General features: G+C 39.9%; 1 long non-coding RNA gene across 6 annotated transcripts; it reads right to left on the bottom strand.

Moving 5' to 3' along the window:
- Positions 1 to 28,161: 28,161 nt before the first annotated feature.
- On the bottom strand, positions 28,162 to 106,502 carry LOC122967646. Of its 6 annotated transcripts, none has more exons than XR_006398649.1 (6): positions 106,238 to 106,502; positions 105,374 to 105,524; positions 104,966 to 105,112; positions 56,429 to 56,533; positions 33,465 to 33,639; positions 28,162 to 28,328 (listed from the first exon to the last, which is right to left on the bottom strand). It is a non-coding gene; the product is annotated as an uncharacterized LOC122967646 (long non-coding RNA). The 6 variants fall into 6 exon arrangements; XR_006398651.1 differs by having other exon boundaries at positions 28,162 to 28,325; XR_006398653.1 differs by lacking the exon at positions 33,465 to 33,639 and having other exon boundaries at positions 28,162 to 28,325.
- Between the last annotated feature and the right edge of the window lie 11,125 nt (positions 106,503 to 117,627).

Genomic DNA, 117,627 nt, shown 5'->3' with positions numbered 1-117,627 from the left:
TTTAGTGATTGAATGTAAAAGTTAATTCTTAGAGAGAGTAGTTTGAAAGAAAAAATCTTTCCCTAAGGTCCAGATATTTTTTTTCTAGTGTGGAACCTCGAGTTGCTCACAAATCTACCGTTTAAACTTCTAAGAACTTAGCTGAGGAACCTTCACCTCCTTCAGTCTGTCTTAATGGATCAATGACATAAAACCTAGACAGAAAGCCACAGAAATGAAGTGCGCTCCCTTCTCCACCAATGAGGAGCAGCTGCTTGTGTCCTCGTCGCAGGAAGGCTAACCATATGAGCCCTGGCGTTTTCCCTCCACACTTATTACATTACCATGAGCTTAGCGACGAGGGCACCGCTGCATCATAGACACGGCTATTACTTTGAGTGTATGCGGGGTGTCTGACGCTGTGTGTGTGTATGTGTATGCGAAGAGGAGGAGGAGGAGGCCCCTGACTCCTTGGCAACCCCCTCCTCCCCCCCCTCCCCCACCTCTTCCTGCATACACACACACACACACAAACACACCAACCTCTTGCACCCGGTGTCAGAGCCTTCTCCTGTCAGTAATTTGTTGCTAATCAGCTGTCAGCTTGGAAGCGATGATGAGGTGATCATCGTGGGCGGTGGAAGGTAATGGCCTTAAAAGTCACAGAGTCAATGTCAATGGGATCACTCGGATTCAATCAGGGGCGGCCCGATGAAGGATGGCGCCCGCTGACATTACCACTCATTTTGAGCCCAAGCATCTGGGCCCTAGTAAATAACCATCAGTGGGTGGGTCTGGGGGACAGGTCATTAGCCCTGAGAAAAATAAATATCTCCTCTCTCGTGAAGGCTGCAAGTCATTTAGCACAGACTAGGAAATTTCACCCTAGATTAAGTATGATGAGCCAATATCAGTCAGAGGAGAGGCCATACTGAGCAGGGGGCCCTGATGAGACCCGGGGAAAATTTATATGCGAGCCTCAGCAAATGTAATATGATTTTAAAAGCGAGGAAGTGTGTTGGCACAGGGCTGGATGGGGGGACAGGACCACTTCAAACTAGAGTTTGACTGATGAGGGGGTTTTAAGGGTTGATGTCTTTGGATTGAGGCTGCTGATCACTGGTCCTTTCTATGTTTTTCAATTTGCCCAGTTTAGAGGTAAATGTTTAAAGCTAAAGGATTCGTTGTTTCATGTAGATTTATGCTCTTGTCAGTGAGAAAGCTTCTGAAAAAGCAACTCTAGGAGACATTACTGGCTTCCTTTAAAGAATTCATTTTCTTTTTATTTTTTTTTTTACAATAAACAGGAATTTTTTAAATGTTTTTATGAAGCTGTTGCCAAAATATTTGATAAAAGGGAAGTACCAAACTAAAATGAAGGTCAAGCTGTGTATAGTGTCAGATCGGTTCCTTCTTTTTACAACATTAAGTTTGCAACTTTCTGCAAAAAAGAAAACAAGGAATGTTTAACGGCATCATAATATTATGAAAAAATTAAGAAGTAGTTTGATACAGTAACATCTGATAAAGTATAATTGTTAAATGTACAAACTTGAATGAACCAGTGTGCAAATCTATTCAAGGTCAAAGTGAAAGTAGGAAAGTAAAAAATGTACAAATATGATTAAAAATAGTACAAATTTAAAGGAAATAAAATGTTCAAAGTTTAAACTGAACTTTAAGCAGTCCAGAGAGGTCAAAGGTCAACATGCAGTGGCCCTGACAGGAGGTGGGAACACTTTGAGAGGACATGTTGACATCAAGGTCGGATACTGGACACATTTTAGTGTTGCTCAGTTGAAGGAGGCGTCTTATTGGTTACTTAAGCTTGTAGCTGTTACAGGGAGGGTTTCCCCCTCCGTCCACCTGCAGATCAGCTTTGGGGATGATGCTAAGTTCTTATATGACACATGCCACTTTTTCTGGTATTTGGGCCACTTACAGTACTCCAGTATTTTATCATTGCAATTTGTTATAGTTTTTTGTTTTGAAAGCAGTTTTATTAAATTTGTTTCCTGAACTTCTCCTCTGCAAACAGTGTAATCTTGTTTGTTTTCAGCAAAATTATATTATGAATTTGGCTCACCTGTTTTTATTGTAATGTGAAATTTAAAAAACCTAAAATAAACAAACATAAACAAATGTAATGAATGAAATTGTTGAACAAATATTTCATTTACAGTAGTAACAACCATCCATCAATCCCAAATGAAATGTTAGCTTTTACAGTGACTTTTCAACACTGAAGCAATCGTTGTTGCTCAAAACTGAAAACAACATGAACTAACATTAATCTGTGCAGATACATGTTTCGTTAAAGATGAGCTATCACTTTACACACTTGGAATAAACTCACTCTTAACACTATTCCTCCAGATCTACAGTCCAGCCAATGCAGAGTCTTTCATGAACAGTCAGACTTAGATTTCAACAAAGAAATCATTACTAACATTGAACTTTCTCTTATTCAATTCTTATTCAAAATGAATCAAACAAGAAACTCCATCTTCTCTCTCAAAACTGGCCTGTTTGAACATCTTTCACTTCCTGTATTTTGAGCCTCATGACATAATCTCTGCATGATTCAGCAAGGTATATATTGTTATTTTAAGACAAGTTAGGCTTCTAATGAATGCCATCTTTTATCATATGAATGGCACCTGTTCTCGGACAGTTTACAGAGGTGTTTACAGGATTGTATTCTGACATAAGGCATATACTGTATATTTATGGCAGGATAGACTAGTTTTTTTTAAAATAAATGATCCAGTGGGACTGTTGAATATATTCTCCCGAGCTTTGGTTAGATTCTATGGTATTAACAAAGGGTACATTTGTAACACTATATGTTTTTGGACCATGATTAAATGCAGTGAAAGGAGACTTTTATCTGGCATCTCCTATTTTAAAAGTCGTGCACACACTTCATCCAACTTGACTAATGTAAAGCCTTGATGATGCACAAATGACCCTGGCAGCTTTGAACTGTCATCAATCCAATTAATAGGGAGATGGCTCTGAATCCATTACAGTAAATATAATACAAACATTATTATATTAACCTCCAAATCTAGTCTAATTCTATCAACGTAATTAATTTAATCCATTTGCAAAGTGCCGGGTTATATGAATAATTAATATCAACACTTAAATATTAAATATTCATATTTGTTCATGTATCTCCATTGTGTTGGAGGGCCCCCGAGCTGCTCTCAACTCTAAATGAGTGTGGATGGGTGAGTGTGTTTCTCTGGATGTCTGTAAGCACATAAAATATATGTAAAATAGGCTGAATGCATGTAATAAGTACACCCAGTAAGTATTTCACCACAAAATACTGAAAAAGAGTCTTAAAAAGCTGTGACATCATGCACAGATGGGTAACAAATTACAGTTGAAACTCAAATAAAGTGTGTCAGTAAGGTATTGTTCCTTCATGAGTCTCCAGAACAGCCTGAATGCTCCTTGGCAAAGATTCTGGAAATTTGTAAGACTCTGCTGCAGGGATAAATGACATCCTTCCAAAAGATTCCTTCATTTAGTGTTTTAAAGCCAGTGGTGGAGAGTCCAGTCTAACAGACGGGTCCAAAATATCTCATAGTGTTCAGCTGACTGTGAAGGCCAAAGCGTACGATTCACATCATTTTCCTACTCTTCAAACAAATCTGTAACCTAGTATCAGTTTCTCTACTTGCTCTTAAGGTTTTTCCATCACCTGTCTCTGTTTTCCAGTACTTTATGAATTTGTTTCATTGATTTTTTTTTTTTTTGGTCAGAAAGTCTGACTTTTATAGCAGTTTAACTTTCATTGGAAAGTTTCAAGGACCCATAAAGGTCCAAAATGCTGTTTCAGATACTTTTCCATCAGGAGGTGAGTTCTGGGAGGAACCTGAGGCCATTTTCATCATGACAACATCAAATGTCTACCTGTGAAAAAAGGTGAACCAGGTGCTGCATTTGGAACCATCTCTATTGAATTCTTGTGGTCGTCTGAAAGAGGTTACATGATCACATCTGAGCTACTTTCATGAGAGACGGCCGAGAGCTCTAAAAGTTAAAAAGTAGACCTTTGAGCTTAAGTTATTTAGTTAAATAAACTGTTCTCAAGGTCAGGAATGGACCTACATGCTCAAATGAATGTCCTCAAATATAGAACATCACATGTAAAAGATATTGGAAAAAACAAACTTTGCCACCGTTCAGACACCAGACTGTGAGCCATGATGTCACAATTATTGTGAAGCTCTAACCAAACATTTCTCATGGATGGGAAATCCAAGTTCAGTGTGAGAAAAAGTGTCCGCATGAGTTTTTGACATGACACAGGTGAAAATCAGAGATATTGAACACAAAAAATATGGACAGATGCTTTGATACAAAACATTCAAAAGCCATTTTCAGTCAAATTCCGGTACGTTTGCTTATACAGACCAAACAGTCAGAACGACTTTCTTCACAGTCGGGTCCACCAACTCTCTCTCTCTCCTCTTTCTCACCTCCTGGGTCTTGGCCATATATCTCTCGCTGTTCTCTCGCCTGATGCCCAGCGCTCAGCAACTCTTGGCGAGACATCATTAGGTATAATGTACTTCCCCTCTCTCTCTCCCAGGGATATTTTGGAGTGGGGCAAGCGAGCTGACCTTACTGAAGGGCTCAGACGGTGCTGCCAACTCTCTCTCTCTCTCTCTGCCCTCCCTTCATGCCCCCCCCCCACACACACACTCTCCCCTCATCTCCACCAGTGTTTGCTGGTCACACATGGAAACATAGTGATTTACTATTCAAAGCAATGTTAAAACTACCAATCAAAAACATGTTGTAAGTCTTGTTATTGCCTTGCTTGAACTTGAACTACTTAAAGACTTTGCAATAATCAGCCACTAAATGTATTTTCAGTCTAGTTTACTGATGTCACACTAAGCTTTTGTAGAGAGGGAACCCCTTTCTTGTGTTGGGAACATTGTACATCAGGGCCGCTGTTTGGTTCCTTTAAACATCCATAGAAAAAGTAACTGAGAAGTACCTTGGAGAGCTCCTCTGGATGCATACATGTGATTGGTTGAGTCAAAACTCAGTGGGCGGCGTCAAAGAACTACAAATAAAGACATGATATCAGAGAAGGAAGCTCTCCTGACTCACTGTGGTTATAGGACTCCCCAAAAATCTGACTAACTGATGACACCATAACCAAAAACATTCGACACATTTGGTTATGGTTCAGGCAATACCAACAGATGACTAACCGATGGTCTCCTTCACTGAAGTATCAACATGAACCATTCTCACATCTGATTGGGAAAATACATCAAACTTTAAAGGGGACATATCATGCTTTTTGTAATTTTCTGTCATTAATTTTTATACTGTATATGTCAGATACCCACAGTCAACGTTCCAAAACCTAGGCTCCATTTGCAAAGTTACCCCATCGAACTGACATCAGATTATTCGCGTATGTCAACAGGCCGTCTGTTGCATAGCCTTTGTTGCTAAGGTTGTTGTTGTTGTTGGGTGGTTTGCGCTGTCCACTCGCATATATCGGATTGGATTTCAGCTCAAACACGTACGGATGTATTTAAGAAGGTGACATTTTGAGTAAAAAATGAGAAGAAAAGTGAACTCCTACTACGATTATTTACATAACCTTCGGAGCTGGCAGAAGAGTGGGCTCATCGGGAAGGGGGGCCTTAAAGAGTCAGAGGCCTGTTTCATACAGAGGCTGAACTGAGGGGCTGCATAAAGGGCCAGTTTAAGATAAATAAGGAGTTTGTTGAACTGCAAATCATGCAAAGATATTCTAGTAAAGCCCTAGAATAAAAATCTAGACCTGGAACTGTGCATGTGTGTGATACGTGCCCTTTAAAAAAAAATTGCGGCTGTTCTGAACAGGTTGTCAGAGTTTCGCCTTACTCTCTAAGGAGGCAGGTGTTGTAGAGTTTATTAAGCCCTTTGGGCTACACAAGTTAATTGCTTTGACTTACTTCAAAACAAAATGGATTTCTGAATACATGTAAACTAAGAAATGGACATGAACTTGAAGCGTGTTTTACTTTAGATCTTAAAACACCTAGAATTGATTCATAAGGTTTAGGAGTTGAGAAGTAAGTTAAAAATCAAAATACACCAAATCTCATGTTTTACAGTTTTAGAGTTTTTAGAGTTGTTGGAGACCAAAACAGAGTTAAAGGGAAAGTGAAACACAACTCCAAATGAATGCTAATGTTGCTCCCTCTGTTGGATATTTAGAAGGGCTGTTAGCTGTTAGCTAGCTGTTTGTTAGCACAGTCGCAACTTTACATGGTGATAATATCAGTGTTGTGTTCTCAGCTTGTTCCGTGTCTCCCAAGTTGCCAAAGGAATGAATTAATGCTGATTTAAGTTTAGGCTGGCTTTATGAAGCTGCTGTCTAAGTTAGTCAAGTTGTAACTAGCCATACTAGCTAGCCAACAACTACCTAGGTATGCTAGTTAGCTGGCATGCTAATCTTGAATGCTATGGTAATGAATATGTAGAAAAAAAGTATTTCCTCTTCATATTTCATACATTACAAACAGTTGCTCTCCATCTAAGCTGAACACAAACAAAAATAATGTTTGTTTTTTTTAAAATGAAGATTATTCTTGACTCCAAAGCAGCTTTGCGTATGAAAAATAATACTCTGACCTACTAAAAGTTTGTGGTTTCGGTTGATAAGACAGTTTTATTCTCTCACATGAAGATCTCTCCCTGTGCAACTTCTGTTGTTGGTGATTTATTCCTAAGGCACGCACAAATAAACAAATACCCTCCTCCCAGCACTCGACACCCTGCCATGTCCAGTGACAGAGGCAGGTGCTGGGTCCAGGTGGGCCTGCCAACACACGAGGCTGGCACGAACCAGCAGGGAGTCCGACCAGGCCAGGAGTCCACCAGGGCTGATATCGTACCTCTAACACTGCAAAAACCTGTTGCCAAACTCCATTCACACAACACATATACTGACTGAGTGCTTTAAAAGGCAAACAGGGAGGGTGTGCATTTGTGGATGAGCTGATTGTTATGGTGAAATGATAAACTAGAGGGACAAATTAGCCCCAAGTTTGAATCTGAGTCTGACTCTGTGTGTGTGTGTGTGTGTGTGTGTGTGTGTGTGTGTGTCTGTGTTGAAGCTGATGAACCCCGCCTGGAAGACGATCATTAGTGAGTCAAATACCAGCACAAATGGCCGCCCGCGATAATGGCTGACATTCATCTATGTCTGAGTCTTGTCCAACTCGCCGCTAAACGCTCACACAAAGAGGGAGCTGATGAAGTCTGATGAGTAAAAAAAAAAAAAAAAAACTTTGTGGAGGAAAAAGAGAGAGCAAACTAATCTCGAAGTATGAACCTGTGTCAGTTTATACATGTTTACATTTACCTTTAGAGCTGATGTTGTCATTTATAGTGAATGTAATGACCTCAGATTAACCCTAAATGACTTAGTAACACAACATTATGAGCAAAGAACAACAAAAGTGAGACGCAGCATCTTGAAAATAGATTTAACAAAATATTCCTCTTACTGTAGAGAAATCATGTATGATGAAGCAGTGCAAGGAAATGAAATAAAAGCTTGTTGCGTAACATTTTAACACTCACCCACTTTGGTGTGATCAATCAGGCGCCCGTGCACAGTCCATCCCTCTGCCCCCCCATCTGTTATTACAAGTGCTGTCCATATAACAGGCGCCTGTCAATTTCGCCTGCTTTTTATTGACTCATCCTCTGAGCCACGGAGGGGTTTCAATCACAATTATCATTTTTTATGAATACATTTTCATGAATATATTAGCGTCCTCCCCACCACCGCCACCCACCGCACACATACACATACGTACACATTTGGTGGAGTGTTGTTTTCTCACAGTTAATCAGTGGCCAGATAAATCAGAGGCCATATTTGCAGTCCATCTGCTGGGAAGGTGCAGTGGGCTCCAGACGCCATTCAAACATGCTGGACAATAACAGGAAGTGGAAAGACAGCGCAGCAGACAGACTTTGCAGACATCACACTTTGCTTTTGACTATGTTCTGTCAATACAGATGTCAGGCAAAGAGGATTTGTCTTTTCTAGGATAGAACAGAAAGATATTTTTCTGACCCTGTATGTTACAACTGGTCACTAAATTTTATCTATTAATTTTCTTTTTTATCAGTAAACTCGACCACTTATCAGCTTACTTGTTGAAGGTGCACTCCCTGATGTTCTTATAGCACCCATCAGCACTCCTAAACTACAAAATTTGCAATACCCTTAAACATCAAATTCCTTTTAAATAAAAAAAAGAAAATTAATTATAGATACAAAGCACTTATTAAACTTCATTATAACTCACTCACTCACATTTAGCAGTTAAGATTCTCCACGTGAGGGAAGTTGTTCACTGTTATTATCATTGTGTGCCACTTTTAGATTAATCCAGGTTGTAGACAGAAGGAAATAAACTGTGAAAACACCCAGTAAAACCATGCAGTAACACTATTGTGTGTTAGATGTTTTACTTTTTGTCCAAGACATCCTGTAGAACCTGTTACATGTTGAAAATATTGTCTTTTCATTTGCATCACTTACAGGCAATGAGTGCAAGAGCTGTAATTCGTTCTTTTGTTAAAGCTGCTGAGGTTTTATATATTTAACATGTTCATGGTTCTTTGTTACCTTGTGGCACAACCAGCTTTTTTATTTTAGTGTGGGCTAAAAATATCCGGTCAGGACCCCCTTCTACTCTCCTGAAAGTAACCAGGTAATCAGTTAACCAGGTCCTTTGGCAACTGGCGCTAGCGCTGGAAGAACTAACAACAACCCCTGGCTTCACAAACACTATGGCCTTTGTACCAGCAGGAAAGGTACCAAAGAGAGAATCAAGCCTACTGGATACAGCCCGACATTGGAAGATGAAGGTCGATCTAGACCAGAAGCTCACCTTACCACCTGAGATCATTCCAACTAGACTCAGGCCGGATCTGATCCTGTGGTCAGCTGTACAAAAGGCCCTGTTCATCATAGAACTGACGGTGTCATGGGAGGATGCAGTTGGTGAAGCATACAAACGCAAAAAGCTGAGGTACTCCAATCTAGCAACTGAAGCAGAACAAAACGGCTGGAGAACACAGGTGCTCCCTGTGGAGGTCAGCTGCAGGGGTTTTGTGACCATGTCAACCACCAGGCTGCCGAAAGGGATGGGAGTCCGAGGACAGGCCCTCCGACAGGCTATCAAGTCAAAGGCAGAGGCTGCTGAGCGTAGCAGCAACTGGCTCTGGCTGAAAAGATACAACAAGAACTGGGCGGCAAGATGACCATCAGCCACCAAGAGGGGTACAAGAGGAGGTAAGTGGACCTGGGACTCTACCCATACTCTCACTGCTGGGATTGTTGACAGAAGAAACCTGGACTTGACAGATCCTCTTCAAGTTCTGTTGCTGCGTGGGCCTATCAACAAAACACAGGAGGGTGCCCACCTGATGACGCAAATGAAGCGTTTACCCCTACCCCCACTCAAGCAATGATTGCCAATTATAATACGGGATTGTAAAACCGAATCCTATGAGCTCAACAGCAAGACAGTCCAAGAAAACAGAGGGCAGAGACTACACTTCATACAGCATTCAGCATAAAATAAACCAAAAAAGGCACATAACAATAGAAATAATAAATAACTTCAAGAAAAATGTACCAGACAGCAGTAAAACACAAACCCGTTACCGATGCTGAACAATACTACTTTGTCACTGAAGATATTTTGATATGTGACAGTAGATAAAAACACAGATGTAAATAATAAATTAAGGACGGCTGAATTCCATTCAGCTGCTTCATTTTCAGGGCCCTGGTATTTTGCTGGTATTGTGCATATTGGGTCATTGTCACACTGTCATGGCTTACAAGGACACTGGGACCTGTGTTTTTCCTACTATGACAAGTCAAAATATCTGCTGTTAAAAAGGCTTATCGTGCAACAAGCAAGTAAATGATATTAAACAGCAAATTCAGAACATCTGGAAGTTAGAGATTTCCCCCGCAGTACTAGAACATACTGTAAACTGTAATAGTTATAAATCAAATAGCTGCTTGTGCATCAAATTTCAGCTTTTAGATCTTTTTTTATTTGTAGACATTCACTATATTTTTAGATATTTTGCTAACAGCTAGCAGGACTTCTTTCTAACTTTACTCATGAAGGTATAACAAGATGCTTTAGAGAGAAACCGTGGCAAGAGAAGAAGAATTAACCAACCAGGGAATCAAGGATGAGGTATAATCACTTAAAATAAAAAAGAGCAACTCCGCTGGTAACTCTCTGAAACTCTGAATAAAGACCCAAACGGTAGCCGGGTGCTCTGTTATTCCAGATGGCTTTATGGGTCATGAAAGAGTGATTCACGCGTCACATTAAAAGTGCTTGTCGCTGGCCTGCCGTCTAACCGCTCCTCTCCTTAAAAACCGGGAAGCACCCCATCAATTATTTGCTAAGCAGCCATACTGAAGATCTCACTTTGAACAGTGTGTGGGGACGGCAGCCCTGTCAGCGTGATGATAGATGCACTGGAGGCTCACGCTGCCCCCAGCACGCCTCTCTGAGGGTCGGCAGCTGTACAAAGCCCGAGCTGTGTGTGTGTGTGTGTGTGTATAGAAAAGCGACACACACACACATATACAGAAATATACACAGGTGCACACTCTGAGATCTCAGGGATGCATGCACAAACACACCTGCACATACACACACACCTAAGAAAGACTGAAAACATATGAAGCACGTACACACACACACACACATAGGCGTGCAGAAAAAGTTTCCACACAGCAGTAAACAACAGAAAAATGTAACAAAGTTTACAACCAGACATCAAACATCAACATTAACATCAAAATGAGAAATTTGGGATTGATTGTAAATCATCTTAACTCCGCACAGCTGCAAACCCACCAGAGCCTGGGCTGCTAATTACACCGTTTGCCACTTTAATGCCCAATGTAGTCATTGAGGATTCAATTGGGTCTGAGGAGAATTAATAGAGCATTAATCAACATGCGCTAATTAGCTAATAACGTGTTAATTAAATCAGGTATTTAAAGTTGTGAGACGTGTTATGCTTATTCTACCGTGCATGTGTCATTCACTGTAGGAAAGGAAAGGAGAGTCAGTATGACGTGCGTGCGTGTTGTAGCGGGGACGACAGGAAGTCAATACAAATGTCACACTGTTGGTTAAATCCGACCCTCATCACTCCGTTGGGATTTCCCCACTTCACACTATTGTTACCCCCCCCCTCCCCGTGTGACCCCTTGACCCCGCCCACTTCGACCTTTAACACGTCTAATTTCTTTTCCCTTGTGATCAGCTGTGACAAATTTAAACACAAAACCGCCTCTGGATCAATGTCGCCTTTTTAGGGCCGCCGTGCACGCCGCAGCTGATGTTCATAGATTCTGCTGAGCGGGATCGAAAATGGCAGAAAGCCAATAGCTGAGCCCGTCTTTAAGGTCCAGATCAGTGAATTACTAGTGTGAAGCCCAGTCCCACTGCTCTTAATGTGAAATCAATACACTCTTCTCCGCTAACCAGTGTGCAACGCTTGACCTGAGGATTGACTTTTTTTGTTTTTCTTCCCTCTCTTTGTCTTCTATGGAATGGCTCCGTAAGTTTGAGGACAGCTTTTATTCTTGCCAAAGTACACACGCTGCTGAGGCTGCTGTTCCTGTTATAACGTACTGTAATACTCCAGCGCCATGCCGACGGCTACTCTCACTCCGACCGTACAGTCTGGACGCTTCCCAGGAATTAACATCAGAAATTTGAGTGATTTGCATGAGGTAGAGCACAAAAAGGTATGTTTCTATAGAAAAGATAGATTTCCTGTTGACATAAATGTACATTACAGACACCTTTACACTAGATTTTATAACCTGGCTGCAGGGATTTGCTCCCATTCAGCCACAAGAGCATTAGTGAGTTGCAACACTGATGTTGGGTGATAAGGTCTGACTCACAGTCATTTCATCCCAAAAGGTGTTGGATGGGGCTGAGGTCAAGTTCTTCCACATTAAACTGGGAAAATCATTTATTTATGGACACAGCTGTTTGCACGGGGGTTGCTGTCATGTTGAAACAGGGAAGGACCTTCACCAAACTGTTGCCATAAACTAAACACACAGTTGCTAAAATGTTATTGTATACTGTAGCATTAAGTTTTTCTGCATTAGAAGTCATGAAAAACAGCTCCAGACCAAAAATTATGAACTACAGTCTGCTATCAAAGCTGTATTTAAATCACTATAAGCATGTAACCTAAGCAAATAGTGCTGTTTTTAACTTTTATCCATGTTCTCTTGGATATTTGCTTGTAAGTTCTGCTAATTAAGTCTTTTGTAATTGTTGTTGCGTTGGTAAAAAAAACAGAGAGCAATGATTTCCTCAACATATTGGTGTCGTTGCTGCTTGAGAGCCTGCAGCTTTTCATTCCAACCAAGCACTAGAAAAGTTTATTTCAAAGAATTTTAATTAAAAAAAATGAGGGAACATTCCCCTGAAATCAGGTGTGCATTTGATTGTAAGTAAAATCGAAGACATTGTGAACTGTGAGCATGTTCCTCAGGGACTCTAAGGTCTCAAAAAGGATTTCCAGAAACCTCCTGTGGTTGCAAAGTCCTCCAAACCATTTATTTCACTTCCTGAAGAACATAACCACCACCACCACTGTGGGACATGAAAAAGCTGCTTTAAATCAATTTGTTGCATTTTTCTGTTCTTGTCCGCATCTCTCCTGGTGGATCGTGTTTTAATAAACCCTCCCGTCCTCTTGACCCCTCCGTGTCACTGTCTCCTCCTCTCGTCTGTCCCTACGCTCTCAGTCACCTCACCTTAAAGGGAGGAGGCCACAGATCAATACATTTGATGGGGAGGCAATAAGCAGCCCTATTAAGTGACAAAGGTTTACTCTGTAACAGCTGGGCTGGCGCGAGAGCCGAGCTTGTCTGACTAATGAATCGTGAAACAATCAGGCAGTAGCCATTTGTGTTTAGATCTGTAAATATGGCGCGGTACAAGTGCCAGACCATCGCTGGCACTCCAGCTGGGGCCACAGATGGTCTGGATTGGAGGCGAGGCGCAGGCAAACCGTTAGCTCCTCCGGCCCACACTGCACCGCACCTCCTCTGTCTCTGAGTGACAACTTCACTTTCGCGCTAACTTAGCCCGCCTGCCCCACATTGGGAGCCAGGATTTAGAAAAAAAAAAAGAGAAGAGAAGGAAAAAAAAACCTGACAGCTCCTGAACGGGAGCCCAGCCGATGAGCAGTCTTGCTGCAATCCGGCAGAGGGAACCAGGGGGAGTATAGAGAGCTAGGCGAAAAAAGAGAAGAGCAATGATGATCCTGCTATTTAAAGACATGATCAACCTAATTAACCTTGGGATGCCAATGACTAATTCTGAGGTGGCTGCTCCACCACAAGAGTGCTGAGGTGGAGGCCTCATAAATCTCACTAATAAGAAGCTCTTTCTCAAATAGGAGGAACATGGGCGCACAGGCTGGTCATTATTTGGGAGAGGATTGAAACTACTGTATGTGGCGTTCTTATCAGTCAAACCGGGGGGGAAGGAGGCGGCTGGTAATGTGGCGGAGATGGACTGTATTTCACCCGACGACAGCTGAGTAAATACAGCAATATTCAAGCAGACAAATAAGAATTCATTTCAAAGAGCTTTTGTCATTTGCCTGCACAAATGATTGAAATGGAGACAGAATATATTCTGCGGTTACAGCGAGCAGGGAAGGGGGTTTGAGGGTGGGGGGTGGGGGGGGGTGGGGTGGGGGGGGGGGTTAGCAGGTGGGGCGTCCTTGAAGATAGAGTCATGAAAGAGATGAAAGGTTTATTTAATCTATTTTCAAGGTAAAATGATCTTCCGGCGCTTTTACTCTACACATTTGGTGCAGTGAATGTGAAAGCGGTACAAAGCCATTACAATGCCCCCAAGTCTATTAAACTGAATGACAGACGTTGTTTACAACCCCAACTGCTTCTGCAACCGCACCATTATCGCCGCATACTGATGCGAGCATTAACAGCAGGATTGGCTGTCATTACGGAGGGACAGCAGAGCTTCTTAAAGCAACGTCGATAGCGGCGTTGATGAAGGATTTGTAACCTGCTAATCACTAGATGGCAGGTTACTGTCATTACTTCACCCAACACATTCGCCTGTGAACGCTCCACAGTCAGACACGATTACCGTTTGTTCTGACGGTACATTATATCGGCGGATTATAGACGTGTACTGTGGCATTACTTCTAAAGATTTGTCTCAATCCTATCTCTCTTTCTTCCTTTTTTGCCCATGATAAAGGATTTAAAGTAGCCTAATTACATGATAACCTCCTGTAATATATTGTACAGTATGTATTATTGGTATTATTGGCACATTGCTATCAAAATACCTCTCTTTTCCTGTAAAACGTTGGAAATATTTTTGATGACTCGTCCTGTATTCAGAGTATATCTAAACATTTCTAATAAAACTTAACTCAAAAATTTGGCAAAAAACTGTCTTTAAATTTCCAAAAAAGTGTACGGTTGTGATCCTCTTCTTTCTGATTTAACACAACAGACTGTGATTCTCCAGAGACTCATGCTTGTTAAGTCATGCTCACTTAAACAGCATCTGTAACTTTGGCAGATAAAGATGTTCTTTAAACTTTAAATCACAACCACATATTTCTAAATATGGCAAAATTGGACTATTTTCTAATGAACTATCACGCTTACTGGAATGAAGAAGTAAAATAACGATGTATTTAGAGGGTTGTGCATTGTTGGTAAAGCTCTAATCTTGCAAAGGGTTATCTCAGATAATCATTTAGTTTTTGAATTAATTTGGCATTTTAAGAGCTCTGTTTGTTGTCTCATATAGCTTTTAAAACTCTAGAAGATTTACAGTAGTCAATTTCTGCTGTCATCCAACAAATGTGACCCACTTTATACCGGTGCCTAAAATTAGAACTACTTTAAATCACATTTAAGGTCTTTCGTCGTGAGGTTTACATTCATTTGTCCGACCCATTTACCTATTACGTAGATGTACTTTTACACTAATCACATCCAGTTGACATTCAGATGTTCACCTTAAACACAACCCCCCCCCCCCCCCACCCCCCCCCAGTCTGCTCCGGTGTCTGGATGTTCTGCTCTGCCATGTGGTGGAGGGATATTTATGGGCGTCTAAATGTGCATGAGCAGGTCTGCAGATCCTTCGTTTCACATTGGTAATAATGCCGGGCCCAGACCTACCGTCCTTGCCCCCTTTCAGCCCCGTGAATACAAACCTAGGCAATGGAACTTTTTGCGCAACGTTAACTGTCACGACCCACGGCGGCGGCGGCGGCGGTGGCGGCTGGAAATGGCTTAACTAAACTGTCAGATCTAATAAAGCCAATAAAGGGATCAGATAAATGTTTATTACATAGTGGGAAAAGATCATTTCTGGACAGAAATTGAGGATGACCTTTCCGGATAATTCCTCGCTGCCTTCACCCCCCACCCCCACCACCTCCCCCCCTCCCTCTCCTCCTCCTTCTGCTGGATAAATCACCGGGTCCCTTTTGTTTCACGGCTGATGAAGCCTTGCTGACGTGGGATTGTTAAAACCTCGCTAGCTCTTCTTTCTTTGTCTCCCCAATTATAGGAGACCTCTGAGTCTGAATGCCACCTCAACGTACAGACAGGGGCAGGCTGCTGCGCTCCCGCTGTTACTACAGTCAGAGGAGATAATAATATAAAACCTGAGTCTTTGTGCAGATGGAGTCTTTTTTTTTTTTATTGAATATCTGCAACATTTCTGCAACATCAATGTTTAGAAAATGGATCTGTTTAGACACTACGAGTCTTGTAACTGGTTTCCAGTTGCTTTTTGTTAGAAAATACACTAATACACCTCTTCTAGATAACATCTGAGAATGACTTGTGATAGTAATGCAGGATGAATGAAAGATAAATGCACATGTTGATACTGGAATCATATTATGGAACAGTTATAAATTAACAATTAAAAGAGGAGGAGCCCTTTAGATAAATGTTATTATGAGCACAGAGCTAAATGGCAGATATGATGTCACCATGTTGTTTTAGGGTTAACAAGTTCTGGCTAATGAGTTAGCAAATACTTGTTTATATCGACATCCAGCAAACACAGAGCAAATTTTCATTATTTCTGGTTTTGGTCATCAACTCCTGAGAAAAATATCTGTGTTTAGCTGCTAAATGTTCCCCTTTTTTTGGCAGCTTTTTGCTAACGTCGTCTGGAAACGAGGCTGATGAGAGTGGAGTTTGCAAGCCAGGAAAACCAAACAATCAGCTAGAAGAGGCTAAAGGCTCTTGGGTGCTAATTCTCTGTTGGGTTTGTCTACAACCAAACCCTCTTTCACATTACGTTACATTACACAGAGTCGTTTGATTCACTGTTGGCTTTTACTTCTGGTCTGTTTCATATTTGCACTGTTTGTCTTACACAAGCCAAGAGCTGTAAACATGACGTTACATAAACTGACAGGTCACTCATTCATCGGACAGTTTTGATGAGATCTTCCTGCATCATCAGTCATGTACAGAAAGTCAGTTCTGCAATCTGGACCCCAGATGTTATAAACTGTGATGGACAAGGTAAGAACAGACTGAGGAAGAGGAGGATGATGATAGTTACTGAGTGGCAGCTACATTTAACTAAACACACAAGCTCCACACACCTGTTTTAACATCTTTTCACATTGTGATGTATTCCCCAAAAATCCCCAGTACCTAACGCCACATGCTGATGTGGATACATGTTACCATGGTTACCAAAGGATCTCGGATAATTATATGAATCACTTAAGAGATTGTTTTCTTTTAAAGTTCCCTCAATCAGTAGATGGATTAGTTTAGCATGTGGAAATCACATATCTACAGTCATGATTTCCTGAGGTTGGTTCGTTTGGTTTCACACCACTAATGAGAGTCTGCTTGGACCGAGAACACTGTTTTCATAAGAGCCTAAATGAACCGAACCAAACACACAAGAGTTCGTTTGACCCACGCCAAACATCTTAGGTGAGAAAGTATCCCTCTTTTTAAAAAACCTGGAACAAAGAGACGGGATTACATCACCCTTGTTTTACAGTAGCTTCTTATGAATTCAAATTTTTTTATTGCTACCTTTTAAAGGATTGCATGAGCAGACACCTGGTTAGACTACTGAACCTTAATGTAACGTCAGATCCTCAAAGGTTGACCGAGCATCTTCTGTTAAAGCCCCAAAGACTTGAACAATCTGCCTGTGTCCTCTTTTCACTTCTCACAATTTTATTGTATAGTTTACCCTGATTTTAGTTTATTTGTCTCTCTCCTATTTTATCAGTTTAATGCTGATGGACTTATCACTATACTAGCTTTACATTAATGAAAACTTCTGTACTCAGGAGATCTTGCAATGATTAAATCATAGTTATAACAGTTGCCTTTAACCTCCATGTTTCAATCCTGTTTTGTTTTATTCTGGTTTAATTGTGTATTTAATTGCACTACTGTGGTTGTTTGTTTTGTTATATTGTAATGCATTTTGTAGTTTTTCTGTTTTTTTGTCATAAAACATGATGTAACTTTCTTTTAAAAAAGTGCTCTATTAACAAAGGGATGTCAAATGATGAATAGATTATTGATTAATTGCTGCTAATACTTTAATTGATTAAAATACGTATTATCAGATGATGCAGAAGACGAGGGACATGCAGTATAACTGGGTGTAACTGTCTACTGTAAGCACTTCCACATCAGCCTCTGTGTTTACCTCTCGGTTAAAACACTGGATAATAAGCTGGAACGCTGCCTGTGGAAAGTATTACCAAATCTGCCAAGGTGAAATCCAAGTTAACAAAGTCAAAAAGCATTAGCTCAGAGTTCTAGCTTCATTATTAATGTAGGGGGGGGGCGGCGGGGGGGAAGTAACTGGAGTAAGCCTTATTGTTAAAACCAATGTAAAATTCAAGGCTTACACAGAAAACCTGCAACACTCATCCAATATGGATGACGACACCCAACCACGAGCACCTGCACCTCAAGGGTTCACTACTGAACAGATGTGGCGTGATGAGATCAGGTTAGGGGGTGTTCGGAGATGCTTTCTTACCACCCGATCCCCCTTTATTTTCCTCTCAGACACCCCCGCCGTCCGTCCCCCCCCCCCCACCCTCCCCTCCCTCCCTCCCTCCCCCGCCCCTCCTTGGCCTGTCCTCTGAGCTACATGTGGCATGGCTGCCTACTGCTTCCTGTGACAAGCCAAGCTGTCCGCTGACCACTTCATTTTTGATGTTGGCAGGCGAAACTCGAGGCGTGGCAGCCAATGTGTGTATGTATGTGTGTGTGTGTGTGTGTGTGTGCGTGTTCAACCACACACACACACACACACACACACACACATTGGGTTCAAGGGAACATCATCCAAGAAGAAGAAGAGTTTCCAAATGACCAAACACAGGCTGCTTGATGAGTGTTTGCTTCGCCTCCTCTTTGTTTTCTCTCCGTCTCTCTTTCAGAAGTCCATCATTGAATCTCTGTTTATCTTTCATTCCCTCTATTTCTTCTTCTTCTTTGTATTAATATTTGAATTTCTGTCGTTCTTGGCCGCTGGTTTCCTCATTCTTTAAGAAGCTTTTCTACGTCTTTTCTTCTGGCTTACTTTTTTTTTTTGTTTTGCTTTCTTTTATTTTCTTTAAGATTTTACTTTCTCTTTGTTTTGTCTTTCTGTCTTTTAGCGTCTCTATGATGTCCATCCTTACATCTGCTTTCTTGCTCTGTATTTATATTGTTTTTGTCCTTTCTTTCTTGTTTCTTAACCTTCTCAATTTGTGTCTTGGTGATTTTGTTGTTTTTTCTGGTTTTATTTTTGCGTGTTTTTGTTTTTGTTTGTGTCTTTTTTTGGGGGGTGTTTGAGTCCTTTTAGTCTTTCCTTACTTTTTAATCATTGAGTATTTCGATCCCAGCCATAACAGTCTCCGTTTGTCATGCCTTTTCTTGCCTTATTCATTCATTCTTTCTCTCTAATTTGTTTTTCATAACTTTATTTGTCTTCCTTCCTTTTGCTTTTTTTAAGAGTATTGTACATATGATCCTGACCATCATTATCCAAAGTGAGTGAGATAACACTGCACCTACTTTTGTCATGTTAACGCCTCGTAATTCAAGTTTGGGTGATTTCTGGATCCTAAAAATCCCGGATAAGATGAAATACACACATTAACATTGAATCCATATTAATGAGTGTGTTTTCACAGTTCCTGAAAGGTATCATCATGGAGATACACATGACAGCGACCATACGCTCCTCTCTTTCTCATTCACCACCGGATACTAACACGCGCCCTTGTTGTCTGTACGGTACCTGTTTCTGTGTCACCGTAACCGACGGATACGAGCCTAAAGACATGACAAGGCCTGTGTTTAAGGTCAGATACACATTAGATGTTGGGGTCGGGATAAGAGGCTTTGATCGGTGCTGCCCTGCTGAGTTCATGATCTTTGGAGGGAGGAGTGTGTGTGTGTGTGTGTGTGTGTGTGGTCATAGCTATAGAGTGAGAGTATATGAGGCAGGAGGGCCTCACCCAGCCCATTAGATGTGCGCACTGGCCTGTGAGATGTTGTATCACTTTAATTAGCGGGGGGCTGGCCACGGCAGCGCGAGGAGATGGGGAGAAGGTTGATCGTGTTTTAGTCATTGCCTAAAGCCACGGGCACCCCCCAACCCCTCCTCACCCCACCTCACCCCGACCTCTCCGACTCCCCCCCTCCTCCTCCTCCTCCTCCTCCTCCTCCTCCTCCTCCCCTCCTCACCCTCATGTAAAAAGCTTTGTCAAGCTTGGCTTCCTCTCTGAGCCTTTTGTCAAAGTGGCGATGACACGATGACTATTGTCTTGCTTTGATGGCGATGCTTTGTCAGGTGGCGAACGTTTATTTTTGTGGCTGAGAAAATGATACGCTCTATTCAATTATTTTCATTTACACTGCCATGAAAATATCCCCCTTTTTTTTTTTCTTCCTTTTAACCTCACAACATCTTTAATTGCAGCCACATTTCCATATTAGGCGATTTGTAAAGGGCGCTCATTTAGTCGTTTTGCCTGTGGCCTCATCTGAATTTGAGAAAACTGGGCAAAAACTTAAACGCTGTCACACCGTCTGAATAAATTGCAAAATAATGAACATTTTAGATAATTACGGCAAATCAGAGCACGCTGAATGCACTCTGGCAACGAGCCAGCCCCCACAGACGGTCAGAGATGGAGCCATAGAGAGCGGGAATGGGGATTCTGGGTAATTGGACTCATTGTCCCATTGTAGAAGCTAATGAAGTGATGCAATTGAAAGGATGATTCTTTGCGATTGCCTTAAAAGTAATTCAGCAGCTTGTAGCATTAGACAGTCGATATGAATAACAATAACTGTGTGCCGTTTAAGAAAACAACATTGTTGAGGAGATTTGTTGCGAAACGACACCAATCCACCAGCTTCAAAATAATTAGCAGAAAATTAAAACTAATTCTGATAGTTTTAATGGATAATAATAAAGCTAATGGTCATATTATTGGTTGACAAAAGACATTATGTATGTTGTGGATAATATAGATGAAAGATAATCAATTAATGAAAAACTTTTGTTGTTTTTAAGGATTTTCTTCAGGTTATTGTTCAAAATATAGTAAACTGCTTCCCCTAAAATAACAAATACATCATTATAAAATCAAACAGTGCTCGCCATGACAACAGCACGCTGTAATACGTGTTACAATGATTTCCTGTCAGAGGTCATGTTTAAAAAAAAAACGCAAGTACACACCAGCAACTAGTGAAGATTGATGTCAGAGGTGAAAATCAGTGGACAATGGTCTCCTAATGGCCAATGTCAGATCTCATGTTTCTCTCTGTTAGCGCTGGGCTGCAGGGATGTAGGATTGGATATTGGGGCGGGGAGGTGGCGGGGGGGCAGAGCTGCGCCTCTTTATTGCTATCATAAAAGTTTACACGACCACCATCTCTTCCAATCCATATTGACAGGAGTTTTCAGCTTCCTAAAGCGCCGGGAAAAAAAGCCTTAGGTGCAACATACCCTTGTGATAGGCCAAGGAAAATATAGACTTATGGAAAATGAAATGAGGCATGTATGACCATAAGCGTGAAGACAATTACACCCTTCGGAAATCGTATATTTGTGAAGATAATTTCTTGAAGGAGTGCGGTGTCGGCGTCTACGTGCTCGGGACCCGGTGGGGTTTACAGTATCTTTCTCTATGCTTGAACTCTCCTTGAACTTGGGATAACCGTCGCTGGAGTGGGACGTGGCTATCTGCCCCTGCATCTGGTTATTTTAGCTCCAATTTGCTGCCTAATGCCACAATTACCCTGATCTATGGCTCGAGTCACCTCTTTAATGGCTCAGTGTCAGAATCAGCACATTTGCAGAAGCAAAAAAAGGGGGGACTGAGAGGAAGTCCTGACTGTGTGTCCATTGACGACTTGATTGATACGGGAACCCCTCTCGACAGGCCAGACTAGAAGTTAAGGGCAAAACAAATAACTCGACTGATAAAAGTGAATGAAGGCAGAAATATAAATTCATCTTTACAGTCTCCTATACAGAGGTCATAATGTTTGTAATAATACTCCATTGGATTAGACTGATTGAAGCTAATAAAACCATAAAAAAAGAGAGAGGAACCACTTCATTTCCCTCCTGCATTTGCTCCACTTGCTCTGTTACGGTCTGATATTAAACAGATCAAACTTCTCCATCAGATGTAATTATAGGGTTATATGAATATTTTTTCTACAACTGATATGGAGGCACTTTAACCTACCAGTCATTTTGTTTTTAGGGTTACAACAAAATAACAAGAGTAAAGGTCTACCGCCGCAAGAAGAACTGGTTCATCTTTAATATGATGATGAACCCCTTACTGAGTTTTGCACTATTACATTTACTAACTATGAATAGTGTTTTCGGAATAATATCTTAGTCTGAAACTGAAGTATATTGTACGTCTAGATGTTTAAATGCAACACTGCCTCCTAAAAATTACGTTCATATACATATATAACCATAAAAATAACTTTTTGTCTTGAAATAACCAGCTTTTTATCAAGTTAACAAAGCGTAATGATGGCCAAAGAGCAAAACCTCCTGTCTGAAAAATGCACTTTTGTTGCAGAATGCTATTTGTTAAGGATACCCAATACATAACACAATGTTTTTGGACTATATTACTATATTATGTGGTGTTGTTTACAGTATCTTTGTATGGTTATTTGTATGGTTTGTATGGTTACACTGCACTGTTACTTTTATTCTCTTGTTTTATCTGTCTTATTCCCTTTTTAGCTTCTTTTTATTTCCAAATTTAACACTTTTTAATTTGTTTTTATATGTCTTTTTACTTGTGTTGCTTTTATATTCTGTTTTAATGCCTTTTATGTTCTTTGTAAAGCACTTTGAATTGCCTTGTTGTTGAAATGTGCTCTACAAATAAACTTGCCTTGCCTAATTACAGTATTGTTAACACATAATATAGTAATATAATCCAAAAACACAGTGTATTATATATTGGGTATCCATAACAAATAGCATTCTGCAAGAAAACAACAAGTTTTTTTTTTAGTTTTCTCAAAAAAGTGCATTTTTCAGATAGAAGGTTTTGCTCTTTGGCCATCGATAACTTATATTCATATATCTGTGAAACGCTGATTATTGCTGTATTTAGTTTGTTTATCTAAAATATTTACTTAAAATGTTTTTATGGTTCTGTTTAGGTGACTCAAACCAGCTGGTTAAAGTTGGGGAACATAAGTAAGAGTAAAAAAAACACATCTTTTAAGAAGATACAGCCTGGTTTTAGCTAGCCCCTAAAGCTCAATAGACTGCAGTCATGATCTGGATCTGTCCCCTTGAATAACAGCGTAATGACGAGCTCCTAAAATGTTGCATTGCAAGAATATAAAATAAGCTACAGCTCTAATAACATACAACATGATAGTGAGGAGAGACACTGCAGTGTGGAATGAGTGACTCTGCTTCGGCTGCCCAGAATCCTCTCTCTCTCTCTCTCTCTCTCTCTCCCTCTCTCTCTCTCTCTCTCTCTCGCGATGAAAAGCAGCCCCCTGAAGTCCACTCCATCACGGCATGGCTCTCTGCCCTCGCTGTGGCGTGACTGGGACAAGGATGAGTGGCGGTAAAGGACAAACTCATGGACACCAGTTGGGCTCCCAGAACCAGCACACATTATTACCCCCAACAGAAGCTGAGCGAATGCGGGAGCCAGGAGCCCATCCCCGGCACAGCTTCGGTGGGAGATGCAAAAAACAGATGGCCACCCCCAGCAAGACATTAGCGGCAGAGATTTGAAAACATCTTGAAGCCCCTGTCGCCACACAGAGACTGTGGTCAGGAGGCTAATGTGAGAATAGTAAAACATCCGAGCGAATGGTAAAACGGGAGCTGCGATAAGAACAACAGCTGGCCACAATTACAAGGAGCTGCATGCTAGAATGTGTTTATTTGGGTCTACTGTGTAACATTCAAAAGGCCATTGTCTGCCTGTTCATGAGGAAACTGTTGAGGCTTAGTCAAAAGATGATGTTAGTTAACGCTGGGACAAGACAATTAATATACAGACATGCCCTGCTTATCAGTGGCGAATCTTAAAAATGCCAGCTTGGAGTTTTAGTGTGTTCAGGGGAGAATGGTGCTATTGTAAACTGGCCTGTAAGGTGCTGCGTGGCGGTGAAGTTAACTTTCTCAGAGGTCTCTATTTCTCCTTCACACTGCACTGCTTTATGACTTCTAATGGTAGCATTCTGCATTCGTTTATTGTCTTTGTGCTTCTTGTGAAAATGAAAGAAGAAGAAGAAAATCACTGCAGACCTGATGTAAACATCTAAAAGATGACCGAAAAAAAAAAACAGAACCCAAGGTGACACGTATCATCGTCTCCGGTCCGGCAGTTGTTCAGCGGGGGCGATATTTGTCGCAGCGGTGTCAAGAGACTTGTGAACAGAGGGTTTGGCTATTCCTGGACATATTCTCCACACCTGCGCCCGGAGTGCACTGGGTTGGCATTTCAAACTTTATCACCTGTCACAAGAGAGACACCGGCTGCTCTGGAGAGCAACGCTCCCCCCCCCCCCCCGCCGCCACCGCCGCCGCCGCCACCATCAAGCCAACTTCCTCCTCCCCCTCCCACCCTCCTCCACCCTTTTCACTCGTGAGACATCACACCCGTCCTTGGAAGTCGTGCTTGGAAAGAGAAGACGAAGATTCCCCCCAGTGGGAGGCTGCAGCCGCTGGCCAGCCGACGTCCATATTGTCTTCTGGCTCCTAATTGATTTGAGGGCTGTGAAATCATCTTGATCATGTAAAGCTAGAAGCTGCCTTTTCATATATCCGTCCGTATGCGTAAGAAACAACTGGACACAGGATAAGTGATTTATACCAGCCGGAATCTACATGCTTCAACTACACCCCCTTTTTTTTAATTTTGATTACATTTAACTGCTTTTCGCTTCTGAATTATTTTTATTTTAACTGCTGCACCGACCAAATGTCCTCACATGGATCATAATATAATCTTTGCAGGAGGGCACGTGCCAGTATGAAGAATTTATAGTTTAATAATCTTATCTTGGTACATGATTATTATCTTCAAAATGACTCAAATATGATGGCAATCCTCATATCTTACTCAAATATATTTAAAGGTGAGAATAACTTGCCTGGAAAAAATAATAACAAGTAAAAGTTATGTTCTTGAGGACAGTAAATGTGCAGTTTCTGTCATTGTATCCAGTGTTGAAACATCTCTTTCTAAACTGTGTATTTCCTAACATGCTGCTGTGTTCAACTTTTGCCCCACCAGTCAGTTATCACAGTAATAAAAACTAAAAAAAAACCCTTGAAATTGATAAATTGCAGTTATATCCACTAATGTTCTATTTCTGCTTCACAGTATGAGAAGTGACGTGGTGGAAAAATAGGTGACAGAGGAAACGGGGTGTGTTTTTCCTCCACTCATGTGGACAAAATGTCCTCACAAGGATAGAAAAGTGAGCAAACTTTTCCTACACGATGGATCTGTTAGTTGGGTTAAAGATTTATATTAGTATTGCAAGTCAAGATGGGGAAATGTCAGTGAAAGTCCCCACAACCATAGTAATTTAAATGTTAGTGTTGTGTGTGTGTGTGTGTGTGTGTGTGTGTGTGTGTGTGTGTGGGGAGGCAGTCTCCCCGGGGACACAGTGATCAAGGTGACACGTCTCTCTGGTCTCCACAGGGGGTGTCTGGGCTCCAGAAGGCCATGGGTGTCACGGCAACAAAGCCCCACACTGGATGATGTCATACCACACACATACACACACAAACACACACAAAACCGCTGGGACTGATACCACTGTGAGATTGTGAAAGGTTAAGTCAGTGAATGAAACACAGCTCACGTTTGCATTGTGATGTTTATAACTGAATTCATACGACTTTGTGGTAAGTGTAGTCGTTTATGTTGTTGTAATGCACAGGTGTTCATATTAATGTGTCTACTTCCTTTAGGTCGTACATACTCAACCAGTTGAACCAGTTGAAGTCGTCATATCAAGACGCCAGTAGAGTGATTGTAAAATTAAACATTTTTCAACAATGAATGCGGTGAAGAACTGTTTTATGAACACTTAAACCAACTTTTTATGCCCAAGTTTAAAGACAAAGTTACACAACAAAGGTTAAAGGTTAAAAAAAATACTGTGTTCCATGTTTTTGGATCATAAATATAGACTATGATGAGGCAGAACGTACAGCTCTTGGTCAGTCTGCCCTTATTGGCATCAGTTCTTTGACTTCGGTTTGGTGTCTCTGGAAACTTAGATAAACTCTACATGTTGGGGACTTCTTGTCCTCTTACTCTGGGATTTTAAGACATTGTGGTCTTTTTGTTAAATTTGAACAGAAGGCTCTTCACACGTTAGTTTTCTCTGAGTAATACGAGTTATCAGGGCTCATTTTCCTCAAATAGAGACATTTACTGTAATTTAATTTAATACAGTATGAAAAACACATGAAGAAACTGAAATAGGATAAGATAGTTTATTTCCATCCATGTGATTAAGCTAGTATTGTCACTGTAAGGTATTTTTAAGTAAGTCTAAACTACATTCCTCATGCACTGTGAAATGACCGGGGCAAATACAGTGATGTCTTTTAAGAGGAGAACGGTGCAGCTGAAGTAGAAGGGTCAAAAATCCCCCGCTGCTCCGGTGTTAGTGGCTATTACGGCACAAGTACTGTCATTATCTGTCCGACTCTACTACGCCCACTCAGTGTCTGTGTCTGCGTGTGCTGTACGATCATCAAAAGTGCACGCCGGGGGGGAATTAGAGAATGAAACATAATGTCAGCAATAACACAAAGGACCTTGGTTTAACATTTCAGCCTGTACTGTGTCCCCCCCCCTCTGCTACAGAGCCCAGAGTAGAGCCAACACTGGCCTGCTGCTACGCTCTGACCCGCCCGTCCACAGACTCTGCTTCACCATCTGAGGTTTGGAAATGTGTTTGCTGTAAAATCCACAAAAATATTATCTGCAAATATTTCACTATCCACAAACAAACATTTGTTCATGTGTGTTGTACTTTCTTTTCCCCCACATACAGAACACAAGATAAAGATATTTATATAGGGTTAAATTTATGTAATTTTACATTTAAGCACTAGGATTTAGGATGTAACCAAATACACCCCTATCCACTTGGTCCTTTTGGTCTATTTTCCTGATTTGTGCTTCTTGGTTCCAGTGAAGGGAAATCTTGATGCAAGTGCAACAGCATTCAATGATATTTTTGTGCACAAAGTCAAGCTATAAATAAATAGTTTTCCCAGTTTGGTGTGGAAGAGTTTGACTGGCCTGCACAGAGCCGTGACCTCAACCCTATCCAACATCTTTTGGATGAACTGGAACACAGACAGGCCTTATTGCCCAACATCATACTTCTGACCATGTGCTGTAAGTACGTCAATAAGTAAATTATTGACTTAATAACAAAGTCTCATTGCTTTTTCTTACAGTCTTCAGTAACAGTTGGCATTTGAAAAATAAGGTTTTGTGATAATAAAGGAAGAAAGAAATTGATAATCTGGTTTTCTCACCTGCAGAATGTGTTCATTTGGATTTACCGTCTGGTGTTGACATAAAACCATAGAAGAAGCAGCATCTTACATACATTTACACCTGTTCCATCACATATGCAACACTGAGAGACATCTGCACTCTACACACACATGTCTGTGTAGCGCCTCTGTTTGTTAGTGGAGGCTTTGAATCAAAGTCAGGTCAGTCAGTCTGATAATAGTTTCACAATCTTTTGCCAGTCTTTTGCAAACTCAAGTATATGAAAGTTTTGAAAAAGATGAATTCACGACTTTTCAATAAATTACTAATAATTGTCTCAGGAATCTAATTTCAGGCCGACTTAAAAAGGCAAAACAGAGAGTAAATCTGTTGGGACGTTTGTGTTTAAACAAGCTAATGTTGTGCATCTACAGATCCGTAAAGTAAAAGCATTAAAGGAAAATAGCTGTCTAGTGAAATAAAGTCAACTGTGATCCAAACTATACTTTGAATTAATTGTACTGCTTCCTCGTTATATGAATTAAAAGGTTGAAGACAGTGAAAAAAAATAAAAAATCAAATTATTTCTCTACATTTCTTAAGCTTTATATTTTACACTTGTCAGATTGTCTCATGATTTTTGAAAGACCTGCAGATTCCCTGGTGCAGACGCACAAATACACACTGTCAAACACACATATGCTCCAATGCCCACATGCAAACACACATACACACACACACACACACACACACACACACACACACACACACACACACACACATACACACACACACTGAATCCCTCATCTTCACAGTTCCCACTCATAAAACCCTCTCCTCCCAACACTCCCAACACCCACACATTTTCACCCTCTGCTTTTCCAAGTTCTTACCCCCCTCTCGCCCCCATACACACACACACACACACACACACACACACACACACACACACACACACACACACACCTCCTCAACCAAACTGCTTGAGCCACTTGCCTGCCAGGGAGGCAAGATGGCCCTCCAGCCCTCCAGCCAATCAGACAGCTTGGCTCGCACAGGAGATCACAGGCCAGCTGATCCAGCCTCCCGACTTCTTTCTTCGTCTGCTCTTCTGGAAACTTTTGGACGAGAGAGCGCAACATCGCTGATCGAGCTTCACGGGTCTGCTGGAGAGAGAGAGAGAGAGAGAGAGAGAGAGAGAGAGAGAGAGATGTTTGGATTTAAGATAGTGTGATTATGTAACTAATGACACACTGAGTGGATAGTAAGGATGGTGTGTGTTTATTCTACATGTGCTTGAGTGCATATATTTAAAAGAATACGGTGACATTTTGTTAAACAGGTTTGTTTCCTTTCTCTCGCTGAGAGTTAGATGAGAGTATAGATAATAATTTCATCTCAGAGCAGCACAGCTGGAGCTAGCTTAGCACAAAGCCTGGAAAAGGGGGGAAAAGCAACTAGCCTAGCTCCAATAAAGGTGCCTCCAAATCTGTCTTATTTATATGTTTTATGTGCTTTTTTTAAAAAGTAGAAACGCTGCAATTTCTTACATTAAATAAAAACCATCATTTTAATAATGTCAGAGTCTTAAATAATTAGCCGTGGCAAAGTGGAGACAGCTGGAAATAATTAGTGGATAAAATCAGTGCTACTGTTTCAAAGGGGAACACATGCAGAGCAACAGTGTGGTGAAGAGGACAAGACACTGGTGTTGTACTGATGGGATTAGTGCTGTATAAAAGGTAAAGACAGGAAATGAAGAGTTTGCATCAACAAAAGGAGCTTTTGACTGAAAGAAATGACAAATAACTCATTTTAAATGGGGGCCCTGACCACTATAAAAGACCCAGCAGTGTAACAAACTGATTTTAAAATTTATTTTGTCATTATTACTGTAATGACCATTCTTAGTGCGCGGGACGTTTGCCCTTTCTCTTCTAGTGAATCTAATAAAGTTTCTCATCAATTTCATGATTTGGTAGAAAATTCTGCTGCTAAGTCTGATGCACAGCAGATCGAAAAGATGTTAAGTCAGACTCTTGTTGAATTCTGACGAGCTTGCACGCTGTATTTTAAGTATTTTGCTTCATTTTCCTTTATTCAACCATGCAGCTGCCCTGGATGAAAGCTGGAATTATAAAGAGGGATACGGCTGGTCTGATCATTACTGAGGGTTTATTTTTAACCTTTTTCTAAGACTTGTGCACACAAGTGACCAGACATCATGGTTGTTTTCCCTCCCAGCTGAACATTTTGAGACATTTTGGACATCAAGTAGCAATAACCACGGCTTGAAAGTCCCTTAAAGTGCAACACTAGACAGTCACTAGATGCTGGCTCCAGTGGACTCCCATTCAAAAAGCGTCAACTTCTCTCATGAAATACTAAGTCAATACATTTTTTCAACAAGTCATCATGGTCTCAATCTCTAAATTCAGGCCCTCTGATAAGTGTGCTGGTGGTCATTTTGGAAATTATTGCTCCATTAATAAGATATAAAGATGAATAGTAGCTTTGATGGATGCCATGTGGTCATTGATTGACAGATCACTCCCCGACTCACACTGAATCGAATTATTGTTGCAATATTTCTGTAAGTTTAATACTTGATAATGACACCTGCCGGGGTAGTTAGCTAATGTTAGCACAAGTCTGCATCAGTCGGTTTTCCCAGTAAGTTAGCGTTAGCTTCCTGGCTCCAAATGGAAAAAATGACATTGACGGAAAGCAGCAACTCTGGGCTTCAAACAGGCCGGGTGACGTCACGCCTTGCTACGTCCATCTTTATATATAGTCTGTAGATTATAGTCGGTTTGATTTATTGATTGGGACAGTATGCAGTTTTAAACATTAAAGATGCACTGCACTGGAGTTAGCTCGAAGCTAATTTGCATCTGTAGTCCCCCAAAATCAAAACATACAACAGCACATCACATACAACCACAATGTCAATTAGAAATTAATAATGTAAACTTGCCAAATTAAAAGCAAGACTACCTGCGCTAATGAGAACACCACAGACACTCAGCTGATGCTCCCATCCGAAGCCATTTCCGGCGCCTGAAACAGCAGAATGAGCTTCTGCCTTACAGAAGACACCAACACTACAAGAAGCCAACTGAAGTGAGTGAGTGCATGCTCACACTCACCTTGGTTCATATTCTGTGTGACACACTCGCCCTGTTTGTCTTCCTGCCTGCAGCTGGAGGTGGAAACGCTGATCATGCTAAGTGGCATGTGGCTGAGATGCAAAAAACACGCTTGAGTTGCTTCACATGGAAATTTGCTTTTGCTTTTTCAGAGAGAAAAATCAGACAAGGGAGGATATTTTCCAAATTAAAGGAGTTTAGGGAGCTATAATTTTTAGATTTTAAACATTCCTCTATTTGTATCATGTACACATCTATGATTACATGATGTAATTTGATGATGTAAACCCTGTCTAAATGATCACCAAAGTCCTTGCACTCAGGCCAATCTGCAGCATTTACAGTTGAAAGTCTCCAGTTAGTTGAACTCATTCATATAAAGCTGTAAAGTAGAAACAGTTATTGTTGGTTTCCAGGTTTCCTGAAGCAAGTCTGATTCATTTTCCTCATAATGTGAAGGTGACTGACAATTTAAGCACCTTTAAATCTCGGATGAACATGACAAATATCTGACTCTTTGATAAAAAGTTTAAGGTACAAGCATGTGCAGTTTATAAAAATATAAGTGGAGAAGATCATTGTGAATCTCATGGTACATTGTGGTAAGAAACATCTAATTACTGAGCTTTAAATCTAGTTGTGGTGAGTCTGATAAACCTGATAAAACATTCAGCAGTTTAAAATGCTTCTTTTTCATATTTGGGGTCAGTTAATTCAGCAGCTGCTGTGTAGAGTTTTACAATAAATTGTAATAGAAAATGTTGTGAATATGCTACTACTCTGATTTGTGCCTCTGATGGGCTTCTTCTTCATAGCAATGGCAGCTGAGGCTCATGGGTAACGTAGTATTTTGAGTCCTATCAAAGTGGGGGAGAAAATAAGATATCTCAGAAATAAAATTAACATAACATAAAGCTTTAGCATTGTTAAATTATCCGGGAGATGTCTGTGTTTCTATATTGAGCAACACTGAGGATATCTTTAAAAGAAAATATTGAAACGGGAGTTTGCAGTGGTGAAAAATACCTCCAGAGCTAATGCAAGCCAATCAACGGTTACTATTTTGTCCTAAATCTAATGACATACAGTAGTATCTAGTCCTCTAGTCATAGTGCACTTGAAAACCAAATCATCAAACTGAAAAACATGGGACCTGAAATCATGAATCCACTGAAGTGTTTCACTATAATCATTTAAATACTGTGTTTTCCTGTAAAACACCCCCCCCCCACCCACCGTATATATATGTCTAGAAACCGCCATCTGTACACACAAACACACTCCATGGCACACACTCTGAAGTGAAAATCACATCCCTGTTCTACCGGGAGGGGAAACTGTTGTGTGATTATGATGAACTGGTTAAACTGCAATTACGCCGGCGAGCGATGGGAGAGGAGACGACAGCAGTTTAGACGACAATTTGGGAGGCGGCTGCCGTGGCTGCTGCAGCTGGGGCCTGTTTTAATGCAGTAATTGATGGACTCTGCCAGTCACTAGTGGGTTCAGAATTAAAACTCAAATTATCATCATTAGGAACCCTCCTAATTGCTGCATCAAATGCACATCAGCGTTTTTTTTGTTTTTCATTATAAAATTTACACTTGTGTTATCTAATTTCATCAGCTGCGTTGACAAAGTCCACTAAGACCTTGTCAGTGATTTGAGGAGCATGTTTTTTTTTTTGTTTTTTTTTCTCCCTCATCAACCTACTCACACACCCCCCCAGATCATTGTACAACCAGTTAATGAACATGTGAAATGTGGGCTCAAAAACCACCATAAACACAAAGCATTTCACTGTAAATAAGGTAGCTGTGCTTGTTTAATAGCTAATAAACTAGTAGCTTGACTTTTTCAGATAACGAGATGAATCTAAGGAGTTGTGAAATGATTACCAGGGTTTATTTTTCTATTGTCTAGTCTAATATCATAAAATATGGTTTAGTTTTACACCTTCAGACTTAAAAGTTATTAAAATAAACTCACAACTCAAGACATATTCGGAGGTGTCACAATATTTGGAGGGTCGTAGTTGTTGTTAGCGTATAAAACTTAAAGGAACAAAGAAGAAGAAAGAAAAATTACTGCTCCTCCGGCGGGTGAAAACACAATCAACACAATAAGAGAAGAACAGACAGAATAAACTGAATGATGAGGCTCAAACAAAAGGAGATGGGGAGCAAAAACATCAAGGTTAGAGGACAAATTAATTGGAATCAAATAAATAAAATCAGACTAAAGGCAGCGAATAAGCAGGACTAACCAAAACAACTGAACAAGGTTACACGTCACTCACAGTCACTGTGAAAACACAAACACTAAGCAGTGGTGAAAACCTACTTTTTTCCTACAATGAACAGTCTCCTTGCCTCCAGCTTTGTGTGTCTTTCTGTGTGTGTGTGTGTGTGTGTTTCATACAGCAAATGCCCACATAGAACATACATACAAGGTAGGTATATGCTGAGCAAGCTAATCTTCCCTCACATCCACAAGAACTGGGTGCATGTGTGTGTTTTTTTTGTGTGTGTGAGTGTGTGTGTGTGTCCTTGACAGCAGTCCTGACCTGCTGTTATCCAGCTGTAACGCAGTCAAACACCCAACAATCAGCCTTTTACTATGATGCCAAGCAGTTAGCAAGATGTAAATTAGCATCTAGTCTGTCACACTGTAGAGCTAAGTTGGTAAAATGTAACACAAAACCCTCCCTGCAAACTACATGTCAGAAAACGTATGGTTGACGCCAATTAAAAGTATATTTTATAGGTTTTTTTCTGATTTAAGTTGCATATAAAGTTGTGACCCTTTATATATGTTCTTTTTTGTTTGGTGGAAGAATATATCTGAATTTCTGCGGTGAATCTCAGGCCACACTTTGACAGCAGCATCCTTCAAAACCTAACTTTAAGTTGTGGTGTATTCAGGGTGCTACATCGGTAACACTGAACAAGTGCTGCAAACACAAGAGTCCTTCCTCTTCAAGAGTATTTTCCTAACTAAAATCTGGCCCAATTAGAGAATATTAATGATTGTTAAATGTGCATATGCTGGAGCTGGAAAATGGGAAGGTTAATAGACAGGCAGCGTCACACGATCGCATTTATCAGTTTCTATTTATCTCTCCTTGGGAGGTGGCAGGTTTACAGTAAATACCTTCTGTCCCCCTAATTTCCTAATGATGGTGATAATGATGGAGAATGGCGCAGTCATTAGCAAGGACAGGCTCTGTGCATCACTCTGTCAGCTACGTCTCTCCCAGGCCTGCAATGAGAAGTGATGGGGCCCAGCTGTTCCCCACATCCTCTCCCCAAACTGAACCTCTAAGAGACTGAGAGAGAGAGAGAGAGAGAGAGAGAGAGAGAGAGAGAGAGAGAGAGAGAGAGAGAGGGAGGGAGGGAGGGGGGTAGAGAGAAAGAAAGAGAAGGACAGAGAGATACAGACAAAGTCCAAACATCAAGAGAAAAGAAGAGAGAGAGAGAGAGAGGAGACTTGCCAAGAATGTGTGCCAAACAAAAGAGGACACAAAATGGCACAGGACTATGTTGTATTTTCAAGAAATTATCCCGTTAGCCAACTTTTAGCTGTTAATTGAGAACATAGACAACAAAATCATTCATGTGCTGTGAATCTGCATGCTAACGCTAATGCTGAGAGTCATAGGCTCGATTCAAACATTTTAGTATGTTTTTTTGACTGATAATAGTCTAACAAGCTAACTCTTTGGCAAACAGTATGTTGACAAAAGCTTGCATGCAAAAACTTTAGCATGTTAAATGACACTTACACTTTACCCAGTATGTTAAACAGCTGCAGGCACCATGCTAGCACTTTAGCATACACAGTGTTGACTAGTAGTGGTCTACATGCTAGCACTTTAGCATACACAGTGTTGACTGGTAGTGGTCTACATGCTAGCACTTTAGCATACACAGTGTTGACTGGGAGTGGTCTACATGCTAGTACTTTAGCATACGGTGTTGACTGGTAGTGGTCTACATGCTAGCACTTTAGCATACACAGTGTTGACTGGTAGTGGTCTACATGCTAGCACTTTAGCATACACAGTGTTGACTAGTAGTGGTCTACATGCTAGCACTTTAGCATACACAGTGTTGACTGGTAGTGGTCTACATGCTAGCACTTTAGCATACAGTGTTGACTGGTAGTGGTCTACATGCTAGCACTTTAGCATAGTGTTGACTGGTAGTGGTCTACATGCTAGCACTTTAGCATACACTATGTTGAGTAATTAGTAAGCTGTAAGTTACTACTTACCACTCACCATGTTGACTGATATTAGTGTATTAGCTTACAATTTAGCATTATGTTGAGTGATAGCAGGCTTCATACTAAAACTTTAACATAAGGATGAGAATTTATCATTTCCATTTGTGTGTAGCTACAAGAGTTCATGATATAGCGTCAGCTGCTCATGTTGGCAACAATCTACGAGGAAATCTGTGCAGATGACCATATGTGACACATAACTGACCATGTGACTGTACACACTGTACCAAGAAGCATCAGAATTGCTTGTGTTTCATCCATGTTACTGTCCTATTATGAATCTGTTTTGGAGTCTATCAGGGATCTTTATAGTCTGCATGCTAAACCATTAGCACACTGACTGATTGTAGGTTTCATACGAACTCTTTGGAGTTCACTAAAGTGGTGGAAAGTAACTTATTACGTCCATTTTCTCACACAGAGAAAAACAAATTCATAACTGATAATGTTGCGGCACGAAAAGAGGGCACTGACAGCGCACGGACAGACAAGACAGAGCAGCACAGTGCAACAGCAGTGAGTTATTCAGACTATCAGGGTGAAAGCCAGAAATATACTCAAATCTATTATACTGTAATGTATTCTCATGCAGAGTAATCTCAGTCAGCGGCTCTTCTGGAGGCAGCACAGCGCCTCTCAATCCTCTTTCACGCCATGTGCACGCAGGCAGGAGTGAGAGTGAGTTACTATGGTTACAGGGAAGCTCTGTGTCTCTGTTGCTCTGAAACTTTCTTGTGACTTTTTAAGGTAACCTACTAAAATTTTAGGCTACATAATGTTTTTATAAAAATCACCCTTAATCTAGCTAATCCAGACTAGTGCAGGTGGCTGTTTCCTTGACTTAATCTAAGAGGTTAGGTGGTGTAGAAATGCAGGAAATTTGTTTTAAATTACTTTTTTTTTTCTGGAGGAGGAACCCCCAGACTCTCCACCAATTATGTATCTTTATCATGTAAGTTTGTTCCCCCCTTTTTAAAACATATCCAGGTGCCCATGCTTGCACGTGTTGTCTTTTTTCATGTGTGTGTGTGGGCAAAAACAATGTTAACTTGACAGGTACACAACGGTCATTTGTCTAATGTTATGAATTTGTCGGGTGTTACTCGGGATCTGTCGGTGTAAAGTTGTAGAGCTGGCCTAAGTAGAGCAAGGTTAGTAAAGTTATTGCAGCATTGCAGCACTAAACAAGGCCAGAGAGAGGTCGAGTGTGTCAATTTACCATGAATAATGCGCATTTTATTATGAACATAAATAAGTAATACCCCCCCACCTCCCCCGATACAATAATATATCAGTCAGAGGGACCAAACCACAACTTTTACTTTAATACTTTAACAACATTTTGCTGCTAATACTTGTGTACTTTTACTTAAGTAGGATTTTTCATGCAGGACTTTTTACATTGCTGTATTAATACTTTGGTACACTGGTACACTATATTAAACTTTGGTTATGTCACACTTTAGCATGCATTGTATTGGATAACAGTAGTCTGTTGGGTTGTGCATGCTAATATTAGTATGTTAAGGAACCAGAATGTTCTCAAAGGTGAGAAATGTATTATAGGTTATCAAATATGTAGCCATGCAAGCCACTTTTGTGTAAGAGACAAAATACATCACGATTGAACATGTTCAAACATTTGAAAATGTATGAAGCCACAGGCCAAAATAATAAAAATTACTGACATGATTTTTATGGCTTTAAGCAAGGTCAGACTTGTAGCCTAATATCAGTCAATACTCTCTATGCTAAAGCACTGAACTCACAGGGAAAACCTGGAACAGCCCAGTAACTTTGGTGTTAATGATAAAATTTCCCTGTAGTTCTATGAAACTTAATCACCGACCGTCATTTCTTCCTTTTCACTCTGGTTCTCTCTCCCTTCTCTCTCATTGCACTCCTTTTTTATTGTGCATGCTCCCTTTTGTCTCCACCGTCTTAATTAGTAGTCCGCACCACATGTACTACTATCAGCCTTGCGGAACATGTTACAATTAGAGCTGATAGCCAAATATTCCTCTTTTCCAATAGATTAATGTGAGAGTGAGACTTATCAGGCAGGCCTTTGCTTGTCCTGTGTAGTGATAGCTTTCAGTAAAAAAGAAAGCTGGTACGAGGTAATCTGAAAGGACTGCACCCGTTATCAGAATTAAAGTTAAACACTTGGAATCCACTCTATAAATCCAAAAGGAGAGAAGAATGAACATTTGCCTTCCTCCTCCTATTAACAGTCATTTTTCTATTGTTAATCTTTGTGTGAAGAGTATTGAATCCTTCAGAGGTACATATTGGCAATTAGATGCCGAAGCATGGCTGAGAATACACTGTGTAAACCCTCAAGTTGAATAAATTATGCCCCCCCAAAAAAAATCAGTCTAGCTGATTTAAAACAGGCGACGTTCAAAATTTCAAAGTCACCTCTGATGAATAGCGCAGGGTGATTAATTCATGATGGGATACGCCACCTTGTCAGGCCGAGCTCTTCACCGGGTAATGGCAACACATGCATAATAGAAAGGTGGTTCTCTGCCTCCCCTTCGTCGTCTCAGTGACTTCAAAGGAATTAAAAATGGAGCCATCAAATTACATCTGTTATGTTACTTTGCTCCAACGTTCGTTTCAGAGCAGAAAAGTGGATCATATCGCTTGAATTGTTGCTCTAAACGCAGTGACAGGCCGCCATGAATGAAGTCAACAAGTTTGTGAAAAAGGGCTGTAAAAGGGCGAAGTCTGAAAAAAAATCAAAATGCAGATTTTATTGAGACACTTTCTGTTGATTTATAATGTATATTTCCTGTTTGAGTAATGTCAGTTAACTCTTTTATATTTAATAATGGCTACAAAACTGAATCTGCATAATATCTGATGGATGAAACAGAGTTAAATCTGATTTTTTTCTTGGGAAATGAGTCTAAATTGCAGCTGTAGTGCAGCAGCAGCAGTATGCCTTAATGACTGGGACTCCTCCGTACATCTCTTCTTCTTCACTGAAAGAGTGAACAGTCAGTTCAGCAGTGGAGTGACCTTTTCTCTAAACCCTCCAATAACTCTCCGGCTGACAGGCCGAATGAGCAGATGATCCCGGACTCCTTCATGGTGTGTTGCGACTGCATTCGGTGCAAAATGACAAGTGAATCAAGCTTCTATTTTTACCTCCGGGTAGGGAACTTGTGTCACTCTCGACCACTGCACCCAAGAAAATCAACCATGAAGTTTGGTTTTGGGCAATCTGACCGCTGACACCGCGGAGCTGTCACTGCGATGCCCTTCTCCTCCATCAACTAATCCCCCCGCCTCGACCTCGCACCACTCCTCACACCTGACTGGCACCAGGGGTAGCGTGCCGGGGCCAAAAGTGTGATTGACACCTCGCCCGATCTTCTGTAAACACCTTGAGATATCCGCACCTCCAGCAGGGAAGATCAGTGACTTGTGTGAAAGAGGCCTCTCCTCCTGGCCTCGGCTCAAGTCTGCTGGCGCTCGCTATGATGCGGCCCGACTTGTCAGAGGGAGTAACAAGATGCTGAGTGACTTAGCACCTCTGGAAATGTCAGCCCCCGAGCCGGCAGACGCCAGGCTGAGTGGAGTGGGGAGTGCACAGACCCCACTGCGACTGGCTCAGCTGCTGCCTGTAAGAAGCGGGGAGGACGACACATACACTCGACAAGAATAGACAAGCAGCAGAGATGAACCGGGCCCTTACGACGCGTTCTCGCCCCATTCCCCCATATTTCTGCCACACGTCTTACGCTTGCATCTCTTTTCGGAGAAGTGCATCTGCTATTGTCCAGCTGCTGCTGCGGCTGAAACGGACCTTTGCTGCCCTAGTGCCCGATGTGCAGTGGGTACGACAAAGTCCATGCGTGATGATGATGTGGACAAAAGCAGAAACCGGAGCATGCCTAAGTGCCCCGTTATTGCTCTGGTGAATCATGTTAAAGGAAACGAGGCACCAAAGAGACACCCAACACAGAGGAGAACTCAGTCACGGCACAGTCTGTCAGACACATTTTTTTTTTTTTTCTCTATCCCTGAGGAAACTCGAGGATGTATAACACAACATATTTAGTGCTACATATTTATAGAAGTCAAGCAGAAAGTCAGTTTGGTGAAGCATTAAGGAATCAGGACGTGCAGAAAAGAAAGCTTTTACAAAAAAAAAAAAAGAGAGAAGAGAAAGACTTTGGAGCGTGATGATGCTCAGTAAAATCTAATGGGCTGTTTACTCACCGCCTGCCGAGATGCACACTGCTACATTGACTCTTGATTTATATTTTCTGATTCATAGAGGCGCATGCATCTTACTTTAATCAAGGTTCTCCCTATCACCCCCCCCTCATCCCCTCATCCCCTCCATCTCACTGGCTGCCATCCTTTTTTTCCCCCACAATGCACATTAACAGCAAAAAAATATAATCAGTTTTATGACAGACTATGTTTTTAGCACATGATGGGTGAATATAGCATTTTGAAAATGGCCCATCCCTATCCTCAATCTCCAAATAGATCCGCTGGGATGGAAGGCAATATCAGCTGAGAGGACACAGTCTCAAGGGTGTGTGTGTGTGTGTGTGTGTGTTTGAACGAATGGCTGCAATCTGATGCCTGCTATTTTTCATGTTTGTTAACAAAATACAATTTGAGGAAGTAAGTGAATATACAGATAAGGACATAAGCACATTATTTGGCTGAGCGGACAAATAGTTAGAAGTCTGCGGCGTGTCTGGGACTAAGATGAGGGCAAGAGTTTCCTTGAATAAGTAGGAATTCCTACTGGTTGTACTGGGGGAGTTCACATGTTTTTTAATACCTATAATTGTGTTTTACATGATGTTGAAAAGGCAATTGTACCACACATTTGATCAGATGCACTCATAAAGTGCTGTTAAGTCAAAAAAAAAACATCACTGCCCTTAAAACACACAGTGCTTTTGTCACAGTAGTAGTTACCTTTTCTCAAAGGAAGCGAACGCTGTGGGCAAAGTTTTGCTTCTCTCTTTCAGGGGTTAAGTTTCAGTTTCATTTCTTGCCGGCTGCTATTAGCCAATATCCAAGAGGGCTAGAAGGCACAGGTTCGGCAGATTAAGGCTGGGGATTTCTCTTGACCTTTCAGCCAAATGCCATGCCGTTTGAGGTGTACAAGCATAATTAGATCTGATCGTCCTGTTGCTTTCTAATCTTTGCTGGGCCAATTTTTTTGGAGCCGGCAAATCACTGTTGTACTGTGGTTCATTAGTAGTGTTTAAGATGTGGAGGACACAGGCTAATAACAAGATCTAGTGAGGTTGAAATAATCTCGTTGTTTCCGACGCTTCCGCGCGATGCCTGCAACTGTTGCGTAGCTCGCTTTCAAGGAATCTCCCCCATTAATGAGGAGGATGGCCTTCCGACGGTCCGTTTTAGTGATGTACATACATCGTTGGGGGGGGGGGGGGGGGGGGAAAGAAAAAAAGACGCGTTCTCCCGGCTAATGTAGCCACCAATTCACAGTGACATTTGCCATTAGCTCCATGCTGAATTCGACTGGCGACAAAAGCAGAAGAAAAAGCTCAAATCATTCCCAATTAACGGAGGCATCAAACAGTGAAAATCCTAGCAGGAGATTTTACGGGCAGTGCACGGAGAAAGGTCAGGCTCCAGTGGAACAAGGCAAAGTCACAGGATTTATTAGAACTAATGAGCGCTTTCGTTAGACCGAATTAACGCCGGTACACAAGCAAGATAATAAATAAATAAAAGAGTCTGAGCGTAACATTTGTTTTGTGACACACACAGACACACACACACACTCGACTGGCTGACTGACCCTAAAATTAATATGTTTCCTTAAATATGATCCATGATTTGTCAAATGATCAGCTATACCAGATTTTAAACACACTATTTCAGCCTCAGATGCAATAAAACAATAATACTTAAAAAAACAACAACTAGACACTAGACAATATCCACATTTAAGTTTTTAATGTTTTGCTGCAGATGCTGTAAAGGGTTTATTTATATCAGTAATGCCTATAAACATTGGTTTAAGTCATTTACTGATATCTAAAATGTCTTCACAGTGTCTCCGGCTACCCAAACCACCTGAGCCTCCTTTCACAATCTCCTCATTCTACTAATGAGCTCCAAGCCCTTGAATAGAGGAGAAAGTATTTATTGAGATATTCAGATGGATTTTCCTTCCCCTTGTCTTTCTTTCTTTCTCTCTCTCTCTCTCTCTCTCTCTGTGAAACGATGGAGGTCTGGGTGGAGAGATGTAACGGAGATTGGCTGTGACAGCGCCAAAATGAGGCTAACGAATATCCTAATGAGGAAATGCCAGCCATGTTCCCTCATTCCAACACCACCAGATAGCCGGCCTTGAGAGAGAGAGAGAGAGATGAGCGAAAAACTGCGGCAAAATCCCACCGAATACTGACCTCTAACTCAAACACCAACACTTTAAGTAAAAAAAAACAACTTCAAAATGTTTAGCAGATATTTTGTATGTGTTTGTTTCTGGATCAACAGTTTGTAAAGAGGTAAAACAACTGAAAAACTTTGTACATCTGTGACAGCTCCAATTTTGTTGTTTTATGTTGTCATTTATGGTTTCTAGCATTGAAATTAAGTCTTAAGGGTGAAGTAACAAGTCAACCAGTGCAGCATTGCGGCTCATTAATGTGTTTTTGTGTTTTTGGACAACAATGGAGGTTTTCGGTAGAGAGGAATAAGATATATCAGGCATTGGATACACAAATAATGATTGTGAGTAGATCAACTCAACTTGATTTGTTGACAATAAGACAAATAAAGTAAATCGCCAGTCTTATCCTTTAAGTACTGGGAATGAGGTAATTCAGGGAAATGTTGTAAACAGATGATATCAGTAAGTGCCAGAAAAGATTTAAACCACTCTCAAACGCTCTTGAAGCAGTAAGAGTGCAAAGATCAGTGCTACAGCTCCCTAGAAACAGCTATAAACAACTAAATATCTGTTTGACCCAAAAGTAAACATATGTAGAGAACATGTACTAATTTCTCCACCTACAGCCGACAAACATTGACATTTTGGGTTCAGTTGTAATTAGATAATAAAAACCTAACTTATTCCTTACTTCTGCAGAAATTGCAACACTATGGTATAAAAGGTGTCACACAATACTGGTTAAGATGTTATTTAACTCATAGGTTTCAATATATACAAATTAATAAAACTGAATCACAGTTTAGAAGTGTGGTGGTCCACAAGGTTCGGTATTGGGACCTAAGTTATTTATACTTTATTTGAATGATATTTGTACAGTATCTAATAAGTTGAAATTTGTTATGTTTGCTGATGATACAAATTTATTTTGTTCAGGGGAGGACATGAAAGAATTATTGAAAACAGTTGAAAGGGAACTGATAATGTAAAAAAAAATGGTTATCACTCAATGAAAATAAAACAAAATTTATGGTGTTCGGTGGTATCAGGGTTAATTGTTAAATAAAACTGAACTTAAATGGAGTTGAAATTGATAGAGCATATGAAACTAAATTCTTGGGAGTGATTATAGATCATAAACTCTGTTGGAAGCCACATATACAGTATATCAAACAGTAATTATCTAAATCTGTTGCTATTCTTTACAAAACAAGAGATCTGTTGAATAAGAAATGTTTGTATATATTGTATTGTTCACTTATAATGCCATATATGTCATATTGTGTTGAGGTCTGGGGAAATGTATATAAAACAAATATAGACCCTATAATTAAACTCCAGAAAAGAGCTTTTAGAATAATAATTCCTTTTTCAGTCATTGATTGTGTGATTTTTTTATTGTGTGAAATGGATTGGTGTAAACATGTGACTTATGATGATGTTTTTGTCAGTTGCATACCCACACAAATTTTTGTTTTGTTCCTTATTATGTACGACCGAGATAAACTATTCATTCATTCATTCATAAATGGACAAAGTCAACTTTTTGGATGGTTTGGTATAAAATAGAAACCTCCAGCTGTGCGTGTGGTCACAACTTTCTCTTGGGATAATTTCTAGAGAAGTAAACTGAAATGAAAGTTCTTCTCTCTTTCTTGGGGACCCTCTAGAGTCACCTCAGGGACCCTTGGAAGTGCCCGGACCCCCGGTTTGACAACCGCTGCTCCACTCAGACAACTCACACTCTTCTTGCATCATTCTGACAAGGCTTTTTAGATGCAAGACGAGGGTCTGATTGTGACAAGCAGTAACGCTGCGTATGGACATCTCAGGGATCTCTGTGGAAGCTGGATTCTATTAGAGAACAACAGGGACGGGCCCTATGGTCCCTCCGGTCCTAAAGCAGCATATGACACAGAGCCTGAGGGCAGAGGAAGTAACTCAGCCTTACATAATCCACTGGATGAGCTTCACAGGAGACGGACTCACTTAATGTGGGGGATATATTAACGACAGCCCACTGCAGCAGTGATACCACTAATATTAATAATAATGCTGGCTTTTAAACAGCAAAAGTCAGACTTGTGCTAAAGTTGATCAATCAATTGAAAGCAAATGCAAGAAGCTACTGAGTTGTTACTGCCTCTTAACTTAATCTTTGTCCATTTCATAGCAATATTTTTGGAGTTTTTTTTTGGCTGTTTGTCAAACAAATAAGACTTTTTAATCAATTGTGAGAGGCATTGGTCATTACTTTTGTAAAATTAGTTTTTGATTAATAGATTCACTTGTATAAATAACTGCAGCCCTAAATAATATGATCTAGTGATCAAAAACATCAAGCATAAATCTACAGACATCTTCTATTGTTCCACAATGAGACGACATTGCTATCACAATCAGTAATAGCCAGATTGGTAGAATAATGAAGAGTGCATTGATTAAACATCTCTTGCTGATTGAGCAAAGAAGAGCCACATAGAGGAAGTCAAACTTTATTTTAAAGGAGGTTCAAGAGAAACTATTTAATTTATTGATCCATGAAAAATACTTAGCGGAAATCGACAATTTTCGCCTAAAAAAAAAGCAACAATGTTGTGGATTTAGAGAATTATTAGGTGGAAATAAATAATTTTCACCAAAGTGCAGTTAGAAAAACTGATCACCGATCAATTTGTAGTGAAGGAAAAAGTCCTGACTTGAATGAATGAGACTGAAGGTACTAAAGGAAGAGGAAATGCAAGCTTTAGGGTGTTTACTTGAGAAACCGTCCTCTGTAGCTTGTGTACATTGCGATGCAAAGGATGATGAGGATGGTTAGGGTAGTAGTGGTGGTAGTGGTAGTAGTGGGAGGAGGAGGAGGAGGAGGATGGGGGGTTTTGGGGGGGGGGGGTTGGGGGATGTAGAGGTTGGCATATGGTCACATGAGAGGCACTATCACGAGCTAGAGAGCCAAAGCCGTGTCTTGTGTATGATATGCATTGTGGCAACAAACATGGATCGCATGTTTCTGAAGCTTCTAGGTTGTATGCACGGGTGGTTGGAGGGAGGAAAGGAGGGAGGGAGGGAGGGAGGGAGGGGGGGGGGATAAAGGGTGAGGGGGGGGGGGAGGGGGGTTACGGTTTGGGGACGTGTGACGATGGCCTGAATTGAAAAGAGCCACCTTTTGATTTTGGACGGGCCCTGTTCCTGGCAGGCTGGCCGGCCATAAGGCGGGGTGGGGCCTGAGGATAATGGCAGCAGAAGGGAGAGGAGGCCGACAGCTGGCGAATTCTGCCCCAATATGTTTCCATGAAAGAGGCGAGGAAATTTCAGAAGACGCGATGCCCGAACGACACGCTCGGCGGCAAAAGGGAAGATTAAAAATAAAATTAGTTAACATCTTGCCCGTTTCACCCCACGATGCACATTTCAGCGCAGGAGGGGGAGGGTGGAGGGTGGAGGGGGGGTACTGATTGCGACGGCCATTCATATTACAACAACATCCAAGACAAAAAAAAAAAAAAAAAAACAACCTTACAGTTAATTAGAAGAAGTCATGTGTCACCTCCTGAAGCTCGTTCAGCACACACAGATGTGGCCTGGAGTGTTTTAAGCCACTTTCCATCATCTCTCTCTTTCTCTCCTCCCTGCATGCATATCCTGTTTTCCCATCCTAAGCATATTGTGAATCTAAAATGCAAATGACTTCCTCTTTTTTCTCCCCCTTCTCTCTCTCTCTCCTTTTCTTTTTTCTTTCTTTCTTTCTTTTTTTTTCTCCCTCCACCTCCAATCACCGTGCCTCTAATGAGGTGTAAAATATGTGCATTAATGACAGAAAAGTTATTTAGATCTGGGGGAGAGTTAATTGGTTTTAATCACGGCCTACATCCATCTGGTTACGCGAGACAACAAACTACTTCATCCTGATGCCTCATTAGACATATTGTGAGTCGCTACAACTAAAGGAGACGCTCGTCTTTAACTAGCTTCACTTACACGCAGGCATTGTTCAGTTGCACAGTGAGCAGATGAAACAAAGCGCATCTGACTGGTATCATGTCAGCTTTTTTATTTTCATTGTCTTACTGGTGTCATTTATTGCCCTTCGTTCTTTCTTATGGTGAATATTACCTACAGGTGAGTCACTTATTATTACTTTAGTGAATCTTGATTGAAGTTAATTAGCAAATTGTAACATGTTTCCCTGGTATTTATCTAGGAGGAACTAATTGGCGTGGCTCTAAAAAGCCATGAGAAAAATCTGTTTCACCTAAACACCTCCAGTACAAGCAACACATGAGGCAGAAACCAAATGATATATAAAACTAATTATGTTATGTGTTTATATTCTTTTGATTGAGTTTGCTATTAAGAAAGATGCAGCTTCACTTCAGTGCAATCAAATGCATCTCATGTCTTCTAACAACATAATCCAAGTATACCCTTTGTAATAAAGGGCTAACTGCTTGAATTCATTAATTGAAGACTTTCAAAATAAGATTTGAAACATTTTCGCATATGTGCAACAATTTCATATACCCAGAAGAGGAGGAGTTATATTGATATAAAAGGACAGAGCTCCCCATGCACAGCCAGTATTTTCAGACAGGTGCTGGTCGGTCGCAGGAACATATAAGGTGAAAATCAAAATTAACCACCGCACACTGTAATGACTTTACTGTGACTTAATTAAGAGCGAACTTTCAAAATAAGATTTGAAATATTTTTGTATATGTGCAACAATTTCATATACCCAGAAGAGCAAGAGTTATATTGATATACTAAACATGACAAAAGGTAAAGTACAGCAAGGTGCTTTCCTACAAAAAGGTGACAGGAACTGGAGTCACATATCTTTTGATCATTAGCTTCATTCTGGTGAGATTACAGATCACATATCGATGGCCGAAGAGCAAAACCTCCTATCTGGAAAATGCACTTTTTTGAGAAAACTTGCAGAATGCTATTTGTTAAGGATACCCAATACATAACACACTGTTTTTGGACTATATTACTATATTATGTGGTGTTGTTTACGATATGTTTGTGTCAAAAGAATTTCTTCTCAATGACCTTTAAATAATGGAGACTGGATCCGAAGTATCAAAGTTTAAGTTGAATTTATTTTCTTGTACAAGAAGGAGCGTTTCACAGTGCAACACACAGGTAGGGTTACAGAGAAAAAGGCTTGTCATGGAGCATTGACAGTTGGTTTATATACCTTACTAATGGGTGTTTCAGCTTTCTCCTGTTGCTTACAGACACATTTCACAGATAACGTCATGACATTTTCTCAGTTCTTTAATTGGTGGCCAGCTGAAGATCCTTAAATCAAGATGACACCTTCCTGACATGTCTCTGACCTTTTATTCTTTTCTGACTTCCTCTAACATATATAGTACTGACCCCCCCCCCCACTGTTAGCCTTAGCTGCTGTGTTTGCTATTTATGCAACGTTATAGAACAGAACAGGAACACTTTAAGACATCTAATCACAGTATAATCCTAATTTTAATAACAGTTTGTATGGTTATTGGGGTATTGTTAACACATAATATAGTAATATAGTCCAAACACAGTGTATTATGTATTGGGTATCCTTAACAAATAGCATTCTGCAAGAAAACAAGAAGTTTTTTTTTTAGTTTTCTCAAAAAAGTGCATTTTCCAGATAGGAGGTTTTGCTCTTCGGCCATCGATATTATTGGTTTAAATGTTGAAAAAGTAAACACATGGTCCCGTCTTGTTGCCTTTCACTATATGTAACCAAAATCATCATCTATAACTATTACCTAAACATAACCAGGAAATTTTAATCATGTTTAGTTGCCACAAGCAGATATTGTAGAGAAAACAAATTAAATACATCAACAGTTATCTTTTTGCAGATATGTTAGATACATTTATTTACTATGTTGGAAAAAAGACAATCAAAATGAATTTGCTGTTGCAGATTAGATGTATATTGTATGAGCACTTTTCTTGAAGTTTTAATAGTAGACTACAAACTATAACACTATTCCTTAAAACAAGTAGTATCAGGCACTTCATTTTTTGGGGGGGTGGGGGGTAAATAACAACTTGTTTTGATCTTTCTTCAAGAAAAACTTTTCTATTTTCCAAAATATTTGAAAAGCAAGTTTTTAATCTCTGATTTGAGCAGAATAAAGTGACCTCTTCATCGTCACGCCTCGTATCGACTGTCACAAAGCCTCCATGTGTCTCAGTTTCTATTTAGTTACTGATGAAAGCTTCGTCTCCGCCGACATCACAAACAGTCACACACGTTTAAAAAAACAGACATTAATTATGCCTCGGGGGAACATACATTTAGTGTCACCGTCTTGAAGAGTTTCTGTTGGGAAGGGAAAGGGTCTCTTTAACCAAAAGCACTCAGCTATCTGCTGTCTGTCTCCATCCGCTAAACCTAAAGATGCTCTCACCATCTGTTGGCAGTGTGACCATGTCCAAAGTACCATGTTTCTGAGGATCCTAACAGGCCAAGAACTAAAAAATGTGTGAACTGCAGGCCTGCTAATCTGAAGTGTTGATAAGAGGCTTGAAAACATACCACGTGTGACTTACACCATAAAAACTAGGAGCTCACTGGGGATTCAGCCAAGATCCGGAGGGACTCAATATGCAACTCAAGGTTCCTTTAAACAAAAACAAAAAAATAAGCCTCCAAATACTGACAAATACTTTTCTTACAGCTCTTTCATTTTTTAAAGTTGCTTGCTAGTTTGAAGATTATTTAAAAAAAATATATTAATCAGAAGCATTTCACTTATTTACTAAAACGTGACCTCATATCGAGGGAAACCTGTCACGCTGAATGTTTTTTTAAAGTTTTCAAAGCGAAGGAGCAAACTTTATTGCTGATGACAAGTGCACATGGGAGAGGCAGAAATCTGCAGCTAGGTTTACCCATGTGCCTCATTAATCATTAGCATTTGGCTGAGAGGCTGCTTAATATGCCCCCATGATTCACATTGTCACTTACTGTAGTCCATCTTCATTTTATGCTGTGGGTCTCTAATGGCTTCTGTTCTGATGTGTCAAATGTAATGGGTTTGTAAGGGTGCAAACTTACAGGGATATTTTTTTTTCTTTGAGAACTCACAGTGAAAGTTTCTGAATTTGTTTCTTATAGGACGGATTGTGTGAAATCTGATCCTGTTACTTTTATGTAAAACTGCACCTTTTGCTTTAAATTACCTCTCTCTTATCTGCCAGTTACAAAGATATAAATATAACTTTTGTTTTTGAGTGTTAAAACATATTTGACATATTTGTTTAGTCCATCAAATGTCAGAAAATGGTGGAAAATGACAATCAATCATCCTCAAATGTCCTGTTTTGTCCCGACCAACAGTCCACAACCCAAAGATATTTAGTTTACTGTCATAGAAAACTAATGAAACCAGAAAATATTCACGTCTGATGAGCTGGAATCAGAGAATTTGGACATTTTGTTCTAAAGAAATGATGCAAAACAAGTCGATTATCAAAATAGTTGGTGATTACTTTAATAGTTGGCAAGTAATTGATTCATTGTTGTAGCTCTACAAATCAGTATCCTTCGAATTTAAGATTATTTTGGCACTTGTAACGTGTTTAAATTAAACATAATATACACAGAAGCTACTGTATACTGGAGCTCAAGTGATGAGTACTAGTTTATGTGTCTAAATAGTAAAGAGTACTACATGTACAATCAGTACAAATGATACAAGAACAAATAACAATAACATATGTATTCACCCCCTTTCTGTATGATGAAAAAGCCAAACAAAGGCTATTGAGTCAGGAGGAAGATAAGGAAATAGACTTCAGTTTTTTATATTTTTGTAAAGCACAAAGCCTCCTGTTTGTTGTTTTTCACATAAATCCTGTCTGATTAGAAAAACATACATGTTAATTATAGAAATCAGTATAGTTGCAGGCTTGTGTGGAATAAGAAAAGTTGCAATGCAATTTAGTGATTTGCAGGAAGCGGCTGCTAAACCAGCAGCAGCAGTGATGGAAATTGCTGTGGTTATAATTAAGAAGACCTTAGCATATTTAGCTAAATTAAGCAGCGGGATAGGCTCCATATTTATGGCGGTGTTTCCTGGCTAATTTGCCTCACGTCCTTATGTGTGGTGTCAAAAATATTCTCTCAGTGTTTACATTTGCTTCCTGTTATCCTGCTCATTCATTTTGACTGACATTTCTAAATCTATAGCGCCTGACTGTACTGATTCCCCCCCAACTAACCACAAATTGTGCATCCAGGAAATGCTGCGTGGTGATGATCATTATTGGATACTGAACTTTGACACCTAATCATGAAAACAGTATGCAAGTGGTACTGATAATTATCTGTGGGAGTGTCAGTGTGTGTATGTGTGTGTTCCTTACATACATGTCAGTGCTGATCCAACGCTAATCAGCCTTGACTGTAAAAAGCCACTTAAAGGACCAGTGTGTAGGATTTAGTGGCATCTAGTGGTGAGGTCCAAGCATGTAGGAGAACCTACGGTGGCCACGAAACTCACTAAAGACCCTCTCTAGAGCCAGTGTTTGGTTTGTCCATTCTGGGCTACTGTAGAAATACGGCAGTGCATTAGCGGGCTCTGTGGAAGAGAATCCGCTCCCTATGTAAATATAAAGGGCTCATATTAAGGTAACAAAAACACGATTCTTATTTTGAGGTGATTACACACTAATTACAACATACTTATGAATATTATATTCCATTTCTGCCAAGTCTGTTAAGCTAGACGCCACTAAATCTTACACACTGGACCTTGAAGCACCTTTAGAATTTATTAAAAAAAAAAAAAAAAACAGCTTTGCTAGTTGTGCCTTGTTATTTTGATGTGCTGTTTCCACAAATGTAAACTAGTCGTGCCAGGGAATATACAGATTTTCTGGATCATGGTGAAGGCCTCCACTCAAACTGCATAAATGTAGCCTTGCAACTGTGTTGCATCATGGGAGTGGATGTGTTCAAAAGGTTGATGAAGAGGATCCAGGCAAACACACACAGAGAGCACTGAGGCTGTAAAACCACAGTGGATTTTTACATCTGTCTGGCCTCATTGCTATGCATAGAGCCCCGAGCCACATTTCTCTGCTTCTACCGAGGGGTAGAGCACATTGGCTATGCCACCTCCCTGACAGATTACCGCCCTAAACAGTGGTGCCTCCGCCAGTGAGAAAGAGGCCTGCCAGCAACAGCTGTCCTTTAGCATTGGAAATGCTAAGTTCCCCTTTAACAAAGACTGAATGGGAGTGAGTGTCAACAATGCTTTACCCTGGAGTGGTTGCTAACATCTTGTAACTTTCTGTGCTCCGAACCACTTCTGTTGGATACTTTCGGATCACCAGAGCAGCTGAGTTGTAATATGTATGGTAATTTTTAGTTTCTGGTGCCTCTGCTGCCTGTTGTGGAGTATAAAGAAGAAAACAAAAACACAGTGTCAACAGTGCTCTTGAACTTGAGCGGTGTGTTAGCCGGCTGCTATGCAAATGAGGTTGGAGGAGAGGAAAGCAAACAAATCTGTTAATTGATACATCCTGTTGGTGAAGGGCCTCTGGGATTACCTGGAAGAGCTTGAGTGTCATCATCGGATGGCTGGGACACACTGCAGGAGTTTAAAGTGCATCTAATGGGGATGTTAGCGCTCGTCCTCTACAGGCTAATGGCAACCATTTTGTTAGCTGTGGAGAGGTGCCCAAGCTGTCGAGGGCCAGACATTCAGAGTGACCGCGGTGACCCGTGGTGACCCCGGCAGGTAAGTTCAACAGCCTCTCCAGAAAAAAGCGGTCCGTGGCAAGAAGACACTAATTAAGGTAACATGGGCGGCTAAGTCCCACAAGTGTAGCACACAGTTGGAGTGTATACTGAACCTTGTCATGTAGGTCACTTTGGAGCTTTTAGCAAAGCTATGCATATTAATGCAGCGCTGCCACAGCAGTCGCTGCCTCTGCGCTCATGGTGGGTTTCGTTTTAACTGTGGGGCTCTTTTCTAAAACATATGCATTGCAAATTGAGATTACGGCTGGTTACAGTCAGCACAGGTCCCTGTGGCATTATTTAGCCACAACAAAAATAAGAGTACATGATGCTGAAAGAATTATGAGTTAGCCATGGATGAAATAATTACAGTGAGAGAGGTGTAGAGAGATGACCATATGCTTAGTAGTATGAAAATACATCTGCCATATGATTGAAACCCAGATGAATTCAGGGTTTACGCAATGTTTATGTGTTTAAGCAGCTATTTAACTGAACATCAGGTGGCTTGTTGATTGCATGTTGAAAATATAGGCTACAGGAGTTGTATATCATTCCGTATGGTTTCACTTACAGGACTCACACGGAAGGCTGTAATTCAGTCAGAAAAAAAAATCCAACAGTGAATAATGTGTACATTTTTACCAAAAATAGGGTTTGTACTGGATGACGTTCATTACATTAATAACAGCAGAACAAGAGCTTTGTAACAGCTACATTGCACATGTATTAGTGCAGATTCCTCTAAGCTTTTTGAGGGATAGCTGTGGCACAATGTGCTAATGTTTTACTCGAGAATATCAGATCTAATTTTGTCTTTGCCAAGAGATGGAGAGTGTAACAAAGGTCCCTGGCAGTGAAGGTGCAGTTATCTGGTATTTAGACAACCAGGTCAACCTCTTTATTCTTTATATTTAGTCTGTTTGGTGGTGCATGGTGTACTTTTGGTTCTTGGGCCGTTTGTCATGATTTGGACTTGGCCACTTAGTTCCAATGCAGGGAAATCTTAATGCTATAGCACAGAATGATACTTTAAACAATGCTCTTTCAACATTTGGGGGAAGGCCATTACCTGTTTCAACATGAACATGCACAAAACCAGCTCCATAAATAAATGTTTTTCCCAGTTTGGTGTGGAAGAGCTCAACTGGCCTGACCTCAAGCCCATCCGACACCTTTGGGATGAACTGGAACGGTGACTCTGAGCCCAACATCAGTCGCTGATGTCATTACTGTGGTTGTGGCTGAATGGCTAATGGGTGTAATGTTTGTTTCCATCAGCTGCTGTTGCATCTTTTCTCAGCTTTCCCACAGAAGGCAAGTATAAAAACCTAAAATAATCTGCAATAATTCTACTGATGATTTTTATCGTATTGTTTTTTTTGTCTGTTTGTTTGCACAAATTCAAACTATGCATGAAAATTGGTTCCATACATCTAATCGAGGACTTTAACATTACAATACGATAATCAATACATGGGTTGAGTCAGCTGTCAGGATTGTGTCGTAAAGCCGCATATGAAGCTGTTCATCAGGTGTCGTATCGCTGCCAATTTGACCCACAGCGTCTCATTTTGTGCCAGCCTTTACTCTGATCTACTTCGGTTCAGCAGCATGCATGTGGCATGGATCTTCAGCTGAGCCTCACAAATCGTCTGCCGCCACGTCAGTCAAGCCTTGTTTACAGATACCCAACATCCTTTCCCCCTCTCGCTTGGCTGTCTCGCAGCGAAGTCGGTCGGGGATGTGTGATGTACATCATCGGTAATCAGATAAGTTGGGTACCATCCTCCTGCTTTCTCTCCAAAACAACATGTCCACTGAACTGAAAGCCAGAGTGCAACTGTCACATTAGCAGCCAGAGAGTGCTCACTCCGCTGCATGCCTGGTAAACAAAACCCCTGAAAGATGTTTTGCATGACAGACAGACTGACGGCTCTTTCAGGCGAGGCCAAAGCGTCGCCGAAAAAAAAAAAAAAGAGCCGCCATCCTCTCCTCTCTGTTGTCAGTTGAAACTCTTTAACCAATTAAAATGGCAGAGCCGGATCGCATATTTGAATATGCATGACAGAATGTTGCATTATGAAAAAAAAGGGGTTGAAACTGCTAATTATGTGGTCAACAGTCTATCACTGCGCTGTTTTACCTTCTATTTAATTTGCACATGAAAATCTCCCCTCTCATGGCAGCAACCTGCATTTTGATCTCACGTCGGATTGTGCAAGCTTTCAAGTGTGCTGCTTTAATGAGGCGTTTCATATTCACTGAAAGGGATTCGGTCAAAGAATAGTGACAAAACCTCCCTGATCCCAACTAACTGTTGTTTGTCACTTTTCATAATGAGCCTTGGCCTTATTATGTTTCCTTTTCCTGTAGATCATAATGGAGTCGTCACAGTTTTTTTTTTTTTACCTCCCCATAGCTATGTTCTCCCGTGGAGGCGATACTAGGCGGTTAAATTCATCACTTGATGAGTTTTGCTCTGAGCACTCTGGCAAAGTTGGACAATTATTTTTTGAATCCCTGGGCTCTCAGAGGAGCGAACATGAGGGGAAACGGCCAATTATAGAATGTGATTTATTAAAATGTAAAAAAAAAAAAAAAAAAGAGTGTTTGTGATGTTGTTGGAAATGTCATTAGGCCGGATAGGAAAATGTTTATGATGAATGACTCATGCGGTAAGGTCATGAACATAGTTTGCGATCACTAAACACCTTATTACAGTAAATATTCAAATTCAAAGGATACAATAGCTAACAGTCTCTTTTCTATATCAAAATCCATTTCATCTAAATGTTTCTGATTGACTAGTTAACACTGACAACAATAAACAAGCAGTCCAGTGCATCACAAACACAATGTATTCACACAATGTCAATACCCTCAACCACAGGGCATCCCGCGGCCCAGCTGGGACACCGAAAGCCTTACTTCTCGGTTTCTGAGGTAAGGAGGAAAATTTCCAGTCAGAACCCTGCGCCGCTTGCCAAAAACACTGCTCATCCAAAGTCATTTGCAGCAAAGTCCATTATCATCATCACTTGTGGTGATGAATTCCCTATGATGGTGGCAGGCCCGCAGCAGCCTCCACTCATAATGACATTCTGCTCTTGTTGGCAGTCACTCCCCGTCAGATGGCTCATTCCCAACAGCCAGCATGTCAGACAGAGCACACACACACACACACACACACACACACACATACAATACTGGGGCTGGGCCTCGTCGCCAGAACGAGGGGGGACAACAGGAATGGCACTTGAAAGGCAGGGCTTCATTTGTGGGAAGGCCGCAATGTTCGGTTTAGTCAGCATGTTACTTTTGTAACGATGTAATCAATGGTGACGTTATGAAATCGATGCATTTGTTGTGCTGTTACGCTTTTCTTATCTTTGATACTTACTGTTGTAAACATACATCGATGGGCAGGTAAAAATTCACAGGAAGTTGTGCAAATTCTATGACAGTTAATAGGCCAACTTGGTGGTTTGCATGAGCACAAAGATAGAAATAAAGCATCAACAACAATAACTCTCACTTCATAAACAGAAACTGAATCAAAAGCTGCAAAGTACCGCCTGTGCTGTTTGATTGACAGGTAATCTGCGGGAGCTACAGTGCAAAACACTACGTCAACGCTCAGTTTTGATTTGAATTCTTCATTTCTGAAAATGTCGTCAGTCTCCGGTGTTAATTGCTGTCAATCAGCGTAAAGATGAAATGAAAATCAGTCTTGTGTCCAGACAGAACTCTGACACTGGAAAGACTCTTTAAAACCACAGATTAACTTCAATGACATCATTTCTTAATGTGAAATACCCAAAATTTTAAAAACTTTCTACAATATCATTGGAAACTGTGATACAGTTCAGATTGGCGAAATAATGCGGTGATGGCAAATAACCTATAGTTAAGGTTAGACAACTTAAACACTGAGGATAGAGCGAGGGAAAAATTGCGGTTATGATTTAAAAACAGGAAGTTGGTTGCACATGCAACTTCCAGATGATCCTTTTCCTGCTTCGTTCCATGAAGGGCACGCTACCTCCCGCACCGGCACTGAATGTTGATACAAGGTGTAATTTATGCGCTGTGGAATCATCTAATATGTATGTAATTCCCAGAGATACTGTATAAATCTAAACACAGTTTATGTATGCAGGGCATGTACACAGGGTACAGCTCCAGTGGAGTCCAAGTGGAATCCAAACATCCAAATTTTAGTAGCCACAGAGACACTTTATTTGACAAAATGTGTGTGTGTTTTTTAGGTACACATCCAATTTCTAAACCTAAATGGACACCAAATATGGGCAAGAGAGAGTAAGCATCAGATTTAGTATTTATGACTGTTATGGAGGATTATTCTGACAGATAAAAGGTTAAACTCACAGGTGGATGCTTCACAGACCGGTATTTGACAATCTGATGGCAGCGTTAAAAAAAAAAGGGACACTGTAGATCTTAAGTTGCTTTAGTTAAGTGAAAGGGAGGGACAACGATGAGCTTCCCTGATTTCACTGCTGGACCGAATTAAAGGTTGATGCCCCATGAATAGAAATGTAAGAGGTGCCGCAAGGACAATAATATTTAAAGCACCATGCGATGAAGTCATCACTTAAGAAATAAAACAGCTCTGTGGACACGGGAAGTCTGCTCGCCCTGGCAGTACGACTCAACAACTCGGTAATAACAAATGAAGAAAAAGGCAAAGTTGTGGAACCAGCTGTCTTCTCTCCCCGTTTAACTAGACCTCTTATAGTTATGAGATGCACATTTTAAAGCTCAGGTCATAATTTGACGATGATATGATTTTATATGTTTCTATGAACACGGTGTTGAGCAGATGTTTCTAAACTAGTTTTTACAAAAATGGTGTTATAAACTCCAGTGTGTCAGCATGATAGCTACTGTATATATTTAAAGTAAACTTCAAAAGTGTCAGTTTTACAAAAAACTATAAACAAGACTATTTGCATTTTAGGGTTTTTTACACCAATTCCTTTAAATTGCCCTTTAAATTTGTGATTTATACCTCAAATTACTTATTTGTGAACTCAGTTTACTTACTAATATGCTTAAATTTCTTAACTCATTCCCTCAAATTGATAATTACATCCTAAAAAGAATATTATAACTACTAAGTATTAACACTGTAGTAAAAAAAACAGACTCATTACCTTGATACAACTTGCTGCATTTATGTTCCAGACAGTAAATGTAGTCAAACCAGCACAATGAGCTATAAGAGGCTAAAAGTTGCTGCAAACTACCCTCTTCCCATTAAATGTAAGTGATTGATTCCTTGATAATATGAAACATATTGATTAGTGGTGCTTTAACTGATGGAATGGAAAAACATGTCATTCCTTTCCTTCTTTGGGATGCTACTAAAGGATTGACTTGTAAGATAAAACAGGAAATCCTGTGAGGTGCAAAGCAACATGGCTGAAGGTGACTCTAAGCCCGTGCTTATCGGGGGGATTCAGTAAACAAGAGGCCTGGCAAGCGCAGCGCTCGGCTGTTGACAACTGGTGATGGTGACCAGGTGGGATATGTTATCCTAACAGTCTGGAACTCTTGTGAATTATTTGCTGATAGATATAAACAGCTGTTATTCTTGGTAATGGAAAGCAATTAGAAACATCTGCATACTTGGCTGTGAGCGATGCCTCCGAATGGCGGCCGTGGCTCCCAGGTGCCGCTGGGAAATAATTACATCATCAGGACGGGGGCCGGGGCTGGAGGACTGCTAGTGATCTGTGAAGAGCAAGGAGGAGAGCCCAAAGAGGGACAAACACACACACACACAAATATGTGTTCATGAGACCTGTAAGGACTTTCTGTTGATTACATTTTAACCTCCAACCTTTACGATTTCCTTTAATCCTTATTGGTCCTAATCTTTAAACCAAACACCTAACATAAACCTATCTTTAATGTTACAGGGTTTCCGCCAATGTGTTGCAAACCACCTCTCACCTCCCAACTACCCAGTGATTTTCTATGTATTTGTTATTGTAAACAAATCTCATGTGCTGAGCCAAACCAGAAAATAATTGGTTTGACTAATCAGAGCGATCACGTTTTCAGTCTCCGTAGAGTAGTTCTGCTACTGAGCATGTGTGAGAACGCAGTTACGTTTACAGAGCTTCGCTAGCTTCTTGTGCTACATATTACAACCTCTTGACTTTGTACTACAGTGTAAATTTCTCAAATAACTTTAGTACAAAGTAAACAATGCCTTCTAGGGGAAGGAACATGTCATCCAGTGCAGCAGTGTGGCTCACTGATGTGTTTTTAATAGTTTTTGGACAACAACGGAGGTCTACGGCACAGAGGAAACAGATTTATCAGGCTTTGGATACACTCACAATACTTCTGGTGGATCAATGCATTGGTGGTTTGGCTGGTTTGTGCACTCCCAAACCTGATTCCAGGTATTATCTTAGCTCTTAGCCCAAATAGTAATCCTAAACTAACTCTTTAATTCAACCTCAACACGGTCCTAACTGAGCTAGATCCTTTTTTATAAGCCTTATAAACTCTAAAGATAATTTAGAAGAGTGCTTAACAAAAATAAGGGAACACCTAAAGGGGTTTGTGAAGTGAAAATATCCTGTAAAGTCCATCTAATTCAAACATAATATTTAGTGAAGAGATGAAGTTAGACAGTATTGGCACCGTCAACCGGACAGGTGCGACCTGACAAACCTGATCAGCATTTCCCAACAGCAGAAAAGCATCTGCAGCCGCAGTAGAGCCACACTTTTTTTTTTTTTTTTTTTTTAGTGTTTCAGTACATTACTGTACAACTATAAAGATAGATACGACAATGACACATTAGTTTAAAAACTGTAAAACTACTCACTCCAAATGTCTGAGACTCAAACTGCTTCTCACAGGCATACAAGTACAAGAACACACTTCTAAACACATACACCCACAGATGAAGACTGCAGACATTTGTTATGGTGATAATTAATTCTGTTTTCCAAGCAACATAAAACCTCTCTCTCTCTCTGTAAATGATCTGAAGTTGAAATTCACTCTGAATGTCATTAAGTGAAACTCTTAAAAGCCACATGGACAACCTGACCCTGAGGGCCACATCCAAACTGATAACAGTGTAGTTTATATGTAGTGTTCTTTGTGCCTTTTAATGATGAATTTGTTGAAATCAAAGATGTTAATCTCAGCAAGACATTCTCACTCAAACAAAACAAACTCAAAACAAACTATTCAGTGACATCTCCAGATTAAATCACACAACTAAACAAACTTTCTTCACATTTCAACAAGTCAGAAGTTTGGTTTTGCCAGTGTAGTCCTATGAAGCTTTGAGAAGGACATGATGTTGATGTTATGTATTCAGCCGTATTTTTGCTATGTTTTATGCTGTGCTATACAAGTAATCATGCCTGTCCTATGTTTTGGCAAAATGTTACTGAGCTGAGCATAAATACTCAGCATGTAAACGCAGGAGAGAAGTAGATTATGATATTGTAATGTTGGTTGTTTTTAGCATTCAAGTAACTTTTTCTTATTGTTACTTTACCTGGATGTTTGAGCTTCATTGTACAGAGTGATGTATGTGCAGAGTTTGACTGCAGCTCAGTTTAAGCTGTGTAAGATTTGTGACATCACAGCTGGTTTGGAAGCGAATTACGGTCCAGTATACAACTTACATCCTGCATACAACATGTCTGGCAGGGGAGTTTAACTATTAACTTGATGGTTACAACATTAAAACTTCAGGTCATGGGTATAATGAAGGAACGAGGACAGCTGCTTCTTCTTCTTTAGAACTTTTTAATGACAGCTTAAGATAACAAAACCCCAACAACATACGTGATACATCACTTCACTTACGGTGTATCATGTTCCCAATCTACACAAAAATAAATCTCATTTTACACTATGGGAGTAGTTCATGAAGTTTCTACGGATTATTTTTATTTCTTTATTCTGCAGTGAAAAGGTTTCACCATTGGACACCATATGAGACTCATGGAGACCACTGAGTCTAGTTAACATTATTAATTTTTAATTGACATGTATGTAGCTTTGTATTTTGTATGGTGTGTTCTGTGTTTTTTTTTTGTATTTTTTTGTTTGTTGGTTTTTTTTGTTGTTTTTTTTTGTTTTGTACTGTTTGTTGTTGTGCTGTTGTATGCTTTGATTGTGGGGGACTACGGATGCAGATTAGCTTCGAGCTAATTGTACACTGTCCCAATCAATAAATCAAATCAAATAATTTGACGGAATTCAAACCATCCACATGTGCTGATCTCCAACAATGAGGAAGGTTAGTAGGGCTTATTTGAACATGGGCAAAAATGAAATATTCCACGTGTACTTATATGTTCAAATTCAAAATTCACAGCATGATTGACAAAATATCTCAATTCAAAAGTCCACAAACTTCATCTCAAGGTCAAGAATGAACAAGTGGCAACCCAAACTAGTTAGTATTTTACAACCAAGTATTACATTTAGAGGGAGAGTTCTTCACTTTAAGATATCAGAAACTACTTCGTACTGTACCTTTATGGTGGAACAATACATCTGTGTCTTTTACATCTGTGTATTGATGTAGCTTTCCACACAAAAAAAGTACTTATTTTTGGGTGTGTTCAGTGCCCTTTACTGGAAATGTTCTCTTTGATATTTGATATGCAGTCAGTCACGCCACAGTGTGTCTTCCTCTAATTATGTTGTGTATGTGAGCCGCTGACCTTCTGCCCCAGCCTCCCTCTCTCTCTAAACAATACCGCGGCTGTAAGAGCCCCGACTGTGTGATGGCTCTGAATTTACCCCTGCTAAAGCATGACTGTGACTCTCCACATACATCAACGTACGGGCCCCTACTGAGCGTGCTCATCAGCTGTAAATACCAGCAGTCTGCGCTGCCGTGGTGAAATGAGCAGTCTGGGGGATTTGACCATGTTGTGAGGTGGCAGGTCGGGCCTGATGGTTAAAGAGAGTGTCCTGTAAGCAGAAGGTCACGGGCCCGATTGCACTGTGCAGGAAAATGAGTCCTGACTAGGTGTCCTTGAGAAACACGCTGACTTTGACGTGAAGTCTTTGTGCACAAAAGCATCAGCTACAGTATGTGACTGAAAGTAGAAACGCACAGAATGTGAGGAATGTCTCGATTTTGGGGGGTTAAAAAACACTCGTCCCTCCTAATAATTTACGAGCGGTCTATTATCAGACAAGCACAGGAAATAGCGTCTGATCCAACTCACATTCTCCACCCAGAGTTCCAGCTCTTACCTTCTGGTAGAAGATTCAGGATTCCTGAGAGCAGGCCGAACCGTTATAAGGGTTGTGCAATATGTGGCTATTATCAGTAGGTGTGTATGTGTATTCGTGTATGTGTATGGAAGCCATGTGCTGTTAAGATGTTGATGTTTTTTTTCTGTTACTCTGCAGTTTGTATGATTTTATCTTCTGTGGAACTGCAGGACGGAGTCCAGAACAAATTTCCCTACGGGGACATTATAGTTTATCTTATATTTGGAGGAAATATGTAATATGTGATAAATTTACTGGATATTTTAGATGTAGAGAGTCTCTGTGTCCCATGTTTGGTATCTGTTGCAAGTTTCCAGTAAATGAAGATTCAGTTTGCTGTGTAAAATAGACAGAATTATTTCATTTTGTATTGCACCACTTATGAAATTTCCGAGCAGCTCGCTTCTGATTTTTCAAAATGCCTCTCAGATCTGAGTTAATTTTCAAAACCTCATTAGTGAGCTGGCAATTTTGGGGGATTTGAGGGAGTTATAACAAAAGTGGCAGGTGTAACTAATCACATAATAATATTTCGTATATCTCATATTTATTCACTAATATCCTAGCATACTCTGCAGGAGAAAAGAGTGTTATAAAATGTACAAATGCATTTAGATCTGTTTTATTTTATATCTCAAACACCTTTGTATACCTGCAGCTGTTAAATAGTGTCACTACTTTGTTTAAAACAAGTGTATAGCTTGTTTTTTTTATCAGATTCATGGCACCTGTAAGGATTTTACTGTGAAGTTGCTGCAGCCACTGGATGTAAATGCAGATTACAGCATTTCAGGTGGATAAACTGGACTAAAACTACTTCCAAAATTTTTTCTGCACTCTAAAAGCTCATATTATTGTATGTGATTACTGTAGATTGTACATTTTAGCATATACTTGCAACATATTTCATATGTGCCTTCTGTCAAAATATAATTTTAGATTTAAGTGTTACTCTGGCACGGTGTTGGTTTGCTGTAAGATATTCATTTCTAATTCATTACAACCTGCATCACATTCTGTCATGTTCAACTTGGTGCACTCCCAACATCTTACTTATTTCCACTGGCAAGTCTTACACTGAATTGTCAGCAACCAGATGATTGAGAAACAGAGTTATTTTCTTCTCCTCTCATACAGGACTGTAAGACTGATGTAAAACTGTAAAAGTGAAGCAGATGGGCGAGTGCTAATTGCTACAATAAACCTCCACAAGCTTAGAAATGTTTTACAAATTCAGCTTATACACAAAGCAATGAAGTAGAAAAAACGTCCAGTCTTTTGGAGAAATATCACTTTGATGAAGATCTACGATAAAACAACACAGCAAAAAAAAGTCTCCTTTTCTACTGCATTGTCTCTGCAGCAGACAGGAGATAGAAGCAGCTCCAACACAAAACATTATGTTTGTGCCTTTGTTTCATCGGGGCCTGTAATCCCTCGGGCAACAAACAGAAAATATCCGTCAGAACGGATGAACCTGCGGGTTGTGAGTCGCGGCTGTAGCGGCTGGATATGTTGATGCCGGCTGGCGTACCTGTCACAGAAAGCTGCAAGCGCAGTTCAAAAACGAGGTGGCTGGTGTCACATTAGTCTGCTGAGGGAGTCGGTGACGAATATGAGCACAGCGGAGCATCACACAGTGAGTCTGTATCCGTCAGCACTTTCTTATTTTGACTTTTTTTCCTGCTTTGTAGTGTGTTTGGGGTTTGTTTTTACGATAGGGCTTCACTCTCCATCTTTGTTGTTCCTGTAAGCTTTTTAGTGTTATCATGTGTCAATCGAAACAATGTGAATGGTCCAGCTACATCTGTTAGCTTAGATTTTATGGGTTTTTTTGGTTCACCAATGGAGGCCATCACAGCTCATCCTATCTGTACTTCCTCTTGTCTAACACATCCTGTACACCAGTAGATATTTCCCTATAAAGATCCACCAGATAGTGAGATAGAACATGGAGAAACTAATCACTGGACACAGGTTGGATTGCTGTTCTGTTACATCAGTATGCTAATATCAAAGACATGTATGTTAGGGTTAATACTACCGTCAGTGCTGGAGTTGGTCCCCGGGCGCTGCACTGCGGTTGTATAGGACGGGTCAAATGCAGAGGACAAATTTCGTTTCAATGTATGTGAGTGCTGAGAGATAAGTAAGCAAAACAGACTCATCCCTTTAACCCCCAGCTCAGTTGTATACCCTTTTGTACCTGGATTATTTTTACCACATGCATGATGCATGTATATGTATATTACATGCATATTCGTGTAGCTGTTTAAACAATGAGCAATCTGTAAGAGTTTAGTTTCTACCATCCTGCAAGCAGAGCAGTGGGTAGTAAAGAGATTTATTTATTTATAGGTAACTTTCATAAATATATATAAAATATATAGCCTTCGTTTTCCATGCACAAGCAATTTTTAAGCATAACAAAACTAGAAAAGTATTGCTTGGCACATTGCCTTTATTTTATAGAGACAGTAGAGAGTACAGAGTATTTATGCAGGGGGGTGGCAGGCAACAAAGGTTCCCAGCCAGAGTCGAACTGGGGACGCTGCACTCGGCTATTAGATGCCTCATAAGAGTATTTCAACATATATATATTCACAATTTATATAGTGCAACATAGTGCAAAGTATACAGCTTCAATATAGAGTTTGACACTTATATACACACAGTTACAGTTTTAAAAAGTTGGCACTGCTGTACACTGTTATGTGACTTATAAAATCCAGGTTATATCAATACAAACGGTGCAGCATAATCCATATCTTGGTGTTTGTACCGGTGTGTCCTTTATACAGGTTAAGCTGCCAACTCCTACTGTAAAACCATTGTACACGGTGAACGATGTGATTCTGATATAACTCGGACTAGTACAGTCTGTTAATCTATTCAGAGAGAGACTGCAGTGTCCTCATACTACAAGTCAAGTACATGATCAGATATGCTTTTGTAAATGCTTTTCATTTAAACTGACCTGCTGGTCTGAGACTGACCTGCTGGTCTGAGTTGATGAAAAACAATAATAATAATTGGTGTGCGGAGGTACTGTACGGCACAGCACAGCACGGTGGATGAAACCAAAGTACTTTTCCTCCTCCCAGATGGTCCGTTCAGCCTTTTAATAATGAAATCTGCTTTTGTGTTATTTAAAAAATTACAATAACCTTTCTGCTAATCCCCCCGATTTACGACCCCGTACACCTGGATTTCTGCGCTGTACGTACGTCCGAAATCCCCCTCGGCTCTTGATAACATATTAGGATTATATCTCGGATATGGTTCTTTAATAAATAGTTTAGATAAGCATATCTGTTTAATTTTATCCACCCGCCCCCCTCCCTGCATGCAGGATTACAGTGAAAGGGTTGGTTTTTATTGAGCGCGTGTACTGCAGTCCACGGACAGATCATGCAAACATCTGTACAACAATTCATCAGAAAGAATTATGTATGGCAGACTGGAGGGCTCTAAGCTGTGTGTATTTCAACATCCCAGTGTCCTCGATGACTGAGGCAGATCATAAATAATGGAAGCAGAGTTAATTGGTTTATGCTATGAGCATGTGTTATATATATTGATGGCATACCGTCGGTGTGCTGTTGCTCTGTGCTGGACCAGACACGTATACTGTGGCTTCCGATTTGATGAATGATCTCCATCTCTTGGTTGGATTTATAAGGTTTAGGTTCAGCTTATATGGTATTTATGCATAAAAATGATGATGAGACAGCTGTTCAAGTGGCTACTGGAAAAGTAACAAAGACGACAACGAAAAAAAAGCAAAACGTCAAACAAATTTAGGAGAAATTTCCAACAGAATTTACTTACAATGTGGCCAAAAGTGATGGAAGATCTTAAAGGGGACCTGTGAGCAAAAAGTACCGGCTTCAGACTGCTCTGAACGCTCGGTTTCCAACGTTTTTTTCTACTTTCAGCCCGAGCTGATGTCACTGCTCTGCCCTACTAACATTATAGTGTTTTTCTATTGTTTTGGGGGGTAGTCACGCTGAGCCATTACTTGAGTCCAGCTGGCACGCTGTGAGTGTTTTTCCATCACACAGCAGAGCAAAGTAAGATAAGTTGTTTACCTGTCGGAGGAGTGCTGGTTGTCTGGAGCTCTTCATCAAACATCATCATCACTGTGGCTGTTTCTGCTTGTGCTAGTCCTCCCTGCATCATTTCTAACTCATCCGCTCAACAAATAGCTCTATATGTTGTTGTTTCGACTGGTTTTTAGCACTGCTAACGAAGCTCTGCTAATTTGGTGAGGAACACCTTTCATTTCCTGTAAATTCTTCACAATAAAAGTCTCCTGTTAGTCATTTTAGATTCTCTGCTTAACCTTCATCTGACGCTGATCCTATTTTAGCAACTAAAAACAAGTACATGGGCAGCCCAAGCCTTTGTGTGACCCTAAGCAGAATTTGTTTTACCCCACACAATCAGAAGCACACGTTGAAGAGCAACAACCAAACCAGCATCTAACGGGTTCAAAGTGACATCTGCAGGTATTTTTACATGCCGTTTCATGTGCTGCAGCTGAGCAGCTAATTAGCATCTAGCTGCTAACTTACGTTAGCGATGCACAATTGGGCATTGAATATTCTATATTTTTAAACATTGGACATCTTGAATGTTGTTTTTATTTGGGAAAAGTTCCATGCTGTAAGTGGTTTACAGAATATATGGAAAACAAAGTTTTATTTGTGTCCCCTCCTCCCTTTTTTTTATTTTGCTGACCCAAAAAATGATCCGATCCGTGACTCAAATCCGTGATACGATCCGAATCCTGAGTTTTGTGATCCGTTGCATCCCTAACATTTATCTAGTACCAGGTTAGGGAAAGATTGTGGTTTTTAAAATAATAACCACTAACATTTTTGCCCCCAAATTTATTTTTTTTAAACAAGCATAAACCACTTAAAAATCTTTTTTGACAACTTTATCAATTTATCACAATTTTTACACATTTTATTTGGATATTAATTTAGAATTTAATTTGGATCTGTCCAATATACCCATTTCTCTGACATTTTTTATTATACATATTGGTTCATTTTAAAACCCCTGCAGGAAACACATATGGGTGAGAATATTTTTCCCCAGAAAAGTTGCTCTCAGCACAAAGTGTATAAAGACAGCAGATGTAGACTGTATCTCATATAAAGGCTTTGGATGTAATCATTTGTTTTTTTAAGGTATCAGTGACAGAAAGCAACAAAAAGGTCATTTATTTATGTTGAAATACTGCAGATTATTACCTTCAAATACACAGAACCACTCTGTTTATGGTCAAACTGAAAAAAAAAAAAAAAAAAAAAAAAAGTGTGACAGACTTTTAAATTATGCATGCTGCACTTGACCATGAGGTCTGAATTTTCTAAGCCAAACACCCCACTCTCTGTGGGTCGTGAACCCCCCCACCCCCACCCCCACCCCCTGCTTTTGTATTTTACCTTGCGTGCTGGGGTAAATACCTCAGCACCTGCATGTTGCACTGATTTCACCCAGCCCCGGCAGATGGTCCTCACCCTTCACTGAACACACAACTCCAGCACCTGGGACGCTGGGGAAATCCTTCCGTGCTCCTGCCACTCTTATCAGAGCGCACATGCACATATTATAAACACAGATGCAATGTCATGTGTGCTGGCATGCGCGTCCGCATGCACAGGCAAACGTAAACGCAACGACGAGTGGGTGTGAAGACGCAAACAGGCAAATGCTTCTTGTTTCCACATATAAACATAAATTCATTCATGTGAGGATAAAAAATTGTAACAAAATAGAGAAAATAAATGTAGAGAGGAGGTTTATAGTGTCTCAGCTTCATGGTTCAAGTACAAGACATCATAACAGGAAATGATTTTACACACTCATTAATACACAAACACACATCTTCTGTAATTGAGAAAACAAGTGCAGGTGCTAACTCAAGAATCACAGAATCACAAATGTGCACAGAAGGTTTTGTTCTTCCACAGTACAGTTGAAAATGTGCCAAAAATGTCACTTTATAATTAAGACAAACACACAAAGATACATGTTTCATTTAACCAACTAATTCTTTAACTAGAGGAGTAAAACAAAATGTGTTTTTATATTATAAAAATCAAAGCCTGTTTGCCTCATTAATATTGTTCTGTAGCTTTTCTCTTAATATGCATTATGGTCTCTGTGCCCACCTTCTGTACGCCTTTTCTATTTTAATACAATAAATGGCCAAAAATATATGGGCACCCAAACATTACATCCATATGTGATTGCTGAATGTCTCATTCCTTTCCAAAAGATTTCCCAACTTTGATTCAAGGATTTGCTTCCATTCAGCAACAAGAGCATCAGCTACGTTGGGCGATAAGGCCTAGCTCGCAGTCGGTGGTCCGGTTGATCCTAAAGGTGTTGGATGGAGTTGAGGTCAGGTGTCTGTGCAGGTCAGTCTTCTACAGCAAACTGGGAAAATCATTTCATTATGGACCTGGCTTTTGTGTACTGGGGTATTGGGGTTGGAAGAACACTACTGTATAAAATAATATGAATATGATGATGATGGTGTAGCATTGAGGTTTCCTTTCATTGAGACTAAGGGGCCAAACACAAACCATGAAAAACAGCCCCAGACCAAGAGGTGTCCACACACTTTTGGCCCCATATGAAGTCTATCTTAAGTATTGTTTACTAATGTGCAATAATGCTGTTGTGTGTTTGTGTTTTTAATATGTTTCTCTAAATTTTTGCAGCTGGACCGAGACTGACACAAATAATTTTTCTAAATTACCTCTAAGTTCTTAGTTTTACAGTCGCTTTTTACATGTTATTACTTATAATTCTGTTACCATTTTTTCTTTTCCTTTTTAAATTTTAACGTTGACATATTGTATTACTTCACTCTGTTGTTGTGTTGTAAAGCATTTTGTAATCTCTGTTAAGAAAAGTGCTATTAAAATAAATTACTATTACAACAATTTATTGCTACATTTGTAAAATACAATATTACATGCACAACATTAAAGTTAAATACCACACAAACACACTCCCACCCATACACAGCACACACACATACACACACTAGCCAGCAGCTGAGCTCCAGAGATGCAGACTGTAAAAAATGCTGATGTTGTCCCCTCACAGAAAATCACACAGTAAACAAGCAGCCGTGCTCAGATTCGTTGTGATGAGGAGGAGCTGTTCCTTCTTTGAGCTTAATGTGAAAATATTCCCCACAACCCCATGACTGCGTGCCTGGACGGACGCGACCGGAGGCACAATGTATAGACAAATAAACGCCTTATGGCGACTGTTGCTCTGCTCCTTGCTGATTTAATTAAAGAAGCCTTCTGTGCTAGCAGTGCAGCACAAAGGAATGTTAATGATGGAATTAATGGCTGCTGTTTTCCTACACTGAGCTCTGCACCATCCACACGTTGTCCGACAAGTATCCCTGAGCTGAATTACAGGCCTGGTTGAGCTACTTCATATGGACACAGACTTCACTTTTCATATCTGCACTGTCAAAGTGAGCAGCAGCGAATGCCTTTTGTTTTTAGCGTTAATTAAAATCTCTGCAACGCTAATGTGATGTATCATTTCAACCAAAGTCAGACTGTTGGGATGAATTTAACAGGCTGAATATAAACAGCTTTTGTCAAGTGGAGGGTTAGTGGAAGGAAGGCTTCCTCTGGGTTTGAGGCTATCATTATCTTGCAGATTTAAGGCGTTGGTTGTTCAGCCGATGCTTCTCTCTAGAGAAACAGTGCAACCAAATAAGGAAAAAGTCAAAGAGAAAAAAAGTCAAAAAGTCAAGATCATGGATGATAAAGGAACCAACAAGCAGCATGCAACAGCAAGAAAAGTTCAGCCAAAACCATTTTCATCACAAAAAGGTTTTGAACCAGTATCTGAAAGATGTCAGTCCTGCTTTCTACCAGCAGCTTTTAGCTTTGTCCATGTACAGTCTTGCTTAAGGCTGAAACATGCTTCTCTGGGCTGCATGTAGGTTAACATGTTCATGCACTTTTATTCTTCTATGTACAACTTTTATAATGTTTTTTCTCTTCTCTGTTTGTTTATGTGTAGGTTTGCAGAAACTTTTACGTTTCTGTGCAGTATCTTTAGCAGAGGTATAACCCATCCAGCTTCCAGACTTTGTTTGTTGATGCTTTCCAAATCTTATATAACCATTATGCTTTATGTAGGCATTTTCTGATCTGCCTCCTCTTTGGTTAAGGTTTAGTTAAGTTTAGGCAACTAAAATTGCTTTCTAGGAAGAACTGTTTTTTTGTTTTTTGTTTTTTTTCTTTAAAACTACATTGGTAAAGTTTGGGAAAGATCATGGTTGTTAAAGTCCAATACTTTGCTCACTCATCCATCCACCCAAACCTCCTCTTTATGATGTTCTGTGGCACCAAATAAACTATTTCTGCGTTTGCTTCCCAGTCATTATTTGAAAATATAAAAACACAACCAAAGCTGAGAACAGTCTTGATTGAAAATGTGTCACCAAAAATTCTTAACCAATGCAAGTGCAGCAGTGAGAGCGACACTATAGCAGGTAAAAGACTGGTTCTGTCTTCTTTTTAAGTTTTATGCTCAGTCTATGATATCAAACCTTTGAGGAACTTAGTTTTTGTACAGGATGTAACAACCATGCTATGACTTTAGAGCGCCCCATATCATTTGTGTTTGCATTCTTACGTAGGGTGTTTTAGTCTTAAAAAACAGTTTACCTAATCTCCACTGGCAGACTTTTTCACTTGGTAGTGAATAAATTTTTATGATTCATAGACTGGTTATTAGGGCTGTGCCCGAATACAAATACATTATTTAGCAAAGCACAAATAGTGGGTTTTTGAAGAATGTTTGTGTCATACAGATATTTTAAAATTTATTTGCTTTTGGGAAGAAAAAAAAAACAAATTTCAAATGCCAGCATGCAGGTCTTTTACATCGCTATCTCAGTCTCTCTCCTCTGCTCCGCTGTTACGTCCATCAGCAGATCTCAACAAGGGGAGTCACATCCACCTGCTACATGACGCACATTTCCTAATTTGGACATCATTCCTGGAGTCGGGGGGTGTTCCCCAGAGATAAAGCTGAGCTACTGACATATGCAAAGTGAGTTCCCCTTCTCCTTTCCACAAAGTTAGGTTGTAAAAAATAATAATGATTATATGATAGATTGATAATAAAAAATACAAATACAAATAATTTTGCTGCCTCAACAAATACAAATACAAATACTGGGCTCTCCACACATCACTACTGGTTATGATTTCTTGAAGAATGTTTGTGGATTGTGTGTAAATAATGGTGATTTCTCAACATGAATACATCATTTGAGTAACCAACCAGGCCTGGAACTTCCATCCAAATTGTCATTTGGAGCCATTTTCCCTTTAATCTGATAAGTGTGTTTAACCTTGGCCTGTCTGAAATATTTATACACAAAGTGCTGCAGAACTTCCCTTCAGTACAGGTATCATTTTTGTTCAACCTTTCTGAATATTAATGAAAAACTTCCCACAATGTTTATTCAAGAACTTAAATGAATCAGGAGCAATAAATCACGCCCACGTGTCTGAAGCCCCCGGACACAGTCAAGGGAACCGGGTGATAAATCACTGAAAGAAAAGGTAATGTGGCCTTATACTTCAAAGTTTAATCGTCATGCAAAGAATCACTCTCTCCTCACGGACGACAGAGTCAAAGATACTTTGAGGTCCAGACCTTCACTCCTGTCCCGCATCAATCAGAACTGGGCGTTTTTTAATTTTCTGACTGTAAGATCTCTCCGCCGCTTGAGATATTAAGGGTCAAGTTATTTTTTGACATTAGTTTGACTCTTAGTAAAGCAGCTGTTTCATGCGGAGCTCAACATTACAGTGTTATGAAGACTACTTTATAGTGTTTCATGTCCTGAATGTGATCTGAAAAGGTCAAGAGTCCTTTATATAAATGCTATAAATACTACACTGTAAATGGAGAAAGATATGTCTTCATTCTCACATTTATTTCATTACTTTTTTGTTCACTCCTTCCTACACTGGAACTCTGGACCTCTCTCTTCAATTATTTTGAATTTTCCAGAAAGTTTAAAGGTATAATATGTAATTATTCCGCATTAAAATGTCTAAAAACAACTAGACTTATGTTATTTATTTTGTTGAGTTGTGTACTTACATTATCCCAAATGTTTCCAACAATTTTCAAGCCCAGAGAAATCTGTAATTTAATCAAAATAACGGACCGTTTCATTTGGTCGCATGTCAATGGCGTCATACCTCCTCTACCAAAGAGTAAACACGCACAAGATGCATACAGCGGTGCTGTGTTTGTCCGCTACAATGGCGTCTACCAAAGAGTAACTTACACACATACAAGATAATACATCGGCGTTGTGGTTGTTCCACAGAAACTGTTAGAAATTGACTTTTATTCAGTTTTAAGCCACATGTTCGTGATAAATTTTGGTCATTTTTAACTATATCTTTTAGCCAGAAGAAGGACTTCATTGGACGTCTGGATCTTAAGTTATCAGAGAAATAAACTGGACATCGTCGGAGAAATATTGATTTTTTAGGTGAAACAGCTTTAATTAGTATTTTTAACTTACCAAAGCAGCTGTTTCATGCGGAGCTCGACACTACAGTGTTACAAAGACTGCTTTATAGTGTTTCATGTCCTGAATGTGATCTGAAAAGGTCAAGGGTCCTTTATATAAACGCTATAAATACTACACTGTAAATGGAGAAAGATATGTCTTCATTCTCACATTTATTTCATTACTTTTTTGTTCACTCCTTCCTAAACTGGAACTCTGGACCTCTCTCCTCAATTATTTTGAATTTTCTGGAAAATGTAAGTTTTGATATGTCATTGGTCTGTTGTAGAAACACACAGCTGTAGTTTTACATAAAAATCCTTCCTCATGCTATGATTACAGCATATGGCTTAAGAATTACACATCTCTAATGTCATACAAGCATTGACATACTTAATCTGACAGTAACCTTATTTCTTTTGAGGGGTACAAGATTGTAAAATTGGTCTCAATGCATTATTTGTTTTTTTTTTGTTACCTCTGTATTTTTGTACTGTTTTCTTCTGTGTAAATGACTCTTTGCTTTTTGCTCTCTGTTGTCTGGTTCATGTGTGTCTAAAATCTTGCTGTGGGTCTCTTTGTCTCTCCAGCACAGCTAGTGGTTCTACCCTTCTCTACTCTTCTCCTCAGTTCCCCTTTAAATTCAATATTAAAATGTGATCTTCATTGACTTTTGACCTTCCCTCTGGAAGCTCGTCATCTAAAAAGTCTGAAATCTGTTCTGTGTAATATCTGTCCAATGTGGTATTTAGATTGGATTATCTGGTCCTCCATGCATCCATTCATGATGATTCTTTTTTTTAATGTTTGGAAGGCCACAGTCACTGCACTGATGGAATTTAATTTGTATGTAACGAGAGGAAAAAGAAGAAATTTCTTAATCCAACCTGACACCTCACTGTAGCAGGTCACTGAAGGTCCTGAAAGGTCAACATTTAATTTCTACAACAAAGAAAAAGCCCAAAGCAACCTCTTTATGAACAGACATTCAGGTTAACAGGGTGCTTTGGCAAAATTGATTATAGTACTTTAACTCAAAGGTTGCCAATTTAATCCCTTTACAAGCCAGAATCTGTTTCTTAGACGTGTCAAAGCGTCCTCAAGGAAGACAATAAAACCCTGACCTTCTAATATCACTTTTTAAAAGCAGAGATGAAGATTAAACTGCCTTTAAATAAAGATAAAGTACAAGAAACAGATAATCTAAGTTAAAGCATAAAGGGTAGATCAATAGCGTAAAACAATAAAACATTAAACCTGCATTAATTGATTTTTCTTCTACTTGGAGGCAGCGGAAACAGGTTATGAAGTCAACATTGACATCCATCCATCCGTCTGTCCACCTGGTGAATGTAAGTCCAATATTCACTCTCTTTTAGCTCTGTTTTTGCTCTCCACCAACTCCTGAGGGAAATATCTGGCTCTTTAGCTGCTAAATGCTCCACTATGTTCACTAGCTAGTGTACAGTGGTGCTTTTAGAGCTTCATCTCTGAAAACAGCTGCCTGTTGCGGCTGAAAATGACGCTACGAGAGCGCTGAGAGTGAAGCAAAACATTAAAGTTGCAGCCGGACGGATAAACAATGAGCTGTCAAGCTGATAATTATCTGTAGGTTCATCGCTACAAGTGACACCTCTGACATTTCATATATTGTTATTGTAAAAACACTGATTATAGCCATTTTAAAAGCACATACAAAGCTAACAATGTATGAGGCTAACAGTTAGCCTTAAAAATAACAAAGTGACAAATTAATGTTAATGCTCTTCTTGGTAATACTGCTTTAAATACAAGAATGTATGGTTTGATATACAGTGTGACGTACAGTATGTTATAATACTGTCATAAAAATGCAGATTAACCCCTAAAAGGCGAGTCAAATAGTTTCCAAAATGACGTTTCCAACAAAGTAATGATGCAGTCCCTACTAGCAAATTACTTAGACCTCTACATGTATAAATGAAATATGCTAAAGAAGCTATTTTACTTAGCATTATTTTGCTTCCCCAGTCAATTTTTTTTAAAGATTTGACTGGTCTCTTTTACTAAAGAGTCTGGTGCCCAGTTGCATTAACCCCAGATGAACCGGATAACATTCATTATCACACACTCCTGGTCTGTCTGACGCTCTGGCTGCTACATCTGCTTAACACCACCTCTTAAAACTATTCTTTATAGACTCGTCTTTTATGTAATGACCTTTTGTTTGACAGATTTGTTTTGTTTTTGACCTCCCTTTTTATGACTCTGCCTTGTTTATATATTCCCCATCGTTGATTTTATGTTTTTGAATAATTATAGCCATACTTCTTCTTCTTCTTCTTCTTCTTCTGCTTCTTCTTACTATTATTACAGACTGTTTACAGCAAAGAAGCTACAGATGGGAACGGGGACATCGAGTGAAAAACAAAGAATAACAAGAGCAGTGTTAGCAGGTTAGTGGATAATATCTCAAAGTCCACGTTTGTTTCACACTCACATTGTGTGTTACCCTACACATGACTCAGTGACACTTTAGGACTCAGTGAAAGTTTTCTTGGATCTCTGCATCCTTGTACTTTACATGCTTTTTTTTTGGCATATTTCTCTGCACCCTAAAGATTAACCAAAGACATCTGTGCTGAAGTCCTGATCCCCTTGATGATGATGACGACGATTTTTGGGAACCGATAGATTAAAACCCCTAAGCTATTGACCCATAACTAAAGTGATGTTTGAGCTCATAATCTTTTCATCTAGCCGTAAGTGAAACCCGCTTTGTTGGATTTTAGACTGTCACCAGACAATAGGGAGGATCATTTTAACATGGCTCCATGCTGAGCAGGTGGGAGGGTGGGGGAGACAGAGAAATGGGGAAGTGGAGAGGGTTGGGGGGGAGAAGCAATAGAGACCAATATTCAGCAAATTGTATCTATTAGTGTTGGCATGTTTTATGCGTCACTGAAGTATTAACAGTACTTCCATCAAAACAAACCAAGTAAATCGCATCTCATTTAAAATGTTCCCCACAAAACGCGAGCCGCCGAGAAGCGACGTCAAAACATCCTCTCGGGCTTTTTTCTCCATTGTGTCTGGCAACGCCACTGTTCCGATACAGCGATGCAGAAAGGAGGATGCACTTGGGATCCAGGCAATTTCATTACACCGAGTCAAGCTGTTTCAGTTCAGGATCCAGGCCTTTGTGCCGGTTGCCCAGGACTGAGAACTGGAAACATGGCACAAACAACATTATGTGTTATAGCAACTTCGCGCCGGGGCCTTGTGATATGTCCATCTGCCGTGACTAGTGTTGCAGATCGCGCTGATGTCCCTGCCTCCCTGCTTGTGTTCCCTCGCCTCCTCTCACTGAAGCTCTCCAGGCTGCATGACCGCTCAGCCATAGTTGCCCTCAGTGAAAACTACTTTTGTTATGTATATATATATATATATATATATTTAAAAAAAAGGTTTTCTCAGTGCTTTTATGGTTTTGTGCAGGTGTAGGCTGGTAGTGTTTAGCCTCCAGTGTGCTTTATGGCTGCGTTCTTGCATGATAATATCAGTAATTACTGATATGGCATACTGTATTGCATCTGTTTACACTAATGTATGTGATATTACATGCAGGTATAGATGAGGCCATTGCAGAAGTTGGTGCATTGTTGTTTTTTTGAGAGAATTTTGAGTTTTGTTCATGTTTAGCTGTCAGAAATTACAAAAAATGTTTATAGAAGTAAAAAAGAAAACATTGATAAGTAGCTATGTAGCTGAGGTTATTCGTCTGTCACTCAGCTTTATCAGTCTGGTATTTCTAAAATGATTTGCAACTTCTTTAGAGTATCTTTTAAAAAGTTTTGTCTACTGTTTAAAACGATAAAGATAGAGTGCTTCAAAACATGACCCATTATCTCAATTTTCAACAACAATTACGGCGTTAATACAAAACGCACAGAGCACAATATCTACATCAGCTATCACCATGCGATCCAAAGTCTGCGTACGACAATCTGTCCCGCCTCTCGAGCTGTTGCCAAAAAAAAAAAAAAAAAAATCTTCAGCTCAACACCTTCCGACTACACTTTGATCTGATTTCATGTTGTTCCCAAAGATTACAACACCAAAGACTACAAAGAGCATATTGAGATACTTTAAAAGAGGTGTCTTACAGATGCCTGATCCCTAAATCCTTAAAAAAATGAGGTGATGCTTAATTCATATCATCCATGTATTAGTGTTTTTTTGGGATGGGAGGGGCGGGGCGGGCGGTGGTGTGATTGAGTTTTTCAGGGCTAAGCTCATGCTGAGACACGTTTTCATCTTGCGGATTATTATTTCTTGGGGACGGAAGTTTGTAGGCGGATGATATTTTGACATATAAATAAACACATGTCATCGAGTATAATGGGGGGGGGGGGTAAGGGGGTCAGGGTTTGGGGGAGTCGTAGGGGCGGAGTGAGGGGGAAGAGCCTCCAGCTATCCGCAAAAAGCTGATTATGAAGTTTTATGTCTATATTAATCAAGGCAGAATTATATGAAAATCTCAGCCTATGTTCTGGTGATCATTTCTAATCAGATAAGGTGCATCTTAGAGTTGGAGGGTTATCTACAGTATGGTGGCATATGGTGGTGAGGGGATGTTCTGGCTGAGTGAATACAATGCTATGTTATGATATCAGTGTTGGTTTTGTCTTATGGTTTGGTTGATACAGTCCCAGCTACTGTAAACCTTCCCCCCCTTCACATGTTAATACTTCAGATAATCCTCCTTTTCATATGACACAGCAGAACCCAATTAGTATAACAAGAAACCCTGAATGGTTATCTGAAGCTTTCTTGTACTCTAATAACTGAAACGAGAGACGTAATCTACAAGTAATTCCTTTTAGGGAAGGAGACAAAAAAGCAGTAATAAAACTGTGAATCACTACTAATTAGCTTCTATACTAAGAAATTAAGAAAGTGTCTATTTTGGTTTCTGCTCTTCTAACAATTACGTCAAAAAGTAGAAAGAACAGAGACATTAAAATCATTCATGTGCCCCTGGTCAATCATTAACCTCAGTGGTGTATTATATTTTAATGTCATTTAACATTCATGGCAAGCTGGCAATAGGAAATTTGACATTTTAGTGAAATAAAATGTTATGCTTTGTGATATGGTTTCTTTAATCATAAGTTTTAAACAATCTAATATAATCAAATTGGTGTACTCAGTATATCTAGGAAATGTAAATTTGTGATTCTAGCTTATGTGTGATATTGGATTTCAATGCATTAAAAATATGTATATGGTGTATATGGTAAAATGTTGTGTGAAACATAACCATACACAAATTTACTTTAACCCAGAAGAACCCATGGTAACACAGGTGTCACTAACCCTTTCAGTGTTCTGGAAAATTCCTTATACAGCTTTATCCTTGATTTTAACTCATGAAGTCTGTAAGTGCTAAGCTTTTTTTGTTACTAAAGGTAAGTTTCAACCCATTTAACATTTCTGATGCTTTAATAAGATGTCCTGTATTACATTTAACCTGTTCTGACCACATTTCTTGAACAAATTGATATAAAACAAGTTAACAAGGTTATGACATATATGTTACATTACAGATCTTTGACACTGAAGGTAGAATTTCAAAATAAAAATTCCGAAATGTGTATTTTGTGGTCCATTTGGTCTGTTTTATATTCCCCATAATTTTCCTTTAAGGAGAAATGGGTTCTTATGGGTTAATAGCACCGTGAGGCACAACCCCAAAAGTAATGACAAGCTAATCTACAGTGTCTGAAAACAAAGAGAGTCAAGCATCTGTAAAAATGTATGGTCTTGCTTGCTGATATTCTACCACACAGATGGAAAAACAAAAACTCACCAGAACATGAATCAACACACAAGTTTGTACTTTGTAATGCTGGATTTAATTAGCTAAAACCAGACTTAATAATAGGATACTGAAGGATGACAGTTCTAGTCACTGATAGCACTCAAAAGAAATTTCTAAATGTCCATTGAATATACCAGAATAAAGTAATTCTAAAGTGCTGCTGGTTCTTATGTTACTATAATGGGAAATTTCCCAACACCAAACTGACTAAAGATACGTCTTTATGGTATTATAACAGCAGCAGGTAACCTCCTACCATCAGACTGTCAGGTAATAACCACTGTGTTCCTCTACCCAACTTTGACTCTAATGTATCTCCAATGTCATCAATGGATGGAGCTCATTTCTACTTTATGTTGGGAGTAAGAGAGGAGAGAGGCACATTTCATTCGCTGCTGTAATGACATAAACATCAATCTGTCTGAACTGCTGCTTAAATGACTGTGTAACCTTTACAGCACTGTTAAAGAAAGATGTATAATTTCTGCATTAAAAAAAAAAAAAGAGAGAGAAGCCGAGGTAATAAAAAGAGGAGTCTAGCTGATGCACTTTACTGGACTTGCAGTGTTTTTTATGCCCAGTCAAAAAGTCGCGCCCTGGGAGTCACTTTGTAAAAGACTCACTGATATTTCCTGCTTTTAACACAGCACATTAAGATATTCACAGAATTTTTTAACAGATTTAAAAATTGCTGGGAACAACAACAGATTGAGAGCCATAAAAAGTAGAATAAAGCCTTTATTACCCACTGACATTCCCCACATAATGGAAATATTTTACAATGCCTCCCATTTATGGACCTCTACCAACTATAAATTATATTATGCAAGAAACATCATCGTGACTGGTGGCATTAACTACCTTATATTAAATAGGTTTCCACAGGGAAGGATTGACTTGCTATATGTAGCCTGGAACAAAATTCAATCTGCCGCCATGTTTAATGCCACATTTTTTTATTATCTCACAAGCATATGTTGGAATGGCTACAGATGATGAAGCTAGCTGCTGGGCAAAGTGATCATCCGTGCTATTTTTTTTTTTTTTCCTTTTTCTAAGCTCTCTTAATAACAGTATCCGGCAAACTGTTTGTGACCTTTGTCAAGGTTTTGCTGGAAACACAGAGGCTAGCAGCAGCAACTGTGCTAGCCCGCGGCATGTGTGAATATGCAGAGCTCCCCCCTGTTTTTGTTTTTTTTTTGCAAGGTTTCAACATGAAAACGTGAAATTGTTTGGAAACCTTTTGCCTCGCAGGGCCTTCATGGAGAGAAGCCACATAGAGCTGAGCTCTGCAAGAATGTTTGATGCGGCTTCCTTAGTTGAGCATATGCCACATTCTGTTTTAGGGAGGCTGTATTTGTGTGTAGTGGCCTTTTTTCACAGAGCTGCAACTCTTGGCCATGGGGAGGAGGAAGGGCTGGTCAGGGACAGCAGCTGTGCAGTCCTCTGTGAGCCACATGACATGCATGACCTGGCCCAAAACACAAGGTAAGCAGAAACATACCAACAATGCTGCCCTCTTTACCTCATGTCATGTACATTACAGGTTTGTGCCTCTTAAAACCTCCGTGTCAGTCATGTGGTTCCACTAGAAATGACACTCTAGGAGAAACATGTGGGTCAAAAGGGTCAAACACAAATGTATAAGCAGTTTAAACATACAGTAGCCAGGAGGAGGGAAGAGGCTTAATGGAGAGATCAAGAGAAAAGGCAGCAGCTCGCTAAGGAGGGAAGGAGTAAGTAGAAGGAGGAGGAGGGTGAAGGAGGGACGGGGGGGGGGGGGGGGGGGGCAGTTGGTAAGCATGGGCAGGGGTATGCTGGTGCATCTGCCCGCGGCGATGGTATTGACGGACATATTTCCCACAGCTCCGTGTCACGGCGGGATCATCGCACATGATTAAGGGGGGGATCAGCATGATCGGCTGTCGCTGATTTCGCTGACATCTGTCGGTGAGGTGATACAAGCTGTGACAAGGATTGCCCCAGACATGAAATCTTGAGCGGCTTTTGAGCCACGGTGGCCGAGGCTCCTTCTACTCTGAGCCGCAACGACAAAGTGTTTCCGTAACGCTGATTTACTTCTGGAATGAAATGAGAAAAGAACTCCCATCTGCTTGCACAAGTCTGAACACTTGTCCCAAAGACCTGGGAAAGCTCCTGTACTCAGTGGCACTTCAGGACATTCAGTACTTAAAAGAAAAGAAGTTTGGCAAATAACTGTATAAGAGACAGGTTATGTGCAGATGTCTTGTAACTCATTGATTACCATTTTGCAACAAGGCTATAAAATTGTCAATTCACCATTAATGTAGTTTCATAAAGTTACAGTTTTACAATGTATTACTTCTTACCTAGCTTAGCTAATTTGATTGTTTGAGCTTGGAAAAAGTATAAATAGGGGATCTCTGGCTTTACCAATATAAATAATAAAAAAATATTTACTTCACAAATTCATGGTAAGAATAGTTCTTCTAATCCCCCAAATGTCAACAAATCAATGATGATTGAAAAATTTGAAAAAATATTCTTGATTTTGGAGAGAAAGAAAGAAAAAGTGCCATCTCGTTGAAAGTGCCTTCAACCACATTTCCTGGTCTTCATCAGCAGATGGAGTTTGCTTGGTTGTCATGGTGATGGCTCAGTTGTCATCATGTGATTTATAGTACCCATACCCAGGTCACATGATGATGAACTGAGCCATCTCCATGACACCCTCCATAAACAGCCAATAAGTCCAGTAAGTGCACGTTTAGTTAAGTGTCTTTTTCTTATATTTCGTCAAAAATCAATGGTTGCCCCAAGAGAAATTAATTCTATTGAATGGAAAACAACCTTTCTGTTACAGACTCGACCAGTGAAAGTGATGCATAACAGCGAAAGCAATTTACACATAATCCACTGATTGAACGTCCTTTACTAAAACCAATATCTGTCCAGCTTCAAAAGATGGATTATTTATCTCGGGGTAAGTAATTGCACGGTTCATAACAATGAGATTCGGATTAAGGAATTCATTAAGGGTTTGAAGCGGAGCACAGCTTGTATACAATTACCTTTAAGTCCAGCCCAAGAGATAAAAATCATTTCCTCAATATGGAGCGCTGGAACCCGCTTTGATGTGACCCTCATCACGGCGGAGGCACAGAAAATGATCTCCCGGCTAAATCCTTTCTTCGTTTCATCTCAGAGATTCCAGGGAAATTTTTTAAACATATGGCTTAAATTGTTGGTAATAGCTTGGTAGCAAGTCATCTGGGGCAGGCAGCCTGAGCCCCTTTCTAATTTTTGATGCGAGCTATATCTTTGATTAAATGTCAGACTTTCATAGTCGCATATGCTGGAAGAAAATCCCTTATTTTCCTTGGAGGTCTCTCATTGGGCTGTTCCAAGAAAGAGAGATCCAAACTGTAAATCTGACGATGATGATGAAGACATCAAACATAATGCTGCCATTCCTGTAATGAATCTACCTTGGATGTTGAATTCAACATAAGCTCGTATCCCTGATTTAGATGAAAAAGTGCCATTGTACATTTAATGAAATGCCTCAAAACAATGAAGATGCCTTTACATGATTGTTTCCTAAGTACTGCTGTGAAGGGTTTTGTTGGGACTTTTTATGTCCAACCTAACAAGAATTAAAAACTGGAGAAAACTCGGATGGAAAATATGAAGAAGAAAACATTTTAAGGTAATGAATCCTGACCAATCACCAATTTTCAATCTACAAATCTGGCACAAACCATCCGTCTGCCTTTTTTATCGGTTTGAGGATTGACCGAGTATAACAATGAACCTGTATTATTAAGACTGTGAGATCTGCAGCATCAAACACCAAATCCAGTCATCTAGAAGTTCAGTGATTACAATTTACAAATTAATCTTTCCATTTAACAGCCCATTTGAACAAATAATGAAGATTTAATTAGCATACATGGTTAGACAACAAATGAGAAACAGTGTAACTGGAAGGTAGCATTGACAGTATTATTCCCTTAGAAAACATACATATTCTAAGGATTCAAGAAACCTTAAGAGTAAATTTGTATTTTCTGACATGTCTACAGTAATTAATGGTTGTAAAAAATGCAGATTTTTCACTGTGGTGTGTTGCTCAGTGAGAAATGCAAAGCTAGTTGTGAGACTGAAGGCTTGTTTGGGGTTGTTTATTGTGTATATGACCAGTCATTTACATGAATAATGTCACCCTGCTTTACCACCAGAAGTGTTTATGACAGATTAGAGGCCAGCATCCAACTGCATTTTCATTCCAGTTATTTTTGTTTTAATGCATGTGTGAATCAATTAATTTTGTCATAAAAGGCCACCATAAACTGTGTGCAGAAGTTAATGAGTCTGGCATTACCACATCATTACACCAGCTGGCATAATGGAGCATGTGTTGTTTGTCATAATATATGCTGCCATGCTTAACAGTCATAAATTGTTTGGATTGGTAAATTTTGTCTTTTGTTTGATGAAAAAGACAAAAAGTCTTGTGCACTGAGATGACAATACAAACAGCACGTAGTGTTTGCATACATATGTACATACAGGTGGCTTTAAAGCTGATGGGATTTATCAGTGTGATTTTCATATCAAAAGAAGCTAATAAACATCTCAGGGTTCTATGTCGACAGTATTTAAAATTTGCGGAGGTATTGAGGAGCCTCATTCCTCTTATAACAAGGGCTTTCTGAAGATGCACTACTTATTTTTTATTCTTAATTTTTTTTCCAACACACTGCTTTGAAACTTAAAGGGGATATATCATGCACATTTCCAGGTCTGTATTTATATTCTGGGACTTCACTGGAATATCTTTGCATGATTTACAGTTGAAAAAAACTCCTTATTTATCTTATACTGGGCCTTTACGCAGCCCCTCAGTTCAGCCTCTGTCTGAAACAGGCCTCCTGTCTCTCTAAGCCCCGCCTCCTGATGAGCACACTCTGATCTGATTGGCCAGCTTCCAGAAGATCCCCTTTGGCAGGCTTTCGGCGGCTACATAAACAAACAATAGTAGTTGGATTTAACTTCTTTTTACATCTGTGCATGTTCGAGCCTGAATCTGATCCAAAATATGTGAGTGGACGACGTAAACAACATGTGGAACAACCTTAGCAACAAAGGCTACCGAATGGACGGCCGTTTGTGGTCATGCACGAACAATCTGATGTCATCACAAGGAGGAAGTAAATGGATTAATGGTAAATGGACTGTACTTGTAAAGCACCTCTCAAAGCGCTTTTTACACTACGAGTCACATTCACCCATTCACACACATTCATATGCTAATGGCAGGGGCTACCATGCAAGGTCCCAACCTGCCAATCAGAGGGAATCTAGTCATTCACACACCAATTGCACAGCCATCAGGAGCAATTTGGGGTTCAGTATCTTGCCCAAGAACACTTCGACATGTGGACAGGAGGAGCCAGGAATCGAACCGCCAATCTTCCAATTAGTGGACAACCCGCTCTACTTCCTAAGCCAAGTAGAGATAACATTGCAAACGGAGAATTCAGAGCAGCTAAAGCCCTGGCTTTTGACTTGCAGGAAGCATTTTACATATGTTCACCTCAAGTTCTGGAACTTTGACCATCTTCTTTCTTTCATAGTACTTTATACTCAGCCCTAAAATGTCAATGGGCCCTCAGTAGGTCTTTACATTATGACATGTTCTGTGTGTCGTCATGGAAATGAATGAGCATGTGTAGGGAGCAATATTTGTGTGCTTTTATTCAATATGAATATTAAATCAAGTGACTCTGATGCAAAATTGTCACTTGTTTTGCTGAAACCCACTTTAAAATTTCACCCAACTATAGAGCTTTGCAGAGTTTTAATTGTTTTAATTCTCTGACTGCACATTGACTGTATGGTTGACTTTAATGGTTCTCATTAATACCCAATAGAAAAGCATCAGTAAAAATCAAGCTGACTGTATACACTACCTGCCAAACACCTGATGGCAGACAGATAATGTTAGTGATTATCTGGTGAACATGTAGCTGTTAAAGAGTCAGTAGGTGGAGATGAAACCAGAGCCAGACGGTGAATATTGCACTTTCATTCATCTGGTGGACAACAACATGACTCCGATGGGATGTTCATGTTGTCCTGTCGTTGCTAAAATGTTCCAACGTTGCTCAAAGTGTGCCTTATCTAGCATCACCTGCCTTTTATTTCAGCTTTTTTTTTTGCCAGAAATGACTTCTTTGGTATTCAGTCTAAGTAGAATCACATGAGGAAATATCTGAAAATAATCACCGCTGTAGACTGCAGTTCACCTTGTGTTCATTTGTTCCTCCAGCCGCTCCAAACAAAAGTAAGTTCTTGCTATTAACTTGTCAACATTTGTCTCCATATACTTTTTTTGGAAGGGTAGTTTCCTGTATTTTGTTCACATTATGTTTTCACTCCCAACACACAGTGCTCACACCTGTTAGGCCTGTGTAACATTTTTGTTGTTGTCTCGGTGCTATTATTCAGTGCAGCCTGTGTTAAACCGGTATTATTCTCACAAAATAAGACTGAACATAAGGATAAAATGCTCCAGAGTGCAAACAAATATCTTCAAACACCCAGTGTAAATGTGTCTATGTCTGACTGTGTGAACTGTTAAAGGTGGGCGATGCTGATAAACTACGCTGCCTGCACACTGACAATGTTACTATTCGTTCGGTCAACCTTCCCACAATAAACGCAGGTTAAAAAATGCATCACAGTGAGTGACTCTAATGCAGCACATGTTTCGTTCAGTCACAGGCCATACAAAATGTGCCTCCATCCATCCTCTCATAAGCAGTCTGCAGCACAGCGAGGGGGAGGAGCCCGGCCTGTCTCAAGGTCACCGGGCCCTTCACCACTGTGGCATGATGGGTAGCTTCTGCCCGTGCCAGCCAGCCAGTCAGCCAGGATCTGCCCGGGTTCGCCTGGCCAGCGTTACCTTGACTGAAAGGAGGGAGGAGGCCACCGGTGCCCCCCTGCCGCTTTGTAACTGGTACCAAATGGTGTCTCTCCTCTGGGGTCCTGACCCGCGAGCAGGCAGAGTCCCAGGACACCTCAGAGCCGAGCTGGAGGATGGGCAGACAGCTGTCTTCTGTCAGTGGGCCTGTGGACCTCGAAGATCATCTTTCTCAACACACACATAAAGTATAATTTCAGCAGGAAGAGACTTGGTGTAAAACCAGGATACAAAGAGCAGTACGAGTTTGGTTGACTTTGAAAAAAAAATATCACCCCTGTTATCAAGATAAACTTCTTATGCAGCTGACAATGTCCCAGTTCTATTTACGGTATTTCTTATGCACTTGTCTACTTCCTCTTACTTTATATATATTTTTAAAAAAACTGTCTAGAGCTCTTTCTCATTGCGCTTGTACCTGGTCAGTTACTTGAGTGTTTGTTCCCCGGCTCTTTTGGAGTCACTGTCCTCTAACGCTTGATTGTCTTGCATGGCTAAAGCATCTGCCAAATGACAAAATGCAAATGTAAATGTCATGCAAAATATATTCAACTTGGTTTCTAGTTTAGAAGATTTTTTAATTGCGACAAAGAGGGTTTTTGTGATCGATTTTTTTTAAAAACAAACTTGAAAACTCTGAGTACAAAGAAGGATATAACATTTTCTGGAAGGATATAACTGAAATTCTGAACTGAGAAGGGATTCCTACTCTACAGTGACCAGGGCTAAAATGTGCAGTCACTGGCTCAAGGGGCCAGATGTATAAATGATGCATTTGCACAAGAACCTTGCATTCATCATTTCCTAAACATAAATGTGTGGTGAGAATGTGGGCACCTCCTGCATACTGTATAATAGTAATGTTTAAGGATGCTTTGGAAAGAGCGTCATCATTGCAATTCAGTGAAATTGCACATTATTTTACTGTTCTTTCTTTTATTGAGCCTAGGAACAGAGGTAAGCTATTCACATGCAAATAACTGATAAAAGTCATAAAAGTTAATCTATGGCTAAATGTGGGAGTAGAAACATGTGTATGTCCAGCTTTATCAACCAGATGAAAAGAGCATGTATCCATATTTTTGCATTTGTGCATAAACTGAGAGTTTTTATGCATTTGGCCTGAGGAGTATGATATTCAGAAACAAAACTAAGAGTCTACAGTGGCTCTGTGAGGATGTACTTAGGCACAGCTGTGTTTTGCTTAGATAAATTTTAATGTCAGCATGCTACAATGCTAACAGTGGCAATGCTAACATGCTGATGTTTAGCAGGTAGTGTACAATGTCTACTATGTTCACTATCTTAGATTAGCATGTTAATTAGCACTAAACACAGAGAATGGTAAAGGATGACAGGAATGTCATTAGTTTTGCAGGTATTTTGTCTTAATCCAAGTTACTGGACAAATTGAAATTTCAGAGAAGTTGGAGGATCACTAAAGAGATTACAGTTGAGGGGGACACCAAATGTCCAAATGTCATGGCAATCCATCCAATATTTGTTGCGACATTTAACTCAAAACCACAAATATCATGGTTCTGTGAGAGTAAAAGTCAGAGGATCGCCAAAAGTCATTAGGATTCTTAGTCTGGAAACCATGAATGTTTGTACAAACATGTTCGGTTCAAAGCCATCAAGTAGATGTTGAGATATTTCACAGGATGATTAAAAACTTTGACTTTGATCATCAAAGTCATTAGGATTCATTCTATGGGCTCCATTCATATCTGTACCAAATTGCATGGCAATCCACCCTGTAGTTGTTGAGATATTTTAGTCTGGACTAAAGTGGTGGACCGACCAACATTGCCATCCCTAGAGTGGAGTAAAAGATTGAGAAATTGTTTCTGTAGAAGAGCAAGTATGCTCAATTGACTTTCCCTGGATAAGTAATGGTTAAAAATGTAATAATCATATTGAGCTCTTGGAGTCCAGGTAATCTCTTTAAATCTTTCTGCACAGTGAATATGAAAAACCTGAGTGAAACAACAGTAAATTCTCTTTTAATTCTCTCGAGGCTCTGATCTTTTTAAAGAATTTAAGAAATAATACAGAAGATAAATACAGTATTTGACTCCCGTGTTTCTGCCTCTGCCTCTGAAGCTGGTAGGCTTTGAGAAACAATGTTATATGGATCTTGATGGGGAGAAGCTGCATAATTAATTTGTATATTCTAGCATGACAGATGTTTGATTTTGGCCGTAAAAGTAATTAATAAGAGAGTGGAGGGAGAGGCAGATTGCTGGAAGATTATTTATGAAGACTCCTCACCGAGCAATTTGGAGGTGGGGGGGGGGGGTTAGAGGCTGTGTGTGTGTGTGTGTGTGTGTGTGTGCTGACTTAGCCTACTTTCGGAGACACATTTCAGACTCAAGACCAGTTGTGTTTGTGTGTGTGTGTGTGTGTGTGTGTGTGTGTATGTGTGTCGGGGGGTATCAGCCCTTGCTCATGCCCCAACATCACCTGCTCCCACGGCTGTCCCAGCTGTTAGTCTAGCTGCTTCCACTGTTGTCTCCAAGCATTTGTTTTAATGTCCCTCAAGGTAACAACTCAAATACATGCAGAGAAAAAAAAAAAAAAAAAAAGAACAAAACGATGCACCTGTGTTTTTCTAGAAATTTAATTTCACTTACAAAGACCACGCCAATTAAAATATGGATAGTTTTTTGGAAAATATGGATGGAGAGGAGCCAAGATTATGAAGAAGGGATGGATGAGGGTCCAGAGATGGAGGGATGGGGGAATGAAGGATGAGGGAAAAAAGGGTCAAGGATGGATGGATGGAGGGGTACGTCAATGAACCTGTGTCAGCTAGTGGCAGGAAAACAGGAGGGAACCAAGGGAGTAGAGACCGAGTGGGGGAGCCATCTCTTTACACAGTCTAATTAGATTGAGCCCCCAAAAAGGCTTCAAGTGGAAAGATACGTGTGGGTGTGTCTGACTACGTTCAGAACGTGCAACACAGAGCACAGGTGGGAGGTACGCGTTTGCGATGCAAATCTGTCACAGGTCATATGAGAACTGAGATGAAGGGGAAAGGAACATATGAGGTATGCCTAAACACTTTTTGTGCGGAAACAGGATGTGTTCAAGGTATGGTCTTTGTTCCTGAACCTAGTTATAAAACTTCATAACAACATGGAGCTTGATGATTGTCTCTCTTCTGATTGTTCCAGAGGGCAAACCAGAGCACCTGCCCAGAAGAAGGAGATGAGCAGAGAATTCACCTCAGACAGATGTTGACATCTGCCTGACAGACAGGTGGGAAGGAAAATATTCGTGGGGTTCTGGTGGTCTGGGAATATTGTCCAGGTACACATGTGACCAGCTGTCATCTTTGGTTAAGGGTGTGATAACACCTTAACTTGAACTACAGAAAAAGGGTAACTGTGATACATTTTTGAATTCAGTTTATTTTAGTTCACACTGTATAATTACAAACAAACCAGGGCTGTAAAAAGAAGTCTCATGGACAAGAAGGAAATCTATTGGCTGTTCAATCATGCATGACTATAATGTTATAACTTTATGTATGAATGACGGATTTTTCTGTACTCTTCTCATCTGGTATTCATGTCTTTAAAGAGCATCATAAAGACAGCTGAATTTGAGGATCAGTCCAGCCAATATTTGATTTTTTTATGTCCTTATGAAGCCTACTACTGTTTTCTTGGGGGAAGACTAAGACTCAGGTTTAAGGAATCTTAATGTCATTATAATGGTACATATTCCAAACATGCTTGATGACCCTCAGTTTAATTCACTTACTCTGTGTCTTTCAGGTATGTTGTGTCCCGCTACCGCACCTGTTTCTAATAGTAATACATTAATGGTTTAACATTTCTAATTTTTCATATATTAAATTGCACTTTATTTTAATGCTTATTTTTGCTTGGCTTTGTGTCTTTTGCAAACCTTTTGTAACTTGTTTTTTAAAATTGGCATACAAATCAACCAGTCAGGGTTTCCACCAGTGTATTGCAAGCCCAGTGGCCCACCGGGCTTGAGTTGTCCCCTCACCGGGCCTAAGCATTGGGGATTTTTTTGAAAAATGTATTTTATGATGTTTTCTAAACTGAAATGTGTTATACAAGTAGTGTAGCTCAGTGCTTAGCGAGTGTATGGTTGAGGTTGAGAGAGAGAGAGAGAGAGAGAGACTGTGTGTGTGTGTGACAGTGAGGCTGCAGCTACCGGAGCAACCCACCTACCATACGAGAGCAGAATGAGACAAGAGCCGGGGAAGACGTGAGAGCAGCTGCTCACTAACAGCTCCGTGTGTTTACAGCAGAGAGCAGGAGGGAGGACAGACGTCTCACCCTGCTGCGACTCTGCTGCTGCTGCGGACGCACGGAGCAGACACTTTCAGTTTGTAATTGTAGCGTCTGTCGTCCAACTAAGTATTGATAACATGCTTAGTATTTTACAAATCACTAGTAACACCTTTACACATGGCAACATGTTCAGCACCTCCCCCCAAGCAACTTTTCTAACCCTGAAAATCATCAAGATATTTCACAGTGAAGTGTTGGACAAACACACCAATGGACTGATGGACCAACCTGCAACAAGCTGCAAAAAAAGACCAATATGAAATGAAGCGGCACAACACTAGTAAAAAAGCATGCCTGAACTAACAGAAAGACAGACCGAGGAGGAGAAAGAAAATAATTAGACACGGCTCAGTGTTTTGCAACAGCAGGGACGGGGCAATTTATGCCTCAATCTAGGCACAAACTTCAGCTTTTCTTTTTTTCCCTTTTTATTACAGAGCTGTACGGCTTCAGAAGATAATAATGAACTGTAATGGATGCCAAACAGTGAGGACAGGGAGTGAATGTAATTTCCTCAATGAGGGCATAAATCTCACACGGAGACTGTTACTGGAAAGTCTTGTGGATATTCAAATCTGCTGCTTTGATTGAAGCAGTCACAGTACATCACAGGCCTTGTAACTCGACAGAAGGTTAGTGCAGGTGATCTGCCACAATGTGATCATTGCAGGCCTGGATGCTCTGTGTTATTAGTCAGCAATGATTAAAAAAACAAAGCTTTGATAGTGGAGCCCAGGAAAGGGGCGATTTAATCACCCCCCCCCCCCCTCCTTATGTAATGTATATACGTGGTTGTGACAACACAGGGGTCTTGTTTCATTTAGCTGTGAAGTCTATGGGCTTACATTAATTCAGACCATATCCAGGGCTGTGGATTATGGGAATTAAACATTATCTGAATAAGAATAAAGGTGGAAAGGAAGGCATGGACTGGACAGCTATGGAGAAATGAAGGTCTGACTGATGAAGTTTTATGGCTGAAACATGATGAGACCCTCTGGTGAACAGCTTCTTGTACTGGCTTCTGCAGTGGTTCTTAATCTTTTCTCATTCAAAAGTACTCAAAAACAAAGATGTAAACAGATGTAAATCCAAAAAAAAAAGTGAATTTTGGCAAGAACTTTTCCTTCTGCTCTCTAGATTTCGTTTCGGGAAGTTAAAATCTTATTTCTGAAGATTGTTGTGTTGAGTCACTAAACTGCTGTCGAATTCCTTGTATGTATAAATATACTTGGCCGATAAAGATGATTCTGAAAGGAAAATACTGCAAAGTTTTATTATTTTACCAAAAAAAAGGCATTTTAGGACCTAATACTTGCCACAAATCTCCAAAATCATCTTTAAAGCGACTATAATTATAACTTTATAATAATAACAATACCAAATTACAATGTGTAATGTCAGATCTGTCGCTCACAGTGATGAACCTGCAGAGAATTATCAGCGACTCTGCAGCTCCCCTCGGCTTTATGGAGCTTTACAGCGAGTTTCAGCTCATTGTTTAGCTGTCTGGCTGCAACTTTACTGTTTACTGACTCTGAGAAGTACTGCATGTGCACTGAAAAAGTGAAAAAGCAAATATCATATCAATTTGTTCACTATCAAGTATCACTAGTTTGACCTCGTCGAAGTTGTCAAATTAAACGTCCTTGATAATAAACTGGTGAGACTGCAGAATGGACAGGTAAGTTCAGCCGCTGGAAAGTGACATTCTGTGCGCATAATTGTGCAGATGTGTCTGATTAATGGGTAATGCATTTGAAATTAATTACACAGCAATAAATTAGTGCTCTAACACAAGACAAAGTGAATTGAATCTTTCTCTTTCTTGAAGGATAAATAGAGAGATGAAATATAATGAAGAAATAGGGAAAGTGATCATAAAGAAATACATTTGCATACTAATTAAAGCAGCGTAATAATCTCCCCCAATATTCTTCAGAGGAGTGTACTGAATAGAAGTCATTTCCATAACGTACTGAATTATTGTCCTACTGTCCTACAGTACTGTGGGGAACTTCCTCCACTTCATCTGAGTGAGCTTTTTTTCCTCATTTCAAACTTTCTTTCTCCTAAACTCCGGCATCATTCATTGTAATTCCCGGCACACCCTCAACACAGGGTTAAATGTCCTCTCAATCTGTTAATTGCGAGACTTTATAATTCAAAGGAAGGGATTTAAAAGACCTGCTATAAATCAAATAACTACTCACAAGGTTTTAATGAATTCCTCCCCGTGACATTGCAGGTAGTATCGTCTAACCTGAAGACTCAACAATATTCAGTCACCACACTCATCACTAAAAAATGCTCATTTAAAGGTGATCTATGTTCAAACAAATCATGTACAAACTCTCAGGTGTCTGCAGCACAGTGGAAGATTAAAAAAGTTCAAACAAATAGTGCGTCTATGAAGCAGGCGAAGCAGGAATCGAACCCTTTAGAGAAGAGGAAACATATGGTCCTTCTCGACATCTTCCTAACCGTGAACCTGTCGCTTCTACAAGGCTCAGCAGCAGACAGGACAGACATATTCAACTGCAAGGATACTGGATTGCACCTGATCAAATGGAGCAAAGAAAGAAACAGACATCTATGAGTTTGTCGTTCATCGTCTCTGGCTTCCTCATCATTTATTTCAATGAGACCACAGCGTTGACACAGCAGGGGTGCTGATGTAGAGGCTCGATGAAATAAAACACAGGGTCCTCCAGCAAAAGAGTTGAACCTGGCTCGACATTTACCGCAACGCAATATCATCTAGCGATGCACCGCATTGGCCAACAAAATACACGCATGTCCACATTCCTGGCAGAAAAACTTTGTAATGGAACGGCATAATCTGACTCTTCACATACACACTTTGTAAACTCATAAACATCTAGAAAGATGCTCCAAAGTTAGCAACAATGGGTTAGCCTAACCTGAAGACGCTAAACAGAGTAGGGCTGCTGAGTCTCCTGACTTTTGCTCAACAATGTCTGATACACTCATCAATTACAAGAGTACATCGAGTACAAGACGTGAACAAATACTGAACTTCACTGTTTTGCCTGTAACAGGAAATGAATGTGAATCAAACAGACTGCTACCAAGACTACTGCTAGTTTTAAATTCAAAAGCTTGATTTTAAAAAAACCACACAAAATACCAAAGCCAGTGCAGCACCATTCGCAATTTTTTTTACTTATTATAAGCAGCTATTGTGAGTTGAACTGTGAGATGACTGTGTCAAAATATAGTTTAAATGGCTACAGAAAGCTTGTAGGACACAGCTTGTGTTTTAAACAAAAAATGTAAAATGTTTTATGACCTGGAGACAGGTTGGATACCTATTATGTTACTACAGCTGGACAATTATTTGTATGAAAACTCCCATTCCTGTTTTAATAACAGGTACATGAGTGTATACAGTACGAGATGGAGTGTCTGTCAATGTGTGTGAGATCCCAGTATCTGTATTTGTATCTGTATTTGTTGAGGCAGCAAAATTATTTGTATCTGTATTTCTATTCGAATAAAAGTGGAAAGAGGCTTAAAAATCCTGTTTTTGTTTTTATGACACTTTTAATTTTAGAAAAGGTTTTCATGAATAAACTACCTTACAAAGGAGGTCCCTACATCGGGTCTTAAACTGGAGTCTCCCAGATCATAGACGACTGAGCTGATTACTGAGCTAATTCTTGCTTTGCACTTTTCATTTATTGCCTATTTTTTACAACCTAACTTTGTGGAAAGGAGAAGGTGAACAACAGGTTATGGAGAGTCTGTTGGGAGCACTTTGCATGTGTCAGTAGCTCAGCTTTATCTCTGGGGAACACCCCCAACAAATAGTTTTTAAAATATTTGTATGAAACAAATATTTGTATAAAACCCACTATTTGTGCTTTGCCGAATAATGTATTTGTATTTGGGCACACTCCTAGTGCATACACAGATGTGTGTATGCTGTATGTATGTCTTATTAAGATACACTATAAGTTGGCCTATTCTTAGTCTCCCTGTGTCCACATGGCAGTGAACATGGATGCATTACAGCACAAAAAAACTTTCACTAGTTGAGATTAAATAAATCCTTCTGTTAATTTCCTGGCCGTCTGTCCCTCATCTGCAGTCGCCAGGAGCGGCAGTGTGCCTCTCCATCCCAGCGGGGTAAACCTCTCAGAAGCAATATGTAATTAAACTCAGAGAGCATATTCTTTAATCCTAAAGGCTATTATAGATTTATGGTCAGTGCATTGTCTGAGCTCCACAATGGCTTTTCCTCACTGCACTCTTGTGGATACCGTGAGCCCATATATGTTCTTAAATGGGTAGATAAAGGTTTTGTAACCCTTTTAAATCTGGCCTCGTAATGGAAGTGCTACAATGGCTTACTGCCCTCGTGGGGTAATACGTTGGCTTTTGTATTTGTCCTGGGATGGATAGAAAAGCTTACAAAGGATAGAGGAATCTGTAATTATAATGCATCAACCGTCATCAATGACATATTTTTGAACCCATTTTCCAGTCATATTTGAAACAAGCGGAGCTGTACATGTGAAATTGTAATTATGGTGTATTCATTTTTAGCTCCCGGGGATTAAAGTATTGAGTATGTTTAATTGTAAGTGTTCTACATTTTAGAACAGTGGAGCCCTGATTAAGAGTGACCTATCCCCACGACAGGATGCTTTGAAATGCCATGAATACTTAACTTAATTGCTACTTTTATTTTGCAATATTTTGACTCAATCTCTATTGTCTGGATCTTTGGGGAATCGCTGATGTCATGTTTCCCTTGTGTCCTAATAAGCATTGGTGGAACCGGGTTTTTTTTGGGGGGGGGGGGGGGGGGGGGGGGGGGGGGGGGGGGGGCTCTGCAGGATTTTCTCCTTTAGTTCAGTTTGTTTGGCCAGCTGAGAAAATCATTTTTAAAAAGCATCTTGTTATAACTTTATATTTTGTGGTTCCTGCACTTTGCGACCTTGTCATTGTTGTGTCTGTATATTATACTTCACTCCCATCTGTAAAGTGCTTTGTAAATATTATTTTGAAAAGTACTCTGGGGAGCAAAAAATTCTGTTCAGTCCAGACGGATCAAAACAAGTGTGTTTATGTTCCCTCTTATGTAAATGAGATAAAGCACTTACTGCACAGTAACAGTATATATAATGCTTTATCATTTACCCCACTTTATCACAGACTACATATCCAAACATAAACAACATAAGACAGTACTGCATCGACACACATCATCTTAAAGCCATTTCTAGTACGTCTTTTTTTCCCCTGACCAGCATGTCTTTAGTCTGTGGAAAGAAATCAAGAGTACTGTACAAGGAGGAAAGAAACTGTAATGAAAGAGAGAAAATGCTAAATCCAAACAGAAAGGACCAGGAGGAGATCTGAACTGAAGACTACCTTGTGGTTACACAACAATGCCAAACATTTAACTACTATCCATACTAAAATGTTTATATGTATCCATTTCCTTTCTTGTTCTTTCTTACAACAAATATTGAGACTGACATGTCCAAAAATACAAAAGCATTGGTCATTAGTTCAAATTACATTTAAATAGCACAAGCAGACATAACTCAATGTTGTTATCCTGCAATTCTTCCAATTCATAAACCAAGTGGTTTAAATGACCTAAACCTACACTGCTAGAGGTTGGACGGCCAAAACACTTGTGTGGATAAGTTCTGACCATTAGATGCCATTAAAATGTGTTACTGGCTGAGAAAACTATGTTCAATAAACTTCTAAGCTACTTTGACGTTTTTAGCTACTTGCAAATTTTGTTTAATTGTTTTCTTTTAACAGGTATTTTTGACCATGAGCGGACAAAATAGAAAAAAAAACTCAACACAATCAACTTTTCTTGTGTGGTTCGGACAAAAGAAACATCACACCTATTATGCACCACAAACAAATAATGACTTTTTGTCTTTTTCCAGCAGCAGTTGGACCCTTTCGTCCTTCTCTGTCACACACACACGCAAGTAAAAATCATCAGGTCCTGGCGCCTCAATGATAATGTATTCTCTCTTATTTGACTTTTTAATGGGCTTTCACCTAATTATCATCACATGGTTCCTCAGATGTGTGCTGGAGAGGGAACTCAGGAGTCGGGGAACAAAAGGAGGTCAGATTTGGAGGTGTTGGCACATGGCCGGCTCGGCTCCGATACCCCCACTCTGCCCACTTTTGCGCGATGATAAATTTTCCCCTTGAACATGATGTCAATATGTTGATGTGCCTTCCTTTATTAAGATACCATCCAACTGATAACAAGTCCTGCTGTGTGTTACCAACATAAATAATTAGAACAGAGACCAAAGAACGGCAGGTGGCTTTTGGCACAAAGAAATAATCATACTTGATGTGGAAAATAAAGTAAAAGGACCCATCTGTTCACGGCAGGGGGAGGCGAAAAAACACGTTAACATATTGTCACTAACATTATGAAATACACAGTTAATAATTTAGTCATGGCACATGGCTCCGGACACTTGTTTTAAATAATCTAACAGAAGTGAGCCAGCGCCTGCTCCGAGGCTTCAAATTAATCGCAGATTTGCACGCTCATGACTTGTCCACCGGCCATTTTGTCACACGCTCTGCCAATTATTTACTCAATGGGTTTATGAAGAAAGAGGTGGCAAAGTCATGTAACGCTAAAAATAATCGTCTCTGATATGAGATCGGCCAAAAAGTGGCAGCAGAAGGAAGCTGTTGAACCCTGAACTCTCTGTCTGTCCGTTATTTATTTATCTCAACACCCAAGATCTTAATTGTCACCATGAGCAAAGTGCATGACCTGCAATTAACTGAAATTAGCAAAGATTTACTTACTTTGTCGGTGTAACATAACGTTGTATTCTCATGAAGTCAAACTGTTTAAAAGGTGTAAATGAAGCTACTGAAGAGGCCCAAGCTTTAACTACATACCAAAGTACTTGCTGCTTATTATTGTCCTGTAAAATTGTTATTTTTCCATATGTCAAAAGTGACAAGAAATTGCCTGGAAACAACTGTTTATAAGACAATGAGCCCACGTTCCACCTCCTACCCTCCCCCCGCATCATCGGCTGTCTGTTTGCATCTTTTTCCTTATCTTATTTTGCAAGTTAAGTTTAACTCTTAAGTTCTCTTAACTTGTTGGTGGAAAAGTGCACCTGAACTTTGGTGTTTTGTTCATACAGGAGATTATGTATAGCATGCAAGACATAATATTATAGAAAAGCAGTCCAAGTGTGCACTGTGAAGCTGAATTTTGTATGTATAAAAAAAAAAGAACAAAAATGTAACCATCATCCTCGTCCATCATTCATCCAGAGTATCTATAACCAGTCATCCTGTGCAGGGTTGCAGGACGTCTGGACAACCAAACAACAAAGACATAAATATCAATATCAGGTCTGACTTGGCAGACACTTAATATTTAAGGAAATCAGAAACAAAAACAAGACACACAAGAACAATAAATGTTATTAAAGTCCCCTTCCACCCGAAAATGTGTTTCTCTTCTTGTTACTTTAGTTGGATGTTTGAGCTTCACTGTGCAGAGTTTAACACTGGAAGTCTGTTTTCAAAGTCATCTGCTCAAAGTGGATATTTTCTGTGCCGTAAGCAAAAACTTATGATTAAGATGTGTACTTACGAACATGATTTGTGACATCACAACTAGTTTGGAGCTAATAGTGGTCCGGTATGCAACTTACACAAGTGTGATGTGGAAACTTGAAGCCTCCAGTGCACAAACACTGAGAATGAACGTTACAGTGAAGTAGCAGACATCTTGTATCCAGCAGTTTTAAAATGAACAATATTTGCATATTCATAGATTCAGAATTTTTTAACAAGGGAGAAGAAGGAGATGTTGTTCTAAGGATTTTAATGAGATAATTAAACATTTTTGTGCCAAAAAACCCCCAAAAACATTAGATGCAAATTATGATTCAAAGTAGAATATTTTATATAAATCTTAAATCATGTCTGGAGGGGATTTTTAACAGTTACTTCAAAGAGCCCCCTTCACTAATCCATCCATGCTAAAAGACTGGGTTTACTACCTTTACAGTACTGTAGAGCAACTGTACAATATTCAATAAAGCAATACTTATCAACTGCATAAAATAATATATGTTGTGAATGAATTCATGCCGTTGCAAACGGCTAAAATACATCTGTATGCACCCAGGCTCAGAGGCCATGGATACACTGGGAAAATCAAATCACTGGAATGAAGAGGCTGTCTAGGGCAGCCACTTCATCCAATCAAAGTTCAAGAGGCCTCCTGTCAAGAGCTTCTTGACTGTTATGAGGAAACACTGGCACATTTACGCTACCGCGGGCGCCTGCATTGATATAATTTCCTCATATTCTGTTGTGTACCAACAGGTTCATCTGTGGAGGGCCGTGCAAATCAGATTTATTTACTTGCTTGTTTGAAATGATCAGCTTAATGTTTACTGGTGTGTGGAATCATCTTTGGTATATAAATGAGATGATTAAGGCTGCAGGGCTTCCCCGCTCAGGGAGTTGAACAGCCGCCTCCGAACACAGCAGTGGCGCCTCCACTATGAGACCAACTTCAACGCACATCATGTGCTCATCAGCTGGCACCTTATCACAGATTTTTCTCTGTGAGTCTGCATAAAGACACAGTCATTTTAGTCGGAGAATACTGCAGTCTGCAGCCAAACCCCTGATTAACAAATCTCCGCAGATCAACAACTATTTGGACTGAAAGCGTATAATCCACTCCTCAGGATTCATGAATATGTCTCTGTAATATAGTTAATTTATCCACAGTGTAAATGTATAATAGTAAACAAGGCAGAGGGGAGAAAGAAACAAAAACAAAAGCTTTAAAATAAATAACAGCTGCTCCACTGGATGTGTTGCATCTGTCTAAGATCAAAAATAGCAGAGGTTTAATTCTCAAGTTAATAGCTGATGCATGTTCATCGTTAGAGCTTGGATTGGAATAAAATAGGTGCCAGTGATCCACACCAGCATTTTAGATTTGGTTGTTTGTTTATTCCCAGCTGTATGACAATAAAGGGGTAACTGAAACAAATATGAATGTTTAGATGATGTTGCACCTTGACTACTTCTTCTGTCTGAATGACACATCCAGTGTCTTAACTCACCCGATGCTTAGCGACGAGACCGTCCTCCCAAGAAAAATGATACAATAGGTCGTAAATGTCAGTCGCCCCAAAAACGACTTATAGTCACGTTTGAGTGACAGATGCCATCTAGCAGCCGTAGTAATTATAACCCAGAGCAGTGGTGCAGTTCAGATGAATTATTTATATGTCGACAAACTTCCTCAAGGGTAGATGGAGGATATAAGCCGACAGTGGACTTTACCACAGGAGACCACTGTTTGTTTCACAGTGTCACATTACCTCTTTAAAAAACGCAACTACGATCGTCCCCCAACCTTAACCCTGCGGTTATTATCGTAGCCTTGATGATGATGGTCACCTGTCTTTGAGGAAGTAGTAACTTTAACCCACAACACATGTTTCTCTAACCTTAACAAAGTGGTCATTTCACCCAAACAATGATCTTAACCACAGTGTTGTCCCATCATAAAACAACTTTATTTTTTAACAGTGATCTGTAATGATGTCCTGTTCCATTACCGCCAATAGGGGCGCCAGATTAGAAAACGCTCCTATGAGCCGTTCTGGAGTCACATGGTCGAACAACGTATTTGGCTGTTTAATTTGGAGGACATGTAGCCTGTGTGAGTTAATGGGGTAATGAAACCCTTCAGAACTGTTGAACTCATACATGTCTGAGCATAATACTGGAAGAAAGTAAGAAAGTAAGTAAGAGGTTTCTTACTAGGGATGTGCAGAGAGCCCAGTATTTGTATTTGTATCGGTATTTGTTGAGGCAGCAAAATTATTTGTCAGAGATTAGATGTAACAACAAAGCAGAGGAGACAGACTGAGATAACGATGTAACCGACCTGTGCGCTGGTATTTGACATGTTTTTGTTTTTTTTCTTCCCAAAAACAAATAATTTTTAAAATATTTGTATTAAACAAATAATCGTTAAAAAAAAACACTATTTGTGCTTTGCCGAATAACGCATTTGTATTCGGGCACACCCCTATTCCATACTTTGTATCTTTTTTTCTAATAAGGATCACAACATCTGTACCAGATCCTTTTGGATGTTAAGATAAACACTGATGAACCCCTAAACCTCTATAAAACACCGATACACTTTGACTTTCTAGTGTCTTTCTGATACTCATTCATTCATTAATACAACTGATGATTGAAAGCAGCGAAAGCTTTTTAAAACCCCTCTCCACAAACAGACCGGCTCAACACACTTACAAAGTGCTGTAGGACTTGTATAATAGCTTACATCTCTAACATGAAACTTGTTATTCTCATGTAACTCTCCTTAATTCATTAATTTAATTCCCCTTAAACAATACATTCAACTCAAGGCTCTTTCCAATCTTGTTTCAATTAAATGTCGCATGTTCAGACAAGTTGCAGAGGTGCAACAGCAGCAAAAGAGAGCGAGAGGAGGAAAAAAAAAAAAAAAACACACTGGCACATCTCCCTTAAAATGGCTGCTCCTGTATCCCTTGCAGGGAAACATTATTCCTAATAAAACTCTTTAATAAATACTTCAGGTCCTTGGAGAGTTACTTGAACCTGAAAGGAAACACTGTCTATACCCAGGAGCAAAGAAGGCCATTACAGCTTGTAGTGGAAGATTTAATAGGTGTCATAATTTATCATGTAAACCGAAAAGTGTTTCTTAATTAAGTGCGCACGTTAATGAATTTTTTAATTTGATCCCTGTAAGTACTTTGCCATGCTAATTGCAATATTCCACACATTAGTTATCGGCTATTGCCCTTGGCTATTTGCTGTCATGAAGAAGGGACCCCCTTTTCCCCTCAGCATCAGTTCATTAACTGAGTCTGAGTCTTCTGCCTAAACTACAGAGGCCATATTCTTAGTATGTATATGTGCGTTTGGGTCTCACGTTCTCATCAGCAAACATACAAAGTTATCTGGCTCTTTGCACACTTACTGAACTGACTGTGATTGGACTTTACAGATGTGAATCTTTTTTTTGTGTGCTGATAAAGTCCAGTCAGTTGTATTTCTTAGTAGCTCGAGCATCTGTTAGCTCATAACAACACATCCTTTGGACCTCAGACTGAAACTGTACATGAGAGTAATCACTGAGTGAGCTATTTAAAATGACTAATGCGGGCCGGGCTCGGTCTTGATGACTCCCTTTGTATCCAAAGTCTTGCTATCAGTGGTGGCAGGCTCATATTGTTCAGCGCAATTAATCTGTTTGAGAAACATAATAATGGAGTTGCCAACTGCTGCTCGTGCTAGTATTTTATTAATCAACTGCAATTAGGCAGTGCCGCTATGTCCTTAGGATGACTTTTCATTTACTTGCAGAGGAAAGCAGTAAGCCAACCGGGGTTCAACATAACCAATGGCCCAATGGCCCAGGACCAGTTAAAGTTTATATGAGTTGATTGGCTGGGCCAGTGACTGCCAATCAGAGAAATGGGTAGTTTAGTTAGTACAGTTTAGGATGAGGGTAGAACATTTCTCTTCATTTGATAACAAGAGTAAAGTTAGGCTTCCCCACTCATTATAAACATGACTAGGTTAAAACCTAGTTTATGTCTGGACTGGAGGGCTTCTAATTTGAAACAATGGATACAGGAAGTGGCAACCAAGCCCCCCAGGAAGTGTGCCAGGCTTTGACTGAAGCCAATTTGTTTTATATTGTATTTCACTTACCCACCACAACTCTGAAATAGTTTTAATAGCAGTTACTGTCAAGTTAATCATTAACGCTAAGACTAAATGACCCTGATACTGTGTGTTTCATGTGTGTAAAGTTTGCATTTGTAAAGGTATTTGTTATATTGGTTTTTCCTTTATTCACCATGAACAAGGAAGTGCTTTATTTTGACAGCATTTTTTTTGCGAAGACCCACCCTTACTCTGCCTCTGATTGGCTCTAAACCTGATATTCTTATCCTAACCATCTCACTCCTCATGCCTAAACCTAACCAACGAAGGCAACAAGTACTAGCCAATTAGAGGCAGAGTAGGGGCAGGTCTTCGTGGAATGTGGGTGGGAAAAGAAAGGAGTTTTGAAAAAAGACACTAGATGTGTGTAACATGTGTAAATTGAGAGTTAGTCACACTGGCGACAGCGCACAGATCCTCTTTTCTCACATAAATGTCACATGATAGTCTCCTTCGGTAGGTAATCATCACACTATCCACTCGCCATACAGGAGTCAGGCTTCTAGCTGCTCCAAATAGATGTTATTTGGATAAACTGACCACATATTGGAAATCTAAATGATTATTTTCTCGCCTGAAAAAATATCAAAACTTAATAAAGTGACAATTAACAGTCCTACAGCTAAAATTACAAAAGCTTAATCTCCGCCATCACTGCCGGTTGGTGCCAAAATGCATTCTGTGATACTTAGCTTTAGCCACCTTCTGCCGACCAATGGTGTGACTTCATCACTCAGTCAGTGACAGACATTCACTGTTGTGGTCCAGCCGAAAAGACGAGAGACAAAGAGAGAGAGCAGCGGTGGTCAAGCGAGGAGAGGGAGCGGCGGTAGCGAAAACAAAGCCAGTGTATGAGAGAAATAAAAGGTTATTTTCTGATTGTTTCACGGCGGTTACGTTCTAAAGCAAACAAATAAATAACCATCAAACACTCAACAGATGATTTATTGTGGGAGACAGACGCTCTTGGTGTCTGTTTCATTTTTCCTCTTTTGCATTTTCTCCTTTTTCATTCATTCATTCCAGTTCAACTCCATGTCTGTAGAGGACAGGTGGCTTGAGGAAGCAGACAGAAGGAGCTTGGAGTGAACATGCGCACACAAACAAATGCCATTATTTTTCTCTCTCTCACTGTTCTATCTTAACAAGTACATTTCTGCAGATCTCTCAGCATTGTCTCACTTCTTGACACAAGAGTTTATTATTATCAAGGTCATCCATACTCGCTGAAATGTTAGTATCGTAAAATCTGTTCTCTTCTCTCCTATGTAGTCCATAATCTCTGGCTTTACACAAAATATGAAGAAACCTACACTTATACACCATTCATTTACTGATCCAGTAGGTGCCTAATTTTATATTTTACATATTTGTGTAATATATCAACATTACATATCCATAACTGAAAGGAAAACAACCAAATCTAAAAGGAACTTATGGAAAAAAAAAAAGAGTTATTTTCATTTTTTGGCTGCAGGGCCAGTGAAAATATACAAGAGGCCAGTAAAACTCTGATCAAGTGGGCCAGTGGGGAAAAAATGTTACGCTGGACACTGCCAACACAATAGTGCACTCAGTAAGAAATACTGTTCGCTGCTACAGAGATCACAGATGGGCTCAGACAGACAAAAAAGTAGCAACAATGTGGGGGAAATTATTGTCAGCCACTAACCAAATGATGGTGCGTTTTGGCTGTTTGTCTACTTTATCAGTGACTTCTGGAAATAACAAAAAGCCATTTTGTGGCTGACTTACACACTAAAACTCCAGCTGGCTGCTGAATTTTTACAAAGTACCGGCACTACCGTCACCTGCAGATGAGACAGCTTCACATCCTACGCTGCAGGTTTATGACCATGGATGGATTATGAGATGAAGGGCCCCTGTGCAAGACATCTTAAAGCCTGTTTTGTGGTCAGTATAACCATATAATTAGGGAGGTTTATGATTTCTTTTAGCAGATTGGGCAGCCTATGACTGTACTGAACCTAAAGTTAACCAAAACTATAGGCTACATCCAACATAAAAAACATGAATAATCATTCTCTTTAAAGATGCAACAATGGCTTCTTTCTTTTAAGAACCTAGGAACTTTTTACCATTTTGCATTGCAACGATATATATACTGATATGTATGTTCACATTGTCGCTAGGCCTATGCTTGGTAGGCTTGATCGATAATACATGATCCTTTTAAAGCTCCAAGACATGGTTTATGTAATTTGTATGGTTCTCCTACATTAGTTGTAGGTTGCCTTCTTTTGGCTCAATCTGGTTCGAAATAGTTGTGGTTATCATTAGTTTAAAACTTTGCAAAAGCCACTGTTAAGTGTTCAGGTAAAGCATGTCTACAAAAAAGCAATAGTAGAAGGCTTTTAAGCGCTATGAGAGCAGATAGATGATAGAAAGCTGTTAAAATAGGACATAAACTAAAGTGAAATGACATACAAGGAGTCCAACTTCAAGATAAGAATGTATTAGAGAATGCAGAGGAGGGAACTGATGTATTTCTGAAAGTAGAGTTGTAAGTTGTAATGTAATATGCTGACTGGAGCGGGAGGTTGGGACAATCAAAATGCAGTTAACGTAAAAGTCATTCAAACTAAACTTATGCGTGAATTTAATTCAATTACAACACATAGAATCAGACCTTTCGGAGTCACCGTACTTATAATATTCTGCACAAGGCTGCAGTGAATTTCTCCTCCCTTCACCCTCACTGCACAGTCACAGTTAAGATGGATTTGCTAAGCCCTTTAATTTAGCCAAAGCCAAAGGAACACAAGGCTATTAACACAAATTTTATCCTCAAACCCCCCTCCTCCTCCTCCCCTCTCCTCCCTCCCCACTTTGTGTCATGACATTCAAGCTTAATGGAGAACTCAGCAAAGGCAAACGCTTCCCCATAAATGTTTCATGAAGTAATTCCACCCATATGAAGAAACTCAGAAAAAAATCTGTTGACATTATCCCGCCGATGTTGTCGGAGCATCTGCAGATGAAATGTATTTAATATTCACGGGCCGTCTTACACTCTGACATTAGCCGAGGAAGATAATCCCTCAAAGATTAAATTAAATGTAGGCTAGAGTGTTTAGTGCTGCTATTGTTTTCATTAGTGCAAAAAGGAATTGTACTATGATATTAAATCGTGCTGCTTGGCGAGCACTTGACATCCGTACTCCCCCAGCCTTTCTGATAAAACATAATGTCATTCGGGGTCCGTAATCTCCAAGCAGCAGGTTAGCATTATAGTTTTTAGCTACACTTAGCGGTTACTAAATATGCATTTGTGGTATTAAAATAAATCTTCTGTTGAGATAAAAGCAGAAGGTGCACTACACTCCCCGGCTGGTTCGAGCCATTTGCTCATCCTCACTTCAGAGGGGTGAAGTTAAGATAGTGAGGATGATAATAATGCGACGTTTTTACTATTTATGCGAGTAATCAGATGTTCTCTGTTCCGAGGGCTTTTTACGGAAGTATCAACAGGTTGCGGTAAAGCCAACATCTGCGATTGTTGATTAATTATGGTTTGACAGATGTTACTGAATGTCCGCAGAGTCTGGGATTTGAGGAAAGTCTCGTTCGGTTCCTGTTATCCACACTGAACAAGTCCGGTTACAAACGGACATCAAGCACAACTTTGTTTTGCACTTGCTAGCTTGGAAACGTCTCTTAGATTTCTGTATTTACGGACAATGTATTCACAGTATACTGCATTATTTTAACAAATAATGGAGGACTAGATTAAACATTATGGACTCCTGCGATTAATAAGGGACATGACAGAAGTTGCAGTAGGACACGTCAAAGAAAAGCAGTACAGAGGTAACTATAACTAACTAATCACTGTAATACAGCAGAACCAGTAGCTTGAGTAGTACCAGCAGATGATGTGCGCATCAAATATATACCGAAATATCAATAAATCAATGTATACTGTATGTATTTGAAATATGAGTATAATAAGAGTACAGATGACTCAAGTTTGAAGTTGCTGGTTGTTTGAGTGCTGTAACAAGCAACTTTCTTGCCATCTTGTGATCCTACATTTTCATTCTAATATTAAAGATCATCAAGGACAAAATCAGTTTGAGCTCTTAATTGTTTGTCCTAAGCAGCAGGCTCTCTGAGGATATTTTTAAAGTCACAAAAACAACGACAAAGACAAATTTGCATTTTAAAACCAGCCCCAAAAAAACCCCTCTCTTCTTCCTGAAGATGTTCACTAAAGGGTATCTTCTAGGTGCACACAGCGTCTTGACTGACATCCCTGAGAAAGCTCAAGGTGCTGCACTGCAGGCCGGTTTCAAGGTGACGTTCACACAGAGCTTTGATGGTTTGTTTCTTCCTCGCCATGCTACTATATGTAGAAGGAGGCACAGTGATCCCAGCAAAACATGTAGGTGATAAACTTGGACTACAATCACATTTCATCAATGCATACAGTATGTATTCATCTTACTGAGAATACTTTGGTTGTTCACGTGTTTATTTGTGTTTGTATGTCATCCTGTGGTTTTAGTTTCATTATTTAAGGAGCAGGAAACACTTAAATAGTCAGTAACATATGCTTTTCAAAATCACAGTCACTGTTCAACTCAGATAACTTTCTCCCACATGTCTTTTTCATTAGACAACTGTGTTTTCATGCTTTGTGAATCGGGGTATTCACTGTTTTTTTTTCATATTTGTACCATCAGTGTCTTGCTTACTGATGTTCCCATACCGTCTAGTCACAGTCACAAATTAAGATGAATAGAGTGATGCAGATGAGTGAATAAGTGGAGAAGTGGCTGAGACAAGAGTCAAGCAAAAGTATGCCCAGGATAAAATACTGGTCTCTAAGTATGACAGTGATATTTGGCATCACTAGCTAGTAAGTTGCATTTGTTTTATAGAAGACAATGACAACAAATCTCTCTTGAATCTATGTGTATCTGGATGCTGTTAATTTGTGTTAGTTAGTCAGTCAGTTAGTTAATTAGTTATAATTAGTGTTGTATAGCATTTGTATTTTAAACTAGTACTAGATGTTATAACTTTTTTAATTAATTGCTTTGAATTCTAACTTTAACAACACACCATTAGTCTTCCATAATTTATACTTAAAGATGCACATCAGTTCCATGTTACCACAACAGGTGCAGATTTACAACCTAATAATGGTTTTCCTTTTAAAGTTCTTGTTAACTGGACTTTGAAAACATGGGGGCCAAAACATTTGTGCCAAATATAGTAACTTAACATTTTAAAAACATGTTTATTTCTCTTAGAAAGCCTTGTAGGTGAGACTCACCTTGGGTTGGTCAATTCTTGGAAGTCCAGACAAGATCCTGAGTAGTCCATCCCTGCACCAGGGTCGGCCTCTGCCACCTCAGGATCCCTGACACAGAGGGCTGCCCCCTCTGTCAGCCTGGCGTGGCTGATCAAGCTGTTCCAACAACTGGAAGACATCACAAGTTAAACACTCATTATTTTAATTTGATGCTAATCATGTGTTAATGAGACTAATCCTCGCAATGATTCAGGTAATTTGCTTAATGGCTGCCTAGAGTCCAGATTACAGCAATCAGTCACGTTTGATAAGATGTCTGTTGCGGGGCAGGGGGGGAAACTCGGTGAAGGAGAGGAGGACAGGGAACAGGTGAAGGCCAGCAGGCCTCCGGGAGAGTCAAGACATGCTAGTTCACCAACCCTCTCTCACCTTTGAGCTGTTAATGTCTCAGCTCTGCATCGGGGGGGGAGAGGGTTTTTGATATTTCCCCTCAATCATCACTCCACACGCCATTTGCCGTTCCCAGCGAGCTGGATGCTGAACATATTGGAAACAACTCATCGCAAGAAGACCCTCTTACCTAAAGCAGTGGCACAAATCATCAAATGAAGTGCACGCTAAAGTCCTAGTATACCAAATAGGACAACATTTACCACCTAAAGTTAGGGAAGTTTTTATCATAAGTGCAAATCTGTTCACTCATTTCCTACAAATAGTTCAACACTGAACTCTGATTATACTGTGCTGGTATGCCAACATGAATTTATCTTTTTCTTTTTTTTACTTTTTGGTGGAAGAGACTTAGAGTTAGTGGTGGAAAGTGAGGTACTTGTACTTTACTTGAGTATTTCCATTTGATGCTACTTTATACTTCCACTCCACTACATTTCAGAGGGAAATATTGTACTTTCTACTCCACTACATTTATTTGGCAGTTTTAGTTAGGCTACTTTTCATAACAGCTCTGAAGTCAGAAATAATAGTCTCACTGCTTGAATTATGATTAAATGATACAAGCTAGTTTTCCAAAGTGAAAGCTGAAAATATAATCATGATTGTAAAAATGACACTAACCCTTGTCATTTATTCATCATGACCATGGCATGATGCTGGGCGGTCAGTTAGCAAGCTAACTAGCTTCCTTACATATAGCATTAGCTACAGGCTAGTCTGGCTAATTTGAAGCTGAGCTAACGTTTGCTAACATTGGTTTTTCCAAATATTTAGTATGTCTAGATAGTTTTTTCCAGTTAGTAGTTATAATATATTCATATTAGTTTCCTCTTGTCTTACCTCTTGACTTTTTCCACCAGTCTTTAGTGTTTAGCTTTAGAGGAGGCTGTAATCTGGTTTTTAGAGAATGTCAAACAAGACAGCAGGGGTTAGCTAGCAGAGGGGGCGGGACTTCTTTATTTAAGGGACCGAGATAACCCTTAATTCTTCGAAATACAGTGTCAATATACTGTATAACTTTAGCTTTTTTATTTTTCATATGTTCTTATTGTTAATTTGACTGATTCTAGTAGGTCTTGGTGGCAATTTTCAACAACTCAATTAAAAAACACGTTTTAAGTGCATGGTTGTTTGATTGACAGATGTCTCAGCCAATGACAGTCTGTTGTTTCTGCTCGCTCAACCGACCTCTTTCCTCCAAGGATTTTCTTGCTCCATTAACAGCCAAGATGGAAACAAGGTGTGACTTTATGGTGCAACCACAAACTCAAGCTTAAAATGTCTTGGTGGAGAATTTTAAATATGTCGTTTAATTTAAAATACATTAAAGTTTTAAAAAAGTTAAATATTTGGGAGATTTTTTTTTTGATTGACTGATTAACAGGACTTTCTGCAAATGACAACCTCTGACCCATTCACACCCCATCTCTGACCTCCTCCATGTTTTCCCAAATTAAGATTTTTTTTGAGAAATGTATGCTCTACTCTTTATTTGGATGCTCTTTAGCTTACACAAAGTGCTTGTTGGTCATCCTGCACTACACAAAAAGCAATAATAAAGCTAAAGAAACATACAAAATCACATAGTAGGCCTAGAAATAGAAAAAAAGAAAAGACAAATAAAACCAAACATAAAAATCTGAAAATAAACTAAATATTTATGCATATGAAATGGTAGACAATAAAAACTTACGATGAAAACAATAAAATAGCATTCAAATTTGAAAAAAATCATCAATGTCAAGACACGAAACTTAACCCATACAGAACTAATAAATAAATAAATGAATCTAGGCCTGTTAGTATTACAGATGGACCCCCGGTGGGAGGACACATTGTCAGGCAGATCAGTCCTCCCAGTTAGGAGAAGTGAATGAGTGAGCTCTCTTCCCGACTCAGATCAAGCAAGGGGATGCTACGCCCCTGACAAATGGCTACAGCATAATGACCTGTGAGTGCTAACAAATATAAATCGTTTTCTCTTGCATTTTTACTGTCGTCAAAACAAATGCTCATTAGCCTTTTATGAGGGATTGTGTGAATAATAAGTAGATCCTAATTACCCCCTATCACAAATGCAAATGTGTGAATTAAAAGCAACGGGTAGTAAAACAATAGAGCTACTGTTATACTGTATGTACAGTTACTGAGTTATTGAGCAGTTAATGGTTTGAATAAATTTTTGTGTCCAGTTGCTTTACTTAATATTATCGTATGCACTGATTGACCATTTCCCCTCTACTTTAATTACTCTAAGATTATATTCTTTTGCTAGCAGTTCTAAGATTATTATTAAAGCAGTTTTGCAATACATTTAGATCATGAGTTATGCGCATAAACATGCGTTGATTTTTAAAGAATCTGGTATATGATATCTGGACTCACCCTGTCTTACAAATCAGCCATGGTTAGTTGCATATTGTTCACCAAACAAACAAATAAACAGCATTAGACAGCATTACAGTGAAGGAGGCTTTAAAACAAGGACACTTAGTCAAATCACCATCACCGTTCACATTTCTATGAAGCGCATTTGTCACCTAAATCAGAGGATAACCTATATTTTACACACTAATCTGGGCTAAAGCATGTCAGATGCCTATACAGGGGGCCCGATCTATTGTTCAGGCTGTGGGCTTATCCATGTTCACATGCTGAGTGACAATGGACTTATGAGTCAGCCTAGTTGGTCTCTGCAGCCTCCGACCACACAGGTCAGACCAGGTCCTTTTCAATAGCAGTTAGTGCTGCTGCATGTGTTAATGCACCCGCACCTTCTGTTGATGCCTCATCCTACTTTGACTGCTGGGATTAAGTACACTTAGACAAACACACTGCATTCCCATTTAAATTAAGCTTCAATTACTTTTATTTGTCACCTTTTTTTTTTTTACATGTAGGAACTTGTTGGCTCGCTTTACCTTCGGTTGCTAATAAAGCAAAGAGGAAGCAGATAAACTGAATATGAAATTAGCATCAGGAGAATCTACTCCTCACAGAAAGGGAAGGAAGATAATTCATTATTGTCACAGTGACATATTGTATGTTTTTGTTAATCTCAACACCAACATTTTAACCCCATTTTTGCCCTTATGGTTGGAAACATGCCCTTATTTATTCACACACAGGACTGTATTTTCTCAATCAGCATTGATTGAAGCTATATTATGTTTACATTGAGTGAAATATAAATGCTGTTATGGCTGCACCATTCCATCACATATAAATATTAATTCAAGTCTTATGCATCATTTTTTAGACACCTTTCCCCAAAATTAACCAGTCATGTTTGATGGCATTGGAAACTTTGGGATCTCTCCTAGAATAAAAAAATAAAGTTTTAGCTGCATAACAGAAGTTTTTGTGAGTTTTTGAGATTTAAGTGAGATTTAACAGCTAAAATGTGTAAAGTACAAAAAGTTGCTAAGGTTTAAAAAATCAGGGAAATTGGACCCTGCAACTGCATTTGATAATTGTAATAAAAATCTCATTAAACATGAGTGGTTCAATGTTAAAAGAGACATTTGACATCTTACACGGCTCAGCTGTGGTGTGGAAGTTTAAACAAGCCGGTATGAGCAGATATTCTATTGTCTACCTTATGCACGAGGTTTGCCTATGAAAGCATTATTAATTTCCTAGTTTTAACTAAATACTGATATTCATTTAAAGGCAGAACTATAGAAAATTTGATCATTATCTTGATGTGATGACGGTTTTCTCGAGTGAAAGTGGAACCTCTTTGATTGAGGTGATAAATGCGCTATAAGGTGCTTTAGATAAAAGCTGGTTTAAATTCCCTCAGAGATTACAGGGTGACTGACACTGACTTGTAGCGACTCCCATTGTCATGTAGATTACGCTTTGTCCAACAACAAAAAGCTCTTTCTGCTACACTTTAACTCATCATGGGGATTACAAAAAAGGTAGCTCACCACAGCGACTTTCATTTCTGTTATTGTTTGACAGGCAGCTGCATGTGGACTTAGCATCCCCCAGCTCAACTCTAACTATGTGTGGATTAGATCTGCCTGATCCATTAGATGGATTATGATTATTACCACGTCCCAATACCATTTCAGTTGTCACACCCCAATGCTTTTGGTTACATATGGGTGCATGATTTATGTAATGGGCAGACAGTAGAATTCCACTGATATAATGTACGGGACAGATGTGGCCAGTCTAGACGTGCCACAGTTTTACTGCATTCTGCATTCCTAGAAGGAAGGACCAAGCGGCTTGAGGCTGAAGCCAATGTGGAAGTACCTTAAAGTGCAATGCCTCCGACGGCCACTAGATGCTGGCTCCAAAAAATCCCTGGCTCCAATTGACTCCCATTCAAAAAGTCAACTTCTCTCTAAAAATACTGAGCTAACAATTTTTTTCAACAAGTCATTAAAATTTGGGCCCTCTAGATGGCTCCGCGGATGCCTCGTTGCACGAAATTGTGTCTCTGATTCTGATTCCGATTCTCTATAAGTGTGTTGGTGGTCATTTTGGAAATTATTGCTCCATTAATAAGATTTGAAGACTAACAGTAGCTTTGATGTCTGCTGTGTGGGTGGTGATTGACAGCTGTGATTGACAGTTGGCTCACCTGCTGCTGTGCCTGGCTCCGGGACTCACACTGAGTTGGACTATTGTCACAATATTTCACTAAGTTTAATGTTACTTGATTATGATACCTGCCCTGTTAGCAAGCTAAAGTAGCTAACATTAGCCCAAGTGTGCAGTGCTCAGTGTGCCCAGTAAGCTAGCATTAGCTTTAGTCCGAGAACGTGACAGGCAACACCCTGCACTCCTTAGTTATTACTCGTACTCTGCCTCCAAAGATGACGCCAACCATAAGCTGTGACTCTGGACTTCAAACCAGCTCCAATGCAAACCAATGAGTGACGTCACACATCGCTACTTAATATACAGTCAATGGGAAGGACGCAAAAATAAAGGTGCACTACACTAATTTCAAGTTCAGTTTATTCATCATGGGGAATACTACACTGAATAAAATGAAATAAAAACACTGTATAATATCAGTTGTTCCTCTGCAGGGAGCTCTCTATATTCTAACATAACCCAGAAGATGGCATCAGGGTCAGAGACTACAAGTTTTTGACAAAAAGCCTGCATTACAACCTGTGGCATCGACTTTACAAGATGTTGGCATTTATAAGGCTAAAGAAAGATGCTAATGGGCTGCATTACGTGAAATGTAGGAGCCAGGATATCTTGGCTGCTTCAGTTCTGACCTTACTGTTTCCCACAAGTCATGCAACTTTGTGTCAGGAGCTGTGGGAATGGTCTAATTTGGGAGGTAGACCATGCAGGTTTCGTGCTAATATATTAATTCAGGGGAGGACTGAAGTCCCATACACGGTGACAATGAAGCAATTAGACAAAGGTCACGAATGGATATGAGGTAATGAGATAGATAGTTCAAGAAGTAGACATTTCATATCGTCTGTATAGTCTAGTGTCTGGATTCTGGGAGATTAAAGCATGACAAGAAACTGATATTGATGCCAACAGCGGCTGGTTAGTAACCATTTTAATAACTTTGACTGCTATGGGTTTGAAGTTTAGTTTTATTGAAGAAATTACAAAGGTGCCAGAAAAAGGATTTGGAGGGAAAGCACAGAGTGAATCTATCAGGTTACAGTTACACTTTGTGACACAGGACTAACTTAACCCCCCTGTAGTTAAACCCCAAACACTGAGAGGTAAAAAACAAAACAAAACAAACATTCTCCTCAAAAATGATCCTATTATTGTGAATCTGATACAGCTCCCTTCATAGGTCTCTGCAGGAAATGCTCTGAAGCTTCAGCCTCTCTGATCACTGGCCTGATTAATAGCAGGCTGAATTGGAAATTTAATTGGATGTGGTTACAATTATAAAGCCATGCTCTCCCCGGAGCAGCAACTCTAACTGTCGGACGGCGTCGACGGGGGAACAAGATATCAACGGGGGAAACATGTTCTGTCACGCCACACCCCCCTCCCCCTCACGTTATTCCAATAGACAGGGATGTGAGGTGTGTCAGATCGGTGTCGCCCACAGTGGAGCCGTTAAAACACCCAGACTGCTCTGATGGTGGCAGCCCATTGACCTCCGTGATGGTCTCCGTTGAATGGCCAATTTATCACAAATGGCCGGTGTGGGAGTTCGATTTCAACGACTTTTGCACATTCGGTGCCAGGTTTTACTACAGGTGACTTTGGTGGTTGTTGAAGTGGAAATTCCTACAATATGGCAGCATGCAGAAACGACACCTTTCTTCGTTTTTTTTTTACTCCTCCAGAGAAAGCTGATGGAACACAGAATGCTCCTTTTTTCCAGCACAGTGAAACACATCACACCTGGGACTGCACACAGCACAACCAAGAGTTTTATAGTGAGCCACTGAGCAGCTCCAGTGGAGCAGTTATGTGCTGTGCTCACAGGGAGCCTCAACAGTAACCAATATGCTAAGCGGGGGGGCTTGTGCAGACATGCATCCCTCTCTGCATCATTTTCTCTCCCTCAACATTTCCTCAGCAAGTCTACTTTGAGTATATTTGATCCATCCACTCTAATTTTCCAACCAATAAACCCTCTCAGAAATCACCCTCTCGCTTGCTCGCATGCCCCCTCTATGCAGCTGCAACCCCCCTAAGGCCTTCGGAGGTTGAGGGAGCCCTCTTTTGGTGGGAGTCAGTATTGCACCTTCACCACTACCTCAGTCAAATCTCATCACTGAAATGAAAAGGGCTCTGTCACAACCCAGGGATCATTCCACCCAGTTATGCGTGCTGTTAGTCCATCATACATTATAATCTCTGACATATGTAAGATCCGTGTCATGTTTTTTTCCATAAGCCAAAAAAAAACTTAAAGAGGATGAATTTGAAGCTTCCCTCCCTCGTCTATAAGCTGCTTTTCATGGCAGTCTGCAGCAGCGACCGCCATAGACAAATGAAAATGGAGCAATTATTAGATTGAGGCCAAGAAGCAGAGACTGGAAACAATTGTCCATGTTCGGCTGTAGATCTCTGGTTTTTACTATGTATATTACACTGAAAGGGCTTCAAGGAATTCATAGAAGGTCCTCAGATTTTATCTTCATTGACCTCATAATGAATTCTTCAATCTTGATTTACGCACATTTTTGTCTTGTTTATTGGCACCTTTTTTGATTTTGATGAAATACATATTTATAAAGTGTAAAATCAGAATGATTAGAAGCCTGTAAAGCCAAATTATATAACAGTGTCAGCATGCATTTAGGTAGGGCTGCAACTAATCAATCAGTTTCTTGTGATTATTCAGTAACTGTTCAGTGTATACAGTGTCTGAAAGTAAGGATAAACACTCATCACATGTTCCCAGAGCTCAATGTGCCCTCCAACTGCCTATTAAGACAGTCAGTTCCTACTAATGTGAGACAGAGAAAAGCTGCAAATCCTCACAAGAAGCTGGAGCCTCCAAATATTTGTACATATGATCAATTATTTCACTAATTATTTCAGCATTGCTTTCTGTTTCTTTAGGTTTTTCTACAGTCACATCAACATACATGGAGTCCTTACACCTACAGTATATCATCCATCATTAAGAATGTGGTAAAATACAACCTCAAAGCTATCTCCAATCAGATAAAATTGATTTTTAGTGTAATTATGATCCCATTTCACTGAGGTTGGGAGACACACGCTTTGATCCTTCCTGTTTTATGTTATGTTTACATGGCGGGGGCTCTCGCTCCATATGGGCAGAGAGAAAAGCTTCAATGTCAGTCAGCACGACATGAGGCTGGAGCAGCAGTGTGTGTGTGTGTGTGTGTGTGTATGTGTGGCAGTGTTTACATGCACGTGGATGCATGTGTGCACATACCGTATGTGTACATATGCATTATCAAGTGACTTCTCTGACCAGGTTCATGCCATGTGTGTGATGATCTCTCTCGCTCTCTCTAGATCCCCTTCTGTACTCTCTCTCTCTCTCCCATCCTTGATGAATGTCTCTCTGTCTCACCCCTACCCTCCCCCCCATCCTCACCCCTCGCTCTCTGTTGACATGCCAAGCTGATAAAGAGAACGTTTCATTTCATGCCCGGCAACGGCACCATGACTGCTCTGCATGAGCAGGCCGTCCGTCAGAGCGTACAACAGGCGAGGAGGATCCTCGAGCAGCCACTGCTGCAAAGCACAAAGTGAGATGCAAAACAAATGGGCCAAATACAAAGAGAGAGAGAGATAGAGAGAGAGAGAGAGAGAGCAGGAACTAAACATATGTGTGCATTGGAAAGTCATGTCCTATTTAAGTGACTATTATTAGAGCGGGTCACCATCTGCAAGTCTAGATAAAGCAAAAGGGGGGGAAGGGGGGGGCGGTGACTCTAGAAGATTATGCTCAAAAACAAACAAACATATTAGCACATGCTAATGCTAGCCTGTTAGCAGACGAGCTGAAATCAACCATATGTCTACAATGTCTTTCCAGAGACAGCAGCAACTGTTGCAGAGGGTCTCTTCATGCATTTATACCCAGACATTAAACTTTATGAACATTTCAGCCGTTTGGGCTTCCTCAAATCTGAATCTTTTATGTGTTCAAAAAAAATTGGACAATTCAACAACAGTCACAGATAAGAGTATCTTTCATTAGATCTATGGATCCTCCCTGCTTGGTAAAACACCATGGCTGCAGTTTGTAACATAGGCTCTCAATTAAAAAGTGAAGTTTCTATCAAATAACCCCGATAACATCACTATGACATCATCATCCTCCTGACAAGTAGCTTGAACTTCATGTGCAAAATCAGTGGGGTTCCCTTTAAAATCACTACATACAGGTAAACAAAGGTAAAAACAGTATGTTAACAACTTTGCAAAAAAGTTATTTCAAACAGTAGGATTCTATTTTTTAATCTCTCTTTTATCCTGGAAACCCAACCAGGAAGTTTACCTTCATACTCACTTTTCATCTATTCTAAATTACTCCTGATATAAACAATAATTCATTTCCTCTGTGCATGGAGTCAGAGGGCAGCAGCAGCAGCAGTCGAGCAGCGCTGCATTAAAAAAGTGAGACCTCTGCAGTCGCTCCAGTGTGCAGCTAATCGGAGTGGGTATGTTGTTCTCAGAGCTAATGTCACCTTGCTATGAAGGCACATATTGCGCAGTGTGAGAGCAACTGCTTTTCAGCCCACACAAACAAAACAGATGTTGTGGGTGTCAGGGGTCGGTGTGCAAGCTGCACAGGCCTTAATCAACTATTTAAACAGCTGAGAGCTAATGACGTCATTACAAACACAGATTTACAGGCACTTTCAACTCCCTCTGGTGTGACCGCACACATTTTCATTTTAATTTGTCTCATTATTTTTGTTGTATGATATTTTATATCTCTATCATGCACGCAGAGTGTTGATTTATTCTTGTAGTGTGCTTATGTTTATGTCTGTTGCCATACAGTGCATCTTATCTGCTGAGTGACTTCTTGTTAAGTTTATGTCAGTCATATTGTGTAACTCTCTCGTGACGTGTCGCCACCCATTAACTAGGTCAACTCCTGGAACATCCATTGTTCTCTTTAAAATATGTGTCGGATTCATCCGGTAGGGAAATTTTACACACATATATACCAAAGCAGCAATAAACATATTATAGAATATAAAAATGACATAGCAAATTAGAAGAAGAGAATTGAAGAAGGTAAACACTTGCTGTTTAAAGGTGCTTTGGATAAAAGCATCCCTCCAGTTGCACATGCTATATTAGATAAACCATGTCGTCTGTATAGGGTTAGGGTTAGGGTTATTGGTAATTGTTGCATCTCAACAATTAAATGTGACAATTATTGTTTCATTTTCTATGAAGGAGACATTTTGTGCAACATTTAGCTGTAAAGCCACTAATTTCTCATATAAACTTAAGTCTCTGTTTGTATTTACAAGCAGAATTTGTATTTCTTATCCTCGTGTTCAGTTTTGTCATTAGACGGTGATTAGCGGATTTTTCGGCCACTTAGAGACCACGGAAACAAGCTGTAAACACAACACTGACATATCGCCTTTTAAGGTTACAAGGCAAACTTGTTAGCACACAGCTGCCTTGTTAGACGTCAAGTAAACACAGAGCTACATCGGCATTCACGGAGTTGTGTTTATGTCTACATGATGAATCTAATAGTCACTCTGCTTTTAATTCTGTTTTGCACTCCGCCAAGTTTTTACTGTGAGCAACACCTTCTCCATTACGCATTGTCGTTTGATCCGTTGTTAATATAGAAGTAATGATCATAACTGCTTTAAAATGGACACTATCTAAACCATGAGTAATTGTGATTTTAGGGATATTTTTCTAAGTATAATAACAATGATGCTATGTATTGACAGTACTTATGAACCATCCTCTTACAGCGAAAAAACAACTTCTTGAGTTCTTGAAAAATGTACAAGTTGTGGGATATGTGCCTTTAGTAGCTGGCTCAACCTATATAGTAACACATCTACCTTTACTATCAAATCTACTTAGTTATAACTGTATATATAATCATTGTTGTACCAGGAGTAGGGATTCATGCAATATCACAGTCAACTAGATTTTATTTCAGCCACTACATGCAGCTACAGCTTCCTGTAGCCCTTATCAACGTGATGTTAGCTACTGCTGTGTGTAAAAATTGGTCTACATTAAGGAAATGTGAGAGAAGAAATGAGCTGGTTAGATGGATAGGTGCACAAATCAGACTCTCACGTACAGTTTGTGCAAAAATCAAACCTCCAACATATCACAACACCTTTTACTGTGCCATTTAGATGCCGCCTGAGGAAGAGTGCCAAGCTTGAAACGTGTTGCGATCTCAAGTAGCTGCTGATCCAAGCCTTCCCTGTGTTCTTCTGCCATGCTGCTATGCACATGTTGACCATATTAAATTGAAACTGTCATATGAAAAAAACACTTGTACCATGCTGCATGGTTTAGACACAAGAATTCCTATTGCATGGAAATTTCGCATATAAGTAGCACATGTTAAAACACACTTCCTGCTCTCTACTTCAGCTACAGTACAATAAGAGGGATTGGTTAAAGAACAAAAAAATAGGACTAACTACTTTGGAGTTTACTGTCCTATTGCTGTGGTAAAACCATAGACTATACAAAGTATAGACGTAGCCACCGTGACGTTACCCATCACCATCTTGGCAGTGCCTGACTCCGCCTAACTCACGGCTAATCCAAAATGGGCAGAGAGGTGGAGCTGAGGTGCTGAAACAAGCCACCTAGCGGCTAGTGACCTATCACTCAAAGTGGCCACGTCCTTAATTATGCATAACTTTACGGCTTAATAAAATTTAAACGGGTGAGTTATAAAAAAAATCACCCTCCTACAGTTGTCATGAAAGGGGAAATTAGCTACACAGACCAAAATGTTTTTTTGTACCAGGCTGTAAACATGTTTATTTCTGCTGTAAAGTTGGGCATTTTAATATGGGGCTCTATAGGGATTGACTTGCTTTTGGAGCCTCAAGTGGCCATTTGAGGAACTGCAGTTTTTGGCACTTCCGCGTTAGCTTCATTTTTCATCCCCGGAGGTTGCCGCTAGGGTAAAACAAAACTGACCTGTCACAGCGCTCAAAGGTTTGGTTTGGTTGATCCGCTGCCATCCTGTTGTGTTTTTATGCAATAACTGTAATTTAATTCTAAGTAGATCTGGTGAGACAGCCTCTGTTAAAACCCATCACTCTCAAGACCCTCGTAACCCCAGCGTAAGCCCCTCCTTCTTCTTGTCCTGCCTCATCTTTTATTGGAATTGCGCCCACTTCTTCTTTAAAGCATACCGCTCTGATCCAGACTGATAAGTGCTTACACAGCCACAGTCACGTAGGCAGAGCGGGTTGTGTTTTCCTCAGTGAGTCCACCAATCCCACCGCAACCTCATACAATTAAAGAACAGACCACTACGCGTTCCCCGAACCTCCCATTGGCTGCAGTGACAATGATGGTGGCGGATTCCCTGTCTCACTGAATGACAGAACAGTGTGGCGGCGGCAGAGGGGACATCAGAGAAGTGAGACGGACAGATAGAGAGGAAGGGAGAGGGAAAAAGAGCCTGGGGGTGTTGCAGTCAGTTTGTCAGAGAAGCTCAATGGCCACCAGAGTTCTAACCTGCGTCACTTTGAATTCCTGGTCTCGCCACATGATATCCCTCCTCCCAAACTGCCCCGCCACCCCATCCTGTT

This window comes from Thunnus albacares, chromosome 2, assembly GCF_914725855.1.
Source record: "Thunnus albacares chromosome 2, fThuAlb1.1, whole genome shotgun sequence".
In the NCBI taxonomy this organism is placed as follows: Eukaryota; Metazoa; Chordata; class Actinopteri; order Scombriformes; family Scombridae; genus Thunnus; species Thunnus albacares.
This window is presented reverse-complemented; position numbering and strand designations above follow the sequence as displayed.